Below are 141,400 nucleotides of genomic sequence, written 5' to 3' on the forward strand. Positions count from 1 at the left end.
AGTTTTTGTCTTTTTAAATATTTCACATCCCTCTCAAGCAAAATGGTGTAATGCTGTGGTACCAGTGTTATGAAAAAAGCAGGAATTTTTCAAATTCCTGAATGAAAAACATGAATGTGATCGTGAAAGTGTGATTGTGAATGTGCTTTATATAGTATTGATTTTATACACATACCATGGTGATGCAAATTAAAAAGGTACAACTGGCTCCATTTTGAGACTGTTTTAGTCCAAGTATGGTAAACCTTTTTCCTTGCCCTCTTAAAGGAGAGAAAAATAGCCAAGCCCTGTCTTTGGAATGTGTATGAGTGTGTATAATTATGCTTGTCTTTCTACTGCTGTATTAAATATCAGTGTACTAAAAATGAGAGCTCTCCTGCTTGATAAAGTGGAGTATTATTAACAACCTCCCTCCTTTCTAGATGCCTGACTGCATTCGTGCTTAACACAAAGCAAGTATTTTACTACAAAACTGGGAAGGAGACAGAGAATGAAAAAACCGGCAGGAGACTGCGTTTTAGAGACCCCTCTCAGTAGCAGCAGGGGTAAGGATGGGGCTGAGACATCAGGTGGTTGCTTTAGCGTTGCTCATACGCGCTGCGGTTGCTTCTCTGCCCAGATACTGCATAATTGACTGCACGGCATGAGCCAGGCACCACGTGGGACCTGATACCACGTCAGATGCTCTGACGGCAAAGGCACTGAGGCTCTGCTACTGACATAAATACTACAAAAAATATCAAAAACCCTCCCTGTAAAGAACAAGGATGGGTAGGGGTGAGAAGAAGGGAGCCATTTCTGTGAAGTGAAATTTGCGGTGTTTATTAACTGGTGTAAGGTGAAATTCCCTTTGAGAAGAGGTCACAATCCTCATGCTCCTTGCTGCCTTCTCCTAAGTCATTACAAGGGTGAACTGACTGTTTTTCCAAAATCAAAATCAGGAAGGTAAAAAGAGAGGTTGGGTGAAGCTAAGCAAATAAATCCTAGTATTGCTGACAGAATAATACCACTCAGACCATACATCTTTCCTGGAAAAATACATTTCTTTTCAACTGGAATCCACAAAGTACTCCTTCAGCATCCTTCTGGTCAGTGCAACAGCAGTGGCAGCTGCTTCTTGGGGCATTAAACCTGTAAAGTTACAGTCTGAGAGATGAAGGACAGTTATTTAAAAAGAAATAATAAAGTGCCTCTCTGGGAAAGGGTTAATTAGGATTAGAGTTGCAGATTTTTACCCAGAATTCCAGCCAGTTCTGTAGAAATAGGTTACCAATGGTTTACAAACAGCAAAAACCTAATTTAACAGCCAGAGCCTAGGTTAAGCTAGGACCAGAAAAATTAGTTTGCCTTGTAAACAGCATCATTGAGAGGGGAACAGTCGAGAGAAGAAAGATGAATCAATACTATGCATTTTTTTACAGTCAGCATATAATAACCTTTGAAGACACTGTTTCTGTCTGTATTTGTACTGTAGCAGAACAACTTGTGCTCCAAGGTGTTAGCCAAACAAAGATTTGTACAAGCCATGTCCACCACTCATTGAAAAAAATTCCCTACTGCATATTGAAAGTGTGGAAAAATGTTTCATGTAGTGTCTGAACATACAGAACTGACAGCCCAAATCCTTTATGCTTGGATTTTTGGAGGTTGTTTTTGAAATGCATGAAGTTTTAATCTGCATAAAACTACAGAGGATCTCTTCCCAGAAGGAAAATATCTATCTGAAGGAATTACTCATTGCTATTTCAGCCATGGATTCTTCTACAGAACAGCATGGTGATAAAAATCAGTTGGGTAATATGCTCATGATTAGTAAGTCAATGGGAGCTGGTGGCAGCCCTGACATTGATCAATAATGTCAAGATTTTGAAACAGGTTGCAAAATAATAGCGGGCTCTGCAGGTGCCACTGAATTAGCAAATATATTGGATGTGACTACCAACACTCCCTTTTCTGTAAGTGATCCCTCATGATTTTTGTAGAAAGGACAAAAAAAAAAAAAGCCAAAGAACTGGTCACTGGGAGCAGTTTTATATGGAATTCTTCATTTATGCGCCGTATCATTCAGTGTGCTTCTCTTACATGAATAGTTTTGAACTTCTCAGCACTTCTTCCTTTCTGGCAGTTTCCAAACTCTTCAAGAATTTTTTTGCAATGGCAGCAGAGCCTTTGTATCCTGATTCTACAGGAAAACAGAAATATAATGATGATAATGTTTACTTTACTGGCAGCAGTAAAAATCATGAGCTGACTGGACAGCTGGATCTGTACTGAAAGCATTCAGCTTCCTCCACTCCATTCTTTTTAAGGCTTCCTTTTAACCTCATTGCAAAAGACAAAACTTGTAAACTAAATATATTTCCATTTTCTTCCAGACTCCTCTGTTTTCTGCTCTTTTCTTGGGGATGTTAAATAATGGTAATGAGCGTAGCAATCATTGCAAATAATTTTAACCTGTTGTGTTACAGCTAATAGATTTCTCAGTATCATTTCAAAAGCACTTTATTGAGTAAAGCATTGTCTCTGAACACTGAGAATGCATTGGCTGGCTTAATAAATCAACTAGCACTGGGAAAATGTGTGGTTTGGTTCAGTCAGTCACCTAAGTTGATGCTTTCTTATCCTTTTACTGTCTTAAGTGCAAGCAACCATGATTAGCTGAAAAGATGATAAATTCATGTAAAGGAGTTCTGAACCTTGTTAAAAATAGTAGAAGACTGTTCTTAGGTCTTCACTTAATTTTTAAAAATTGAAGTGATAGCTTATGGCCTTGCCATGTTGGTTTGCCTAGTTAGTATTTTGTCAAAGAAATAGGACCCAATGTATTTTTCTGTTGCAGACATAAAAAATGAACCTATGGTAGCTGGAAGCACAATAGTTTTTCTTAGTCTGAAGGTGTAAAAAAAAAAAAATCACATAGCTTGTCCTCCCAGCTCTGACAAAAGTCTTCTGCTGGCTTTGGTTGTCTTTGGGTCAGATTCAAAACCTGCTTCTCTTATTTGCAAATTAGAAATGCTAATAGAAATGCTATAAATGGAAAGCTGCAATAGAAAAATTAATTAATATTAATAAAACCTTTTGAGGTCATTGTGTTGAATAATTAAGTGATGCAATTAAAAATATTGTTGTCTGCTTTCTCACTCAGTACAATTCAGTTCCTCTTTTGCTGTTGATCTGACTCTGTTTGCCTTTGATTTCTCTGTTTGGATATCTGTGGGGTTTTTTTGAAGCACTCTGTTTAATTCTAGCAGTTGCATTGTAGGTCACACACACACAAATTTCCTCAGACTAAATCAGTGGTGTGGTGTAGAGGTGTTTCTCCTGCTGCCAGTGGAGAAACAGGTTTTAGGTGTGTCATAACTGGCCTGTAAATTGGAACACTTATATGAGTTTTATCCGAAGCATTTTACTCCTATCCTCATTTAAAAGTCTTTATGGACTTCAAAGCAGGAGGGCTGTTAAATTAACTTAGACAGATGAGAGAGTGGATTTTCTTTAAATTGGGCTGCAAATCACAGATTTTGTATTGAAGCTTGAGGCAAAATGACTTAAATGCAAATCATTCTCCAATGTTCTTCCTACTGTTCTCCAGTATGTGCCTCCAAGGATGCCTATGTTTCTTCACAGGTGACAAACTTGGCTAGGCAAATAACACACAGGGTGTCAGCATGAAAAATCCCAGTCGTTTTATCTCAGTCATCTGTAATTTAAGTGTTCTCACAGTATATATACTGTGGTGGTGGGAGAATATCTGCATTTTGATACAGATTACCCAGAGTAATTGTGCAATGAAGATCTCTGGTTGCATTAACCAAAAAAGGTCCTATATATGATATAGACTTTGTTTCAGGGAGTGCAAGTTTCAAAATTTTCCCAACACTTCAGATTTCATTATTATTTAAGAATCTATAGCTTGAATACATATGGAAACTATTGCATATTACAGTTTCCAGAACTGACTGGTAATATTATTGAAAAATACTTTCTAAATGCACATGAATACTTTTTATTACTTCAAATGTGAACTTGAAATATTGGGGTAACAACCATTTTCTCAGAGTTTCTGTACTTCTTATCTTAGCTAATCTGGAAACTCTTTATTTCAGACTCTCAGAAACGACTCCCCTGAAGCTCAGTTATATAGGACATGAAGGTTCCAGCAGGTTCATGGCTTGACCAAACCAGTTTGTTCCTTCTTGTGTTTCTTCTAGAGAAAGAGAAAGAAAATACTTGGACTTGAGCAATACTGACATTTATATATCCTTGGTTGCATCAAAAGGAATGTGTCCAGGGAGATGATTTTCTCCCTTGACTATATTCTCATGAAACCTCACCTATAGCAGAGCATGCAGCTCTGGTGCACCCAGCATAAGAAAGACATGGGACTATTGGAGCAAATTCAGAGGAGAGCCACAAAGTTGATAAGGACATTAGTGCAACTCCTCTGTGAAGACAGGCTGAGAAAGTTGGAGCTATTCAGACTGGAGAAGAGAATGGAGACATCATAGCAGCCTTCCAGTATCTGAAAGGGGCCTACAAGAAATCTGGAGAGGGACCCTTCATCAGGAACTGAACTGATAGAAAGAGAACTAATGGGTTCAAACTGAAAGAGGGGAAATTTTGTATATTAGAAAGAAATTCCTTACTGTGAGGATGGTTAAGCATTGGAACAGGTTTCCCAAAGAACTTACTGATGCTCTATCCCTGGCAGTTTTCAAGGCCACATTGGATAGGACTTGGAGTAATCTGGTCTGTGGAATTTGTTCCTACCCATGGCTGGGAGTTTGGAACCAGATGAACTTCAGGGTCCTTTCCAACCCAAGCCATTCTATGATTCTATGATTCTATGATTCTATGATTCTATGATTCTATGATTCTATGATTCTATTTCATGAAGATACTACATTCCTACTTAAACCAGACAGTGCTTTAGCCAGTGCAAAGGGCTGTGACAGAACACAGTTTAAATGCATTACGCAGTATACTTTTCACCTAGGCGGTTTTCCCATTGCTAATATTGTACAGAAGTTATTTGCACCTGAAACTGGGAAACTGTGATTAGAAGTGGTGCAATTCACATAAGAGTGTACTTGATTTGTATCATGAAACCATTTTAAAAGGCTTTCCCTGCACAGTCAAGTTATTGTGTAGTGCATGTGTGCTTGGCACTTCTGGAGTTGAAAGCCTGCCCATATTTTTACATCTCAGCAGCTAGGAAAAGCCAAAGGACTAATCCTGAGCCTGTGTCTCTGGTGTAATGTTAGCCCTCTGAGTGAGATGTCTTTTGCTGGTAACTCATATTCCTGACTGGGAGTCATATCATATTCAGCAAAGTTAGTGAGACTTTGGTATATGATACTATGGAACTATTTGACTCTAGAACATCCTCATTATTATTGTTTGATTGTAAAGCATCCACACACTGCAATAGCTCGTTTTGATAAAATTACTGAATTTATTTGTTCTTCTAATCTAAGTAAGTGTTGTAGAGTAGATCTTGCTGGATCTTTTCCAGCCAGGCCAGACTTCAACCTCTTGCTCTCTGCCAATGCTACAAGTGTTCAGATTCCTAATACTTAGATAAATACTAGAATGCACCTTTTCTTTTCCATTCTCCTTTCTCTATATAAAAAATTAAGGTCTTCTCCAAGGGCTAAGAAACTTGGCTATGTGTGGGACAAATATTCAAATGCGTTGCTTAGTTAGATCAGTTCCAAAAATCACACTGTTGGGTCCATCCAGACTGGAATGTGAGGAATTTTCTCAGATTCTGTATAAACTTCCTGCCAGATGGCATATAAAGTTTGGATAGTGTGTGGGATTGACAGTTTATTTAAGAGGTAAAGTGATAATGGTATGTGCTATAGGGTTTTCTGGTATTTTTGAACAGCCATCAGGAAAGTTTATATGTTTAATGAATACCATTAAAAAGGATCTGTCCTTTAATTCCTTAGCTTTTCCATTTTTATCATCAACTTTTTCAATCCAGAGGCAGCAACAATATGTTTACCCTCTTTTTTTTTCCTGAAGAAAAGAGGCAGAAACATAATGTAATTTAAGGCTTACATGAATTAGCAATTTAACCACAGTGTCATAATATTTTATTTATGTAATTGTTACTCAACTCCTATTTTCAAGAAAAAAACTAGGTGAAAAATATTTAGGTAGTTTCCATACTTTGTAGAAAAAAATTTAAGCTGGTGCAGCAAAACTCTCCTCTCCTCTTCTTTGTGGAAATACAATTTTTGTGAGTAAACATCCTCCTCAAAAATAATAATAATAATAATGTGATATTTTACAGCATGCATGGCAAAAAGGGAAAGACTTTACTGTTGTTTTGTCAGTATGGTATTAATAGGGCATTTCAGCTTTGCTTACTCACTTTCCATGAGCTATTGTTGAAACTTCAAGTCTGAGGATCATTTCTTTGGTGTTACTTCACATGCAATATGTCATGAGGTGGAATATCATCTCAAGGTAAAGACTGCTTAAAATCTGGGATCTGACTCCTTGATTTCTGGGTCTTCCATGACCTCTGGATATTCTTTTTCTCTCCATTGGTCTGACACAGAGAGAAATGGCAGATGTGTTGCACATTTAAAAATTGCTTAAGCACCTGTAGGCTGTTCAGTGACTATAACACACCTATCCATAGGCTGGCACTGCCTTTGGTCAAGATACCACTTAGTCATATACATATTCTTAATGGAGTTTGGGATCCTGCCTTATTTTGCACCATGTGTCCCTTGATTACAGCAAATTTATCCTCCCATTCCTTTAAGCTGTTTCAATTTATTAATCCATGTATTGCTTTAAAGAGCTTAGCAATAGCCTGCATGAATACCCAGGATAATTTTCTCCTGTAACAAAACTGCCAAATCCGTGCAATATATTGCCCAATCATCACCTGCTGTGTCCCAGCTAGCTCATGGCCTTTCAGCATCCAGGCAGCCACGCTAATTTGGGCTGCCTTTCCAAAACCAGTGACACTGGGATCATGCCTATACAACATTTCACCTTTAGAATTTAAGAAATAGCAGGTTGAGTGGTTTTGTTTTGTTTAAAATCTAAGGGGGAGTTATTATTTTGGTATTATGGGATATAACACTTGTTAGACAACAAGAATAAATGGAACATCTGCTTAAACAACTTCCACATTCAATAGTTTTTGAAAAACGGCATGAATTTCTCTCTAAGTGAATTCTTCCCATACCTCTGACATACTGAAGAAAATCCTCAGTGCTGTTCTTGCAGTCATTTCCCTAGGATATCCTAGTTCTGGATCAGGACACTGAGTAAGTGGAGCTTGATCTGTTGGAAGAGTCTGACCGTGCACTTTGAGAAGTAACTTTAATTTATGTTGGAAATAAATGTGCATTCCTTACACCCCAAGTCTGTATAATGAATAGACCTTGTACTCTGTCTCCCTTCTACAAATCACAGCCCTTATGAATTTTCTCTCCTTCCCTACACTAGCCAGCATCACACCTCACTTCTCCTAAGCAGGACATAACCACTCTACTCCCTTTTCCCCTGCCCTCCCTTCCACTATCTTCTACAGCACATGCCAACAAGCAGGACAGACTCTTACAGCCCTTTTCCTTCCTCTGCACATTGGGGCCAGCTGCCCCAACCAGACCCCATGCTTGTGTTCCTCTGTTCTCCCTTGCAGGCCCATAACTTTCTCCCAGCTAAATGTGATCTGGGTTTAATTCTATTAAAAAACCTCAACCTCTTATTTGATTTATTCTGGTTGTGCAAAAAGAATAGACTTCTGTGTGTAAAGTCTTTATTATACACAGTACAGTGGAAACTAAAGGAATAAATTAGAATGCTTACCAAGGTCATGAAAGGCTGTGTTTTGCCTCCTTCTCCCAGTAAGGTCCCAGGGCTGTTGCACAATTTCTTGTCTAGATAAGCCAAGTTTGTGCATCCTCCTGAACTTTGTCTACATTAAAATAATGGAATAAGAATTTAGAAATTTTGTTTGATAGTTTTCCATACCTTTTATTGGAAAAAATATTGTGATTCATTTGGGGAATGTCAACACAGCACTTTCATCCTGGTCTGCTCTAGAAAAACACAGATTGACACCAGAGTTTTCTGCATCCCTTTTCCTGAATTGTTTGTGGATCAGTCTTGCCATGGTGTGGAGACTAGCTCAAGAAGACTTCAGTTAAGCCAGACCATCTCCTGCTGTCAAGCTGAAGGAAAGGAGCTGAAGAAGCTTAGTCAAGTCTGGAGTCTTTGTGCTCCAATTCTTTTTCTGCCAACCCATTTGCACACAGGTTACTCCAGGTCTGCCCCTTAACCTCTGCCCCTCACCTACAAATGTACACAGCCCCTCTCCCAAACTTTTACATGGAAACCTGCATTCTGTCCCTCAGCTGCCACCTAGCACTATCTCCACACAAAGCCACCCAGTCCTCTAGGCAGCCTAAACATTCCAAGAGCAACTACATCCTTGCAGTTGCCTGCACAGCACATTTGAGTTGGCATGAGTTAAAGTAGAGGTGGGTTTGAAGGCTGGATGTCAGTGTGGCATTTACTAAGTAATCAGGTTCCCCCTGGGAGAAGATACAGGACCTGATAAAGGACAGAGACACTGCTTGGAAGATGAGGGAAATGAGTGAATTCTGTATCAGAGTGGAAAATTTGTGGTCCCCATGCTTCCTCCTCAGTTTGAGAGCTGCAAATAATCTGCATGTTTGGGACACGGTGAAGCACATGGTCATTGTCACCCCAGCATGCTGTAACCTGAAGTCTGCAGGCAGCCTGGGACTCTAGCTCAGAGTTGCACCACCCTCTCTGCTCTTACAAGGGTGTTCTCTCTTACACACTTGGTGTTTCTGTGATTTCACACACTTGGTGAATATGGCACATGGAGAGTGAGCACTCCATTCTGCTCCCTGTGACTTTTCATTTTACTTTCTTCATAGCAATATCCAAACACAAGTCTGAAGTGATGGATCTTCTATTTGCCACTAAGAGCTCAGCCTCATGGCTCTCTTGGGGAAAATTGTGCATTTGAAGCACTGCTTTGTTTTAATAGGTTTTGTTTTTCTTTTAATAGAGTCTGTTCTATATATAAATAAAACAAATAAGCATATATTTATATGTATAAACCTATGCAAATGTACTTAAAGTTTTGGGTTTTTTTTCAAGAGAAGGCAAGGCTCAAGAGGAATGTCTCTTTTGAAAGGCAGGGAGGATAATATTTAAGGCTCTTGGTGGATGCAAGTGTTCATTTGTTAGCCTGAGGCCCTGTTCTGAAGATGATATTGATAGGTGGACTTTATTCTCACAGTGGAAATTGTCACTTCATCTTAGGAATGGAGTTTTAACTCTTTATGTCTTATACAAAGGCATGACTAACCATGCTATTCCTCTCACCTGCTTTTCAACATTAAAATCCCCAGAATTATTATTAAAAAGTCTAGGTCCTGGATAATCATCATCGTCAGCTGGGATGCTACCAGTGGTAAAAATGTTATTAGCACCAGTATCCATCAGTACAAAAAAAAAAAAAATTATCCATCAGTTAAAAAAAAATGTTATCCATCAGTAGGGTAGAATTTGCCTCAATATCAGTTGAATGAATTCCTAAAAAAAAAAAAAAAGTTAAAAAAAGCAAGTTGGCATTTGAGGAATAAGCTATCTGAGAGTAAGAAAAGATTACTGTAATATATTAAAAGAATAGTTTTCTATCTGCCCTCATACATTATAGTTAGCCTATATGGGGCCAGAACTATGAGCTGAGAGCATCCAAGCTCTCTGAGACAAGGCAACTTACCTACTTGTGTTAGTATGGGGCTGTGTTTTGGATTTGTGCTGAATACAGGATTGATAATACAGAGATGTTTTTGTTATTGCTGAGCAGGGCTAGGGCAGGGCAGGACTACTAGGGGTGCACGGGATGTTGGGAAGAAAAACAACCAGGACAGGTGACCCTGACTGACCACAGGGATATTCCAGATCATATATGCTCAGAATATAAAGTGTGGGGAAGAAGGAGGAAGGAGGGGATATTTGGAGTGATGGAATTTGTCTTCCCAAGTAACCATTACATGTGATGGGACCCTGCCCTCCTGGAGATGGCTGAGCACCTGCCTGCCCATGGGAACAGGGAATTAATGCCTTGTTTTGCTTTGCTTATTCACATGGCTTTTGCTTTCCATATTGACCTGTCTTTATCACAACCTATGAGTTTTCAAGCTTTTACCCTTCTGATTTTCTCCTGAATCCAGCTGGTGGGGGAGTGATTGAGCAGCTCCCTGGGGCTTGGTTGCTGGCTGGGCTTAAATCACGACGCTGCTTTACAAAGCAGTATAGATTTTAAAGTCTTTAATTCTAAACAATATTCTTGCAATCTGCAGTTGCAATATACTGCTATAAAATATCTTTAGCATGCTCTGTATTACCTCTGTGGCCACTCATTCCTTAGCAGGCTCTGAAAGCATAATTCAAACAAGTTTTGTTTAGTTTTGCTTCGTAGTCCTTCAGCACAATAATATGCCTTGTTACCAGCTTAGCAAGTACTCTCTGCTCTTCTATTCAATTCCAGTTATCCCTGTCTATCTCCAGCTTTGCTATCACACACAGAGACCTTTTCATAATTCCTGGCTGTGGCACTGCTTTTAGTTCCCTCCCCATGGAAGTTATATTGTGTGCATAGGATTCCATGACACAAAATATAGACATTAACACTTTTATCTACACTGTAAATGAAACAGTAGATCTGACCCAGACCAGGTGCACTACCTATAATGTTAAAATTGCTTATCTTTGTCTACAAAAGGAAGTGTGAAATTACAGGATTCATAATTCGCATGACAGGGGAAGGACATGCAATGTGAAATAATCAGGTTTTATTCCTTTATGCTTAAGAAATATGCTTTAGAAATACTATGACTTTGAAGTAAGCCATTTTGTATACTGTGTTTAGGACAAGTGAATGAAAATCAAAAGGTGGTATCTCTGCATCTCTGAAGTTCTGAGGAGAAATGATAAGGAGCTCTGCTAGCTTGGGTGCGTTTCAATTACCTGGATACTCAGTCTTGATAGGATACAAAGAGGAATTAAGATACAAACTGATGTGAAAGAAACATGCAGGGTGCCTCTGTATCTGCTTGTCTATTCTTCTGTAGAATCCTTTTACCTGACACTACTTCCCTTAAACCCCAAGCCATGCTCACAAGCTCTATGCAAACGTGTTGCCAGACTGTGCATTGCCCCGTGGTTGATGGGGTGTAACCAGAGCCATCCATCATACTCCTACGGTAGCACATAGCAATTTCTTAAAATTTCTTAAAAAGATTAATCAATGTGCAGTTTTCTCTAGTTCTTAGTAGAGTACATGGAAGTGAACAATGAAGCACTAAAGTCGTAGATGTGGCTCTATAGAGAAAAGGGAGTAGATGAATGATGAAGCCCTTTCATTCATAGGGATGAATCTCACATAACATGGACTACATTTAGTGTTCCAGACTGAACAGTGACACACTGAGGTCTGAGGCCAGCTTCAGCTCTCTGTTTTATTTTAAAAACTGTGATTGTGTGGTATCAGCTGGCACTGTCCCCTTTAGATGTGTGTATGCACAGGGGGAGAGGCCCTTAGCATGCAGAGATGGTTTAGGCTGCATCCCCCAAAGGGGGAGGTGTCCTGTGTCAGCAGGTATCAAAGGATCCTGATGTTTTTAGGGATGCATTTGGGGCCAGACTGTGGCCATGCAACCTCTGCCCAGCCCAGAACATTTTTGTGTTAGGGAAGAGCAGAAGGCTGCTGTGCTGTGGTGGAGAGCACACAGGTGGAGGTGTTTGTGGAGGTGCTTTGCAACTCTCCCAGGATATTTCTGTGATTTCAACAAATCTAGCTGCCCCCAGCACAGCCCCATCTGTGCATCCAGCTGCACATTTGCCTGCTGGCCTACAAAGATGAACCACATTTTTATGTTTTCCTTGAGTTATCCAGTGTTATGAAACCCATTTGGATTTTGGAAGAGGCCGTAGACTTCCTGGAGATCTGGAGTAAGGAAATAGCCCAATTATGCCTTAACCACAGATTTTTCATAACTGCAAAACACTCAGGTGTAGATCAAAGAGTGTGAAAGAGAGGCATCAAGCGTCTGCCAGTGCCAGAAAAAAAAGGGGGGAAAAGCTTTGCAGACAAAACCCGGAGGAGATCAACATTGCCTCTGTCAGTTCATCTCCTATCAGTATCTGGTTTCACAAGCTAGGCAGATCCTGCGCTGCAAGCAACTTGAGGAAATTCTTGTCTGGCTCTGAGGGTGCTTAGCACAGGCAGCCATACCTCCACTGTTTGGGGTGCCAGACAAAAACACCCTGAGCCTCTCCTATGGACAGGAACATGGCTTTTCTTCCAGGCAGCACCCAAAGAAAGGCACAGATGTGACAGGCAAAGAGTCCTGGGTTGCAAAAATCAGCCAAGGAAACAATGAGCAGAAGATTCAGCATTTTCCACTAGTGAGTCCCAAAGTAAAAGGGAAGCCAAAGTTAGGGCTTTGGGTATACTTGTTTGCACCTGCCTGGTAAAAGATGCCCTAGATATGAAGGACAAAGTGAGAGACCCTTCTGTTTTCTTCTCCCCTGGTTTGTGAAAGTGAGGAGCTCAGCACAGCATATCAAGTGGCTGAGTCATGAATCAGAAGACTTTAGCAGCAGAGTACAGCAATAAAACATCAAATCAAGCATTTGCCTTCTCTGAAACAGGGACTTTCCAGAATGGTTGGGAATCTTCATTATTTATGCTCAATTAAATATTCACCATTTCCTGCTAAATTTAGGTTTATTGAAGTAAACAATGATGCATAAGGGCAGAACTGGACAATTCCATTTTTAGGTATTAATAATTCAGAATGGTATTTGAAAGCAACAGAGGGATATGCACAATACATCATAGAGGTTTTTATTATATCCACCCACTACCTATCCACCCACACAGAGATCTGGAGGCCGTTTCTACTTGGAAACATTCTAGCATCATCATATTTTAGGCTTGTTTAAGTATACAGATAAACAGGATACATTTACAAGAATGCAGTGTTTTTTGTTAAGCTGGATGACTCATTCTTTTTTCCTGCAACCAAATCAGCCCTCTTATTATTTAAAGTTGGTATTGACAAACATTCATGTTTAGGATAACAGAAACTATGTTTATCAGATTATATGAAAATAGAGAAAACTGTATCTGCAATGTGGAAAATATTAATCTTAGATAAAGCTCTGATGGGGAGTTATCAGTTTTAGTATTGCCTTTAAAATCTGAACACTTTTTTTTATCATGTTATTTATCTTGCTGTCACTTAAGGGCATGTAAAAATTTTATTGCTGTGGGACATATCTGACAAATTCCTTATGCAACACTGGCTATTATCTGTGTGGTCCACCTCTGCCACCAGTACAGCCACAACACAAAGAACCATGTGGTGTGTGTGGAAAGGGCAAGAGAAGAAAAGGAGAGACAGTGGATGCATCTCTTAGAGATGTATTTTTCCTGCAGCGTAGGGTTGTAGTTTTTCTTTGAGGACTGACACCTTTGCTGTTGTTCAACAACTTCAAGATTGATTTGGCTTAAGTTAAGGAGGTTTCAGAGTTTCTACTTGCCCATGGTGCCAAGCAATACCTGCAGAGACATAAGTATCACTCCTGCCACATCAGCCTCAGGATCTCTTCATCCCAGCTGCCACACCCAGGATGCACAGGGCTGAGGAGATATTAATGTAAAACTGATTTCAGCTTTCTGGGGGTCAATCTAGATGATGCTCTATAGACAGAGTATAAGAGATTCAACAAGAGATTTAATAATATAAGGACCCAAATTCAAGCTGGAGAAAGAAGAGGAATTTCCAGCATGTAAATCCCAGCATGAGTCCAAATTAAGCAAAGACAAAAGACATACCTCAAGTGAAAGAGGTAAACTGCTCGGTCCTTTCAATGAAATTGATTCAGGTTTATTTAGGTGAAATGAAAATAAGAACTTGCCTGGAAGGAGTTTTCTTTATTTTATAGCTATTTGGTAATTTTTTCTGCTGCCCAGACCATCTGTTCCATTGGTGGGTATGTCATCATTCACACACCCACTGAATGCCAAATTAATCCAAGTCACACAGCTTACACCTCCCTTCTGACTTAGACCAAACTATATTTTATTCCAGAATAAAATAGGCATCTGAGCTAAGTTTGCCTCACTCCCAAGGAGGAAACAGTGAGTTTTGGGACTTACTGTGATCCTTTAACGTGACAATCATAAAACACCAGAACTTTTATAGCAGGCCCATCACAGCTCATCAGCACTGAGCAATAATGGATGCACAGAAGAAAAAGGGGTGGAGAAACAGAGCAAGGACACAGCCATGCTGCCAGACTCCTCTCTCACATTCCCAGGATCTGCATCCTTGGAAAACTCTGAGTCTCTGTATCCAGGAATTATCATTTTGAGATTCCCTTTTTGTGGTTCTTTTAAGCCCACAGAGACCTTTTGTGCCCATGGCCTCCTGTGGCAATGAGTTACACAGCTGAACTGTAGTTTGGAAAGTTACCTCCATTTGCTTGATTTGAGACTACCTCTACTGATTCCATTTAATGCTATATTGGAAGACAGTGAACACTTTTTCTCCATCTCTTTCCTTCTAGGCACTTAAAATTATTTAGACATCATTCATGTGTCCTCCCTGGTTTTCACTTTTCCCAGACAAAAGTTCCTGATCAATTTAACCATTTCTTACACCAAAACTGCTCCAGATTTTGCAGCATCTTTGGTTTTTTTCACCACACACTTCTTTGAGTTGGGAGGATGGGGACAGAAGAACTCACACTACTTAAGTGGAGTCACACAGTTAAGTCTGTACAGCAACTTCATGCTATATTTTTATTTGGTCTTAATTACTTTCCTAATATTTGGTTTGCTTTTTAAAATGCTACTGAGCACTGAGCTGACATTTTCATAGGCCTCTCTATAATAACCTCAGCAGTATAAAAATTGCTTTCCACAGTAGTAACAGCTCCTTTGGTGATTCTCATTGCATATGTATAGCTGGGCTTTTTCTCCCATGTGGATTACTTTACATTTATCAATATTGAATTCAACTGCATTTTTATTCCCAAATCATTCTGCATTACGATATCCCTCTTCAGCTCTTAGCAGTTGGCTCTAAATTTGCTTCTTTGAATAACTCATTATTATCAGCAAATTTTGTTCCTTTATCTCATCCCACTTTCCAGGTCACTTAGGACTAGATCAATCAGTGTATTCCTTTAGGAATACACTGTACGTAATATATAATAATAACAATGTAATAATATGTAATACAGCCCACTGGGACTCTGCTGGTGATCTTCCTCCCAAGACTTTTATCCTTTGTGTCCTATCCTTTAACCATTTCTTGCTCCATAAGAGTACGTTTTTTTTATCTCATTGCAGTGTAAGTTCTTTACTTTCAGATAAGCCTTACTCCACTGAAAATGCAGAATAATGATTTTGAAAGGAATTTGAACCTTGGTTGCATCCAAAAGCAACTGAGACTCTATGGAGACAGAACCAAACTCACTCTTTTTTTGTCACAACTCAAAAATTTATATCTCTCCCAATGATCGTGAAAGGGAGTTTGAGACAAACTTCTGTTGCACAAGCAAGCCCCAAGGACATTCACAGTCCAACTGAAGATGCACGTAGATCTACAGGAACAAAGATTGCGTGCATTGGCAAAGATCTTGGTTTGATCCACATTTAATTCACTAGGGCTTCCTGGCAGTAGAGGAGTATAATTATCTGTGCTTTAGGGGGCGGATTTGTTGATCTGAGTGTATGTCAAGTGTGAGAGAGACTGTGGCCTGCAGAGATGAGGTCGCTGAAACGTAGGGTTGGGAGACAACTTCGGGAGCTGCTGGCAGATTTGCAGACCTGCGAGGCAAACAGTAATGATGGCCTTGGGAAGAAAGGGCAGTGGAGGCAATTACTGAGCGAGACATTTCACAAGGCAGTTCTGCACTGAATGCCAGAGCAGCAGCGATTTAGTGTTAGGGGTGGTCAAACTAATAGCAACAAAATCTGTTTTTAAAAAGGGAATTGTGAAACTAAAGGGCAAATACATAACTGCCACATAGGACTCCTTGTTACATGATATTGCCAAAATGACAGTTTCATTAGAGTTCAGATTCAGTGTGGACTAAATCAACTGTGGAGTGGCAGGTCTGTCCTTTCAACTATGCTACAGATGCTGTAAAACAGATTTCTCTAGTGATTATTCCCATCCACCTGCCCCGTGTCTCCTTGCGTCATCCTAACCACATTTTTCATATGCCTATTCATTCAGCAAAGTCTATATTCCTTTCCAATGGCTTTTTATTTTCCCTCTTCTTGACAAAAATATATTCTATATCTGATTTCACCTTTTACTTGAAAAAACGTGGAGTATTTCATGCTTTCAATTCTTTGAGAGCCTCTGCTGAATATGCTTCATCTCCTTTATCCCTGGCTGTATCAAAATTGATTTTGATGGGAAGAACCATAACTTCTTCTCTCTTTCTGTCTAACTTAAAACTAGGTCCTTCCACTCAAAATATTGATGTGCTTAAAATGTCATCAGAGCATGACAGGATTGAACTCCCTGAACTGGAGCATGAGTCAGGGAGGGTTAATGGTGAGTAAGGTTGGTGAAGGCTAACCCACTTCTTGTAAATGTAAAACAGCTGGAAGAAGCTGTTGTAACCTGTAGTAGAAAATTTTTACTAAAACTTCCTGGCAGAAAAGTGAGTTGTAAAGCAGAGACGGCTCAGTGCTGAGGCAGGGAGCTGTGGCATGGCTATGAAATGGCCTCCTAGGTCATGGCAGCTCAGGGACAGCTGCAGCTGAGACCATGGCAGGTACAAAGAAAGAGAGCAGTTGTCCCTTGGGTGCAGCCCTTAAAGGGTAGTGACTACTGCTTCTGAACCCAGGGAATGGGGATTTTTCTGATTCAGAGTCTATGGTTCACAAGAAAGGTAGTCAGAAGGAAGGTGGAAGCCTGTGGGGGGAAAGGTGGGGAATTCCTGTTGCTGGTAGCAGCAGGCAGGCATGACACAGTTCATCTCCCTACTGTGGCACCAATCTCTCCAAAGGCCAGCTGGGGGCTGTGCAATAAGGCAGCCAAACATATGTATCTCAAAGAGACGGCTACTCTAGTGCCACTAGTGAGTAAGGGTGATCCACAGTGAGTTCCTAGAGCCAAGCAAGGTCAGGGAGTGCTGAGAGAGAGGGAGCAAAAGACCATCAAAACGTCCAGATGATAGAAAAGAATCTAATAGAAATTTGAAAAAAAAAAATCTGGTGACAGGGTCCCAGGGGCACCCCCAGCCCTGACTGTCCCTGCCAGCCCCCAGGTGCTCCCCACAGCACAGCACCCCGTGTCAGCCCCCAGGGCTGTCAGCCTCTGCCCCTGCCAGCTGCAGCAGGGCTGTCTCCAGATGCCCACAGTCCTGCCCAGCCAAACCGACCCACGTGCCCATCCCCTGGGAAACACCCAGGGCTGGGGCTGTGCCTGGCTGGGGGTGGGATGGAAGCAAACGGAGAGCTCCTGGCCAGGCATTTGCTGAACAAGATTCATTTCTGGTCAAGCAGCTGTCTCAGCACACCTCAAGCAGGGCTGGAAGAACAATTTTGTAGCACCTGGGCACTGTGACCATGGCAGTGCTGATTCATTGCCTGTATCACAGTTCTCAAGCAGGAGACAGATGAGATTTTGTGCGAGGCCAAAAAGTGTCGGGTTGTCTCCTGTGAGCACTAAAGCTTATGGTGCTCCTGTGTGCCTCATGTCTTTATTGCTCCTGGAAGAGAACCTTTCCTGCTCCTCATGCCACCACAGCTTGTGTCTGGTGAATGCTGGTGTCTCTCTCCACACTTGGGAAATTTGGTAGATGCCTGTGGGAAGTAGTGGGGGATACTCATACAGGTGTCCTCTCACTCTGCAGGAACTGCAGGAATAAACAGTCATCCCTGATAACCCATTTAGTGTGTAGGCAATGCCACAGAGCTCTCCTAGGGCTTGTGGATCTGGGATAACAGAAGAAGAAGTGCTCCAGCCTGAAAAGCTGACTGGCTGCAAGACACTTGAGTATAGTCACAGGATGATACTTCAGGAGTAATTCTGTCAGGAGCTGCCTGTCTCCATTCCAAACATTAGGCTGAACAGGCTTTTTTGTCAATAAAACACAGGTGTTCTGATATCTAAACCTGTCATACAAAAAAAAAAAAATTCAATTATTTAATGCTTAAATTATTTGTGTTTAACAAGCGAGATGTGTAAGACAGAGATGTTTCTTAGGGTAGATGCTTTGTCAAACCTTCCTGAGAAAAACACAGTATGAAATAATTTCCCACTGCAAAATGGCCCAGAGTATTTTTTGTCATCTTTGTTTCTGCTTGGGTATCACTAGTGTTCTTTGCTGGCTGAAAGGATTTGAGAAGCAGATTGACACAGTGGAAATTCAGTCAAGCCAGATGCACTTGCCTGCAGGACAGGTCATGAATTCTGTGTTACAAGGATAAATGAGGTCAGGATTCATAAAGGAGAACTAGGTACCATTGAGCCACAGACGTGCTGCTCTTGTCACCTTCTCCTTTAGCCTGAAAATGGTTGTGTGATTTGTTCCAGCCTAGGCCAACTTCCACTGTGTGTTTCTGGAGGCATGGGGAGAGGGGCAGACCTGTATCCTAGATTTTGTAGTGGGTACTTGTTATTGAAAACCTGTTTGCACATTTTCATTTTCTTAATTTCAATGAATTTGGATGCTACTTAAAGGTGAATAATCTCTATAGCTCAAGTGAGAAGCTAAACATCTTTGTTGAAGAACATCTGAACTTTCTACAGAACAAAGCAGCATGGACAGTGAGCATTTCTCCAAGATGATTTCTGTGATTTGAGAGAGGGATTTACAAACATACTTGAGAACAGCATACAAAAAGGGTCAAGACTTTCATACGATCAGTGCAGTAACTTAAGTATTAGGCAGTCACATCAGGGAGCTCCAGGCATTAGGGTTGTGTCTCCTTGAGGAAGACATTTTTATATATCAGAGATTGCTTGAGGGGAGGAAAAGAAAAGATAAAATGCTTGTGCACAAAGAACTCTAAGTCAGGGGTTTTCAAGTTTTATTTAAGAAAGGTCTTCAATGGCCAGATTATGCGGCAGCTGGACATGTAACAGTGTCCAGACTTTATGATCAACAGATGTAATACTGAAAGTGGACTTTGGGAAAGGTGGCATATAAGGTCTCCCAGGAGTACTTGGTCCTAAGGATTAATAGTCTCTTTATTTTCTATTGATGTGTTTCAAAATGGATAACTGTGGGTTTCATCCTAAGCAGTTCAGGACCACTGAAAGCAAGTAGTGCTTTTGTGAGTCTTATTTTATCAGAATTCTTGTGCTTTTGGACAGACTGAAAATGGAAAGAGAATTGCAAATCTTTTTTTGTAGTAAATGTGGCTCTCAAAGTGATTCTCAGTGGGTGGAGACAGGTATCAGTGCAGAAAATATCTCTTACTGGTAACTGAACAAATGTAAATATAGATGTGGAGTATAAAAGCTTTTTGGCAAATGTAGACCTGGTTCCTGTGACAGAAATGCAGCACAGCAGAGTAGAGCTCCATGCAGGTATGCCATTTCTGACAGAAACCCAGTATCAGCAAATTCATTTGCAAAGAGCAAACAGAATGGCTTTCTGTCCCTGCTCCAGTTTGTGTGTGGGCTATTAAGACTGAAGGGGGAATTATGCGATTCAGGCACAATATGGAGCTGCCTGACAGATTGCAGACAGATGTAAGCTTGCTTTGCCTGAGCTCTGCACTGACTGAAGCTCAGCTAATATATTCTGTTTCTCTGTCAGGCTTATTGCATCAAGCTCAGCATTATGCTGATAATACAGTCACGTGGCCTCTGCATCCAAACTGGCTCGCTTCCCACCAGCTTGAAGCAAACTTGCATCTGTCTTCAAAATGGGATGTAGACATAACCTTTTAGCAGGCCAGCACTTCTCAGCCCACATACTGGGAAGCTGGGACATGCTCAAAGCAGAAGGGAAAGGATCAGAGGTTGTTCAAAGTCTTTGAAGTAGAAGGGATTTGAAGATATGTGGGGGTACGTAGGAACCTGGAAGGGGTTACAGGGAGTAGGAGCAGATGGTGGCTTGACTGACAAGTGGAGATGCAGAGCATCTAAGTATACCAAACTAAGTGGGTCCCTGGAAGCAGGAAATCAAACAGAATATGTTTCACACAAGCCTGTTACTATGGCTATTTCCTGAGTAGCAGATTCCACCTGTGTGTAAAGGTCCCTCTTCTGTGATGTGCTCCCTACTTGTGATACAGAGCAACCAAACAATTTTATTACTGCCATGCTGATACAGATGCATTGAGAGATTTCATTTGCACACAAGATGTAATTTTGTCACAAAAATGGAAATATTGATTGCTCCACAAATTATACTGATTTTAAGTCAGAGCATAGCAGGGACCAGTGAAATGGCTGGAGAATGTCAAAATGAATGCACTTAATTCATTTGAGCAGGAAAAAATGTAACTCTTTTATTTACAGTATTAGTGAAGAATCCTAACTCACAGTTAACTCTAAGTGCTTTCTGCTTTAAATTTGAAACTTCAAGTAGGAGCTTCTTTTTTAAACTTTATTTTTAAAAACTCCAATGATACAGAGAGTAAGATTAGGTTCTAAGTGTTCTGTTCTGCTATAAGTCCAATTTTGCATATATTTGGAAGAACAGCAGTTACCATAAAGACAAATATATGGTACAGACTCAAATTTCTCTTTTTTCCTGAACAGTCCACGTCACTCCTTTAAAATGCAAATAGATTTTAAAAATAATATTATTGTTCTAATATGCAAAATATATATTCTTTCCTGTATAATGGAGATGTTTTCTAAGCTTAGGCAAGATTTTTCAATGTCAAAATGTGTGTGTCCATCATTTTCAGCTAATTTTCCAGAGAAAAGGATGTAAAAAATGAAAACATTTATAATCCTTGCAATTGATGGAAATGAAAACAGTAATTCCTACTACAATAGAAATGTGTGTATGTACAACCTAAACACCAGCAAAAATATTATATTATTCACTTGAATTTGTTTACTAAGAAAGAATGACAGGATTTAGCAGTAATTTTATATTTATAATGTTAATATAAAGTCACAAATATAGTTATTTACAAGGCCTTATATTTAATCTTGTGTTTAACTTGCCGTTTATTGTTTAAAATTAATACCTTTCATACCTCAAAAAGTTTGTACACCATTAAGCTTTCTCCAGGACCTTCATTAATTAACAAAATATCCCTGTCCTGCTTTCCACTGTAGCAGGACTGGCTCCTATATCTTTTGCTATTCTGACAGTTCTAGTGTTGAGAAGCGGAATGTTTTTACCTCCAGGTGACATTTGTGACCTCATGAGTTGTTTAAAAGAACCTTTTCAATGAATAAAAGACTTTATGAGTTTTCTATGAAGTTAACACTGGTGGTTTGGGGCTGAGGAGAGCATTCAAATAATATAACTCTTGGGTGCTCTACTTAATTGCTATTACAATAAACTTTTTTCTTATTTCAGTTTTTATGAAAACCTTGATGATAAAGATCTAACTTGAGACAACTTCTCTGAAAACCCAGAAGGACTTCTGAATACTCTAATGGTTTCGCATATGCTTTATAAAGCAAAAATTTGCTTTTTATTTGTTTTAATTTCCTCAAGCTTCTGATGTGGTGTCCCATGCCCAGTAGAGTGTGAATATATAGTTTCAAGACTTCAAAACGACAGAATAATTAGCAATGCTTACTAACCAGCTGAGCAAGCCACTTCCCACCTGAATACAAGAATAATTGTTTCTCTACTGAAGAAAGAGAGTGAAAGTTCCATGGTTTGGCCTCACAGAACCAGTTAATGGAAAGAGAGCTTGGCCTGCTTGAGCAATGGCCAATTTGCTGTGCTGAAGACATGCTTGTGCATCTGCACATTTATGTGAGATACACATTTAAACTGTTAATAATCTTATGTCAAGACCCCTATAAAAGCAATGGATTTATCCCTTGTGCTTTAGTTAAGTCTCCACTACTTCCCCAGTGGATACTCCAACCTTGAACTGCCATTAACCATTAGAAATATTTCCCAGATGGTCATCTGAAATCTCTCATGCTGTAGCATAAGTGGTTGCTTTTTTCCCATCTTTGGTCACATGGGAATTTATTCATTCAGGCTATTTCACAATAATGTTTTCAATATTGAAAGGCTTCTCACATCCCCCATTTTCTATACTAAACAACCCCATTTTTCTCACAACTCCTCTTCTTGCCTACCCTGGGCTTTTTCCAGATGATCTTCATCTTTCCTAAAGCATGTGATTTAAACAACTGTATGCAGAACTGTAGTTGGGTGCTTATATGCACCACCCCTGTCTCTAAGAGACTGTTTTTGTTTCTGAAATATTCAGCTCTGAAGCTATGTCAGTAAAATACATACCTACAGAGCATAATGTAAAATAGATAATAAAATATATATAGGAGAGTAAAGGAAGGTTCTGTAGGAATCTTCTTTCTAGGGTATAAATGGCTTTGGTGGAAAACTGGTACTGAGCAAAATATGGCAGCAGGTGTGAGGTGTTTTGTAAGACCCTGGGGCAGATATAAGGAAGTAGAATATGATGAAATGGAGCTAATTAAAGGATTCAGAGAATTAATATTCCTACCTATTTAGTACTCAACCCTTTCCGAGCACTTTGGGTGATTACATTCCACTGCATGAAAAATTAAATCTGTTATTCTAAGCAAAACTTGAACAGGTATCAGCGAACTGACTGCATTTTCACTAACTTCAAAGAGGAAATATTTAAATACTCAGGACCTCAACCTTGGCTGCTGACAAATAGCAGAGCTGAGGTGTAGACTGCAAGCCTTGCACTTGCCTTGCAGTGAGCATTTATTCCTTGGGCCATGTTTTAGAGTAAGTGGAGATCCCTAAAGGTTCAAAAGCTTCCTAGCACTTCATTTGGGTGTATTTATGGAGGTATTAAGCTCAAGATTTTCTGAGTCCAAATCAGGAGGGAAGATTCCTGTCTCTGTCACCAAACACTTGAAAAAACCCAGTAAATCTGAAGTACTTCTCATTTTCTTAGCTAATGAGGTGAAATTTGAGCAATTGGACAAGTAACTGGAGAGATAGAAAGTGATAATTGTGTTCAAAAGTGGAAAAACAGTGGTGAAAACAAGATACAGTCATTTCACTTTTCCTGCTTCTTTTTTTTTTTTTTTTTTTTTTTTTTTTTAATGCAAAGCTATTTGTGGAACAGGGAAGCATAGTCTAGAGGGACAGACTCTGACTCAACAATAGCTTGCCTGAAAGGAACCCACTGCTTCCCTCCCCAGTTCCCTTCTCTCACGCTCTCCTGGCAGTTCACAGATTAGTTCACTGCCATAAGAAAGGGGCCATCCCAGCAGCACTGCAGCAAATGCAGCAGAGCAGAGTGAGGACTCGGACTTCTGAGTCTTCCCAGCTCACTCTGGGAACCAGAGACAGCCAGTTTTTCTCCTGACACAGCTCAGTACCCATTGCTTTGGGGGCTGTGGTGAATAGGGTGACAATCACTAGCAATATTAATCCCTGCCATGTTTAAGGCACACACAGATCAGAAACCCTTGCTGATTTCACCCCAGCTGCATCTCCTCCCATTTGATTCACCCTGGAGTTAGACTTTTTAACCTCCTCAAAATGGAAACTTTAATTGCCCTTGTGTTAAACCTCATTGTGGTTACAATACATGTAATTAGATGACCTCAGGCAAAAACTGAGTCTTTCAATAAATTGGCATTATTATTGGCTGCCAGTCTACTGACCCACTGCTTCTCATCTTTTGCATTTGCTCCAAAAACTGAGCAATGATCTAAGTTGATCTGGTTTTGTATTTCAAGGGTGTGCCAAAGTTTATGTAGACTTCTATGTACTGCCCTATAAAATTTTTCTTTATTTCACATATCCAGTAGGCATACAGTACAGTAGGCATTAAATGTAATGTTCAATACATATGGCCAAAGGAAGTGTGTTTAGAAAGCATGGCTAATAGTGTAGGGACAAATTCCATTTTGTTTCCCGTAGATATTAAGGCTGACAGACTGTTAGTTGCATGATCATTAGCTAAAGTGAGCTCCACAGCAATGCTTGAGGCAAAATAATAATAATATGGTGGCAGATGAAGCAGGAACAGCACAAGTCAGCAGCGTCCAGCCAGCAGTTAGCAATTCTTTTGCTTATTAGCAGACTGTTCAGAGTCGAGGCAGAATTATTAGATTGGGGCTTTTTATTAATTTGTTTTTCTGAATCCTTCATGTCTTCAAATCTTGCATCCTTATTGACATCATTTTTTCAAAGCCATACCTAGAGACTATGAATTTAATTTTCTTTGAACAAGCATATGGGTAGGGAAGGTTTTTATGGCCTACAAGACTCCGTGTTTTATAGCAGCATGCATTGTGCAGGTTCTTAATTACCATTGCATTTAAAAAATTATTTATGCATGTTTATTATTAGGACTCCAAAATTATGATGTAAAAATGATGCCTATCCCTAGGATTGGAACACAAAATTACACCAAAAAATCTGTCTGTAACCACCCCCCACCTTTTTCTTGTTTTTTTACTTGAAATTCATAAAAACCCAGAAGGATAGTAAGGACTTAAATATATTCTTTACAATCTGTGTTTTCTTACACTGACTGTCATAACAGTTATACATTTTATAGGTTTGCTCAAAGTCATCCAAATGTGAAACAACCTATACAGAGTGGTGTTTGGTCCCCAAGGGACACATACATGAAGAACCATGAGGTCATATTTCATAATGACATATCTGCAATGCATGGTTAAGCCTTCGAATTTCACAGGCACAGCAAGTTATTGTAGTCTCATTTTATTTTTTGCTTTGGTTTCCAACTGAAGTCAGCCAGTTCTCCATATTACTTAAAACTTCTTCAGATGGTGCCTGGTCTCTGGCTGCCCTCTCAAGAGTGAGTCAGCTCAGCAGCACCCCTCTGACCACCTCAGTGTTGTGCTATGCTGGGAGGGACTCTAAAACATCCTTCAGAATGTGGTTGGAACAGGGCTACAGAGCCCAAAAAAATGTTCCAGGAGGTGTGTGTGCACATTGTTCAGCCTGGAGAAGGGAAGGCTCTGGGAGAACCTCATTGCAGCCTTCTCATTCATACAAGGGGCTTATAAAAAAGAGGGGAGAGTGACTTCTTACATGGGTAGAGAGTGACAGGACATGGAGGAAGGTTTTTAAATAAGAAGAGGAGAGATTTAGGAAAGATGTCAGGAAGGAATTCTTTACTCAAAGGATGGTGAGGCACTGGCACAGGTTTCCAAGAGTAGTTGTGGATGCCCCATCCTGGAAGGGTTCAAGGCCAGGTTGGATGGAGCCCTGAGGAACCTGGTCGAGTGGGTGGCACCCCTGTCCATGGCAGGGTGGTTGGAACTAGATGTCCCTTCCAATCCTAATTATTCTATGATTCTATGATTTAAATCAGACTTTACCTTCAACACAGTGACTAGACAAGGCATTAGAGTTACCTAATTCTTTACTAATAGATGCCTAGTCTCATAAATGTTGAGGAATTTTTTGCACTTTTCTGTTTTAGGAGCATCAGAAGTCCTTTATCTTCTGATATTAACCAGGGTGCCTGCAGTCTGGTCTAAAAAGAAAAAAAACCCCAGTGCTAGACTGGATTGCTTTTAAAGTAATATTTGACAGAAGTGACTAAATAATGGATGCTCCCTAATTATAGCACATGTACTAGCACTTATGATTTCACTCAAGATGTATTATTAGAAATTTTTTAACCACTTGTGCTTACATTTTTATGAAGTTTCTGGGCAAAAGCATGGTGTCAGCTATTTAAGCTTACTAGTCAATAAGTCATATGGCATCCAGTCCCCACCTCCCCCAGTCTCATTACAGCTTCAGTTCTGGGGTCCTGCATGTCAATAGATGAATTTAAACTGTGCCTGGAGGAAGTCTTTGAGATGGAAGCACACAGTTCAATACTGCCCACAATATGGAAGGATTTACCTGCTCTCTTAAACCCAAAAATGTGTGAGCTTTTCTAGCAAGAGCAATTGCTCATGCTAATGCAAACTCATTAGCCATGAATACTTGCATGTGCAGCTTTGTAAGAAATGAAGTGTAAATACTGCTGTCAGTCAACATTTTAATCAACCAAATGTTTATGGAAAACCAATTTGAGATAATATTAACATGCTTAAAGTGAATTCACTCTGAAATTTCAGCACTTCATTATGAAAGTATTTGCAGTACTGACCTGTCTCCACCTGGAGCTTTATCATTGCTATAATTTTTTTTCTAGTTCTAAAATTGGTCTTGTAATAATAGAAAGTGAAATCTGCTGACAGATTTCCCAGTGAGCTACAATGGGCTGAAGATGCTATTTTAAACACCCTTGTGAGAAAAGTGATTGGTAGTATGTGCACTGAGCCCTGATTCAGCAAGAATTGATGCAGGATCCCTGCTTCATGCTCAAGCTATAAGAAACATTGACAAGGAACTCCACATAAATGAATGGATAGAAACACTACAAGATGCTTGGAAAAGCAAATTACTAATTATGCTAGTAATAGAGAGCTTATGATTACTCAGAAATGTTCAGCTCTAGTCAGTCTCAAATTATGAACATGAGCAGAAGTTTGGTTAATTCAACAGGGTTATAGTGGTTTTACACTTACTCAGGATTTGATCTTACATCTAAATATGAATTTATTTTGTAAGAATTTAATCACATCTTCTGACACTTGAATACCCTTACATCTTGTAGTTCTGCAATGAAGACAAAATTTGCTTCCACCTCTGTATGCTCAGCTTGAAGAAACTGGGAAAGTGGTGAAACAGGCAGATCATCTAAACCCCTTGGTAGAAGAGAAACTTTCAAAAGAGATTATTTTTTTAATTTAACATCATCTGCATCTAGAAGTTGAAATTGATTTTAAGGGTGATCATCCAGATCATCACATGCTAAAATAGCCTGGGAAAAGAGGAAGTTTTAAAAGATTGGTTAGTAGTTTTAGTTATCTGCTGTTGAGTTCTAAAGTATAGTGAGCTGAATTAGTTGCACATTTCCTTTCAGTTGAGGCTGGATTTAGCTGGGGATTATCTCCTGGCATGGCATGAAGTTAAACGTGATTTAGAAAGTCGCTCTCTATAATAACTTTAGTGGTTTTGCGCTTACTTAATTTTATTTTGTCAAGATCAAATTAAGCCAATTCCAGCGCATTAGGGAGGTGTGTGCTCGATGAACCTGGGGATGTGGAAGGGAGAATGAGCCTTTGGCTGCATGGATGCCAGCCTGGACAGATTTCATCCTCTCTTCCCAGGGGGGGTGGAAAGAATGATGGAGCGCAGCTGATTTTATCTACGTGTGATACCTGCTGTTATTAAAAGGGAATTTCAGGGTGTGGAGTTAACCCTCAGAAGTCTGTGTAACTATGGCACGTAATAGATGCCAGGTAAAATACATTCAGGTGTCCCTGGTGAGTCTTGCTCTTTGTTCTCTCTTATAATTGCTTTTGTCCACAGGTGTTGTCCCCAGGGCTACTGCAAACAGAGAAGTTTAGGCCTTCTCCACACCCCCACACTTTTCTCTGTCACTCAAGGATCATCTCCTACAACTTCTTTCTACTCTTGTCTTGTGTCTAACTCTAGTTGTTCCCTCACTCTGACTTACATAAGAGCTGTATACCACTAATGTCTCATTGTTTCATTATTTGAAGGAGGGAAGTGCTTTTGGGTATGCTGGCGTGGAAGACTTTCAAATGAGCAAGATCCAGTCCAACACAGGATTTATGGGGTTTTTTGTTGTTTGTTTTGTTTTTATGGGTTTTTTGGTGGATTTTAGTTTGTTTGGATGTTTGTTTGTTTGGGATTTTTTTATTCTTGTTTGTTTGTGATTCTTTTGTTTTGTTTTTGTCAAAAATGGTGTATTTTACACCTTGGAGTACCTTACATGAATTAAGTCTCCAGAGATTAAAAAACCCAAAACGACTCTGCAAATTTAGTACAGAATAAATGAGTTGAACCTAACAGAGAGTTTGGAGGCAAGAGGAAGAGGCAGAGTTTAGTACTTTTCCCCACTGAGATTTTCTTGCAGTAAAAGACTACAAACTGCCATACCCATTCTCTCATACTGGTTTATCAAATGCCCATTATTTGCTCCAAAGTAAAGAAAACAGCTTTTCTTTTCCTTCGGAAATGTTAAAGACAAAGCCTCAGTCTCCTTTTCCAAGCCTGCCTGCCTTTCTGGGCAGTCTGCCACAGCACAGGATCCTTGTTCATCCCAAGGAGGGCAAAAGAGAGCACAGAGCAAAAAATAGTGCTGCTGTCGAGCCCACCTGGCACAGCTGCCTGAGAGGGTCCCCAGGGGCAGCTGCAGGCAGAGAAAACCAAACTGCACATGTGGGAGCAGAGTGCATCCCTGCCCAACCATGGAAAACAGTGGGAAAAACTCCAAAAAAGTTGTGTCCTGCCTTTAACAGCACAGCAGAATCCTGGATTTCCCTGCAGTCACACTGGGAAGAATTCCTCTCTGGGATTGCACTGGGCAGAACACATCCACGCAGCTTCTTCTTGAAGGCTGTGGCTTACCATTTCAGCTAGATCCTAACTATGTGTTTGATTCCACATGTTGTCTTGCCTGCCAAGAAGTAAAAATCAAGCTTCCATTTCTTTGTGGGTTATTCTTTTTTTGATCTCTGGAAACTGTACCCCTGAACTGCATTTTCGTAATTGCAAGATTTATTTTTGTGTTGCTGTAGACTAATCACATTGAAATATGAGGAAAGAAAAATTAGAGAAGTGCATAATTTTTGAGCAGGAAGAATAAAATCAAAACATTCCTATCTAATTTTCTAACATGCTTGAAAACAATAGTGCAGTTTGGGGGACAGAAAAAAAAAATTAGAAAGAGCAAGCTGCCAAAAAAGTACATAAAAGCAAGTCAAAACTGCACAAAAAGGCATGATGTTCCTTTATAAAGCTATATGTAATCACCAAGATACCTGACTAACTGGTACACAACACGTTCTTCTAAGCACAGTAACTCTCCCACTGAGAGAAACACTGAGTCAAACAAGAATATACATGCTTTGGAAATACTTTTCCAGAATCATGACACTTGTTCCATTAGTCAATCTGGTACACTTTCAACGGTAGAAAACTGTTGAGCCTTAAATGAAACAGTCACACAGAATATAGAGAAACCAGGAGCTAAGTTTCAGAAGATAAAACTTCTGCAGAAAAGAAAATATGAGGACAAACTATGATCCTGTTGGGGTCAGGTCCTGTTAGAGGCCCTCAAAGTGTTGTTGTAGTCCAAGCCACAGAAATCCCTACTATTTATCAAGCAAAGATAAAACTGCAATAACCTTGCAAATAAATTAACCAAAAAGAATAAAGAAAGAACTGAAAGCTGTAGCACTTATGCAAAGAAATAAATTTTCATATATTTCCAAATGTCTTCAGGTCTTTTATGCCTGACTTACTGCTGCCTTTGTGTTTTCTGGAAATTAGGTTAATTTCTCTGGAAAATGTTTGGTTGTCCTTGAGGCAAAAAACAGACCATCAGTCTAAAAGCCAGCCCTGAGGAAAGGATAAACTTGCAGTTAAGACAGAATTTTTGCTCCCCCAATGGTCACTGCCATCTGTAAACAGGCTGATGGCAGAAGGGCAAGAGTTGTGGTCCAAAGTCTCAGAGACAGGCTAACAATTGTCTACTCCCTCCGTGCCAGAGCCCTTTGCAACATGAAGTGTGGGAGAAACAAATAAATCATGTGAAATCTCTGTTGCTCTGCAGTGCTCTGGTCACATGGATGGCATTCCACATGGGTCTGCTGGACTGGGTGGCAGCAAGGGGCAGGTGGAGCATCTGGCACTGTGACCTGCTCAAGGTTTCAGTTCCACTGAACTGGGCTCGCTCTGTTTCAAGCTGCAAACTGAGCAAAAATTCCAATCCCTTCCCAAATAAAATTGAATGTGTTGTTGATGGGGCCTGAAATATTGATGAACCTTCAAGGTTTTTGTTTCCTGCACTCTGATTGATTTCTGGTGCCCAGTAAATGTAAGAAAAGCCCTACATATGTGAAAGGGTTCCTATCTAAAATAACGGGGAAAAAACAACAACAATCTTCTACCTAGCTGGCTATAGAAGCCAAATTTGCTCCATATCAAACCTGTTCCATTAATAATAAGAACAAATGAAGTGCACCTGAGAAGTGAAGGAGTATTCTAGAAGTCAAAAAACCAGCTTCCCGTGGTCATCAGAGATTTTGGCAAGGCATGAGTGACCAACTTGCTGAGAGACAGTACTGCCACAGTTGAGCAGCTCCAGTGAACTTCCCCTAAAGCTGTTTTTGAACGGGGGTGTCAGCTATAGATTTTAGTGTCTTCAGTGTTCAGGAAAGAATGATGATTTCAAGGGTTTTACTGGTGTTTGGTCTAGGTAGCTGCTTTGACACAGTGCATGCTCCTGGCCAGGCCTCCAACATGCAGGATATCCCCAGTGAAGCATGGGACAAAACCACAGCTATTGAAATAATATTGGTGGCTTTAATGCTATTTTTGGATAAGACACAAATTGCTATATTGGAATGCATTTGGCTTTTGAAATTGAGTCAGAACACCTTGATGTTGTGTTTGGGTTCACACATCTCAAAAATTGCATACTTGCTCAGTCTTTTTCCCACAGGCACTAAGGCTGAATGAGGAGAGCCACTTTGTAGCTCCAAGCAGCAGCTGAATTTCTTCTGCACAGGTGGAGTTTCACTGTTGAGTTCAGTGGGACTGCCTGTAATCCCAAGGTTTCACGCTGGGTATGGAAAGGAGGAGCAGGGTTAGAATGGATAGCTAAAGAATGGGCAGTGGGAAGATTTTTGCCAGCCATGCAGTGACCTGTCTGAGTCCCTGCATCCTCCAGGCATGCCAGAGCGCAGTCAGAATGGGTCTGGCATCACAGGGAAGTAGCAGTGGTTTGCACATCCAAAGTTGCCATATGGCTCTACAGAGGGGACTGACATGACCTCCCTAAACCTGCCCCAGCACAGCTCTGCTGTGAACCTTCCTCCATCTGTGCTGGGAGAGCAGGACCTGTTGGATGTTGCCAGAAATGAGTCAGGAATTAATTATAAACAGAACTGCTTTTGGATAAATTAATGAATTTCAGGGCCTATTTGTAATTCTGGATTGTTTTATTTGCTTTAACTTGTTTTTAGCTCAAACTTTATGCCCAGTTCTCCAGGTCAAGGAGGTGATGATGCAGCCTTTCCCTGACACCAGGCAGGATCCTCCTCTTACCTGAGTGCCATAAATCTGCTTCTGTCTTTCTCCCCTCTGTGCCCTCTGGGAAGTCAAACACAGTTCCAAACCTCAAAATGTATCAATGAAAACCATGCTTTTATAATGATATTCAGGACCTTTCTGTCATTTTTCTAAATTGGATGGCTATATAACCTCGGCGTGGCAATTCATGACAATTGATTATAAATTGAGAATGAGTATCTGCCAACCTGATAAGATGTAGTCCTACCAGGCATTTCAGGCTGTTTCCTATGGAAATCCTTATTCTTCAATTACACTGTTCCATCTTTGTCAGCTAGAGTATAACCTGTGTGTGTTGCTTTTCAGATTAACAAAATTCTTGGCATTGTAACAGGGAAGAAGCATGGCATCTGCAAAAAAATGCCAAAATCCTGGAAGCTTCTCCACAAGCCTGAGTACTGCATGCAAAGCAGATGGTCGGAAACTGAGCACATAAGAAAAGTCACGAGCTGTGTTGTATGTAACTGCATTGCTACATTTTATTAAAGGTAAGTTTTCTTCAATGTGTGCAATATACTGAAATATATATATATATAAAAGCTCTGGTAATCCTCTCTGGAACAAGAGTCATTCTTAGCATTTGTGCAATAAAATAAAGCAGTAGAGAGAGAGGGAAGATCATTGTGAACCATAAGGATGATTTGGAAAGAACGTGAAAAATGCTGTCTGTTCAGCAATGGGGACAAACTCCAACTACTTCACAGAATGCAGTTTCCAGCCTTCATCCTGTGTAATGAAGTGAGCCACGTTACACATGGGAATGAACGCTTATTTAATAAATGTTACCATAGATTTTCCAAGTGCATTAGTAATCCAATAAAATAATTCCCATGCTTCAATTAGATATGTGTGTATTCCCCCCCCCCCCATCTAATCAGGACAAGCTGAATTACATCAGATGTGGCCATCATGCCTCCTTAGGCACGGGCTGGCAGTTGTAAGATAGCAGAGCACTGCATTCCTGGCACAGGCAGAGGATTATAACCTGTCGAGTCAAAGTCTTAATCTTTTCTCACCGATGAGTCAGTGTTGAAATGACAGTCAGAACATGCACAGGCAGCAAGAGAAAGATTTGTTGTGGCTAATGGGTACAGGAGAAAGAAAACTTCCTCTGACTTTATAAAAAATGTAGAGGACTCTGCTAAGAAAAACTAAATTTATTTCTCATAAGAAAATTAGAAATAAACAACCTAGACATACTATGAGAGAGTCTTATTTTAAACCTTCTATTAATTTTTATAAGTACACTGTAAATGTTTTGACAGGAAAAGAAATATGTCATATCATGTTAGTCTACGAACAGAGAGGATTCAGGACTAACAAATCCCATAGCTAATACAGAAAAGATGGAGATCAGCTGAGTAAAACAAAATAAACAAACACACATCATTATTTCTGAAGTGCTTAATGGAAAAAATAATTACTGCCATGAATACCCTATCTCTTATAAAAATTACAATATTGTACAGTATAATATATCCATCCAGGCATGGTATAATAGAGAGGACTATCAATTTAGAGTAAATTCAGAAGTAATTCCTCCATTTCCCTTCAGCAAACAAGGAACACCTGTTTTTTAATTTTTAACTTTTTTAGAAAGAGATTCCTAAAAATATAATTTGCACAAGCACTGTGCCACCTTCTTTTGAAGGCTGCAGGGATGTGCAGCATCTACTGTCAGACATATCAGATTAGAGACAAAGCCAGGCATAAGTCTTTTCATTGAAGCATCTCTTTTTCTCAAAATGATGATATTATGATTTTTTTTTTTTCTTTTTCACTAATAGAGAGTAGGGCAAAATCCTATGGCCCCAAATCTGAGGGAAGAGAGCTGAGAAAGCCTGGCAGGAGATACTGGCTCCATCCATGAAAGAGTGCAACACTTCACTTAAAAACTCGTAGAAAGGCTGTTTAATAGTATTTTTAATTATAATTGCTGGAAGAAGTTTTTTAGGGTGTGACAGGCTTACTAACCACTAAGGAGAGGTTTTTGTTTTCCTCTGCCTAAAGAGCAACTCCATAGTCAAAAGTCTCACATAGAAAGATGGAGAAGTTGATCATAGAATTGCTTCAGTCACCTTAAAAACATGCCTCTTCCCAGGAAGCTCCTTTGGTGCCTGCTGGGGCAGCCCTCACAGCCTCTGCTGCTGTCACACTGTGAGGAGTGGGCTAAATAAACCCCAATAAAATGCTGCAAAGCTTTGCCACATTGATAAGCTGTTCTTAGCTCTCATTCACAATCAGTGGAGGCAATTCTGAATGAGGCTCACTGCTTCAGACTCAATGCGGGCAATATCTGTACAAGCAAGAGGTTTGTTTGGCTTCCTTTCTGAAATGCCTCTTGTACTGTGTAGAAAATGTAGCTGCCTAGCTATGGGCTTGGGATTCAGCTCTGAAAGGGGAAGGGAGTCAAAGGGATTTATTAACTTTACCTACAACTGCCTCATTTCCTAGTGCTACAGAGCTGGACTGTATATCATAGCAGGAATTACTTAGATGGATGAATATAAATGTTCTGTTGATAGAAAATTATCTGTGTGAAGTGCACTTATATATCAAAAAATAGTCACAGGTAGATATTTCAATGACAGGGCATCTGAGCTGGAGGACCATTTCACACAGCAACAAACATTGGTTCAATCTTCTTCATATGCTCTGCCTCTCTAGTTTTTTCAAGCTCACCTTCCATTTTCTAGAACAGCTGCTTTAGATATAGCCTCACCATCAGAAAACACATAATTTAGCCAGGTGTGTCTTATCAAAATCAATTTCTGACTGGTTTCTCTTTGATTCATTAAGCTCCCATTCTCAGGATGATCCGTGGCAGATTGCAATCTTTTCCCATTTACAACATACCAGGGACATTTAATTGTCTGTTCTGTAGAGATGAATTACTAATGTGCTCAGCCACAGAAGCTAGCACACATCTACACATAATTTCTTCAAATGCCAAGGGTTTTTTGGGAGGTCAATCTAGTGAGTTTTTCAGAATCAACAGAGAGGGGCATAGGAATAATAATCATTAGAATAGTTCTAAGTGATAAATGATGAATTTAACATTAGCTAGGATGCCATATTTAAAAGTAGAAACATACTACCACATTTTAAGTGCAAAATACTGCAAACATACCTCAATACTGTGCTTTTTACATTGCACAGGACCAAAATGTAAGTAAAATTAATATTTTTTTTCTGCATAGCTTACATTTTATGTAGTAGTGTGTGATGGAGGGGCATTTGCAGGCTGTGGGGCAGATGAAGATTGAACTATGTAATAAAATTCATGCATAAATTACTAATGGTACTCTATGTAAGGCTAATATATCGACTAACCCTCCTGTGAACATCAAACAGGTCAATGCACTAAGAGGTTACTAACTAGCTGATGCCTGTGGTGTTTTTCTTATGGGGGTTTAAAAGGAAAAGAAAATAACTCTAACCTTTTTCAGATGGTATTTTCACTACTGTGAGAAATATATGGGTTCATTTTGCAACACTTCTCTGAATTTCAGTTTAGGAAACAGTTTTATGAAATGCTGATACACAGACTCTCAGTGGTCCTTAGCAAAGCCAGAATGATGATGAAATAACTTTAAAGTTTATGACTGTTAAAAGAGAATAATAACTAGTTTTTACAGAATGCTGACAGCATTTCACTCTCTTCCCATTACAATTAGAATGTTAAATACAGGATAAAATAGGTAAAAGTCCCAAAATTATCCCTGAGTCACCCAATTCTTTGAAGCTTGTTAAATGGAGACAATCTGGCATTTAAGAGATTAACCAATATGTATATTTGTACAAGAAAAGGAAGTTTTGGAGTAGTCATGTCATTGTATAAAGCTTACTAGCTGAACTTCCTGGAAAATGACTTAGGCCTGCAAGGGGGAGGAAATGCAAAATTGTGCTTTATACCAAAAATTACTTCAGACACTCTCATTTTTTCACTTAAGAAAATGTTTTTATGTGACCGTGATTTTTTTAACCTGTGCAGCATTTGGGACAGGTAGTGTCTCTTGCTAGAGATTTGTGAAAGTATTTAGGATAATGGGACTTTCATCTTGGTAATACTGCAATGAATTATTATAACTATTTTTTATTTATGAACATCTTATGCATGCACATAGAATGTTTCTTTTCCTATGTTATTTATACAGAGCTACTAAATGCAACAAAATTGCATGAATGCCCCAGAGCTTGTTGTTGTACACAAAAAAGCTTATTCACTTAATTCACTTAAATTGGAGAGGGCTTTTGGATTCTCTTTGTTAAAAATAGCTTGGTACAGAAATACCCAAAGAAATTAGGACTGGAGGGCACTTTCAGGCTTGTCTTTACAAGAAATGGGGTCATGACCTCTTATTTCTCCCTGAGGGTAAATATCATGGAATACTTTCCCCCCCATGTATGAAAGTATTGTCCAACATCCATGGATGTTTGGGACAGTCTTTGGAGATTATTTCCTCAGGTCAGTGACCAGGACAGGCCTGAGATTTAATGGGGACAACCCTGGTGGTTTTGTGAGTAGCTGGGTATCAGTGCTTGAACCTTCTCCTGACCCTTGAGAGCTTAGGGGGATAGGTGTAGCCTGAGAGACTCCTGGTTCATCTTGTTACCTTCAGGCTGGATAAACTCTCTCTGTAGAGAAATAAGTAAACAATAAATATTTGCCTTTTTTTTTCTGAAAAATCTTTGAAGATGTGGATTGCATAGTCTCCCTAGGCAGCATATTTTGTTGGTTCTCTATCCCTACTGTTTGAAATTTTTTCAGTGCATTCAATCAAAATCTCCTACGTCTCAGTATAGGCTCATTATTCCCTGTATTCACCACATGAGATCCACAGCACATTATTTCCCCCATCTTTGTCAACACCTCTGCATTTTATAAACAAAATTTCTGTTTCCTTTAGTCTTTCCCTGTCAGATATTAGAAAAGGGGTGTGTCTTTTAGGTGACCAACGATTCCAGTTGCTTCTTTTCAATTTCTTCCAAATTGGTCCAATCTCTTCTGAAGTCTCACAGTTTTAACAAGTGAGAATTAAGAGCCCTTACCTTCAGAATCTTCCACAATAAAGTTACCTCGTGTCTCATATGCATGACATATTTCTTTATATACTCCACTGCAATGTAGCTTTTTTCAGCACAGTATGTTTTTGAATTATGTTCAAGGCAATTCAGATGCCTTGTTGGTCCTTGTTGGTAGAACTGCTGCCAAATTCACATTTTCCAATCATGTATTTGTGTAGCTGACCACTCCAGATGAATATGGAGTATTTGCATTTATTTTATTGAATTGCAACCTGTGATATACTTATAAAACTGATGAACTTGTTTTGCTGCACTTCTACATATTGCTGATCTCCTGTCTTCAATCCTGCACCCTCCATATTTTTCACTGATTATATTCTGAGTGGCATCTCAGAATATCCAACAACTTGAAAAGCGTGCTCAGCACTCTTCTAAAAATCTTTCAGAAATGCACTTAAGTAATATTGCTCTACTTCTGCTCCTTGTTTTGTTCTCTATTCAAACCCTAGCTGATAGCTTTCACCAGCAAGCCTTCTTGATTGTTTATGCCTCCTCCTTCAAAATGGCATTTAGCTTGAAAGAGCATGCACTGGTATGACATCCATTACTTCATGTTTTTAATGTGCCCTTGGCATCTCTTGGTACAGCCAGAGAGGGCACAGGTTCTTTCTATGCTAAACAGCCCAGCAGGGTTCCTGCTTTCCCAAAGGAGGTAACTAAGGACTTGGGAAGTTTAGCATGTCTATCTTGTACAACAACCAAGAAGAGCCAGGTTTTAGCTGCCAGCTTGTAGACAATCTTGGGCTCACTCTACATACATTCTTCTGCAGAATGCATTAAGAAGCAGAGGTGAGAGGACCTGAAGGAATGCATCAGAGTTTCTAAGTCGTTACTTTCAGTCTAGCTTTCTTTTTTTTTACTTCCCATATTCAAGCACCTAAATTCTATCACTCACCACTAATTGCCAAACAAAATGGGTAAACCCCATTATGTCCCTCTTTTACAGGCTGGCTAAGTTATGCAGAATAACATATTACCATGCTTCATTATTTCTTGAGTGCAAGTGAAATAGAGTGTGTAGCAGAGGTGACAGGTACCAGTCTGGGAGATGACTGATCCTGACAATTATCAATCTAGATATTAATGTCTTGCTCTCTACCCTATACTATCTTTTCATATTTTTCTTTATCTCTTTTTATGATGTAATACAAATACTTTCATTTGCTTTCATTCATTCAAAGGGTTAATACTTCTATGTAAGCAGAGTGGGATTCAAGGGCACAACAACAATCAATATTACTAGTGGCTGTGGGATTTTAATTGTCCAGCCCTGCTTCCTGGTTTGTTTTGCTGTTGGCTTTTTTTTCAAATCTTTGCCTTTATTGATTCCCTACCTCCCCACTAATCCCTTCCAGAAAAAAGGATGGCTGTCACATCTTTCTAAATAAAAGTGACAGCTCTGATGGTAGTGCTCAGGTGAACAATCATAGGCTATTTGTACCAGGAATTGCTGATGTTATAGAGGGCAAGTGCAAGTAAACAAAGGTTACTCACTTCTTTAGTTGCTACCTATTCTCCACAAAAGGTGCCATGACAGCACAGACTGTGCCTCCTAACGTGTCTGAACAGCAGGCACCAGAGATGCTTGGAGGTGTTTACCTGACACCTGAGAGCTCTCTGAATTTCTGACTCTTTCTGAGACACAACACTGGGCACCCAGGCTGCCTGCCTTTGCACACTGGAGCCCCTCCACAGAGACCTCTGCTCTAAGGGACCCTGCCTCCCTTCCCACACTGCTGCTGCAAGAGCAGCTGGGAGAGCCAGAGCTGAACATCCTGCATCCCATGTAAACTGCCAAGACAGGCAATCACAAGGAGCCTGAAGGACATGTTTCTGCCTTCTGAGGACATTGGCTGGGCAACCATCAGCAGAACTGGGGGAAGGAGAGACCACTCCGAGGGATTCTCACGGGCTTGCTACAGAGGTGTGTCATGTGGTGCTACACTACATGGGTAAGGTGAGAGTTTGGAGGAATTCGACCACAGAGATATGGCCACCACTGGCAGATTCAGGGCATTGAGGAGTCTAGCCACTACTGGTGTAAGGGAAGAAGTGAGGCTACAGTCACATTCTGTGCTTGGATCTCTGTTCTGAGACAGGAGGAAATTGTCACTGTGCACATTTTGTAGGTAATAATGAGTGCATATGTAGAAATTTATTTTTTTATTTTTCCCTCTATTTTTTCCCTCTCATGTAGCACTTATCTTGTACCTGAGTATGTTGGCCAGTGTAACTTAAGTGTATCAAACATCAAACATCTCCAAAATCCAAATCTTCCAAACTTTCATTATCACAATCTCAAGCTATAAACAGATAATACTGTAAGCAAAAAGGAGCAAACATTTCAATATAACAAATATTTGCTTTGTGCCATTATTTTATCTGACTTGTGTTATTAAAGTTACTGTTTTGACCGCAGGTAAAACAGCAGCAGGTCGAGCAATGAGCTGCTATTCTCTTCACAAGGAAGAACAAAGGATAAAACAGCCCTTGATAACAAACATTTGTATGAGGCAGACTGTGATGAGCTTTGTAATAAAGGCAAAACAAACCAAAAAAGTAGGAGTTTGGAGCATCAAAAGGATAACTGCAAGAGCAAAAATCAGCAGTGCTGAGAGTGAGAGATTGACACTAACACCAGGTCTTTGGAGTATGGAACACCAATATTACAAATAGATGAAAAGCAATTATAAATGAAAACAAAATCATAATATATCTGGAAAGACAAGAAAGTCAGAGGGAGGGGCATTAATTAGGACATGTAAAGTAGGAAATCACTTAGAGACACAGAGCCCATTAACAGCTCATAGCCCTAAGCTAAATTCAAATAGGATACTCAAAAATGACACTTACGCATGGTCTGGCACACATGGGGTCCTGCTGTGATGAAAGAAAAACTTAGCTCTACAGTGGTTTATGAAGTGTGGCAGTATCCCCCTGAAGTGCTTTGGCTTACTGCTGAAGAGGATGGCAACACTGATCCAGACAAGGCAATGCTCAGCCATGACTCCAACACCCACACCACAGAGAGGAGACTTCCTCCGAGCTGAATGGGATATCAAGGCTCCTCACAGATTAAACACTTTTCTTACAAAAAAATAACATCAATTAACTCAGAATAGTGTCTCTAGACTTCTCAGATGCCATCATCAGGCACAAGACAGACTATCTGGTTCATGGAAGTTTCCAATAATCATGCAAAAGAGAAGCCCTACAACAGTGAATCTCACTGGTGAGCCTGGAGTGAAGTCTTATGGCTCACCAACAAAATGCTACACAGAGCTTTTGAAAGGTAGGGTTAGCCAGTAGGCAAAGATTGTCTGGCCTTGCAAAAATAATGGAGTCTATCATTATACACCTAGGACATTCCCTGTCAACACTTTAATATTTTGTTAACAAGCCAAGGACTACAAGCAGGAAGTGACAATACAAGCATGAAATGACTCCTACGGTTCTCAAAACATGTGAAATCAAATGTGCATTTCAATAAGGAAATAAATCACCAACTTTGGTGTGTACTTTGCAGTTTTAAACAAATCTGGGTTGCTGAAAATCTCCAGCTATGAGTCTTCCACTCACCTCTTAATTTCTTCATGAATACCATCATGTGAGGTAGAAACCACCAGAACTAAACTCACATGAATCCCTGAAAGATTAATGCCTTGGGAAAATAACAAATGCTTAAGAGAAAGAAATTTCATTACACATACTGGTTTATTTCAGAGTCCAGCAACTATTTCCAAAGTTGTTAATGAAAAAAGCATGGAAAAACATAAGAGAAGTTGCTATGAAACAATGGAAAGCCATGGAGAAGACACAAGCTGCAGGGGTGCTTCTTTCAAGCAGCCTCTGGGGAAGGAAAACCTGTGAAGAGCAGCATTACAAAAGAGGTCTTGGTTTTGGCCACTGTAGTATTTGACAGCATAGGAAAATGGGTATTCAGACTATCACTGGAGATAACAAATGTGAAGTTCATTTCCTAGATAGCAATCTTTCCTGGAGAAGAACCTCTTAGCCACAGAAATGAGTCTATGCTGACATTTGTGGGCAGCACTGATGGGAAGTATCAATTGTTTAGGAAGTGAATACATGTGCTGTCATATAGAATTACTAAAGGTGAAAAGGCAATTAATGCTCAGTGCCTTGAATCTCTCAGGATCACTGCCTAAGCCTCCTGAAAAATTAGTCCATATGTTCTGTATTATTTTCTTTGACTGGAAATCAGATTAGGACTGTATGATATATATGTATATATATATATATTATATATATATATATATATATATATACACATCCACTCTTTGAGAAAGAAACATAAGGAAGTGCAGGTGATGCAAGTGTTCCTCTGCCTTTTGTGTTTCCCATTACATGTTGTCTGTTCCTCACTTATCCTGTCACCTGATACAATGCTCTTGTGAGAGAGATCTAGACATGATCACACTGAAAGAGCACAGTATTTCAGACATGTATTATTTTATCTTCCCTTTGGCTTTATTGATCAACCATTAGCTTTAGATTAAATACTGCACTGTGATTTTGACTCAGATGCTGAAAGAACTTGCCTATGAAGGCTAATCTGTCATGCCCTGAATTAATTCCTTAAGGTAGCTCTAAAACTAAGGCTGAAGTTTTGGGAAGGATTGTCTTTCCCCTGCCACATTAACTCTTTTCTTTGTTATGGGTGTAGCCATTAATGGTTCCGTTGTGGTATGGAAATTTCTCTCTCCAAGAAATGCTCTCATATGCCTCCAGCCACTCAGAAGTAAAGTAGAGATTGTGCCCACACTGGACTGCATTGCTCATTCCCAGGATATTAGCAGATCTAAACGTTTTTGCTCAACTTTGACTTTTAAACAACTAGTTCTTTCTTTCAAACGAAACAAAATCAGTGCAGTAAAGATTCTTGGCAGCAGTTTTTGCTCTGGCTTCCTGAGGAATGCGCTCGCTTTAAAAACTGAATGAAAAACCAATGGCACATAAAACTGCCTCATGACAATGCTGGCAGTTCTACCAGTTTCTCATCCACCCACATTTACCAAGCACTATGCATTATGTTAGAATTGTAATTTTGAAATGATAACCTCTGAGGACATGCCTTTTAATCACCAGTATCTCATTTTCTACTTTCAGAGTGATGTGGAAGTGTTATTTGAATAGCGGGTACCAGATTTTAAATGTCTGCAGTGATTACAATATCCTGTTAATGATAGTATAAGAAAAGTCCTTCAGCTGAGACCTTCTGGATTCTCACATTTAAAGAAAATATTTTAGCCATCTGTTCACCTGATATTTGCTACAGCAAAGAAGAAAAAAATGAGTATTTTGTAGTCAGCTTAGGCCCAGCATGGAACACCTCAGTGTTCTTTTGGAACTAGAAAACATCCTATTATGGTGAAAGTTTGGATATTCCTAGTTTATATCTCATAAAATATATCCCAAGTATGATGCTTAATATGACTTTAAAAAGCTTCTCAAGCAGTTTTGACCTTCTTTCACATTATTTTTTTTTCTCAGCAACTGTGAACATCAACAGTCTATAAAGATGAAAATGTTCCTGCTCTGAACAGGAAAGTTTCAAGTTTTGTGGCTGAGTACGTCAGCACCAGACTTCCAACATGACATGCAGAGCTGAAAACCCAAATTATAGGCCACTCCAAACACAAAAGTTTAAAAAACAGCCACTCCCCTCTTTCAAAAACTCTTTTGTATTCTTTTTGGTTTCTCTAAGAACAAGTTGTTGACGATGGTATTTTCCTACTGCATTTACACAAGCCTGGAGTTATAAAAACTAGGCAGGCTGCACTACCCAGCTGGAAGCTGATATTCACTTGTGTAATGCCTGCCCTGTGAATAGGGCAGACTTCTTGCATAAGCTCAGATTTGTGGGATATGACTTTTTCTCAAGCTCTGCTTGCAGCCCAAGCTTCAAGTGTGATCTACACTGGTACCCTACTAGTGCTCGGTATCTCTGAAAATCACGTGGTCCCTACACACCGATAAGAAGCTTAACTCCATATGCTTTGCTTTGAAAATCTTGCGCTTTTAAAAATGAAAATCTAAAAGCTATCATAGCATTTCAGTAATGAGATTCCATCAGATTATGATCCCTTTAGTGGCAGAATCTGTTTTACCTAAACAGCCCGATGAGGCTCAAATGCCTCCTGTTAGTCTCTTTCTGAGTGGTGTGTCACATGCCGAGAGCAGAAGAAGCTGAAATGTCACTGCTACCACATGGCCACACCAAACAACAGCAAGAATCTGACTGAAAGAGACATACTCAGGCAGATGTGGCTAGCGATCCATGTCTCCTTCCCCTCTGCTCCTTGCTGACTTAAGACATTCACCCTCAGGGCAGTGTGGACAGGAGATGATTCCACAGCCATACCCAAACTTGGGACACCAAGCACTTCCAGTCCCGGGTCTGCGCATGGAAGAGGTTGACTTCTGCCCCTTGTCACAGGCGAACCTCTTTGCTAATGGGGATGATCTGGCGTCCGTAAGCAGCGCCTGTGCTATGTTGGCTGCTTACTTGCAGTTATATGCACATTTTGGTGTGCAGGATGGGCCATCAGTACTTCACTCAGTATCTCCCGAGACATGAAGCTGCTGAAAGCACTGATGCTAACCTAGGTGTTTTGGAAAGCCATCTCCACATACCTAATTGCTACACTGATTGCTGATAGCTGGAAGTACTTGCTGTTGGGATTCACTACCCTGAAATCATTCACGCACGCCCACACGCACCATGAAGAGAAGAAAACGATCGCATTCAGAGTTTTAGTGCTGCAGGTATGCAACCTATATAAACATAGTGTGCGTGACGAGCCAATACTGCATTTCCTTACAGAAGAAAACAAAAGTCATAAACCAGCCAGCGAGCGTATGGTCCCGGGGAGCGCCCTGCCGCGGGCACAGCCGCTTCGCCTCCGCCGAGGAGCGGCCGCCCGCGCCTCGCCGGCACCGGGGCAGCCCAGGGGCTCCGCCGCGCCGCTCTCGGGCTGCTCCGCACTCCGCTGCTGGCGGCGGGCGCGCTGTGCCGCGCTGTGCCGTGCCGAGCCGAGCCGCACAGCCCCTCCTTTGTCCCCGCCCCAGCCGGCCCGGCCCACCCCCGGCAGCGGGGCGCTGCGCCGCCGAGCCATGCGAGGCTTTAAGCGGCAGGTGCGGGGGAGCGGAGCACACGCGTGAGCGGCGGCTGCTGCGGCCCGGCGGTAGCGGCGGCGGGCGCCTTTCGGCTCGGCGGGAGCCGCGGCGGAGCGGAGCATGTCGGTGGCGACCGGGGGCAGCGAGGCGGCGGCAGCAGCGGGCGGAGGCGGCGGGAACCGCGTTTTCTTCCAGAGCCCCCGCGGCGGCGGGAGCGGCGGCTCCTCCGGCAGCTCCTCCCGGGAAGACTCGGTGTCGGCAGCGGCGGCCGTGGTGCAGGTCCAGCAGCGGCGCCACCAGCAGGGGAAAGTGACGGTGAAATACGATCGGAAGGAGCTGCGGAAGCGGCTGGTGCTGGAGGAGTGGATCGTGGAGCAGCTGGGGCAGCTCTACGGCTGCGAGGTGCGGGGCTGGGGTCGCGGGGTCCCCGGCGCGGTTGCTGTCGCCGCATTCCCCTCGCCCACCGCTGTCTCCTCCTGCCCCGAGTCGCGTTTCGGCGGTGGGCAGAGGAGCGCTGTCACCGCCACCTCCAAATGACATTCCCGGTCCGCCGCCCCCACCCTGCCGCTGCCCCGCGCCTCAGTGGTGCCCCGGCTCAGGGAATGGTGAAAGGTGTCCCATGCCCTGTAGAAAGGGTGTCCCCCGTGCCCTGCCGAGGTCAATGGGAGGGGACCGCCCTTTGGGGACGGGCGGTGGCTGCTGCACGGCCGGGCATGGAAGGGTCCTTTTCCCTCTCCTCCGGGGTCCCCGGCGGCTGCGGCATGTCCGGGAATGCCGGGAGGTTCCCCCGGCGGTGGTGGCCGGGAGCCGCTGTCCCCGCAGGGGGGACAGGGCAGGCGGACCGGGCTCCGAGGCGCCTTCCCCGGGCTGGGCAGGCGTCAGTCTCCGTTAGACGGGAGCCGGCCCAGCGGCGGGGGCTCGGCGGGTCGGAGCGCAGAGCGGTGCGCTGGCCACGGGGCGAGCAGATGGAGGGAGCGAGAGCTGCGTGGGGGCTGTGCGGAGGCGGCTCTCGTAGAGGAAAGACTCTTTAGAGGTGCGGGTCCCCTTCTGGATCGTGGTTTTGCGTTACCCCGACCTGCAGGAGGGGGGTCGATAGTGGCCAGGAAATCTCAGTGAGCAATTCGGAGATCGTTAAGGCGAGAATCGAAAACGCTGGGGGCTTGTATGTGCCTGATTTGTATGTATCAAATGTGTTTTTCTGTTACTCTAGGCAAAGAGAGTGTTGCCAGAATGAATTCTCTATTGTAGAGGTCAGATGGGTAGGACAATGTTTCAGGATTGTTTAAAGAAATGGCAACTGTTGTCCTCCTTGTGGGGATAACGATGTTTTAAGTAAAGGAAGTACCAGTACTTAGTTTTGCCAAAGCTTCATTAAAAATGTAGACCTTCTAATCCCTGGTGAATCGTATCTCCCTTCCACCTCGGGTATTTACTGTTACAAAGGATCAAAACGTTAAGGCTAAACTGAGGTTCGCACATGCTTTTCCCATCAGTGGTCTAATTCACTTTTATTCAAGACTTCTGAAGTGAGATTTGTTGAAGCTGGATGTGAATTCTACAGCTAGCATATCTAGGAGCCAACATCTCACTCGTGAGCATGCTGGAACTAGGAAGACAAGAGCTTGACAGTCCTTGATGTGTGAATGTGAAAACTGAAATTAACCTGGATGGAATATCTAGCACACACATAATACAAATGTTTAAAGAAACTCCTTTAATCTCAAAAGTGACTTATTGCTAAATTTGTTAGAATGACACAAAAAAAATGTGCATATGTCAAGTTAAACCTCCTTAACCGTTCACGACCATGAGCTGTTGGAAGGAAAGATACAAATGGAAACTCCAGTCAAAAATCATAAAAATAAGCAGTTCTGTGTCTTGGTGTGTCTTGCCTCTCCAGTCTCAGGACTTGTTTGGTCGCATAGCCTGTAGGCTGTGAGGATTTTTCTGAGGCTGGAAGTGTTTACAGTTGTTTGTGTGAACTGATGGTTCTGATGGAACTGATGGTGCCTGTGCAAGCTGATAATGTAGTTAGTGTCTGGCCTGCTGGGTCTTCCTCTGGTTTGACTCTTGCTGTTCAAGAGCACCAGGCCTGTTTGGGCTGTGTGCTTCTGACATAGAGGTGAACTTCTGTTCATAAGAAAGGATGTGGTATGGTCCTATGACCAAAGCAAAGCCCAATGGAATTGTTGCTGCTCTTCACAGTATTCAAATCACAGGCATGTTGGAGGAAAATCGTTCATTCTTTTCCTTATTATAATGGTTGCTTCCAACTAAAGTAGAATGAGGTCTACTTTAAAAGATCTTCATAAAGGTGGAGACCATATACAGCTACATAAAAATAACTTGTTTGATGATTTGGTTTCTGAGGTGACTTTTAGGGGGAGAAGTGGTTTAACATAACAGAACAAAATGTTTTTAGATGTGAAGGCCAAGGGAAAAATGTTTAAGTCATCTACTGCTTTTCTTTGCTATTATGCATGTACACTATCCAGAGTCAGCACAGATGATGGCAGTGAAAAGGTCAAGCTATTAATATGCTATCAGAATAAAGTTGAAGATGTATGATGAGTGTAGTGATTAAAGACAATAGCAATTTAATGCAAGATGCTTTGCTTGAATCTGCTTGAATTACTTCTAGGCTTAGCGATGTAGCTCTCAGGCTGAAATTTAATCACCTATGCAGACAGTTAATAACCCTGTCTGAGGGCAGGTTGGGAGGGGGTTGGGAACTGCTCACTTAAACTTCTATGGGAGATCTACAATAACTTCCCAGTGCAATGACATTTAAGTTCTGTAATGTTCTAAAATCTTCCAGGTTGTCAGGAATAGCCATTGAATTTTTAATCCTGGAAGAACTAACCAATGTCAGTGTTTCATTGCTATTCTGATTCAGAGCTCTATTTCTAAGGAGCAGTGCACTTCATTTCTTGGAAGAGCAGAAATAAGTAGAGGGTGCTTGCAATTTGGTGCACTGAAAGTCTGTAAGAAGACTTGCATATCTCTTTGTTGGACTGCTTAAATGTAGTGCCTGCTCTCTATTTTCCATTTAAATTATGTTTGCTATTATGCTGAGATTCATCAGTAAGTGGATACTTGCAGAAAGACTCCCTTTATTCAAAACTAAACATGTACTCATAGTCTCTCAAGTACTTGCAAGTTAAATCAGCTATAAGCCTGTCTTGGCATGGTGACAAAGTTTAGGAGATGAGGTTGGGAAATTGGGAAATAGCAAGAAAGGTTTGCTTGTGTTTTTTTTTTTTTTTTTTTTAATGGAGCTAGTCTTTACTGGTACATTTTAAAAATTGTATGCCAGGCAATATAATGGTGTTGGGGGTGTGACTTAGAAGGAGCAATTTGAGAATATCTTTAATGTAGACCTCAGTTATATGATACAGAGATTAGCTGTAGAAAAGTTGCATGATGCAGACTTTAGGGATAAAAGACCCTTCACCTGAATGGTAAAGGTTATCAAGGTAGAAAACTTTAATAGGACCAGAGACACTTAAGTGGGATTTGTTTGGCACCACAACCTGCAGGCTAACATACTCAGGTCATGTGCTTCTGGTGAGTATGGGTCTGGCTGTTTGCTTCTGGGACTGCTTCATTTAAAAAAAAAAAAAAAAAAAAAAAAATTATAACTTGCTGCTTCTGGTTTCTGTGAATGTTGAAACTGAGGTTACAGTTGCAGGTCAGTATATTGAAAATGCAATGCCTTAATTGCAGCACTTGAACTGGCTTCAGTGTTGACCTTTATTAGGTACCTTGGTACTAAAAACAGTTTCTTCACAGATGCTTTGTGTTTTGGGCTAAGTCTATTATTGGTTAAGAATTGCAAAATAATGCTGCACAGAACAACTTACATCATCACTGTTCATTCCCTGATGGTTTGCAACTTGTAGTTCAGCACGAAAGTGGTGACAGACCAGTTTTCCAGTTGTATCATCTATGTTGTGTACACCTGCCAAACTTGTATGACTTTGTACATGGAAAAAGAGACCACTGGATTTGTCCCCAGAAACCATTAATTTTTCAGGTGAGTTTCTGTGCTTTGGGATCTTGTCTATCTAGTATTATAGCATTTGCTATAAATGGCACACAGATTTTTGCACAATAATGAAGAAAGATTTTGCTTGTGCTAGGAGTTTGTTGCTGAGTATTTTTTAATGTAGAGATCTGCATGTGCAAATCAAATGAGCCCCTAGACTTTGCACTCTAAGATATGCCTTAGCTGAGTAATCAACTATTTTATTAGAATATGTCTAGTGATCTATGGAAGTCAGTGCTTGGCAGGGGATATGATGTTGGTCTGGAAGTCCCAGAGTGTTATGTCCAAGCTTATTATTTTTCCATTCCAGGAATGGAAATACCCTGAAATTGTGATTAAAAATTCACTGTACAATAAAATACAGTTGGAAGAGCTGCCCATAAAGGCCCTTCAGGCCTTTAAGAGTACAAATCCATGTCAGACTGAGAATTCCTATGTGTAAGATTTTTTTCTTTTTTCTGGTACAGATACTGCAATGGCAGGAGTGGCATGAAGCACTGAAATGGGTGAGGGATTTCATGTTGGCAGTGGAGTATGGGAGGGAAGGGAGCAATTTAACTCAGTCCTGTGTGGATCAAGAGCTCCCTTCACCTGGTTGCTCAGTGACTGCAGAACTGGAGAACACCTTCTTTGTCTGTCTTCCTGAAGCTGCTGGAATATGCTAGCATTTCCCTCCACACACTGTCTTTTCCAAAACAGCCTGGTCAGCATGCTGCTAAGGCTGCCATGTGGTGATGTGGACCTGATGGTATGATCAGGTACTATTCATGCCTCAGGCTCTAGTGAGATAATGTTTGAAATTCATTATTCATTTCTCAGAAAGGCATTTGGTAAGACAATCCACTGAATAAAACACTACAGAAACAAAATTTTGCAAACCGTCTCACTCTTTGAATAGACTTCTTCTAACTTGGACTAAGTTCTCAGAAATGGCAATTGCATGTGGATTCCTTTTTCAATGGATTAGAAGTGGAAAGAGGCTGAGAAGGATCTGAGAACTAGAGTGTCACTTCTTTGAAAAGATGGAACTAGAAAGCATAATAAAGGATTTCTTTCTTTGGGAGATTGAGTGTTACAGTTTAGATGCATTGGGGTAAAGTACTTGTAGGTCTACTGAATTGCTTAGAAATTTATTTTGGACAGCTCTTATATATCTCCATGTTGTACAGGACAAACTTTGGTGCCCTCTCTTGGGGTCAGGGATTAACTCAACACACTTGTCAGTTGAAGGGTTGCTGTGATCAGAGACCTGTAAAGGACACAGGCAACACAGGTGTAGCAAAGGCTCATTCTATCATGTAGCAACCACAGAAAGGTGTTTGAATCCCAAGAGCAGAAAATGGCAAGCCTAAGAAATGCATGTTGTTTTAAAACAAACCTTCTAAAATGCATGTAGTAGTTTTTCAGAGGAGTGGGCTTAAGAATCTGTGAGGGTAGCAAGCACCTGATGGTGATGAAGCCAGAGCCTTTTGTTTCTAAATGAGATTTTTAAGATCTTGCCTTAAGTTCCACAGATCCTACTCTAGTAGGAAATGTACCACTGTTCAACTACTGAACTTGCCTTCTTTTTGCATGCAAAATGTGTAAAAAAAAATCCAGTGCAAAGGAATTCAAGGAGAGAAGTTTATCACAGTCAGGTGCAAAGTTCTGCACAGGTGTTGAGGCAGTCCTAACTACAAATATGAGTGGAGAATGGATTGAAAGCAACCCTGAGCAGAAAACTTGGAGCTGTTGGTTGAAAAGAACCTCAACATGAGCAGGTGATGTGCACTTGCAGCCCTGAAAGGAAGTAGCATTCTGGGCCACATTAAAAGCAGCATGGCCAGCAGGTCAAGAGAGCCAGTTCAGCACTTACTTCACTCTTGTGAGACCTCACCTATAGCACTACATCCAGCTCTGGGGCCCCTAGCACAAGGACATGGACCTGTTGGATTGAGTCCAGAGGAGGGCCACAAAGATTATCAGAGGCTGGAGCATCTCTCCTGTGAAGGCTGCGAGTTGGGATTGTTCAGAAGACTTCAGGGAGACTTACAGGTTGCCTAGAAAAATTGTGAACTTCCCATCCCTTGAAGAATTTAAGCTGAAGTTGGATGTGACTGGCCTAGTGGAAGCTGTTCCTTCCAATGGCAAGGGATTGGAAGTAGATGAGCTTTAAAATCCCTTCCAACCCAAACATTTTTATGATTCCAAGAAAATGATTTTTTCCTCCATTTGATCTTTTGTTTAGTCTAGATGTCATTTCTGCACTGGTCATGGTTCATTGTTTTATCTGAACCAGTAGCAACATACTTCCAATTTACAGCTTCACAACACAGATTATCTTTCAGCAGCTATTCCATAGCAATTTTTTTGTCCTTTTTCTTTCTGTTCAAGATTCAACTGGTCTCTTTGCTGAAGCAGTAGGTGTGGTTGTTTTATAACAAGGTGAATAAATAATTGATTGCTTACATCATTTAAGATTTTATAATTGTACTTCTTATTAACAGTAGCTTCCAATCTGCAGCTGCAAAGACTCTTGTGCCTTTAGGCAAATTGTTTTACATAGAACTGGTACTTGATTATCCAGAGTAACAAAGGAGAGGAGGGGATGGGTGGAAAAATGTGGATACAATGAAAAAACTGTGGATAAAAAAAGTAAATTATAAACTCTGATACAAGTCATGCAGTGAGTGTACAGCTGAAGGGGAAGAGGGGGAACTGGTCATTAATCTACCCTTGTTTACTATTCAGGTTTATCACAAAAATTCATGATAATGCTTTTGGGCTTGTGTAGCTTGGATGTGTCTGTACTTGCAGCACAATTAAACTGCAACATGGATGATCCATCCACAGATAGCTGAGAGCAGGTTGTGTTGTGCTTTGTTGAAGGTGAAGGTCTGACTTTGAGCCCTATTGGTGCCTTGTAACCCTGTGTTATGACAGAGTGGGATCTCTGTCTTTGTTCTCAATGCTTTGCTTTAGCTGATCTAACCTCTGCTGTTGAAGCAAATGCCTGAAACAAAAATAAACTTGTTTAAATGAAGAAAATACCTATTTCATGGAATGTTTGACTCCTCTTATAAGGCATATGAAATATTTCTAAGTAGATCTTGTATATAAATGAAAATATGTGAAATTAAGTCTTACTTCAACTAGAACAAGTAAGTGTGATAGTTTATTCTCATTACCACCCTAAACTCATTCTCTTTTGATTCATACCTTGTAAAGACTGGCTGAACTCCTGGTTGCTTTCTCATAATTTTCCATTTAGAACAGGCTGTCAGTCACTTTAAAAACACTGTGACAGGATTTCCAACAAAAAAAAACACCCTATGTGGTTTGCAGAGCATACTACTATACATGTGTACATACTTTGCATAGTATTCTGACAATGCAGGAGATACCAATGGTGGAAAAAAAAAGCTATCCCCTCTCTAACCTGATTCAGTCTGAGTTATGGTTCCCTTGTCTCTTTGTCACTACAGGTGATAAAGCAGCAGCACCAATATCAATCCATTCTTGCAGTCTTGTGTCTTGCCTGCAGTATTCAAAAGCCAAGTTCTCATTTTTCCCTGCCTTACATCCAACTCCAGAAACTTCTCTTTGACAGCACAAATTGAGTAGGTTAGACATGGTCATCCATCTTTGTCACCACAACTTTTGGCTGCCTGTTGTAAGCCATTAGCAGCTTCTTTTGCTGTTCTCCCGTGTGACACATGGAATTATGGGAGTCAGGTTTTCTAGAACTTATTAATGCTGGAGAAGGGGTATAAAATCTTAATTGTATGCAGTCCATACAGCAGCAGTACAACTGTATTTCAAAGGATAGAATAAATTTACCCTGTTAAAGATCTTCTTGGAGCAAGGAATTGTTTGGGCAGAGGTACACATTGAAACAAATCAAATCTTCTTTGAAGTGATAAGTATTTAATTCTGAGGATCCCATTTCATTAGCAGAACTGTTACCTTGCCTCCCCACTCCACCATTCCCTCCCACCCTGGAAACCTGATATCTATTCTAGGAACCAGTTCAGCATGGCATCTTAAACTATTTTCAGGGAACACACAGATCACAGCCCTAGAAGGCATCTTGTATATTTTCAATCCATGTGATATTTATCAGTAGCATAGATCTAGTGGATCTAAATATAGAGAAAAATCATAGCATGTTGCTATAGGTCTTTAATTATTAGAACACTTGTAGATGATTAATTCAGTGTAATACTGTTCAGCCTGTAAAGCAAAGGTGATATAGAAGATAGCATTAATTAACAGGCCTAATGGAAGTAAGTGAATGGCTAGTGTGTGTAAGTGGTGCTAGTCTATAGGTGACACTTCTATTGGTGACTCAGAAGAGTTCACCATTCTAAATATGCTGCCAGCAAGAAGATCACACACTTCAGTCCTGTGTTGGACTTCATAAGTGCAAATGATGGCACAATCAATGCCTAATGAAAATCCTCTTACCAGACTGTCTTAATAGGATTACTTTCCAGAGCACAGAACTGGGAAGGATCTCCTGGGTCACATGGTCTGCCTTCTTATTTGCAGATAAGCTCTTTGCATTTGATACAATTTTTTAATGGAGTAACTCAGTTATATAATGTTTCTTTCCACCTTATTCCATGTATTTAAATATGAATTCTAAACCCTTTGGGCACTAGGATCTTTCCCATCCCTTCCACAACGTATAGAAAGACATAAACAAAAGACCAATACTTGCTTGAAATGAGCTTGCTTGGACTTTCACTCTGGGGTGAAGTTTAAACAGATTGTAAATGTGCTTTACTGGCTATTCTTACTCTGGGCATCATCAGACTCAAGTGATGACCACAGCTGAGAGGCAGAAGTATCAAGATAGTGACTTTCCTGTAGGTCACTCACTGTCTTATAACAAAAGCTGTCTTTTGAGTACATCTGCAGACTCTGGGGAAAATATACTTAGTAATAATTCATGCAATTAATTCAGCACTCATTAGAAAATGCGTTTGTGTCTTAAGATCCTAACTTATTTTAGCACTTGAACAATAAATTTTTTGAAGTAGATATCTAAATTAACTCTAGTATGACACGAGTGTTTAGTTTTACTTGAAGTGACTGGTATATAAGATTTTGACATACTTGAAACACAAAGAATGCCCTGAGCTCTTAGAGTTGCATGTTTTACATTTGAAAAGATAGTACCCGCAGCACATAGTGCATTTTTTCTGTCAGAAAAGAATTTTAGATGTTCTGGTATAAACCATTGTGTCTTTTTGTTTTTGTTATGCTGGTAGTAATCATGCTGTTTTAGGTTTATAGTCAAATTTTGTATTCCTGTTTTAGGCATGTTGAGGTAAAATTACTTAGTCTTCTTTCTTAAAATATTAACAAAGCACCCTAGAATTTGGATTATGTTGATAAAAAACTGAATCCTTTCTGAGTGCAGAAACTGATGAGGGGAAGGAGTGGTGATGGTAACTAGTGCACTGGCAGCCAGAAACATTCCAGCTCTTACTTCAGCTGTTGCTCCAGTACTGCTTAGTTTGCTTGGCTAAAGATTTAATCAACTTGCTTATAGCTAGCCAACTACTTTTTATTTATTAAACCCAAACTCTTAGGAAGAAGATTTGCTTTAGTGTCATGAAGTAATTGTGATAACTAAAGAATTCATGAATATGAGGAGGCAAGGTATCAGTCTTTCACTGTATAGTCTGAAGACTGTCTTACCTCAGGTTGGGGGCAATATAGACTTCCAGGACTAATTCTGTAAAAATACACACCTAAATACCATTTCTGCCTTTTCTTTCTTTTTCCTTTTTTTTTCCCAGTATGTCTCTTAACACTTTTTCACATTTTTTTCAAGTTCTTATCAGATTTCACCTTAAAATATGTAATACTACATTTAGTATTAAAATTGTTAGCTTTTACTCTTGGTTAGTAGTTTGCAGTGTGTTAAATGTAGCAAGTGGAAGGAGGCAGGACTATGTGCCAAAATACTTTTCTGGGAACCTGACAGTGAGAAGAAGCACTGAAATCAAACAGGGTCCTATACAGACTTTAGTTCCCTTCTCTTTTTGTCATCCTTGGTGGGTTAGTCTCAGCAGGTTATGCCACCTCCTGGATCTGGAGTTGTTTGTGAATTCATTTTAAAGATCCCTCAGGCACTTTTCCATGTTTTGCAGTTCAGGGACTTGCCTGTGTAGCCAACTGGTGTCTCTGGCCCCCGGGGAAGAGGAGTGTCTGCTTTAAAGCATGTTAGAACTCCTGCTGATATTTCTTGACACCAGTGGACCAGAGCCAAAATGCATTGACTGCCAGTCCCTGGCCTGCCTGCTGCTCCAAATGAGTATCTGGGGGGAGGGAGACTTGTCACTGTGTAGAGCACACTGCTATGCCCAGGCACCACTTGGAGCAATGACTTGTTACAAGCCATGAGAAACTCTCTGTACCTCTGGCTTACTGAATTTTTTCAAAAAGATTACTTTGCTTCTAGATTCTGCTGGATGTGAGTGCACTTGTTTTGATTCCACTGAATAAAACATTTCCCCCTCACCCCAGAAAACAGACTTCTTGTCTCTCATGTTAAATCTTAAAGAACCTAATACTTCTGGCTAAAGAAATAATAATAATAATAATGATTTAAAACTGTCTCCTGTTCCAACTAGTAACGCTTTAATTGGCTGGTAAGACAAAAATGTGGTGAAAAGACTGAGTGTGTCAGATGCTTGATGTACCCATACTGTATGACTTTTATTGCAGAAGTCAATTTACACGCAGCTTCTCAGTGTAAAGAAAATCAATACTGGAGACTAAGGTTGTTTTTACAGGGCTGCTGGAACTGAGATGAGGGGAGCCATTTAGAGGCCTCATTATATCACGTGCTCTTTCCTTGTGTTCTTTCAAACAATCTGATGGAGTAATTAATCCTTGAAGTGCCCCAAGAGGCAAACGTACTTAATTGCACTGCTGTTTAGCCTAAATTCCCAGACTGCAAAGGACCCGGTATTGATCCTGTTTGAATTTTTTTCATGGAGTATATATTCCTTAGGTTTTTTTTTTAATCTTCTCTCTTAGAAAAAAGCAATTAGTCTGTCAAATTTAACCTAGTGTGGCATGGTCCTAGTCATTATTGCATTCTTGCTGTAGGCAGAATTATGTACAAATTGCAGGGAAGCAGTCAGCTGCATGTATGTTGCTTGGAGATGGAGAGTGAGTGACCTGCTCTTGTGAATTGTAGAAGGTACCTATGTCCTGTGACCACTATGTGGAGAGTCATTCCCCTTGCATAGTCATCAAGGTAGCAACATTTAAGCCTGGTGGCTTAAGCTCTGTGCCTTTCAAGAGTAACTAGGTAACAGTGATTTGGTGTACAACATGTATTTGCTAATGCTAAACTATTTCTGCTTGACATGGAAGTGGATGATGACAAAAAACATGATGCGTCCTTCCTATCTGCTTTGGAGTGTTTTGTTTAACAGAAGTGACATCCAGGCATAGACTTAGCACATCCTATTTTTGTATTGAGAACACAAGGCATTTGTTTTGGAGACAGCACTTGATTTTCAACAAATGTCTTGTTGAGATTGAATCCATGTTATGGGTATGGTTAGGAAGTGTTGAATGCTTCTCTTGCTCTGCTCAGTATAGTCTATGATCAATGCCTTTTCTTCATTTAGCAATTTCACACTCTAGTGATTCCTTTAGACTTCTGTAGAGATGCACAAATTAGGCAACAATTCCTTAACCAGCATGTTCTGGATATATTGGGATAAGCTGAAGCTGTTCTGACAGTTCAGTTATGAAAACCGCAGAAGAGCAGTGTTAGTGCTGAAGAAGAATAAATGAAGTCTGTGACTGGGTATCAGTTTCTTCTCTATGCTACTAATGATGCTGAAGTTGCAGAGTGCAAGGTTCTTTGCGTAATGAGCAGAGATTTAATTTTTTAAAAAATTAATGTTACAGACAAACAAAGTGCCTGGTATGGTCTACTATGACTGGCGACTCCTTCTTGGAGAAACAGATATTTTGGTATTGTAAAATCTTTTCCCTGTAAACATGTCATCTCACCAATGAATTTTTTTCTGTGTTGTGCTAAAGGTGATAGAGCTGCAGCCATTGTAGCAGGAGATTAACTTCAGTTATTGAAGTTATGTGCACAATGAGGTGGAGGGTTCTCAAAATTCAGAATCTTGTGGCATTTGCCCTTGTATTTCGTGTGATGCATGTTTTTCATCATTTAGTAGCAATGGTGTGAATCCCAGAGAACTGCTCTGCCATGTGTTTTGCCCACACCCCCACCTGCTGGCTATATCCCAGTGTTCACTGCCTGTGGCTGTAGGGTAATTTATCCTTTTAGGATGCATACCACAAGGACACTCTCCTGCCTTGAGAACTGCTCTAAAATGTAAGTGTGTGAAAAGTTGGAGTCGTTGTTAACTTTTTAAAAAACCCTTGTCCTAGCAAATCATAGCTGTTCTAGCTGTCATAAACACCATGCCTTTTACTAATGGAGAACAAATACACCTCTCTCCTCTAGAGCTCCTCTGAAAATGGCAGTAGAAGGACATCCACTGCCTCTGAACTAATGGGAAGTGCTGGATTATCAGGGTCAAGTGGGAAGAGATTGGAGAAGATAGTGGAAAGTTATGTAGACCTCGAGAGGTAGAACTAAGGTAGAAATGGCAGTATGCATGTATGAAGTGTGCAATAGACTGCCTGCCTAGTCTCCATGTTTTTCCAGGTAATTTCTTTCACTAGCGTGTGTTTCAGGTCCAGGTGTGTAGGGGTATGTCTCTTTAATCAAATTCTGCTGGCTTGCTTGTGCCAGTTTCATAAATGTAAGTGTTTTTTCTCCTGGCTTCCTTTCTTCCTGTGCCCTCAAGTCCCTGGTCAAACTTGTTCCCTCTGTCTTTCTCTACTAAAGACTCAGATATATTCATGGTAGTGAAAGAGAGAAGAAGTCATGGGCTGTGGGGACAAATGAGATTGACAGTAGTTTGCTGTAAATTTGCTTCTCTTGCTCTAGCTGTTGCTCTTTGGACAAGTAGGACTGGAATTTTGTATTTTAGGAAAACTTGTTTGAATAATGGTTAAAGCAGTGCCAGTATTGGAGAGTCCATTGAAGGTGGATTAGAGGGAGAAGTAATATGGTTGCTATCAATGACTGTTGGTATTTCTACAATTAGTGAGAATGTCTGTACATTTAACTCAGAAGATACATGATGTACTGTAATGCTTCTAAAGCATTTGTCCAGTATTTTTTGTAACTTGTACATCAGATCTTGGCAAGTGCCTTTGGGTACACTTGTACAGTCACCCTGTCATTCCAAGCTACTGCCAATAGATGAAATGGTCTTTATAGGTGGCTTTTCCTCAGGAAGTTCTGGGATGGTAGGTGTTCAATATGATAAGTTTTTCATGGCCATAAGGACTTTCTTATGGAACAGGAACTCTAAAGGTCTGAGGTGCTGGCTACAGCAAAAATGAAATAATGGACAGGTTTGAATTGGTGGTCTGCACTCTGTACCTCTTAAAGGCATGTTATGAGGCAGATTTTTAATAGAGAAAATTTTCCACTCATGAAACCCAGCAAAACACTTAATTTTAGTACTCCATTCTGATACAAATGGCAAATGGTTAGTGTTAGAAAATTGTAGTCTTCCACCATTATTGTTGAAGTGACCTGTTCACGCTGTCACATGATGGCATCTTCTTTTATTCTGGAATACCACTATTTTCTCATCCTTTTGACATCTAAATTTTTTTTTTTTTTTTTTTTTTTTTTTTTTTTTTTTTTTTTACAAAAAGGCAAAACCTGAACAATATATGCAATTATTTCCATTGCACTGAACAGGAGAATTAGGGATGTATTTTGGAAGCACTGTAACAGACTGGCTGGCTGTGCCTAGAAAAAGCATATTTCTTCCCATTTTCATTTTCACAGCTGCAGTGTTAAGCATAAAAGCAGTGAAGTTAGAGTATGTCTGACTCTGTCCTCCCACACTGGCTTGTTTTTAATGTTGTGTGATTGTTACTTTTAGGAGGCATCCATGTTTATGTGGGTTTTTTTTTTTTTTGGCTGTGATTTTTCAAATGGTCAGCAAATCGACATTAAGAAAGTTGTATGAAAGCTTAGCCTGGGAGTTTCTTGCCCTGGATAACAAAATGCATCAACATATATAGACAAGGCAAAAGAAGGGAAGCCATCTGTGCCTTAGCAAAGACTGACTTGCAGGGGAACTGTGTGAAGAGCAGTTGGCTTTCAGCTCTGCTACTGTAGATTAGGAGTCTTTGCTTGCTGTAGTGTAAGGAGAATGGGAAGAGGAATAGCAAGTGGAGGTTGTGTGTTACTGGAGAGGAATTAATATATGCAAAGATATTCTCGTTTGGCATTACTCTGACATTGTGTTGGAGATATTGCAGGAAATGAGACAAAGTTGAAGCTGGAAGAAAAGGAGTGTGACTTCTTCTGACATAAAAATTCTTCCCTCTCAAATCTTGTAATGCTCAGTGTAAAGCATGATAATTGTATTTCTGATACAAATGCAGCTGCAGAGCAGTGGTATTGCTGGTGAGGTTGTCTGACAGTAAGAGAAGGAAAACCTGGGCACCCCTGGGAAAGGAGGGTGATTGTGGAACTGTAGAATTGTTTAGGTTGGAAAAGACCTTTAAGATCATTAAGTCCTAACATTAACCTAGCACTGCCAAGTCTGCCACTAAACCATGTCCCTAAGTGCCACATCTACATGTTTTTTAAATACCTCCAGGTATAGTGACCCAATCAATTCCTTGGGCAGCCTGTTTCAATGAATGACAACAATTTCCATGACAAAATTTTTCCTAATATCCAATCTAAACCTCCCTTCACGACTTGAGGCTGTTTGCTCTTGACTAGTCAGTTGTTACTTGGGAGAAGAGACCAACACTTCCTTTCAGAAACTTGTAGGGAGCAATAAGATGTCCCTGAACCTCTTTTTCTCCAGGCTAAACACCCCCAGTTCCCTCTGCTGCTCCTTGTATGACTTGTGCTCCAGACCCTTCACCAGTTCTGCTGCCCCTCACTGGACCTGCAGCACCTCTCTGTCTTGTAGTGAGAGGCCCTAAACTGAGCATGGGATTTGGAGTGTGGCCTCTCCAGAGCTCAGTAGAAGGTGATGATCACTCCCCTTGTCCTGCTGGCCACACTGTTTCTGCTACAAGCCAGGATGCCATTGGCCTTCTTGGCCAGCTGAGCATACAATGGCTTGGGTTCAGCTGCTGTTCAGCAACACCCTCAGGTCCTTTCCAGCCACCCTTCCACAAGCCTGTAGCACTGCATGGGACTGTTGTGACCCAAGTGCAGGACTCCATACTTGGCCTTGTTGAGCCTCAACCCAACAATCCCACCTGCCCAGATCCCTCTGCAGAGCCTTTCTGCCTTCCAGCAGACCAACACTCCATCCCAACTTAATGTCATCTGCAAATGACTGAAGGTGCACTCAACCCCTTGTTCAGATTGTCAGTAAAGACATTAAACAGGGCTGTGGGTCTGGCTCAGCGAGGCCTGTGGGGAGCTGGCCCTGCAGGGACGTGGCTGGGGCAGGGGCTCATGGCCCCAGGAGCTGACATGGGGACAGCCCTGTGGCCCAGGCGCTCCAGTTTGGCTTCTTGGTCTGGTTTGCCTTGGGCAGAGCCTGCTTCAGGATATATATGCATAGGAGCCTTTGGGCCTGGGTATTTCTTAAGGCTGTTGAGGGCAAGTAGAGAAGTTTTTCCTTGAAGGGAGAGTTCCAGGTCTGGATTGCAGGCTGTAGCACAGGGCTGTGGGTTATGGTAACGTGTGTGCCATGACTGAGCATTTGAAGAGGTTGATGCAGTCCCAGCTTTGTTATCATAACCAAAATGGTCATATGGACCTTGATGAAAAGGTGTGTGTTCCACCATTAATTTAGTTTTTGTGTGAAGACTTGTTTTTTTTAAGTGCCTTTGTTCAGCTATGAAACCCATTTAAATGTCTACTTCTGAAACCGCCTTTCTTGTTTTAATTTCCTCACATCAAAACAGTTTGAAATGCTGAAAGATTTTGCTTGCTATGGAGTCTTTGTTGCTGAGGCTGAAATAGCTGTAAAAGGCAGAGCAGGAGCCAGGGAGGGAGAAGAGGGGCAGGCTAATCCCAGAGTCCATCAATGCTGCTTGGAGGCCCTGCAGTCCTGTCGGGGACTGGGGCTGACTGGAGGTGTTGAAAGGAGAAAAGAAGGTAAGGGCATATGTACTGGATCTGATCCACTGTTCCTCCAGAAGCTGGCCATTCAATCTCCTCCCATCACTGTCATGCAAGTGCACTGGTGTGTGACACAGGATTAAAGGAAGTACAGGAGCTGATTACTTTTCTGGTTGTGTCTTCATAATATTTAGAGTACTACCTGAGCTGCAAAGATTCCTGTAGGTAAGATAAAAAGGATGAAATTTTCTGGATAATAGTTTCTTTGCAGCAATGTAAGCTGGTCTTGGCTGCTGCTGTGTTAATGGTGCCTTAAAGAAAACTATCAGCAGGCTAATGGCAGCTTTGAAAACAAAAACTTGCCCTTCTTCATCCTATTAATATCTGAAGAGATGAACATTTCCAATCCTAACGATCCATTTAACTGCCAGGATTAAACACATCTCAAGAAAAATTGCATACAATTAAAAAGGAAGAAGCCTGTTAATGTAATATTGAGGCTGTGGGATTGAGGACAGTCAAGAAACTGGAAGAGCGAGCTTTAAAACTGAGGTTAGTTTTCATTTGACTCTTAGAGAATTTTATTCTTTCCCTGATAAATGTTTACCTTGCTTTAATTCTGAAGCACAGTCTGAAGTGCTTAAAGGTTAATGAACAAGGCTTCAGCACTAAGGGCTAGCTAAGTATTTCCTCCATGTCAGAGATGGAAAAAATCACTTTATGACACACATACTTGATGGTAAACTACTGGAAGTTTGTTGGAATGATTAATCTGTTTAAGCTGTGTTTAATTGTAGGACCACCTCCATTTACTGTTTGTAATTCCTGTTTCCTAAGTGTGGAGTTCCTCACTCTCTTCAGAAACAAACTTCCTCGTGAGTCGCAAATTTCTGCAGGGTAGCAGACTTGCAGTGTACAAATGAAATTGATGTTCAGCTGGCAGGTTTCTCTTGTGTGCAAGACAGCCGTGCATGTAAAACACAGCTGGATGCAGAGCAGGTGCACTGACCTGGGCTCTTGGATCTGGTGCACTCGTAAGCAGCATGGATCACTGTGGACTTGGGCATTTCAGTCCCACATGCCTGTTGCTAGAACTGCTGGTATCTTATTCCCATAGAGGTTTTTTTCTGCATTAAACTGAGCTGCTTTTTATTTCCCAGGGAATTGTGGGAACTTGTCTGTTCTTGGAGCATGTTTTGCGGGGGAAGGGAAGGAGATATTGTGGGAAAGCATCAAATAACTGAATTTGCTTTAGGGCTGAAATCAAAGAGCTATAATCATCAAAAGGTGGAAGAGAACTAGCCCACAAGAAAGAAGCAGTGAGGGTTTTGCCTGTAGTTCCAAATAGGCCAGGACAGCTGGGAGTGGAACACTGAATGCAGGGTGGGCTGACTGCTTATGTGAGAATGGGATGTCTTTTGGAGCAGTGCATGAGTAAAGGCCAAAGCTGGCTTGATATAAAACAAAATGCTGCAGGAAGGCCAGAGTAGTTTCCCATTCATAAAAATGTTAAACGAGACAGGTGCTCTTGCCTTGGCTTCAAGGGCAATGTGAAGATGCTTTGATGTAAAACTTTGGCCCAGAGCTCTTCTCACCTAAGTCAGATTGAATGCATAGACAACATGAGCCACCAAGCTGCTCTTACTGAGAGATTGGTAATTTTTAACTGCAGCTTGTTTCTCTGTACATTTGGAATCTTGTAGATTAGAAGCTCAACCAGCTATTATTTCTCCCTTGGCTCTATCTGAAGTGTTTCAGGGCTTCATATGAATATTCCCTATTTGAGTGCATACCTGGATTTTCAGTTATAAAAAGTAGTTACTTTGTGTATACTTTGTTTGTTTAAGAACAACAGCATGAGGAAACTTGAAAATTAACCTGCATTCCTTAGTGTATTTTCATAAGTAGTTACCCAGATCTACAGCAGAAACCACAGTAGGAAATGAGTTCTGGTCTGTATAGAAACAAGGTGAAGCTGGTGTCCTAATTTTTCTAATTAACTACATAATTGGTTAGTCCCTTTGGAAAATGGTGGTGTAAATTTGTGTACTTCGGTTTTGAATATTTTTGTTTTACAAGGTATCTTATGACTTGGCTTGTCTTTATTTAGTGGTAGATGCCAAAGGCATTATATGAAGCATCTTCAGCATTTTTCAAGTGGAATAAATATAGAAGTACTCTTGGCAAAGCTATCTTCTCCTTGCAGCTGAAGGTAATGGAGATTTTAAACAAAGGTATATTGTGTGTGTTTGATTTCAGTGATTAGCAATGGGTTCTGCTGTCTTCCACAGGTCAGCTAGAGAGCTTGTGTTAACCTCTTTTCTGGTCACAAAATGCTACCTGGTTGCCTGTGGTTTGCTGTACTTAAATGACCAGGCAAAAATTGCTACACCCATTCCATATCCTGCTAAATGTTATGGAAGGCAGCACTGTTTATTATGAATGTAAGATTTATTAGTGTCCTGACTTCGTGCTTGGCACCATGTGTGCAGAACTGAACCATTTGTGCTTATCTAAGCTACCTGCCTGTGGGAGGAATATGGGTACAGTGTCTTTTACACATATCTTCTACAAGCTGTGAAGATGTGTTTGAGGGGGTTGCTTCGTCTTCTGTCTCCCAAACCATCTGGTTTGGAAGAATTTGATAAGGATTAAAAGTAGATATTTGTCAGTTTTGGGTAGTAATGAGAAAGTGGGGTCCTCAAACAGTGTCCAAATGTAGCTTCTTTAGAAACATCTCAACCTCTTTTTTCTTCTTTATCTTCAGAAAACAATTCTCACTTCTCCAATCCTGTATGTTGTCTTTGAACCAGCAGTTAGAGACCTCACAAATGGCCCAAGATTTCTGAGCCCATTACCAAAGGAGTCAGACATTTCTAAGGTGTTGATTTGACACTGAAGTTCAGTAAACAGGGGCATGCAGGGGTGGAAAGTGTTTGCTGCACTGGAGGAATTTCTCATGTTTAGATGTGCTCCTTGTGGAGACATTCTGAAAGTGATGGGGTGAGCTTTAAACGCTGCTCTTGCACAGGTCAGTGGGAAGGAGCTGATGATACCACTTTGTGCTGACTGGTATGTCCCTGTGCCAGCCACTGCCTTCTCTGAGCTGGATTTCAAATGCTTTGATTTGGTTTGCTGAAGCAAAACTTGCCTGTGGAGGTTGCATATGTGTGCAGCCCAGCTCTGCTTAGTTGGAGCAAAAAGTCTATCCAGGAGTTTGGATTCAGGCCAATTACTGCATGAGAAAAATTCTCATTTTCCTCCTGTATGTTTGCATGCTCACTCAGCCTGACCAGTTCTTGGAAAAGAACTGGTGTTTGTTTAGAATTTGAGAGTGTCAGTCAACTCATCCAAACTTATAATTTGAAACTGGGTATTCTATTATTAGCTGTAGCCTGAAGAGATTTTCAGAATCCACCTGTCATTTTGATTATGCTTACTCTTTATTTGCTTTGTTTCCTTGCTCATTGATATGAGAAAATATTAAAGAAATGTGCATCCCTTGCAGCTTGTGGCTAATGTGGTATGCTAGCATGTTTTAGAATGCCTGAAATGAGTTTTAAAGGAATCTGTTCATAGAGGTTGGACGGAGTGATTGCGTGCAACCATGACTGTGCATGGGGAGTCCTCTACTCAGGTTTTCGATTTGAGAGGAGGAAAAAGAGGGTTTGGAGCTCCCTGAACACTGACTTTCCCCTAACAGTTTTAAACAGGTCCTCTTCCATTGCAGAAACTCTTTTGAATTGGTGCTGCAAGGTACTTAAAAAGTGAGCAGGAGCACTTTTTTTTTTTTTTTTAAATGTGCATAAACACTTTTTCCAAGCTCAGGACAGCTTGCTGAATTCATTCAAATACAAATCTGGAAATCTCCTCCTCTGTCCCATATGAGTTTGGGTGGTAACTAGATCAGGGTTGGCTGCATTTTAAAGGCATTACATTTATTTATTTCCATTATTAAGCCAAATGATGTTAGAAATGTTTGGCAGAAAAATCTGTGTGTGTGTCTTCTGCCATGGTCTTATTACCCTAGCTTGAAATTTGCCAAGGAGATAATGATATCACAACATAACTGTAGAAATAAGCTGCTTATTTGCACAGAACTTACACACTCTCTGAATATCTTCACTAAAGGAAAGAAGTTAATCCTTTTTTAGTTGGCAGTAAATCCACACAGGTAAGTTGTTATAGTTTCTGTTGTATTCTTGAAAAGGAGAAGGCTTTATTTGGGCACCTGAGAATCAAGACATGAATTACAGGAAACCCTTAGCACTGGTGCTTCCCAGTCCATGTCATAAGAACAGACATGAGGAATTCAAACACAGATGTGATACACAGCCTTCTTTTGAGTAGCTCATTTGTTGGATACTGACAGACTAATCATGGCAGATTTTTTTTTTTATTTTGGTTGGTCGGGTTTTTTGTTTTTTTTTCTAGTGTATGGTTTTTTATTTGTTTTTGTTGGTTTGGTTTGTTTTGTTTATGGAAGACTATTCACTTTAAAGTGGATGTTTTATTAAAGAAAATTACCTGCTAGCAACAAGTCCCACACTGATGTGAAGCATTATCAAGCTACCCTGGATCTGCTTTGTTGATGTGCCATTTCCTTGCTCTTTGGTGTGCCACAGTGTAAAAAAAGCAAACCACAAATAAACAACAAAATGATCCTCCTGAAGATGCACCACCAAACTTCCCCAAACCACAGTGATCCTGGATGGTATGATGGGAGTACCAGCTTTTATCCACAAGAAATCTTGTGGAATTCAACTCTTTTGGAATGCATTGGATGTAGTTTGTGCTGAAAACTACTTTGACAACTGAAGTCTTTTAAAGTGGAGAACAACAAAACATGAGACAGTAGCAGCATGGAGCTTCCTCTCTTATCTTTTTTTCCCAGGGAGGGAAAGGGAGTGCCTGACTTTGATCTTATTCCCTTCCTTCCACCTGATTCTCTGTGTGTGTTCATGCAGTTTCATGTCTGGAGACTTGATTATAATTTCTGGTGTTCCTGAAATATCTCCCATTTGAGAAAATCTGTAGGTGGAGATAGAAAAGCCTGTGAGAATCTGGAGGAGCAAAGATTATGGGAGTATTCCTCGTTAACATGTTCGTGTCCAGGCTGATCTCTTCAAACATTAAGACTTTGTATATTTGTAAAAAAAAAGGAGACAGTTAAAAATAACGTTGTTTGTTTAACAGAGTATTATGCTTCGAATTCAAAGTTCCTTTCAACTGGCTATTCTGTATCAAACATAGAATAGCACACAACAGCTACTTTAAAAATGCACTGGAGTGCTTCTGGATTCCTTTTGATGGCAGCAATTCTGTAAGCATGACTGTAAGGTCAGATTTCATGTTTGCAGGTGTGCAATTGCTTATGGCTATTGTTTTGTCCCTAGAGTGGAAATGGGCTGCTGCAGGTATTTGGTTTATATGCAGCTGTTTTGTAGGCATGGGCCAAATAAGGAGCTCTACTGAAGGACTTTATTTTGGATTCCTTGGAATTAGTTCCTCAGCTCTACCCTGTAGGGTAATGATGCTGTGTTGCTTTTATGTACTTCACTGCTGCTTGAAGCTCTGGGTTTCACAGTACATGCTAAGGACAGTGTCAGCAAGATCACTGCTGTCCTTTACACCTACCGTTTTATCTTAAGTTGCAGTGTTTAACTGCTTAAAATTTCTTCTCCTGCATTTCCAATCCTGTCCTTTATTTCAAAGGTGGAGTAATATGAAAAGAATGCAAAATAGTCAGCTCTTTGTCTAAGATGTACTAGTGATAAAAAGCTGAGCTATGTTTAAGAACTGGAGCAGAAAGGATGCTCAGAATGTATCAGTTCCTTTTCTTGGTATCTGGAAGTAGAAAATAATTTCCTGAAAAAAGACTACTACACTATATTGAGTAAATTAATTAAAATCTGTCAAACTTGAATGTTTGACTTGAGAAAAGTTAGGATTGTGGGTATTTTTGTGTTTTGGTTTTTTTTTTTTTTTTTTTGGTCACCAAAATTAGCATTTTTTAGGTGGTCAAGGTAACCAGCTGGTATTGCCCCTCTTCAGAACTTTTGATGTGGTAGTAAAATAATTAGTCATAAAATACAGTGTAACAGATGGAAAAATCAAATTACATTAGTTGTGATTTGTGATATGTCTTTTGGTCAAGCATTATGAGCAACACAACAGGCATCCTTTAAGACAGTCTGTCCTTAGTCCCATGTCCTGACCCAACCTTTATCATGGTACACTGGTTAACTTTATCAGGGTTTGAAGGAAAGCACTGTCTCCAGATTTCCTGGACTATGATGATGCTGTATGTTTCCTTCAGGATCAAAAACTGCAGCAGTGAACTTCAGCTGCTGTAACAGGATGTAGGTCTTCCATGTAGTTATATGAGAGATACCATTGATAAGATTCATCTGCTGAGAGACAGACTTCTGTGCTGTTGTACTTGATGCTTCCTTACCAGTCTCCTGTTGTTTACTGTAGATGAATGGTTGCTCAATCACAGACTAATTGAATGAGTTGGAAGGGACCTTAGAAACCCTGTAGTTCTAATCCCCCTGCTGTGGGCAGGGACACCATCCACTAGACTGGGTTGTTCAAAGTGCCATCCAAACTAGCCTTGATTATTCCCAGAAATGAGGCATAACACTTCTAGGGATGGGGCATGACACTATTTCTATGGTAGACATAGAAAGTCAGGTGAAAGAAATCCCAACTAGTGAACCCTGGGCCTTGGTTTAAAAAAAACAATTAAAAAATAAAGAATGTGTAGCTTAACTTTAAAATATTGCCCAACATAAATGGTTTTGATCAGATGAAATTCTCATTCTGTAAGATGTCTGCTCCCGAGTTAGATATGACTCTTTGCATGTTAAGTGGTTTCTATGTGTGAATTTTAGTTGTCATGTGATTAATGTATTTGATAACAGGGAAGGTGAAGAACAGAGAAGGCTAACTTCCAAGTGTTTGCAAGAAGCAAGATAGTTAAAAGAAAGCAAAACTCAGGAATGAGCAGCTGAAGTGTGAATCCAGGTAAATTCCTTGAATGGTTCCTTGAGAGTGTGCCAGAGGCTAGGAACTAGCTAGTATTGTCCAGAAGAACAAAACACACTGGTCTCACCTGATGGCTTGCTTGAGCTGTTCCAGCACCTTGCTGTAATTATATTGTATTGGCTGAGTTCAAGATCTAGAAATTTTGAGTCCATATTATACAAATCATGAGATAATTTAGAAAAACAACATTGGTTTGTCTCTTTACTCCTTAATTGCTCTTGTCAGCAGCTTTTGAATGATGCAAAAAAAAAAAAAAAAAGCACCAAACCAAAACAAAAAAACTTATTAAAAAAGCTTTGGCAGTTGTTACAGGTCCTTTTGCAAGACAAAGTCACCATTATTAGAGCCCTACTGTGGTAAGCACTTAGTCACAAACACAAATGAGATTTTTTAATGTGGCTGAAGAATCTGTAGTGATGGTGACTGCAGTGTTCCAAGGGAGATGATGTTTGATCCATTCAAAAGCTGCTGGTAGTCCCCAGCTCTCTTTTGAGGTGGCTGGCCTCAAAATAAGATATGAAAGATGTACACTGGTTTGGACCCTGAAAAGATTCTGTGTGGCAGAAAACTTAAGTAATAATACTTTGTTTGTGAACACAAAGGTGACTTTCTAGAAGGATGCTTCAAAACTTGCCTTTCATGAGCTTGCAGAGACAGGGGAATCTGCTCACTGGACATCACCTCTAGGCTGTATAGTACAGTTCCCAGTTTGTCTGTTAAGTAAAAACTGCATTGCAACTTCTAATCACAGTGTTTTTCTGATGTATTTTCATGTGTTCTGGGACTTGAAGGACACATTTAAGCTTTTAACCTCTCCTCATGGGGATTTTCAGAAATTTGGTCTCAAAACTTTTTAATACTAAGCAAATTTTAGCTCCTGTAGCTAGGTGTAGTAATAAAGCAGGATATGTGATGTTTTTAGCAACTATCTGGCCAGGAAGCAGTACACATAGGCATAGCCTGGGTTTCTTATGGCACTGTGAACAAAGCATGATGGAATCTTTTAAAAATGTTAAAACACTTAGTTCTGGAGATGGCTCAGAGCAAGGCCCCTACACAATGAGTAGGCAAGGAAGCTACTGTAGTGTGAAGAGGTGGATTTCAGCAGAACAAAACAAGATGTAGCTGTACATACTACCAGTAACCACATCCTCTAATGTGGCAAAGCTTGTGCTCTTTGCTGAACCAGACTTCAACTTTGTTTGGTTATTTGTTTGGAGTATCTGTCTTTGTTGTGAGGATCAAAGTACTGTCTGGAGGTACATGTGAGGTAAAGTGTCTGAGATTGTTTCAGAGTTTGTATGACAACAACATTTTTAGTGAAGAGAAGAACATATTTTGAAATTTGACTTGTTAAGCACTCCTTTTAATAAGACTTATGCTGTGTTGGTTTTCCTGTTTGAAATTCAAAGGCTGAGGATTTCATACTCAATTTCAATCCCAGTCTCTTGATTTACTTGCTGCATTTTTATGTTTTGTTTTGCTTTAAGATGCAGAACACAAGATTTCTTGGTGTAGTGCAGATGATAGTGGCTGTTTTCACATTTTGGGGGCTTTTAATGAACCTGAGTATCTCTTAGCATAGTGCCTGGCATACACTGAATTTCAAGATTGGAGCCTTGGGAAAGTTACTAGTTGAACCTTGACTGGATTGATGCTAGCCCTTCTAGGAGGAGAAACTGAGCTGAGGTTGCTGAGATTTAGCTTAAAAATTTTGGAACTAGCAGAGAGCTGTTTTGTGTCTCTTCATAATAGCTGGCCCTGACAGTTTAACAGAGCTTATTGACCATCTGCTTTGTCTAGTTTGCCACATGGCAGAGTAACAACTAAGCCAAAATACTGGCGGCACAGTGTATTAATTAAACAACTTGCTTGTGAACATTATCAAGATTCTAATTTGATTGATGTTGTACGTTTAACTTGAAGAGCTTTGTCCTTGCTCTTGCTGCAGTTGCTGGGTATTGAGCTGAAGACCATAGGATAGATGGTGAGGAAGGAGGTGTTTGACTGTGTGTTGGAGTCCCTGTTTATCTCTTTGCCCTCTGTCTTCTGTTAACCCACTCTCAACAGATGGGATCCGGAGTATATATTACAGTCTTGTTCCCCTGCTGCTACTTCTGACTGCTGTTCTTTGCCTCTCACAAAGCTGGCAAAGCAACAGCTGTTTCATAATTTTTCTGTTTGAAGGGAGAAGCATAGCAATGGGGGGTGGAGGGAGAGACTGAAAGACCAGCCATCCTGCTTGCCTCAGACGAGAGAGAAATATCTTCTGAGAACAGATTTCATGTTCAGTGTTTGTGTTCCTGGAATACAATGCATCTTTCTCTAAGGTGAGAGGAGAAGTGGAGAGCAAATAACATTGGTTCTGTCTGCATGTACCTAGCTGGAGGAACCTGATTGTGGGCTGCTTGTTTGTGTGACTAATTCTGCTCAAAGGCACAACCCCTTGGGAAAGCAGATTTTAAATCCAGACTGTGCTGGTGGCAGAGATGTGTAGCATACTCTCTGGAAGGGATGTGGTTAGACTTTGGCAATATCCAACAACTGTCTGTTTGATCAAGGGACATGCTGTAGGTAGCATCTCTGCATCTAGAAGATGAATCCTGTTGAGCTTGTTATAATGAACAGATGGCTTGTTAATATGTTCTGCTGTGCTATGGCAAGCAGTGCTTCTTCAAGGCATTGCTAGCTACACTTTCATTGCAGAAATTTGTGTGCATTCTCTTTCTTCTGATATTTTTCTGTAACAACATGTAGCTGTTCATGCATATGTGGATGCAGGTGTATATTTGGGTTTGTTAACATGGTCCTGAAGGGTTGGTGTATATGTATGTGTGCACTGTGGATATAGTATGCTCTTGGATGGTGTAACATGAAACAGTATTGCAATTCAGTGCAACATCAGTCTCAATGAATCTACTGTTTGGCTCTATTTTTAATATACCTAAGCTGCTGGAAAGGCTTTGCATAGTATGGAAAGAACTTCAGGAGAGAACTGAAAGATTGCTGTACTCATTTGGGTTCTGTCTGAAAAGCTGTGTCTAGATGGCTGCAGACAAAGCCTCTGATAACACACCTGTGTTTTGGCCTCTGGAAACTCGGTGCTAACCAGAAGCATTGTTTGGGACTTCTAGGAGTTGCAAGACTACACCCAGGTGGTCTTGGTGTGTGTGTTGCCCTGCAGAACCAGGAAACTATTTAAGAAATGAGATCTTGAGTATATATGTGAGTTCTCTCCTCTCTGAGAATCTTTGGTATTCCTGATAATTGAAGGTGGCGCCTTCCGGCTTTTAAGGTATACTTGAGAAAATTGCATTCCTCTTAAAATCTTTTTCTCCTCCTCATGTATTTTTCTTTTTCTTGTTGTTTTTTTTTTTTTTTTTTTCTCTTTTTCTTATTCCCCCCTATGTGTTAATTAAGATACTTAAAAGTAATCTTTCACTCTTCTGTTAACCTGATAACGTGAGGATTATAGTCCCTCTGCTAGGGCTCCAACCCTGGAAATGAAAGGCTTGATACAGCTTTAAAAAAAGTAGTGTTTTCCTGGAGCTGTAATTCAGTCATAGGAAACAGTTTAAGCAGTTGTTATCTTTAGCACATACATGAGAGAGGTGCTGCTAAGAAGAAAGGGTGGGGGGAATAAGTGCTCACCCTTCAGCAGCTGTTGACGTTCTCTCTTCAGTTCAGCCCAATTGCAATTTCTCTGGTTTTGCTATTGCCTGTCTGCAGATTTATCTACTTTAAGGGCCCTCATCAGTCCTGGATTTCCTTTGTTTGCCTGCATCATCTTTCTGCTACAGTGATTTGTGAGGACTAGCAGCTGTTGCAGGAGCATCGGAATTTTTATGGTTGTGCTGGAAAATACTGCCTGTTTGTGTATCTGAGGAGCAGAGGGACACCTCAGTGCTTTGGCCCCATTCTGTTTTGGGCTTGCTGACACTATCATGATCACATATCTCGCTACAATTTTTCATTATCCAGTATGAAAAGGTCTGTCACATGTTTGCTGCTGGCAAGAGTGCATGTTGTGGAAGATGATAGGCTCTTTAGCATTTAAAAAGTAAAGCTGTAAGTAAATTAGAAGCTTCAGGAATTACTTCGGTTTTCTACTTTTATACAAAGCCAAAGCAACAAATATCTTGCCTTACATTATACTTTTCTCCATCTGTATGCCTTAAATTACTTCTCAGATTATGGTTATGGAACTACAAAGCTTTTATTTCTTAAAAAACCCTTAAAATATATGCATATCATCATTTCTTACTTCTTTTGGAATGCCACTTGGAAGAAAAATACACTTTTTCTTCAGCCTCTGATAATTTCCAGCAATGCATATGATTACAGATTGCTGACAAGTCCTGACTTTGCATGTTTGTGTCTCTGAAAAATGGAAGCAAATATTTTCACATATATTTGACATCTGCTTAAGAAAGATAAATCTTGAAGTGAAGTTGAAACAGGAGAACAAATTTTAGGCTGACCACAGCAAAGTGAGAGTTCAGTTGAAAAAGTGTGCTGTTTAGGGGTCAAGGGAGCTGAAATTGGAGTTTGTGGTGCTAAATGCCTTCTTGGAAGGCAGTAAGGCTGGTATCTTTTCTTAAAACAGTTGTTGCAGATCATCTGCAGGCCCTGCCAAGGGACCTTTGCTCAGTCTGCATTTTCAAGATGGCAACACAGTTTATAAGGTTTGCTGGCTGTTCAGAGTGCAATTCTTTGGCAGTGAGCAAAGGTTAGCATCTCTTGGGGTAGGTAAAGTGCTCATAGGGGGCTTCATAGTGAAATGGGTACAGGGGAGCTGGGAGTCAGAAGGGTTTGCTGGAAACTTTTGTTTTACTTTGCCTTTGGAATTCTTCATAATGAATTCTTCTCTTGCATTTGCACTCTCACTCTTGTGTCAAGGATGTGCTCTTGATGTGGAAATAGTCTATCCTTACAACCAATTTTTTGGAGACTGTCAGGGAAGTGTGAATGTGTATACTTGAAACCAAATGAATGGCAAGGCATTTTGACAGACTCCTGAGAACTTTTAAATGGACGTATCCTAAAATAGTAACTAAAAAAATTCCTTTCAAGCATGTTACATTTGGATAAAATAAAAGGATTTTGGAAAGAAAGAGAGTGGTTCAAAGCTTGCTGGCAATTAGATATTGACTAAAACAAGATAAAAATGACATGACACAGAACCTATGAGCACAGATGTCAGGTTGTGAAATGTGTGAAGGAAGAGTGGTGCTGCATGATGGAAATCCCAGTTAACAAACCAGATGGCAAGATAACACTTCAGTGCAAGAAAGAGATCTAAATAATTCCATTGAAAATCCCTATTTTGAAAGGAATCAATACAACATTACAATGACATACAATATAGTCTGAACTTACATGTTCAGCTTCACCTTCCAGCACTTGTTTTCTCTATCTTCCAGTGATACAAAATTTTCAGATGAGATATTAAATTGTGAAGAGGTCATGAAATGGAGCTTTCTTTGTACATTTCTTACTGGCTTGGCCTATTTTGTCTGCAGAGAAATGTTGGGCAAAACTGGCTTTTTCTAACTTAATAGAAGCATCTGCATTGGCATCATGATGACTCTTCCTAGGCAAGAATTTCCCAGCCAGGAGAGGAAAGCACAAAGAGGTATTCTGCCTGTCAAAGAGAAGTGATCATGTTTCTGTTATGCTGGGCAGTTGCAGTCAAGACCATCTTATTTTTAAGGGCTGTCACAATTTTTGCTGAAGTTGTCAAAAACATGGTAAAAGAAGAGTAAATAACCAGTTGTATCTGTATTTCATTTCCCAGGTAAACTGATGGAAGTATTCAAATGAGTGATGGGGCCATGAACCAAGCAAGGCTTGCCAAACTGTGTTTTTTGGCCAGCTAGGGATCATTATAAGCTGTTCCATTCCAATTCAGAGCCAATTTTGGTTACTCAGAGTTGGATGCTTTATGGCAGGGGTTCTGAGCAAGTGCTTCTTAAACAGCTGCTCATACAAGAACTACTGTGTATGGACAGACCAGAGTCAGTACTGCAAGTGTGTGACCCCTGACTAGTGTTTCAGTCACCCATTCAAGCAACAGATAAATACCAAACTAAAAATAGCAAGACCAGGGCCCAGGATAAGTATTTTCAGTCACCTACATAATAGGCTCTTTTGAAAACTTGTTAAAACACAGGATACCAAGAAACTGATTTATTAAAAAACCCTAAGTAGTGTGTGTGTGCATTTGTTTTACCTTTATAAAATTCCATTTAGTAGTTAATTAGTGGAAAAATTACTCCTGTTGATTCTTTGCAAATTACTTCCTTAGCTTCCATATAATAATGAATAAATAAATAAAATAAACCTGAGAGGGAAAAAAAACCTTGAACAGAGGTGCAGAAAAGTAAAAGGATCTGTTATTTATCTTTCTTGGCCAAGGCACTTGCACAAGCCTCGAGTGCTGTTCATGGAGTTGCAGGCTGCAATGCTGTATGAGTTGCCTCCCTGCTGCTGATGGGAGAATGCAGCCAGTGGAATGTGGCAGCCAGCCCAGGCATCTAAATAAAGAGGTATGGTCTTCTGAAAGAGCACATAAAGCCTTCCTTCCAGCAAGGAAACTTGATGGGTGTGCTGACCAACAGTAGGCAGTGTGTCTGCTCGGCAAGCATGGCCTCAACTGAGTTGGCAGAGTTCAAAGTGCAATAAAACTTAGTTTTTCTCCTAACACATTATTCTTTCAATAGCTGCTTTGTGTCCCTGCTAGCAAGGAGGTAGGAGAGGAACCAAAATTTCTTCTGCAGAGGCACTCTAGAGTATTTGATGGAGGTCACCATGTCACCATTTCCATATGGTCTGTATAAACAAAGGCACTCTGACAGTGCTGGTCACAGATGCAGAAATGTAAAGTGAATTTCAATGTCTAGTTTGTCTGTACTGATTAAAGAGAGCGCCTGATGTCAGTTTGAAAATCCCATTGCCACCACTCCTGAGTGTAGCTAGACCCAAAGCTACATTGAAACAGCTTATGGCAATTATGATGCTTCATCTTTTGCAAGTTGCTAATATAAGGCTCTACCTTCAGGTTGATATATCAATGTTTTTTCAACTGCTTGCTCTGTTATTGTTTGGGAAGTGGTGCTATGTTTTATTTGAAGCTCTGTGTTGGCATAATTGTGTGCCACTGAGGCAGTTTAGGTGTGATGGGTAACATCTGTCTGTGATGCAGTGGAACACAGTAGCATGGGAGTTATCCAGATTTTCCATTGTTCTACTTTGGAAAACCCACAGTTGCATGGCTTCTATATATTGAGTTGTTCTCAGAAATTGGCCCTGCCTCCCTTCCCTGTGTAACTTTCGTAAAGGTTTTGGCAGTGCTTGTATGTCTTGCTGTGCTTTAGCTTAACTTCCCCTTTTCCCTCTTTCAGCTGACTTTTTTGGCACAGTTTGCTGTTGTATTTTTCCCTCACTTCTCATGAAGGTTAAAATGTTATACTAACCTTGTTGTGATGCAGGACCTAACAGCTGGCTTAAATTTAGTGAGTGTAATGGTAAAGAATTGGTCTGGGGGAAATCATGGTGTGTTGCCATCATGTTTGTGCCCTCTAACCTTCTAATTGAAGGAAAGGCAAAACTGCAGTGGCATCTGCAAAGACAGCAGCTGACTGTGTTGAATGTCAATGCAGGAAGGCTTGTGTTCTAAGGGAGGGTAAAGATATTCAGGGAAGCTGGGTGGGGAGGCCTGTGCTCCGGATGTGGATATGTTTTCCCTGTCCTTTCACAAAGACTTGCCAATAAAAGGAGCTTTCACAGGAATTGCATTGAGGGGTTAATGTTCTTCTCTCTGCCCAAAATCCTGATTCCCCCCTTGCTGATAGAGGGACCCCACCTGGAATAAGGGTGCAAGAGACTCGTGTCCTTTTGTATCACCTGAGTGCCAGGGTTGTGCTATTGCCATTTTTGTGTACTTGCATACTATTTTACAGTAAAAACTTTGGGGTACTTTTGCTGCTTTAGAGAGGCCGAGTCTTTGAATGGAACTTGTAGTTGGAATAGCATCTGTCTGTTTCATCTGCTGTACTGTCACTTGAGAGCCAAGAGGAGAGGCTGATCTATGACAGTGCCAGCTCGAGACAAACAACAATGGTTTGCAGTGACTGAGGCAGGAGATAGAGCCAGCTTGGGTAATGAGATGGAAGAACTTGGCTTGAGTGGGCGATTCTCCCTTGATTATTAAAAATATCAGTTGTTAATTGCTTTAATGAGGTTCACAACTAGAATTTAAGTGTTTTGTATGTATTGTATATCCATTGCCATTTTTCACTTCCACTTGAAGGCTGAAGTTGCAGCTGTACCTAACTTCTGGCATGAACATGGAGATTAAGATGCCTGTATACTTAAGGGATTCCCAGAAAATTTCAAATGTTTTACCCCATGTTTTTTATTTGCTATCCTTTCTAGGTAAGGAAGTTTGACCTGTTCTTGACTATTGTTAAGTAACACTAACATACAGGATTAGTGTTCTAGTTTGCCAAGGGTGAAATCCTTATATAGGGTTTGTCCTGCTTGAGATCATTCTGTTCTAAATTCCTTCCCCCCACCCAAACTCAAACCCCACAAATCAGTGATCCTCATGACTTACTCTTTCTAGGCAGCTTGCAAAAGTACTGATTGACAAGTCATGTCAAGTAACATAGCTCACAGAGGGAGCATGTCCCTGTTGTTTGACTCTAAATCTCTAAATTTGTCATTATGTAGACTCATTAAATTAAAACTTTGTGTCCCTCTTTTTCTAAAAGGAATATACTGTTCAAACTGGTCTCCTAATTGTGTGACAGGAAAAGATAATGGAGATGGTGATGGTTATGGAGGAGGCCAAGAACTCCTAATAGTGCTCTTTCAGGGAAGGCTGAATAGGCTGTGGGATAGGAATGCTTTTTCAATTACCCAAGGAGTATGGTGGTATCCTTGTAACATATAATCCTATGCTTTTTCTTTTAGTATGTTTCTTGCTGGGAGCAATACACATCTAACTCGCATACTGGCCTAGGTCTGGGATGTTCTTAGGTTATGCTTTAGATCTTGGGCTTGAGAGTGCTCCCTGTTCCCTGGGTTCAGGCATGAATCTCCAACAGATTTCCTAATTGAGATTTCCTTGTAATATTATGTGTATTTCCTAATATAAATTTAGGGCTCTTTCCCACTTATCTACTCACCAACACAGGGTAAATTGGCAGATACAGACAAGCTTTTAAAAGCTGTTTCTTTCTTCTCTGAGCCAGGTGGATGTGGGTAAGCTTTGGTCTGGAAGTCTAATTGCTGTGTTAATAAACTATGGCATTTGAATATAAATGTTTTGCCAGCAGGGTTTATTCTCTTGGTCTTGAAAGCTGCTCTAACACAGCTATGTTTTCTGGACCATGCAGTTTGTACACACTGGCTGAGCAAGCTGCAGTCCAGCTGGGGCTGCCTGTGTAAACACCACCACTGTGTGTTGAAGTGTCTGTCCATATTTCTCACCTTTTCTGCAGCTTTGTTTCATTCTCTGTACTGCTAGAATTTGCAAACTCCTAGATAAGCTTCCCCTCTGCTTCACAGGAAGGTTTGTAGTCCTCCATGCAGAGCTCCATAAGCATTGTTCTTGGCATTACTCTTGATTTAACAATTGGCAACCACACTAAAAATATTGAACTTGTCCAAATTGAAATAATCTGAGCTGAAGAGGTTCCCAGTCTGTGCCTGCTTCAGCTGGAATATCTTGGAAAGCCTTTTAGGTAAGACTTCAGTTATTTCTGATGTTAAGACTAAAATCAAGAAGAAAAAAAAGTAGTTTTCCACACTGTTTGAGGACTTTCTTTAGCCGAGTTGAAACTCTGGTATGTGTGATCTTGGAAATTTAGGAGGGACCAGATTAGCTGTGCGTTGGAGATGCCTGTGGCCAGTTTATGAAAGTGTTCTCAGTTTAATCAAGCAACTCCCCTCCTCTTTCACTTGTGCTTGTCATGTGCCTGAACTTGTTAAAGTTTGGCAGTAAGCTCAAAGATTGTCATATGTGAACAAGCTTGCTCTGTGGGGAGCTAGAAGGGGCTGGGCTCTTGCAGTTTCATCTTGGCAAGAAGCCCTGATCACGGTGTCTGGGAGCTGAGTTGCTCCTTTATTATGCTTCCAGCATTCCTTTCTCTGGCCCTGAGTTGCAGAGAAGGGGCACTAAGCATGGATGTACAAAGCAAATACCCAAAAAGATAGGAGCAGAGGTGGTAGGATTTTGCAGGAAACAAGATGTTAAAGTAAAAGCTGAGGACTGCATTTTTAAGAACAGGAGCAGAGGGCAAAGTGTATTTATCCAGACCAAGAACTATATGTAGGACTCAGAACTTTCTGTGCTTCACCAGCAACTTCAGGGGCCCTTGTGTTTGCAAAGTATTACCCCCCTCTAGTGGTGTGTGCACAAGGCTGTGGACTGCTAGCTCCGGGGTGAGGGGAAGTCAGATGAGGACCATAGAGATAAAACATCATGTCGTTGACTTTTATCCAGCCCCTTATCCATGTTATATAGATGTAGATGCATTTGGAGCACCAGTGAGATACTGGGCAGCTTGCATAGGCCATTCTGTTCACAGGTGTGCACTTAGTGTCCCTCCTTTGTCATGCATTTAACTGGATCCAGTGATGTCAGACTTGAGGACAGGCTCAGCACAGAGAAGGTTTCTGTTAAAGAGCTGCACTGCCACAGATAAATTATGATTATTCATAAACAGTAGGATTGTTGATTCAATATGAGAAATCCAGTAACTTTGCCTTGAGTGTCTGTGCACTTTTGTTCATTGAACAAGGGTGATAGAGGAAGATAGACTTGCTGTTGGTGGAAGAGGCTGCTGCTCTGGTTAGGACAGATGTACAACATGGGTTTTCTACTTCTTAGTTGGAGACAAGACTGAATGCATGTGCTCAGGAGTGTGGGGCCCTGGTCTCTGTATTGCTTTTGAGATTTCAGGTTCAGTGACTGGTTGCTAATGAGATAAGTGCCTGATGGGGGAGAAAGTAATATGTGTCTGCATGCTGAAGATTGTATCATACTGGGAGCAGCATCCTAAATATGTTCACTGATTATCAGTAGTACAGACTAATATTCACTGTTGCATGAACTGCTTCACCTGGACCAAAAGAAATGAGAGCTAATTTTTTTTCATGTCTAACATCAGATCATCATGTCTGCTATGGCATTACTGCTCTTAATATTTTAGGATTGGAGAAAACATACTGTCATTTAGTAATTGGGTTTTACCACTGAGGATTCTTGTTCTTACTGCAAATTTCATGAACCCTGGCACTTCTGAGAACCTTCTTGCTGTCTTCAGCATCCCTTCCTAATCTTTTCTTCGTCATACCGATCAACAGACAGAAAAGTCTTTTTGCCTTATAAATAGCTTTATTTTAGCTGTATATTTTGACTCTGCACTTAACTAGGATTGGCTTTAAATAAAGAATAGCTTTCTTTAATTCTGGATTAATAATTTTTGATTACTTAAATGATTCTTTTTTTAATTTTCGCTTTTATTCACTTTTGCCCCCATGCATAAGTTCTCCAAAACAACAGAACAACTGAATGCTTTGAAACAAGCACTTTTGTTTGTTTGTTTGTTTTGGTTTTGTTTCCTAAAAATTACTAATTGGTCATATTAATTTATCTGGACTAAATGCAATCCATTCATAATCCTACCAGGTTACATATGTAACCAATGATTTCTAGTCCTGGTAATTTATGGGTTTTTTAATTTATCATCCTCAGACTTGCACCTCTGTCTTGAAGTGCTGTCCATGTCTGCAGATGAACTGGTTTAGAGCTGCCTTTATTAGATGCTCAGCAGATGCTTGTTCTAAAATAAATAAATAAATATTTTCGTATATATTAAATGGATATTTCCAGAAAAACTGGTCCTACTTTCTAGTTTGGTTTTGATCACTTACTGGCAATCTTCCAGAACTCCAAGAGAAAACCCTGATTCATACAATCTGAAACTCTCATACATCTGAATTTTATGGTCATCTTTTCTTCCTTTTCCTCAATTTTTTTCTTGTTATCCTTTCCATTCGCTATACAAATGATGGTTTTAACATTTCTTGCTGTGTTTAACTTCTCCTTTTATTTTCAAGATTTAAAATCTATCAAATAAGCCTGTTTAATTATTTCCCAGCATTGCAAATGTGATGATGCCCAGTGAATGACAGTGAGGGTGTGGGATAATAGGTTAATTTGCTAGTTGTATTTATAGTGGCAAGTTATCCATAGGATAACCATTGCCATTAAATTTTAAAACTTCCAAAAATTGTTTAATTAGTAAACACTTGGAGTGATGTCAGACCTGCTTTTGCTGTACTGGAGGTGCTGTCCTCAGGGTCTGCAGACTGGACTGTGCAAGTGTTCTGCAAGATGCCCCTGCAAAATCCAGTCCTTTGGCTTAAGCTGCTGTGGGAGATAATTTTGAAGACCCTTCTCTGGTCTCACTGATGGATGTTCTCCTGTTTCTGTTTCATTCACCACTCCCAGCTGGAGAGGTTGTAATGTCTTCAATTGCTACATCTATACTACTTAATGCACATCTGTGCTTAAGATCTTTTGCCAGTAGCCTGCAAAGAATTAATGCAACCTAAAGAGTAATGGAGCTTTCAATGTGATATTGAATTTAAGTTCATTAAATATCATGGAAGTTGTCTTTGATATTTTCTGACTTTTGAATAGTTGAGCAGAAATCAGCAGCTCATGTTCTGCCTACATTATCAATGCAGACTGCAGAGAGTGCTTAAAAGTAGTGTCCATCCTCCTCTCCCCCAAGAGTTTCAGTTGCTAGATGTTTGCACCCAGAACCCCCACACCCCTTCTATTTTAGCTTTTCTGGGGGCTGCTCCCTGTCAGGCATGCTGCTAGTGGTTTCTTGCCCCACCCCATCACCTGCTATTTGCATCACTTTGTCTCCCTCTTACTGGAGCAGAACTGGTGGCAGTGTTTGTTTTTATGCACAGCCTCATGACAGCAACAGGACCCTTAAAATACCATCCTTTGGCTATTCACAGACCCTTTCAGGCTTGGCCCAGCCCAGTTTGCATCTAGCTGCTGAATTGTAATTGGAGCAACCAGACTAATCTCACCAATAAAATCAGCCTAACAGAAGGCATGACTTTGTCTTTTTTCCCCTCTGCCATTAATCACAGCTGTTATGGAGTGGTCAGGCTCCTGACCTAAGGGCATGTTTTTCATGCCTAACATAAAACTATTCAGATCATGCAGGCACACTAGTTCAGATGGAGAGAAAGCATTTTGATTGTTCATTCAATCAAAAACAAGAGCAAGAGTTAGCTTTTTGGGCACCCCCCTCCACTTGTGTTGTGTATCAGAGTTCAAATCTACTGTGAAGAAGATACACATTATCTTTTATAGAAAATGTAAATTTAACTGAATGCCATTGTGTGAGATTCAATTACAGTTCCCTGTTTTGGAAATATTTGCAATTTATATTTTGTTATCACTTTCTGTGATGTACAGGAACTTTTTTACCTCTTATACCAAAGTTTCACTGAACTGCTGCTGCAGTTTCCCTCTGAATTGATGGTACTATTAACCTTGAAGATGTAGGAGAAAGCTGATTTGAAGATAGGAGGGAAGAAGGATAGAAGCAAGATGTTCTTCTATTCAACTGGTACTGTTGAGAGTAGAACTAACTTTTCAGGAGCACTAAACTTCAATGATGTGTGATCACAAAAAAGCATTATATACCTTCTAGGTATGCTGCTTTTCATTTTTGTTTCAGTTTGCTAGAACGCTGCTCCAAGAGACAAGAATTCAAAATGTGTATCTGACAAAATATTCAATGTGCTGAACAGCACTTCTGAATGCAGACACATACACAATTGCTATTTACACAGTTCAATGGATGTGTGTTTTGATAAGTTTACAATATTAGCAGTAACTCCAGGCACCCTGTCTTAAACAGTATTTAGGCTGAGCTGCTTAGATAAAATGTTCAGGAGGTTTACTACCTGTGTGGAGAATTTCTGGTTCTTGCTATGATATAGCATAGAGTTGAGGTAGTAAGCTACTAAGTAACTATACCACTGATAGGCATAATTCCTTATTCTTTCCAATTCTGATGGCTTTTACTGACTGTGGAAGCCAACGGAAGGTTTCTTTTCCTCTTGTTTAAATTGCTAGTGAATCTGTTGCATTGGGATAGAAACTCCCATATTGACAGACTGTTTTACAATAATCAGTATCTTTGCTTCATCTCAGCAAGTGTCCACGCTCCCTTTCTGACCAGGCTGATTGGACAAAGATTGTGCTTTGTGTATTTGTGTTCATGGGGTCTAACTGCTGCATGACTGAGCTATAGTGTCCCTGCATATTTCCTTCAGAGAGGGGGAATGGGGAACATAATCATCCAACTTCTGTCCTTCCTCCTCACACTCAGAGAGGTGGCATTTTAGCTGGAGTTTGATACATCGAGTTGTTTGCCACTTTGGTGCTTTACTTTGCTTAGTTTAACTTGAACTAATTTATCTTCATTGCTAAATTTGGATTGTCTTTTTTGCGGTAGAAGAATAATTTTGCTATTACCTGAGGCAGTTGCTATTGGAGCTGTTAAATTATTTCACAATTGTTGAAACTTCTGCAACATGCTAGAATCACCACATTTTTGTTAAAATGCTTCTTTAAAGGATCTTGAAAAGTGTTTGGTGGGGTACAAGAAGGCAGCAGCTGCTGCTGTGATTAAATCCACCCTCCCCTTTGGAGGCTTTCAGGTCCCTGTTTTCATTAGGTAGGTGCCAAAGTGATGCTGCATCAGCAAATTGACTGATGGCAATTCCTCTCAGTGGGAGAGGAGAGTCTTGCAGTGCCCATGTGTTGGCTTAGATGGAGGAGGGGGAACAGAGGAGCAGTGTGCCATGGCTCTGAGGCCGCTGTCAAGGCTGGACTTGGTGTGGGAGAGTGGCTAAGACCAGAGTTTTGTATATGCAGCAGGGAGCTGCATAACAACTTTGAAGAGAAAATGTATAAAATGGCCAGCAGAATGTATTTTGCATAACTGAAAATGCAATATTTGGTGATATCTGTGGATCATGAATTCTCATTGGGATTCTAGAGCTCAGGAATCCTTCAAAATGTATGGACTGCTGCTCTGACTCAGGGAACAAGGCACCTGATATGTTGGTGATGCAAAGAGATAAGTGTGTAGGTGGAGGAGATTTAGGAAAAATTCTCTAAAATACTCTATGCCTTTAGACCTTGTGCTTCAGTGCAGGTACTGAAAATCTGAGTTCTTCTGATGTAGCATGTATTTGATCCATGTAAGCTAACTTTACACAAGGGAGATCTTTCACAGTGTTACCAAGAAAAGCAGTCCAATAAAGAAATGCTTTCAGAACAATTTTGTGCCTTGCTGTTATCTAGTTCTTCCTTCTACTTTTTCTTCTCCATCATCTTGCCCAGTACTGTGAGAGTAGCATGACTTGTCCTGCTGGCCATGAGTTAGTAACATGTCCTGGCTGTGAGGAAAGGATTAATATGCCCTGTATGTGAGGAAAGGATTGCTTAAGAGCTGTCACCTCCTGTGAGGCTGGGGCTCAGCCTGTGATGCTGGCCTGTGACCAAGGAATCAAGCCACTGTCCCTTATTGATTTCCTTGTCTGGCTCCAGGAAGCTGGGTTTGTGTGCTATCACTAGGCTGCTTTTGGGGTTGGTTAAAAGATAGCTCTATGGACTAAATGGGTGTTTTTGCATTTCAGGAAGAAGAAATGCCAGAGGTAGAAATTGACATTGATGACCTTCTAGATGCTGCCAATGAAGAGGAGAGAGCTCTCAAATTACAGGTAATGTTATTTTATAATTTTAAATCGGAAGGTCCTGAAGTAATGCATCTGGATTGATATCTTGTGTTTGATTGAATCCACTATAAATGTAGAATTAGTATGCAGAGATTTCTAGGTCTAGTCTAGCATAGTCTACCAGACTGTTCAAAGGTAATCAAAAGATAAAATTTTTGGAAGGTTGGTGATAACACAAGTAAATAAAACTTCAAAGGACTTCGTAAGAGAGGGAAATATGCTAAGCCAAATTAACCTCCTTCTAATTTGTACAAGTATATAAAAAAAAGAACAGAAGACACAGGAAAATGAAGTACAGCACATGGAAAAAGCTATATGACTGAGAGTCAGCTATGATGGCCAGATAGTTTCTGTGATTGACTTCAGCAGTAGAAATGTGTATACAGACCAGAAGTCTTCCCCTGTGCTTAGGCTACTGGCAGTTATTTCTGTCTATAGTAGATAGAAATTTGAACACTTCAAAAAGTTCAGAGAAAAGTGTAAGATGGTCAGGAACAGGAATTAGTAGAGAAATTCAAAAGCAATGTGCTGAAATTAGGCAGTTTGAACCAGGTCTCTAAATCTTTGAATCTTGCATGAGGTAGGAGTTAATGAATGGAAGAATGAGGATGAGAAGAAAAGAAACATCATTGCCTTAATATCTCTCTCTCTCTCTAAATCAATATATAAAGCCAATAGGAAGTGTCTCTATTTATAATCTTTTCAGATGCATTAAGAAAATGAGAACTGTTCCAGAGTTGTGGCTTGCCCTCAGCTTGCTTCTGGGAGGTGACTAATGTGGTGCTTGGATTCAGCACATCTCATTTGAGTGCCCTGATACCTTTAGCACCATTTTCCCAGTGCCCACTGGCCAACCACAGAGATGTGGGACATGGCCCCAGGCTGTTTGCTTAGCATTCATAAATAGCTTTGCTGCTTCTGCCTAAACTAGCTACAGCAGCCCCCTGCTAGGAATGCCCTGCTAGGAAAAACTAACATCTCTCTTTCTGCATTGCAAAGACTCTCATGTCCTCACAGAAAGCTGCCTTTCACATGTCTGTTCCTGGGAGAAATGTTCTTGGATTCTCCTCCTCTTCTCAGTTTCTCTTGAAGACAGGGATTTTGTAACTTCCTACTTGGAGAAAGAAGCCATTATTTCTCTCCTGGTATAAATCATTCTTATCCACCTAGGGAGCAAAGGTGACTTGTATAACTTTGGGTTTTCACTAACATCTTCATTCAATGATTCCTGTTCTTACTCTCTTTCTTTCTCCCCTCCCTTCCAAGGTTTCATACCATGAGTTGTTTATGTTCACTATTGCTTTGTATGGATACTGACACTTTCATATTTTGCTTCTAGGAAACTCTTGTAGATTGCTACAAACCAACAGAGGTAAAAGACTTTTTTAAAATGCTATTAACATGTGGAAACTGTAGTTATGTTCGAGCAAAATTAACTTTATTTTTATTCTTATGATAAAGTAACTAGATGAATATAAATGGCTAACTGATAGACTTGGGGTTTTATATACTGAAAATGTTTGTGCCTATCACTTAGCTACAGTAGGAATGTGACTGTACCCTGTGGAGGAACTGCTGGTCATTCCAGCTGAACTATCAATATTGTTTTCTCTAATGTCCTTACTGACTATACTGACTTTTAAAGCTGCCATGTTATAAGAAAACTAAACACAACTCTCATCAGATGGCTAAAATATTTGCATGTTGGACTGTACTCTTCACTATGAAGTCATTTAATATTATCTAGGACAGTAAAATTTATTCTGAGAACTGTTATGCAGATATGCAGCACAGCTAATTGTTTGTGTGAAGGACTTGAATGAAATTGTGGGATAACCTGTACTAGCAGAATTTAGTTACTCAGCTTTCAACTTGCATATCTATTAATGTGTCTTGTACTAATATAGCCTGCTTTTCATAGAGTAATGTGTGCTTACTAGGAAGAATAAACATTGTGAAAAAACCTCTTGTACTCATTATAAAAATCAAAAGTCTAGGTCATGGGTCAGTTTGTTAGTTCCATTTATAGAGTCAGCTTTTCCCAGGAGTGGCTGCTGCAGCGTTTAATAGAGGAGTTGGCTTACAGGATTCCTCTTGTCAGAGACCTTTCAGCTGTGCATGACTAGAAACCAGGTGTTTGGTTTTGAAACAAGGCTGCAAGTAGGTTGGTTCTTCTGTAATATCTGCTGCTGTAGCCACAAACTGGTGGGGCTTAAGAATAGTCAGACTATCAGGAAGAGCTGCTGGTGCAGTTGAATAAGCACTTCACAGTCCATGAGATATTTTCTTCAAGGCTTTTCCATTGTTATTGATTCCTATGGTAGATTGGCAAGATTCTCCAGAATTGCTATTATAGTTTCTGGTACAAACATTTTGACAGTGTGGGGAATTGACCCAGAAAGACTCAGCTGATAACACCTGTAGAGTTTGTTGTGTGCTGTTTCTTGGTTGCCTTAGAGCAGATAACACACAACTCCCATTATGGAGATGCATAATGCCAAGTATTCAGTTGTCTCACTGTAGTAATGCTCACCACAGGTGACCCTGTCAGCCTTCTCCAGCCTCCTCTAGGCAAGTGCTATTGAACCTTGGTGGTTCTTCTTAAGATAGGTGTGAAGACAGAGGCAGCATGTGAAGCCTGACATGCCTCTCGTGTGTGCCTACTAAGGGAAAGCTTGAGTGGTGACCAGGTGAGAGGAACAGGTTGCCAAGAGTTTAGCAGTCACTCGTGCTGACCTCTTATCTCTGTGTTGTCTGAAGGCAGAGATCAAATAATTACTCTTCTTCCTTCTTCATTAGACACGTCATATGAATGATTTTTTGTTTTGGCTGTGAAGTCTGATGCAATGCAAGGACAAATTTCAGGGAGCTGATGAGGCGATGTGACAGATGTCAGTGAGTGTTCTACTGGAAACCAGGTTGTATGGGAAAGATTTGTGCCCATATTGGTAAATTAAGTTGGTGTGGCTCTTCACAGGAAACAACATCCAGGGACACATGTCCTTGTTTGCCCTCAAGGCACCTGCATCAAGGTGAGATTTTATTCTGAAATGGGAACCTGTGTCTTCAGGCCTCTGTGGATGGGATGGAGGCAGTGACCTAGTCTGGGAGGTCTTTTTCCTTGACAAGTTAAAAGGATGCTTAATCCACTCACTCTCTGCAGCTACCTGAAAGGAGGCTATAGACAGGTGGGGTTGGCCTCTTCTCCCAGGAACTAGTGATAGGAGGACAGCCTCAAGCTATGGCAGGGGAGTTTAGGCTGGACATTAGGAAGAAATTATTCACAAAAAGGTTATACATAATGGAATGGGCTGCCCAAGTGATAGTGGAGTCACCACCATGGAGGTGTTGAAGGAAAGATACTTTGTGCCATGGTCTAGCTGACAAGGTGGTGTTTGGTCATAGCTTGGACTCAATCTCAGAGGCCTTTTCCAACTTAATTGGTTCTGTGATTAACTGAGGATAGTTTCCAAAATTAGTCACATCCCAGGACTGTTTTACAACAGCAGCTTTTCTTCATCTATGGCATGATGAGCCCAGTAATACTTCATGGACCACTTAAAAATAGTGATTTCTATCCTGCCATGTATGGACTAAGCAGAGCTTTTTAGCTGGCTTAAACTTGCTATATAAGGAACCACACCTTACCTAAAAAATCAGCAATCCTTTTATATTTGCAGACCATTTCAAACTATTGAAATAGTTGGCTTGGGAAAGGATTTTTAGAAGATTTGTGGAGAATGGGTATGAGCTAATGGAATTTCTCCTGACCAATAAAATACAGTATGTCAAGTGCAGTAGGGGTTTTATCATCAAGAGTTATACAATTTGCAAAAGGTAGTAATTACTAAATAGGGGAAGAGTTATGTAATATGATGTCCCTGCTATTCAGAACATAAAGAAAAATAGTACAGGCAGAAAGCTTTTACCAGTTGTGCAAAAAAACTCAACCTGCAAATGTATATCTTAAGTCAATTTTGTTCAGTATCTTCCATTTGGACTCAAGGTTAAGGAAAGACTGGGGAACATTTGTGTGTATCCTGGATTGACTTTTCATCAGAGGAAGTTGAGTTATCCAGGCCAATTAAAAGAGGTACAGAGTTCCCAACCTCTTTAGTAATTTGGCCAAAGATAATAGCTGACAGTAACTTATGAGGAACTGTTACTAAACCTTTCTTCTAATGGAAATACAGCTAGACTGTTGAATGTGCTTTAAAATATTAAAAAGATTTTCTTAGCAGTTATGGCTGTTTTAATTTGTATGGAAAAATGCTTAATGTGGGACCTTAATGTAACGACTTATTATGTACACAAACTTAAAGGACTGAGTATCTGCTAAATCAGTGCCATAATCAAATTTTGGATCTGACATTTTGTAATTAAGAGGAGCAGGGAGTAGCACCCTCTTCCTGCATCATCTGTGTGCCAGAGCAGTCAATTCTTCATGCAGCCCCACACGTTACTTGTGGAAAATCCCACTCTGACCTTTGAGTTTCTGTCTCAGTTCTGTCTGATGTTCTCTGTAATCATCTGATGGTGAAGAATCTTAATGTTAGCAGTGAATAGAACAAATTTAAATATAATCTGCAATCTTGATAATGATGTTTAGACACTTCACAATAGACTCCTATTTAGGATGGGAAGACAGTTGTGATTGTGAAATTGATGAGGTTTTTCAAGGCATATATTTTGAAGAAGGCTGACTAAATATGTATTGCTGTTATCTCTGCTATTGGTAACAGCAAGGCCACTCATTTAGACTGGGTGTTGGAGAAAATTTGAAATATTTGTGGCTGATGTGAATTAGAGCTTCCACTAGTGGGATTGCCAACCTGATGACAGGAGAAATAACAAGGAAACTCTTGAAGTACTTTGGAAGAGAATTCCAATGAGTGGGCAATTTTTATGCTTACTGACTCCAAAAGATGCAGCTGAGCAACGCAAGGTCTGCAGATGAGTGCTTGGAGAGAACTGGATAAATTAGATTTGCTGTTTATTTACTTCTTTCTTTTTTTATGGAAATATACAAAGCTTCAGATGAATGGGCTGGAGATCTCTCCCATTCAGGCAGGATTAAATCTATTTTGTTAGTACAATTCTTCACTTCATGAAAAATGGGATAAAAAAGAGATTAAGTTGCAGCATTAAAGCAAGTTACAGTCTGGAAACTTCTAATAATAATGTTCAATGTAGTTTGCAAACAAACTGTTGAAATGTGTGTATCTTCTGGAGAACTTGGGCAGAGATTTAAGTTACTGACTACTCAATTACTTTCAGAAGCTTTTAACACCTAGAAAGGTAGAGATGCATTTGCTTAACTGTGTGTTTCTCCAAGCTTAATTCCTAGTTGGAGCAAATGAAAGGCTTGTGATGCAACTTTTTAGAGTGGTCTAGGCACTGTGCTTTTTAAAGATAAAAGCTGTTTTGTGTGTGTATTGGCATAATGTATGTCTTTAGTATGAAGGCATGGCTAGAAAGCTCAGTGCCTCTGAAACAGAGCCCCATAACTTTTGAAGGACTATATGTTTATTTTGGTCCTAATATGTTATGAATTATTTCAAGTTAATGTTATTCTTTGTTTTTTCTATGTGGCTGCAAGGCAGTACTATGTAGGATACCTGCAAGAAGCAGTAGTCACTGCAAATATGACATAAATCCTCAGTGCAGTGTGCTGCCTTACATATGGGCAAGCCAGGGCAGCTGATGGGTGGTAAATTAAGTCACAGCAAATGTATTTATGTCCGTATTACTTGAAATTAAATAGGAGAATTTGTAGAGAAAGAAGGCTAGAAAGCATTCTTGCTTAAAAGCAATGCAGGCAGATGCATTTCCAGTAAAACATGATTTCTTGTTCATCCATTTGACCACTGAATTCAGTGAACTAAAACTTTTTATGTGCCTGCAGAGATCTGCCCTATATTGTACTACAGTGTCGGAGGGAATTAAGGTTGCATGTTTTCATTTCTGCAAGTGCTCATTAATACAACTTATAAATACCCATAGCAATATCAGAATGGAAGAGCAAGTGATGATTTGAACAAGAATAATCTGTGTACCATAGCTAAGCTTTGTGGTATGCAGTTAGTGCCTTATACAGAGCTCACCAAGAAGCTAAATTGTGCAAAAATGTTGTGCTCTGACATTGATGGTGCTATGGCCTCCCTGGATAGGGCATGTTGAGGGCATTGTTCAGTGAGGCTGCAGAGATGCTGCACTGGTTCTTGCTAATAGTAGGCATTTCTGGCCCTGTTTTCCCAAAGTGGTTCCCTTCTCTCTGTGCAATTTGGGAGAGGTTTGAGCCTGTGTGGAAGAGAAGGTGTTTGGCAGTAAGAAGGGTTACTATTTAGGTTCTTTCCCAAGTAGCTGTGGGATTGCTCTCCAGGCTGACTTTAGTTCTTACATCCAACTAATGAAGCCATCTCCAAGAAATAGCCTTGGGCAAACAGTTAAGGAAATCTTGGTTTTTGACCTGGCTACAGGGAAGTAAAGTTCTGAAGGAAAGCTGACTTTAGAATTCATGTCATGCTCTAGTGAAGCAGGAGGACTAGAAACTCTCAATTTTAGTTTAAAAACTAGTCCTACTATATGTGCACTGTTTGAGGAAGAGAAATCTGGAGAGGCAGAGTCTAATTAGTCTCCAGAATTAATTGAAAGACTTGAATAGGAAGCCTGGAATTCATTGTCTGTCAAATGACCTCATTAAAACAATGAGTCACACCACCAAAGCAGCGAGGTGAAGTGATTTCCTCCCCTTTCCTGCATTATCATTTCACCTTTGTTTTTTGCCTTTATTATTTTTTTGCCTAAGGCTGAATATAGATGAGTTCAAATGAACTATAAATTTGGTCTGTCTCTCATTAAAATTTGCCTTTAGAATTAGAAAGATGTCTTCTAGAAACAATGATTTAGTATTACAAATTAATAAGATTCTCAATATTTGTAACAAGGGGGCCTCCTTGAAGAAAATTTGTAAAAAAGAATTTTAACAATGTTTGTATACCTTTTTTGCACTTTTAAAAAATTTTATTCTTTATTTTTTTACCAAGGCACAAGGTGCTAGTATGATATTTTTCTTGTATTAGAAGTGCATGTAGCCTGTGTATTTCTGGCTATAACCTTCAAGGAATAATGAATAAGTTCTTGAATCCTTAGCTCAATTATTCTTACTTTTTAAGTCCATGAATTAAATCAGTATATATAGGTACATAATTCAACCTGTATTATAGAAGTGCTTTTAACATAGATTAGTACATGATCAGCTTTAAAATGTCTGATGCTAAAGTTGAGCATATCTTATTAGAGGGGATTTCGGTAAAATGCTCTGTGTAAAATGATTTTTGTGTACGAAGTGAAGATTGATGTAGATATTAAGTCTTGACTCAAATGGCCACAAGGAACAACACCACAATTTTTGAGCAATGGTTTAAGAAAACAAAATGAGTATTGCTGACATAAACCTGACCTTGCTAGTTATAAAGTGAAGGTTTGCTGAAATGCTGTGAAATCTTTCCTGCCTCCATGAGGGAAAATGTGCATCTTTTCTAGAACACTGCTTCTCCTTTGTGGGGAACTGCAAAGCAAGAAAGGCACAAGCACTGGAGAGCACAACTGTGTTAATGACAGCCAGCTCCATGCAAGTATCAGATGTAAAGTGATACCTAAATCAGAAATGTGCTGAACCAGTGTTGTGGTTTGGGTGTCCACAGGAAGTGCACAACAGTGCTACTGTATTGTGCAAAATGTCTGCCACATACAAAATGCTCTTGTTGGGTTTATTCTTTGGTAAATTATTATTATTATTATTAAAATTATTGTATGTACTTCTTCAAATGAATGCCTTCTCTGCCTTAAGAATAGTTGCAATTGTTTCAGATCTCCTTGAGGGGGTTGGTTTATTTTGGCAGCATCAAGAAGTTTCCAGGTAGTGTTAAACTTGCCTGAAAACTTCAAGCAAATATCTTGTTTTGAAAAGAAGGCACTTGTGATAACTCTTCAAGGTATAAGGAGAGGAATTCCTCTCTTTTGCTATAATGTCATACTAAAAAGCAGCTGACTCCTGGCTATATTTCATATCTAAGGGAAACTTGGTCCAGACTCTACTGAGTTGTGGGAAAATGGGCAGAAGAATAACAAGATGGGATATCCCAAATGACTACAGAGTGCCACAGATGTCCCTGTCCACTCTGCAGATGCCCCTTCCCTTAAGCCTCTTACTTCTGTGAGGCTGCTGGAGAGTTTCCAGATATAGAGTCTTACTGTAGAGTATTTGTGGCTTGAACAGACAATTTTAAAAGCTTTTCTTAGGGAAGAACTGCACTTCAGACCATTCTTCTCCAAAGCTGTCTTAATCTGATGGGACTGTAGTGGATTTCTTATTTGCTTGGTTTTTGTTTGCTTTTGTTTTTTAATAGAAAGACATGTTGAGAGGCAATACAAATGACATTCACCCGCAATAAAAATCTTCTAAGATCATTTTGGGGAGTTTATTTCTCTAGTGATTGTACTGCAGGGCTTCATATAAGTATGATAGTAAAAAATCCTAGTGTTTGTGTTTCAAGCAGCACTTGGCCATATAGTTTTATAGTCTAATAGTTCCTTACAGTGATGATATGATGATACAGAGTTAATGCAAAATTTGTTGAAAGCTGTGAATTTTTAGAGTAACCATGTCTTCATCCTTCTTCTGATATTTTTAGTGGAGAAGTATTAGATTGTGACAAGCTTGGAGTTGATATTGTTGCAGTGATTGTGCCTTTGTGAAGTAAGACAGCTTCAAGAGGATGGAGGTAGAGGATTTGGGGATCTTGAGAAACCTGGTCATCTTATTAGGCTGTCTGCCCAGATACATGATATTGACATGCATAGATGTATTCCTGAAGTGGCCTTCACTTAGTTCAGGGTAAAGACTCCACTGTCATGTACTGCTCTGCCTTTGCTGCTGCTCATTGCAGCCACAGGTAGTGTGGGTGCAACAGTGCATGCAGTTCACTATAGGTCTGCATAATCAGGAAAGGAAATTGGTTTGTTGGGACCATGGTCCCACCAGAAAAACCTGACATGTTTCTCAAGTTAAAATACACATTTACACAGACTTTCCTTATGCAAAGTGTAGCACCTTGTAAGACATGTTTCAGTGTGACCTTTTTTCAAAGGTACTGTGTTGTCATTTAAGTGGCGACTTTGTTGACTGGAATTTTAACTTCAAGCATTCATCCAGGAACTCATGCTTTTAGTTGTTTCATAGAATCATAGAATGGTTTGGGTTGGAAGGGACCTTAAAGATCATCTAGTTTGACTGCCAGGAGCTGGGACACCATACACTGGGCTCAAAACCCTGTCCAACCTTGCTTTTCACATCAGCCTAACTGAATAATTACATTCCATGTTTACAGCTAGCTGATTTCATAGGAACCTTTTTGTAGGTCTACTGTGGATACATAGTACTGTGGATAAAAATTATTTTCCCTATGTGACAGTAAGGAGGTAATTTAGCTTTTAATGCACCTGCAAGAAATTGTATACCAAAAGGATTTCAGGGAATGTTGCAAATCTGTAAGCTTTTGTTCTCACACAGTTTAAAAAGAGGCAATCTGCTAAAACTGGGGAAAATATCACCATGAAGAAAGGCCTGATCTGTGGCTTGGTTTGTTGTGTTCTGGGTTTTTTGGTTTTTGGTTGTTTTTTATTTTTTGGTGGCAGGGGAGCCTGTTTGGTTTTTGTTTGTTTTCAAATTAGTGTCGTTCATTTAACCCTGCAACCAGTTTCACCCCTGGTAAACCAGTGGTGCTACCTCTGGCTCCTTGTTCCTACCTTGCCTTGGACTGACACAGGTGGTAGTGTGGGCTGGCTGGTGAGCCTGGTCAGAAAGCTGAGCCAGCTTGGAAATTAGCATGACAAGAGGAAAAACAGCTCATTTTTTTTAGCCAGATCAGCTTTCTTGTACAGCTCAGCATGCAGCCAACCAAAATACTAGTTCTCAGCATGGAGAGTGTCAAGAGAAACACCTCTTTTGGCAAGAGTGCTGATTTTTCTTCAGGTTTAAGTTGTGGAAGTCTGCTTTGACTGTTTGCATTGTATAGGTTTTGCTTTATTCAGTAGTTGGCATAAGGCCCTGTGCAGTACAAACCTGAAAGCTGGGTTATAACTGAGCCAGGACAATCACAAGGAAAAGCTCATTGTTCACACTTCTGCTGGATGGGGAGGATGTGTATCAGGTTCCTGGTAGTCAGGCTAGAGAAATTCCAGCTTAGCAGTAAAAGATTAAATGAAAATGTATAGTTTGTGTCTTTTTTTAAAAACTCAATTATGGTAATATGGGATCGTTAAAATTACTCATATTTTCTTTTTTTTCCCTAGGAATTTATCAAAGAGCTGCTAACTCGGATAAGAGGAATGAGGAAACTCAGTCCCCCTCAAAAGAAGAGTATATAAATAACTCAAAGTAATAGCACTCTGTAAAAGACATGGCAAGGGAAATGGGACTTTGAATACAAGACCTTTATTAAAATAATTGTCTTTCTCCACAACTTTTTTGATTTTATTCAGTTTTGACTCAAGGAATTTTTTTTTTGTGTGTGTTTTAAAGGTTCTTTTTTAAGTGTCAATTATTTTTTATCAAAAATATCAACAATTTGGATGCTGCTCAACTTTCACCTGAGGATTACTGAAGCAAGTGAAGAATCCAAGAGTTAGTGATGAGGGGCAGCAAGCCTGTGTGGTGAACCAGAAGATCTTGTAAATTTACTGAGCTAGGAGACTTCTCCTTGCACCTAGTTGGATAACGTTTCTTAAGTTGGTTGTACATTTAACTCATGGATGTCAAGTTTCTTGTGCTTGTCTGTACATAAATTTTAAAGTGGGTTGTGAATACTGTTTCACATGGATGGAAGAAGAAATTTGTTATAGTAAATTATTTAAATGGTGGTTATTGCAAATTTGCTACCAAAAGGTACCAATTTAGATTACTAAAATGAATGCTGCCATTTTTCTAAATACGCTGAAGCAGCCCAGTGAAGAATCTCATCATATCTCCGTGTTTAAACTACAGCATATGAAAATTGGGAATTTTAAGGGCTTAATTTGTAGACTTAAAAGTTATTTGATTGACTCTGATTCTTTGCCAGGATCACTTCCTCTCCACCTCATGGTGTCTTGGAGCTGTGCTAACACATACTGAATATGGGCCTGGAGTCATATCTGGAGGAATGTCCATTCCCATTTAAAAAGCTGGTTCATGCTGGAGGAAAGGCAGTGATACCAAAATGAATTGCAAGTACTGTATTGCATTTAATGATGTGGTCTTAATCAAATGCAGATTCCTTTCCTATAAAAGTAGGCAAAGAGTAATACAACCTTTGTTTATGGCTCTGCCCTGAAAAGTGGGAGACTTCTTAACTTGGGCTTTCTTACAAGTAAGAGCAAGAACAGAGATCCCTGCTCCCTTCTGGAAAATGTCCTAACTAGAATGTTTGATAAGCTACCATTTGCTGGTAGGTGACATTAGTCAGGCATTTTATATCAAGGGTGCTCTGAACATATTTTATTTTTCAAGAGAAGTACATGTTTGTGAATTTTATGTATACTGGCAAGCTTTTTTAATGTATTTAATTTTGTAATGTTTACTGATGATTTTATTTACCAGATAATTACTCAAATAAATGGAACAACTTGTGACTTGTTACATGTACTCTTTACAAGACTGCTGTGGCTGAGTAGGTTTGTAAATGGAATTGCTTGTCAAAAAGAGAAGCCTGTAAGGTGGTAAGGACAAGGGAACCCAGGTGTATTGACCCTAACTGGCTTTTAATGTACTCAGCATCACTCACACTCCTGTAACCTGGTGCACAGCTCCACTTTTGAAAGTCTCTTCCAGGTGAGGCTTCCCCTCCCTGTGCCCTAGGGAATATAAAAAGGGGTGGGGGAAAAAAGCTTGGAAATTCTTCCAGATAAATGCTGATAAATTCAGATAATTTTTTTTGTCCACCAGAGAGGGACTGTAGGGGAAAGTTTACACTGAGTGGCTGTCAGTTTCCTACTGAGGGTGTGTCAGAAGGGGATGTTTCAGAAGGAGACACTCTGTCTTTCTTCCTTTAGGTGCCTTTTTGGAACCTCAAGAAATTCCAGCACCCCTGAGAAAAGACTCACCTGCAATATTTTAAATTTAAATCTTGTGTCCTGCTGAGGTTGCAGTTTATCTCTGGTTTTGACTTGCTGGCAATTCTCATGGTCAGAATTTTCAGCTGGAATCTGAAGAAACCCACAGTTTGAACAATAAGGATTCTAGTAATTTTCACATTCACAGATGCATTTTGTGACTTCACTGACAATTTCAAATATAATTTTTTTCCTTTATAATAACAATGTGCCAAATCAGATGTCAATTAATGGCAACTCTACCAGTTCTCTCGTTACCTACAGCAAAAAGTACCATCCACAAATATTTTTTCTTTCATGTTTGACTAAAAGCTGCCCACCCAACTGTACTTCTGACATATTTGTGTCTTTTATCCTATTCATCTTGCACTGAAGTAGCTATGGAAAGTAGCAGTGTACTTCTTCTAAAACTAATAAGTTTGGTGGTACACTTAGAAATGGTGAAAACTGGGGCAGTCCTTAGTGTTTTCTTGCCTCATGGAGATGGGCTAAGTCACTTCTGAGAAGAGCTTCCTCCAGCACCACAGGTTTTGCTGTCTTGGAAGTGTCAGTGAGCAAAACCAAGCTCTAAATAGCTTTTGTTTGCAGCTGGCCTGATTTTCCTGGGGACTTATGGGGTCTCATTCTTGCTAATTTTTACTTAATGGAGCTACTCTTGGCCTTGGTGTTAGTGAGGGGGGAATTGACCCATTCACCAAAGACATAATTGTGCTTGATGTCTTTGTACTGTGTGGGTGTTCTTGGCTCTGGGGCAATATTCAAGGAGCATATAAATAGCACACTGTTACTGAAACAACTTGAAATTAAACTTACAGCCCAGGCTCTTCCCTGTCTTGGCTGGACAGCTTTGATGAGAAGGGCCAAGTTGCTGCAATGAGAGCTTGCTCTGAGCTTTTTAAGCAGCTAATGAAAAGTTCCTTCTTATAAATACATAGCGAAGCTGAGGTTTTTGTTTTGGAATTGAAATGCCTTTCCAGTGTTAAAAAATTGCCTGCAAGAGCATGTGTTTCTGTAATCTGCTTCATGACATAATTAGCTTTTTCAGGTTTTATAGCAGGACCTGACAGTTGGCTTAGAAGGAAAAGCAAAGTGCTTGTGTGATCATACTTAGTGTGCCTCACGAGCCTGCAGTGACAGGGTGGTGTATTCCTGTGGCACAGAAGAAAGGACAAAAAGCCATTTGCCTGCCAGCCTCATTTTTATTCCTTCCTCCCAACAACAAGTTTACCCCTGAAGCTGCAGTTCATGCAGGAGTCATAAAGCAGAATGTGGAAGGGAGAGTTTCTCTATTCTCTGAGAGAATATGGCTGAGAAAAGCATGAGTAAAATATGTCCTCTGTTTGTGCACTTGAAACTCTTGGACATAGTCTTAGTAAGAATTCTTAGTACTTTATGCTGGTAGGTGTAATAGCATATGTGAAATTGAAATTACTCAGCAATTTGCTTCCAAATGGTTTTTCAGATTCAAGACAGTCTTAATGTAAACATGCAGCTCCAGGATAAAAAAAAATTGCCAACAGAAGACCTGTTTGAGTGTAAGCTGGAAGAAAATGTAGATCTTAATCTGAACAAATAACTGAATTTAAAGCTCTGGTGAAGTGCTGTAACAAAAGGAAAAAATTGCTTCCTGACTGCACGAGATTTGTCATTGCTAGCATCATGCACAGATTGTATACAGGTACTGAGTAACTGCATGCAATACTTTTTAAAAGGGGTTCAGATTTAGGGAGGAAGTCAGAAAAGAAATCAGATGTTGAAAAGTCCAGGAAAAAAAACATCACTAAGAAAATTTCATGTTAGGAAAACAGAAGAGTCTTATGTTACTGCATACATTTCTGTATGGAAAGAAAATGAGAGATGTCAATGTTTTCATGTGTTGGAGAAAAGCATGAAGAGGAGAAATACCTGGAAGATAAAGGAAGGAAACTTGAACTGTTGAAGAAAATAGAGCATCCTGATGGTGATGAGCCTTTTGAGCTTGCTGCTATGGGAATAGGTGATATTGACATCTGTTAGTATCTCCATATTTAAATGGGATGCTTTTCTGGGTAAGTTGGATCAGTTATTCCATTTCAGTCTAGCTAATCAAAAGCCTTAAAATTCTAGACTTCTGCTTCATGGGGTTTTGTTTGTTTGGTGTTATTTTTATTCTATTACCTTTTTTTTTGTTTTGTTCTGGGGTTGTTTTGTTATGTTTTTTGGTTGGTTCTAGATTTTTTGTAAAGCAGAGGAAACTAATAGAAAATGGATCTCTCTATATATTATGGTAATGTAACTACATGCTCATGTAGTGAACAAATCATATTACTAATATTAGCTATGCATTTTGTATATGGCTCTACTAGTTTTTGCCTGACTTTCATGTTACTAAAATTTTCTCTGGAAGTAAACAAATAGTAATTGTGATGTAGTTAAAGTTGCTGTTGAAAGCTAGAGAGAAGTTGAAGTGGAGAAGAGAGAATGTGACAAGTGCTTAGCACAGTAAGTTTTATTTTTGCCCATGGCGGATTCATCAGTGTGTAAATAGAATGTTTTTTAAGTTTTGAAATTGCTATTTATATTAATCTAACATGGAGCTGATGTGGATTTATTTGTTTTGTGTGTTTTTTTGGTGAAAGCAATGACCAAATTTCATGGACTTATACTTTTGTTTTCCAACAAAAACTGACATTGGTTGTTTAAAGAAACTGAGCTATTTAAAAAATTATCCTAAAAAATGTTTACAAGACTGAAAATTCTTTTGGATGTGCAGCTAACAGTTTTTGTTTGGTAATACACTCAGATGTCTTACTGAATTGATATTTCAATTAAACTTTTTACCTTCTATGATCAAAATTAAAAATATCCTGTGGTAGCCCTTAGCAGAGGTTTCAGTCTGCCTAACTGTATAATACTGGATGAGACTTGAATCCCATAATTACTTGGCAAAAAATGTAAGAGCTGATCCTCTTGAAGGGCAGAGACTTGTTTTACTACCCCTTCTAGGGTGCAGAAGGGATGAGAGCACAAGGAGATTTTCCTGCCTCCTTAAAGGAGGATCCTGCAATCAGTGTCAGAAAGGCTTTGACTCTTGCAACAATTTCATACCTAATTTCTGCCACTAACCATTCCCAATGAGCTGCATGTTTTCTCTGTGTCTTCCCAGACTTAATTTCAAGCCTGCCTAAGCAATAGTTACTAAGTCACTTTTGGTGCCCATTGTCTCCTTTACCTCAATGGTGTGTTTGCCTACAATCTGTATTGTTTTTCCCCATTCCTTCAAGTTTAACAACTTGATTATTTCTCTCAGGGATCTTTTACTACAAAATGGAAATGGAAATGTGTCATAGTGCTATTTCTGCCACAGTGTTTCTGCTGTCAGTACCAAGTCAAAAAAACTAGAAAGAATGCTGTAAATTTTAGTGTCTTCTGATTTATGGCCTCATACTGCTGGAATTTACTCACTTTTTGCATTATTTCTTTATTACCTTAAATAAGTTTTAATTAATGTGTTCATACAACTTAGCCACAGATTATAAGAAGAGAAAAAAGCTCCTAGAAGTAATCAGTTTCTCTTACATTCTGAGAAAGAAATATAAATGTGGGTTTTATTTTTGCCCCCCCCAAATATCTGGCAGATGCATTTGCAATGCCACAGAAATGTTCTAGTTTAGAAACATGAGAGTGTAATGCAAGTAACAAAACAAGGTCTAAATGGTGGCAGACACACAAATCACCAAATGGACACATTCCTTGTGTCCTTTAGGAAAAGAAAAAATAAACACACATCCATGCCTCCTGAGCTGAGTGCTTGTCAGAGACTAACCTACTTCTATTAGGCCCTTCTGGGCTTTATCCTGGGTCCAGGCAGGGACCCTGTGGAGAGTACTGGAAGAATACTGCAGATATGAGCACATTTGTGGAACTGCATGCCAGCTAAATTGCTGAATCCTGAATCCAGTGTTTGGGCTGTTAAGAAGCCAGTGTTTCAGGCAGAGTGTTGGTGGGATGTGTCATCACCCTTTTCCATTTTGCAGTGACTGTGATGTGTACAGTCTCTGCTGTCACTGCCACTAAGGAATACTGCATTTTTTCAGGCATTAAATTAGGAAAGAGCATGTTTCCATTTGGGAGCTGCAATAGTTTGTTACCAGCCCACAAGTACCAAGAACTTTGTTCCTCTGATGTATGTACCTAAAAAGCAGGCCTTCCAAATAGGTACAGCTATAAATACACCGTTACCCACTGGCAGTGTCTGGTTTTGGGAGAAAATGAAGCTGTTCAGTGTTCTTTTTTTCTGAACTAATGTAATTTATTCCTCCTAAACTGCAGTTAACCTTTTAATATAAGTTTCACAGTCATAAGAAAGGCTTTAGCACCTTTGAAGAATTTTTCTGGTGCTGGTTTAGACTTAGAACTGGGCACAAAATGATCTGATATTGGAAAAAGGTTATAACTTGTTTGTAAGATTCCCTTCTTTAGAGTTGTCTCAAAGGTATTTCTGCTTCCATATCAACAATGTACCATAGTAGTGCTTGTTTTATAATGGTAAATCCTTAGAATTTTAATAATTTATCTCAAGTGTCTGCTCTTTCTTTCATCCTCTGTGCCTTGGCCATGAGCTGATAATTAAAGTATTGATTATTTCTTCATCTATGAAGTTGTACATTCAGCTCAGCACTTAATCACTCTGAGGGTGCATTTTTTTGTGCTTGGCACAAGGACAATGTGTTTTAAAATATATATCAACTTTTCAAAAGTTTTCATGCCAGTGTTGAGTGAAGTGATAATTGTTTGGCATTTTCATCTCTTGGTTACCTGTGAAATCTGAAACCAAGTGCTTCCTGAAATTAGTATGATTTTTGCAGTTCTAATCTTGTTAACTGTTTCCTAATTAATTTAGTACTTGTCTTTCTTACAGTTTTTATTTATAGTAGCATTTAGTATCTGTTCTAACAACTTTTCTCCCTCCCTCAGAATTTTTCTCTTCTGCTCTCATCCTTTTTCAACACAAATTCAGGTGTATCAAAATTTTATGCCACATATGCAGCACCTGCAAAGGTAACTAGGCAGGGATTCAAGAGACATCAAATAAATCAGACTAACCCACAGTATTGCCATGTTTTCTTTGCTGGAGAATGTTATGCTGTGATGCTCAGCTCACTCCTGAAAGTCATATCTTCTCACACAAAGAGACTCTTCCCCAGGGGAGTGGGTTTTTTTAACTTGTTTAAGAATTCAAAGCAATTAAAACTCTGGGATTTTGTTCAAAAACTCTCAGATGGAGCTAATTTTTGAGGTTGGCTTAAAAAAAAAAAAAATGGGGCTGTCCTTTGTATTCAACCATTCAGTCTTGTTAATTAGAAATTGTGGAGCAACTGTCAGATATTTAGGGGTGCAGGGACCCCAGATTAAACAGCAGGCATGGAATATGCTGACCTTTTACTTCTTTCAAGGTCCCTGCACTGTCTGAACCTTGCTCATCTCAAATGCTCAAGAATTATAAGTAAAATAGGCACTCTGAGGCTGTGGAGTCCTGAATATTTTATAATGCTTTGATTGTTCCTTGAGTTGCTTTCTCAGGGATCACTTGTAATTTGTTCATACTGTTGATGGGGACTGAAACTTCCTTTCCCATCTCCAGCAATTTCAGGAGCAGAAATCCTCAGAAAGATGCTGGGCTTGTGATAAAGGCATTACAGTCAGAAACAATCAGGGAAATAACATCTGTAGATGCTGGAGCTGATCTTACCCTTGATTTGCTGCAGTGCCCTTTTTGATGCACCTCATGAAGCCCATGGAGCTCTCCCTGTGCTTGTAGAAGCTCAGGCCTGCTCATGCACAAAACCCTTCAAGGCAGACAAGCTAGGTAAAATTAAAATATGGCAGTGTCACTTGGCATTAGATGTAGTTTGCTCTTTATCCATTTCAATGCAGGCTACTCATTTCATCAGCTGGAAAGCAATTTTCCTTTAAACTAATCCCTGCTTTATTGCAGTGCATAGGGATCCTGGTAGAAAAAAGCAGTTCTTCAGTGAGTACTAGAAGCAACCAGCTCTCTCTTTTTGGTATAAATAGTTGAGGACAGAGAGAAGCAAGCTCACTTTTAATATGTTCCTGAATTGAAAGTGAGTTGCTGTGGAGCCTAGCTAACACCCCAAGCAATTATACTTCCAAATTTTGCCCTTTGGGGACAGAGGAAGGCTGTCAAATTCTGGGCTCCCTGCAAATCAAATAAGTCTTTTGAGTTCTTTTCATTTTTAAAAGGGTCACTTACTGAGAGCAAACAACTCTAATAAATGAATAGTAGTTGCTGCTCAAAGCTTGGCAGAAGGTGTAAGAGCTGTGTAATGGCATTTGGGAGGTGGATACACAGCTTTCTGTGCCATGTTTGTGGGGAGCTCCATAGGGAGAGCAAACTGCAATGACAATGTTTTCATTCTATCCTTTTGTGTAAGTGACAGATTAGATATGGGGTTCAGTTATCCACAGATCTTTCCCTCATGGCCTGGGACTGCAGTGGTGCTGAGGAGAAACAGATAACTAGGGGTTACTTTCCTGTATAGTGCTTTGGACAGGGATTGTCTTACAAGATTTGTGTGAGTGCTGTTGGGAGTTATTCAAATTAAACAGTTCATAGGACCCCCTCCCCCTGTTAGGGTAGTGCAGGGAATTGAAAAGGTTCCCAGAGGAAGTCCAGGGCTGCATGGAAGGGCAGGTGATCCTACTGGTTTGTCTGGTGTCAGACAGCTCCAAGTTGAGCCAGAGGTCAGTCCCACTACAGCACATGAAAGACTTGAAGTTATTTGCTTAGACATAGCAAATGACTGAGCTCTTGCATTTAAAGACCACAAAACTTTTCCCCTATTTGTTGGCATTAACTTAACAGAATTTAGTTCTTTACTTCATCTATTATTCTGGTGCCCACTGAACTGGTCAAGACAGATTTCTGTCCATTCATCCTCTTCCAACCTAAAAATCTCTTACTGTTTGCCATTTTGTCATCTGTCTCCTGCATTGCAGATCTTGGAAAAGTGTTTTCCACAAGAGGGTATAAGACAGAATTTTGCATTAACCCACTGCCATGAAATGAAGTTAATTCCTGCTGCTCACATTATCCCTACATGGATTATGAGTGTGCTATCCATCACTGCTAAGGGATGGAGGAAGACTCCAGTGAGCACAGCCTGCCTACTGGCTCCAGTTGGGACTCAGGTAAAACACTCACATTCTCCCATGCTCACACCTAAAGTGGTGTCAGCAAGTCCCATGGCTGAAAGCCCAGGCATGGGGGATGCTCCCTCCTACAGATCTCAGGTGGGCCTGTCACCAGTGCTCAGTCAGCAGCAGTGTCAGGAGAAAAAACAGCATTTCCTCTCCTCTTCACAGAGCCCTGGACAGTCACTGTGCCAAAAGCTTTGTGTAAGACAGCCTGCTGCCTTTAGGAAAACAAACACATGAACTCTCCTGCATCTAATATTAGATCACATTGTCAAAACAGGTTGTGATCAATCTCTTTGAAGAAGGAAAGGAAATCCTGATGCCCCTCATAAACTCTAACAGTAGTGCTTCTCAGGACAGACATCTAATGGTATATCAGTATTTTTCCTTCCTTATTCCCTGATTTCTAGTTCCCTAAAGGAGTGGAGTTGGTCTGTTCAGCAGCTGACATGTCAAAAGCATTCAGGAGGAAACTACAGGAAGCTGGCTGGCAGTGAGTTGGAAAAATGAAGCAAATCTGCAGGGAATCTCTTGGCTGATTCAGTGGCTTTCTAACATGTTTTCCTTCCAGCTGGGCCTGCCTCCTGGTAGCAAAGGCCCTGTCTAGGCTGAACACATCAGAGACAGCACACTGACCTCTTTAATTTCAGAGCATTATTTTCCTCCTTAAGGTAAACACCTCAATTAATGCTGAGGAGCTTTGCTCACATTTCTCTATCTTTTTTCCATCCTTCATCACCTCTCAGTTATGACTCACTGGCAGGAGTCATAAATAATGAAGTATTTTTAAAATAACTCTGAAAAAAATTGAACTGTGTAGTGTAAGATCACATGTGAAGGAGGAGCTGTGGCAGATGTAACAAGTGGGAATCCTGCTGTGTCACTGTTGTTGTTTGGGTATATTTCAAAGGTTTAAATAGGATTAAGGTATTTATTGTTATTAATGGGAAAATAATCTTTATCCCTGCAGAACACTAGAGATACTGGTTTTTTATGATACAGAGGAATACTCTATGGGCAAATACAAGGTTCTTGTAGTCTAAATAGTCAAGCTTGAAGATTATGCAGACTGAGGATTTTCTCTTACTAGCAACACACACTGCTCATTCTGCAGCCTTGTTAAGGTCAGAGGCTGAGGCATTCATAGTAACTACTGATTTGAAGTGCCTTGATTTATTGTTGTTCCACATGGGGCACTTCAAATGGACCTTTAATTTTAGAGTAATACTCTTCACAATGTTTCACACCTGGAGCAGTATGAATTTGTGGCTCCCAACTTGCTGGCCATTCTTGAAAACTTTTGCAATATTGGTGGGTGAACGAAAAGCATTCTCACCTAGATAAGAAGGTCTGTGACTGCTTGGTGCTATAGCATTAAAAGAGGAAAAAAAATAAGGAAGATAGGCTTTATGGTTAAATAAACTGCCATATTCTGATAGGATAATGCTAGCATCTGATTTGTAGGGCAGGCCAAAGGCTTTTTCCCCCCATAAAAATCTTGGGTTAAATTTAAAACAAACACCCTCTCAAACCACCTTCTGTTACTCCAAGACCTCTTAAAAATTCAGTAGGCAGCATTATGTAAAATGATCATTTTACACTGACCACTGCTTCCTCCTTTGTCCCTGGTGTGTGTGCAGCACTTTCTGCTATTTGAAGTGGGGAGAGGTGTTTTGGGGTAGTTGCCTGCCTCTGTTCAGGACATAGGAATATTTTTCCTGCAGAGGATGGTTGTCCTGGTGTGTGGAGCAGAGCAAGGTCATCTGGAGCAGCCTAAGGAAGGGAATAAATCAATGAACCAAGCAAAGGCAGGTGCTGGTAACTAGCTAAGAATAAAGAGTCAGGCTCGGGTATGCAATGTTCGCTGTCAGCAAACAGAGCTTGAAATCCTCAAGCCAAATGGTGAATTTCTGAGCTCAGGACAGGCTTGGAGGAAGCTGAGCTGTTACTGGATCTCAGGATGCTGTGGTCTGAGTGAAGGTCAGCTTCAAACAACGTTTGCTGAAAAGTGCAATAGATGAGTTGTTGTGTGAGGTGACTTTAATGGACTTGTATGAAATAGGAAACATTGGACCCTGAGTGTGGTTAAAGGGTTTTGTGTATGAAGCCATTATCTCTTGGTTTTGTAGCCTCACTGTTTTTGCCTGGCTGGGAGATGGCAGAAAACCTTGTGGAGCTCTTTCTGACCCAGCTGGTGGGTAAGAAAAGAGCTGTGTGCTTGACTACAAGGTTTCCAGCCCAGTGAGCAGCCTGAAAAGAACTGGATTACTCAAATGCACTATTAAGACCCTATAGATACCCTGGGAAGGAAGTAGCACATGTGAGGTTTCTTGGGTGCTTAGTCCAGTTTTAGATGAATGCATTGCTCTTTTATTTTAACTGACTGCTCTGGTTAGGTAACACTGCCTTGACATACTTGCTTTCAGATGCTGGTAGCATGCACTGGACAAGGGCTTGATCCAGCTCAGTAGAAAAGTAAAATAAAATATTCCTTACCTGTTATAAAGTCCCAGATTGCTCCTTGCTGTGCTTACCCGCATGGGGCACTCCACTGTTTGTCCTTTTAGCCTTCAGGCTCTGGTGGCTGTCTTTGCCATCCCTTACCCATACCCTGACCCCTCCTGCTTTGGTAGCTCTTTGCCCACAGGGGAGGGTGATTGAACTGCCTTCTGCCTCACCCCCCTGCTGTCCCCAGGGCTCTGCTCAGCTGTAGCATCTCAGTGCTGTGCAGCACTGTGAGGAAGATGCACAGGTCTCTGGTCAAGCTGAGGGCTGGTGTTTACAGCCAAGCAGCTGCACAGCATCCTTCTGCAAGGAATTACAGGGATCTCCCAAGCTATTACTGCTCTGATGCACCTGGGAGGTATTCTGGGGATTTCCCTTTGGCAGGGAGGAACTTGCAATACAAATGAGCTTTGGCTGCAATAAAGAAAAGAAAAAGGCAGTTAATAAAGGATATTATCTCCTCAAACTGTGATTTAGGGATGCTGTTCAGCCAGCAAACTTCTGTGGCCTTATGAAAGTTGCTTCTGTGCATCAACCTCACCTTGCACTGGTGCTCCAGGGCTGGTTTTGTCACAGCAGTATTGTTGGGATAAATGCAGCTGGGGCCACAAGGCATTGTGGTGGCATGAAACACTTCACTGTCTTGATTGATTGGCTCCAATATACAGGATATCTAAGACACCAAACTCACATCACAGGACGTCTCACTTGCACCTCGATGAAGCAGATTTTCTTAGCATGCCTGGAAATTGTGTTGATATTCTAAAGCAGCAAGCAAGACCAACCCCAGAGTCCAGTGCATAGAGACAAGGAAGGTTATTTTTAACAGTGTGGGAAGTGCTGTACTTACAAGGCTAATGCCACCCACGGGACGTGCCTTGCATTTTGCTTAACAGAAGCAGAGCCCTCTCCAGTTACAGAGCTGAAGGGGAATAGCAAGCTGGTGTGCTAATAATTCCCATGTTACTATTTTTAAAGTTCTGCCTGCGTTGTCTGTAGCATTGTTACCCAGCAGTGCCTCCTGATGCTAGGTTATTTCAGGCAAAGTTGGTGTTTGCACATAAATCTGTATTAATTTACTTATTTCTTGTTTTATTCCCTTCCCCTCATTATAGTCTTATGCACTTGTAAAAAAACAAAACAAAAACAACAACAACAAAAAAAAAGGATAAACTTGTAGCCAGAAACTTCAATTTGTCTTGCTCAAATATTCAGACAAATATTTAGAGAGTCCCCAGCACCCTTCACCTTAGTTGTGGGTACACAAAATGACTTCTTTGATTTTTTTTTTTCCTTGATGGCCCAATGCTTTCCTAGTCAGCTTGTCTGAGGAAACACCATTAAACATGCTCAGGCAAGCTGATGGGTCAAATAATTAGAGGTACAAAGCTGCTTTTTTGCATGCCTGCCCTGGTACCCAGTGGAGGCTCACAGGGAAGCTTGGTCTGCTGCTGTGGGGCTTGGTGGAGTCTCTGCTCTGCTGGTAAAACTGCCTGGGAATTCTGGTTCCCTTGCAAAGGTGCTGAGGATATGCACCAGAAACTGTGAGGAGGCCCCTGAAAGGAGAGCTGCTGAAGAAGTAGGCAAGGTTGCAATTAGCAATAAAAGGTGAAACATTGGTGAGAGTCCTTCTTAAAGACAGCACATTTTATACAAGAGAGGGGAAGGCCAAAGTCCAGCTTGTCCTCTGCAGTAACACTGTTTCTTGCCCCTTCCCTGCACAGGGGATTCCAGCACAGCCCTTGCCTGTCAGCCTGTTGGTGCTGTGATAAAGCATCACTTACCTGCAGGACTGCTGACTTTTGCTGTGCTCCTGTAGTGCCAAGCAGCCTTCCCAGGTGTGTGGAGCAAATAGGGAAGGGGGAGAGCTGAAGGGGAAAGGAGGCAGCTCATTTTTGGGGTCTCAGGGGCAGAAGATATGAGAAGGTAGGGAGGTGGGAGCAGGCAAGTCCTTACATGTTGAGCTGTCTTGCCACAGCCTCTGAAGCCCCTTGCTGTACTCTCCCATCTGCCAGCACAGAGAGGTGTGATATAAAGGTTATAGCAGTGCACCATTCCAGGTTTCATTTTTATTCCACAGGGGGTTAAATTATTTATGTGTAACACAGCAACAGCTGAACCTGCTGTTAGAAAGTACCTTGTAAGACCTTTTGAAATATTTAGTACTTACTAACAGAATGAAGCAAACAAGCAGGAGTAGCTGAAGTGTTGAGGATGCACTTAATTTTTAAGCAGTGAAAACAAATTAGGCAACAATTCAGAAGACAAGTGTGCAGAGGCCATTTGCCTCGTATCAAGTGGTCTGCACAGTGACAAGAGACCATCTGGCTGATCTGGATTTTTTGTGGGGCTGACTGCTCAGTTAAATGGATGGTGCTCTTAGAGTGATGATCCTGTAGGTTCAGCTGCTTGGCAGTTCCTGGGTCTATCTTTTGGTCAGCCACAATGGAAGCCAGGCACTTTCCTTTATAAAGATTCATCTGCTGTGGGCAAATCTCGCTGTGGTATGTCCTTGTAGACCTGTGCTGGAGCTCTTGCTCTGCCAGCTTCCCTCTATTTTCCCTTCTGCGTGGGTGGATGTTGCCAAAGCGAATGGATAGTGATCGTGCTTCCCCCAGGCAAAGAAAATAGAAAACATTCTCTGGCAGCTTTCTTGATTTCTTATTCCAAATTTGTGTTTATCTTATCAATATTCATAGTGCTCTGTGTATTCTCAGGGTTTATATCTCACAGGCCAGTGTGAGACTAAATAGATTCAGGAAAGCTCTGCTCTCAGGGGGGGTTGTGAGGCAACTGGACTTGCCCAAGATAATGCAGAAAGTACAGGGCAGGGGGCTTTGCCTCCAAGTTTGCTGTTTATGTTACTCCTGGTTGCTGCCACAGGAGCTCGGCACTGTGCCCCTCCCACTCTTGCTGGTGGCATCCAGAAACAGCAAGAGGCAGCTGTGTGGCTTCACTGCACCTGGGTGGGAGGGGTGGGTATGACTTACTGACCTCGGTCTTCCAAGAAAGGCCAATGACTTTTGTAGAATGTAAAACAGTGATCTTGGGTCCCTATGGGGAAGGAGGAAAAAACCAAACAAACTCAACACCCAGCTCAGGCCTGGGTGCAGGAGCAGCATCTTCTCTCTGTTCCACTCAAGCCAAGGGGTAGGAATAGCTCTACCAGAGTCAGAAAAGGTGATTGCCTCTGTGGGTGGACTTAAGACATCTTTGCACCTGGGTCTGGACTGCCAAGCACAGGCTGCCCAGGACAGATCCCAGCCATAAGGATCAAGGATGAAGTTAGTAGAGGGCAAGAGGGAGAGCAAATGTGTCCTAGGCAAACACTGCTTGAGCTTGGCCTCTCCCCACAGCAGGAGGAAAGATCATGTGTGACCCCGGATTGCTCTGGAATAAAATTATATGAACAAGAGCTTATGTTAAACCAGAAGAGCTGTGTCTGAGAAGAAAGATGAGGATAGGACCTGATTGTGAGAGAGGTGGAGGGGAGAAGCAGGTGAACGGCAGGGAACAGCTTGAGATGAAATGAAATAAAGTGGAAGAGAGTACAAGCAAATGACATCAGATATATTAAAAATCTTGGAAAGGACTAGAAAGCATAAAATGTGACAAAGGGAAAAGAAGATATAAACATTAGAGATAAATTAAAATGTCCAGGGCTGCAGAAAGAGTGGAAGATAATACAAAAACATTAAATAGATCAAGCACTAGCACTCATTTGCCAGGATAGTTTAGTGCTATATTTATTTGTGTAACACAAATACACTTCAGGCTTGCTTAAAAGGACTATATGGCCAGAGCATAGTGAGTGCTGGCTGCAATAGCTGACAGTAAATAATTACAAGTGGGAGGGGCTAGAGATAGTAATTGTTGAAATTTCCTGACCTTGCTCATTATAAGATGATCATTTTGGTACTGGGCTGTATGACTGGGCTGCAATTTTTCATACCAGCTGTCTGCTCCAGGCTGAATGTGTCTGAAAAACAGCATTTCAAGGGAACTGGGACATTTCAAGACAACTGGGACGAGACTTGGGATCATGAAGATGATGGAAGTGAGGACAGACAATAGAAGTATAAAAGCATCCCCTGTGTGCCTAAGGATGAAATGAAGAGAACAAAAGCCCAGCTGGGGCAAAGACTTGAGGCAGGCTTGTAAGGGTAACAAAGAACAAATCCTGCAGATATGGTAGCTGCTAAAAGAACTTCAGGGTAAATATGGATCTGCTAACAGAGAGAGGAGGTAGCTATGTTTGACATGGAAAAAGGAGAAGTGCCCAAGTACTTTAAAAATAGTTACAAAGAATGCAGGACCCAAATCCCTCCCCAGTATATCAAGGGGTGATGCTGACAGACTGCACCATGGGGTGCTTGGGTTGGAGCCAAGGGAAAAGGAGCTGTGTAGGAAAGCTACCCAGAGGGGTTTTGAAGGTTTTTGGGGCTGAGATAGACAAAGTTGTGACTTGATGTGACTTTGTCCTGCTGCAAATGGGGACTGGATTGCCTTCCAGCCAGCACCTCCTTGGTTGTTCTGAAGCTGTGCTGGAGAGTGTTGCTGTGACTGTGCTGGTAAAAGGTATGGTGACTTTTCATTTGAGAAGATTTAATGTCTCTGCATTTTAGATTTGAAAGGCAAAAGAGGTCAGGTTTTGGGTGATAGTAGATGACCCAAAACACTGTCCACCAAAGCAGCCTTTACTTCTAAATCTGTGATGATGACCTGAGGTTTTCCTCTTTGACTTTTACTCTGTTGTCAGGAAATATGTGACATGGGAAAAATATCTTCCCTGGTGTTGCAGATGGTAAAAGGAGCAAACCAGATTTGGCTCTCACTGTGCTTTTCTTCCAAGGGGCAGCAGTCAGCTGCATGTCTAAACTCTGGCAGGGTTTGCATACATTTTTCCCTTTCAACATCTCAATGTTTCTGACATGCTTGGAGATCTGATAGGATGACAGTCGTGAAAAACACTGGAGGAAGCAACTAATTCTTTCTCCAGAACAGAGATTAAGTCATACCTCATACAGAAAAATAAAGGTGAAACCAAAACAACTGTGCAGTAAAACCCAACAATTCTCTGTAGTAAATAAGTGGAAGAGTCCTGTGGAAAAAAATAAAAGTCACGTAACAAAAACCATGGAGTAAACAAAAACAATTGACAGAAATAATGTCTTTTTTTCCTCAAATTTCAATTACTCATGTTGTGGCTGGTGCCTGGCAGATTTAAGCAGGAAAGATTTTTGCAGCAATCTTGCACACCAGACTCTAGTTTGCCCTGAAACCAGGAGAACAGCATCTTGATAAAAACAGCACTGCTGTATTTGTAGACCCCCTTTTAACTTAGCAGGCCCTTGGCATGTGAGGCATGGGTGTAGGGGAAATGTACCTATTTATCTTCTGTCTGTGGGGCAGAAATGTTAGTGACATAGTTACAGGAATTCAGAGTGGGTCAGAGAGAGAAGCTGAAGATCTGAATCTTAGCACAGAGTAGAGGATGTTCACTTGCTGCCTCTTGGAATATCACTCTTGGCCAACCCACAGAAATGAAAATCCTTATGCAGGTTTAAGGTAAGGAACCAGGGTAGAAAAAAGTGTGTGGTTCTTGGATTAGAGAAAAATCACCAGAGGAGCTTGTGGGGTCTGTGCAGTTCAGCAGATTTCGGTTTGACCTGGAAAAGGGGTCAGCTGGGAGCTGCCAACATTTGCTGATGGCATTAAATTGTTCAAATTAGTAAGAAGCAGAACCAGATGTGAAGACATGTAGAAGAACCTTGTAATAGTGGGTGACTGAGCAAAAAAAAAAAAAAAAAAAAAAAGACATTCAGCATAAATGAATGTTCAGGGATGCAGTTATGACTCCACATATAAAATGATAGCCCTGATAAGAGCTGAGGAAAGGAGATACAAATCAGGAACATGATCTGGGATTTCATCAAACACCTGACAGACAGGTAGTGACCAGTCCTCTGTGATGGTTAAATAAAACCAACATATGAAATGTTAGGAGTTACTAATGTGTTAAGGAACAAAACAGAACATACTGGTTTTTGGTAAAATAGCACTTTCTGTTCTGACTTCATTTGGTTGGTTTCCCAAGTTTTTTCTTGGAGACCAGATGATGAGTGTTCACAGCCTTTATGTCATTCCTTTGTCTCAAAGAGAGAATGGGGAAGGCTAATAAAGGAGAAGATGTATGTAATTTAAATTTTCCTTTGCTATCAAGGACTTGTTCCTCTGTCAAAAGAAGCCAATTTTTGCAATGTATGGAGGAACAATGTGGCCCTCCAACAACTTCTGTGGGGAGAACTCAATATTCTAGTTCATCTCAATCTAAAGGCTGCATGAAGGATCCCTGTTAAATGCAGCAAAGGCAATACAGTGAAAACTGGTATTGGGGTGAGGTTATAGCTTGAAATTCTTTAAAATGTGGGAATCTTCAATAAGATGCAGTAAGGAGTTGTTGAGCAGTTTCAGTGCTCAGCCATGGGCTAGTCCCAGTGCAGTGATGTATGTAGATCACTGTGTCTTGGCCAGACTTGTGTAGAATTAACGAGTCTTGCAAGGTCAGGTTTGTTTTTTTCTTGTATCTATTCATGTTATCTGTTTTTCGTGGGGGCTGTGATGTTGGCAGTTTATGCAGGATGTTGAGATAAAAGGACAATTGAGTTACCAGTCTGGGCTGGGAGGGTAAATGTCAGCTATGTGCTACAAGCAGAGCAGTTCAGGCACTTGAGCTGGTCCTGGGGGAGAAGTAATTGGGTAAGACTGACCCCCAAGTTCACTGCACAGGGAAGGTTGAGGGAAAGTAGCAACTTTTCCTGTCCATGAGAGCTAGACCTTGCCCAGCTGCTTCCTAGGTAGGTTTGTGTTGGGAGTGAGGGTCAGAGTTTGAGGGGACTGGGGATGTGTACAAGGACAGTAGACATGTGATTGTATCTTACATACTTCTTTTGACTGCCTCCTGCGTGTTCTGTTGAACAGGATGAAGAAGCACAAATGCAATCAGGTACCCTGGTTGTGTCATGTCCCCTAGCTCATTTCCCTAGCTCAGATGTGCTCCTGCAGCTTCTTGCTGGTGAGCTCATGTGGCAGAATTAAGGCTGTGGATGGCCTGAGGCTGGGGGCTGTGGCAGGACAGTGTTCCAGGAGCTGGGCACAGGGGCAGCCAGCTGCCTGCTGCTCCCCAGCTGTGGTCTCTGCTGTGGCCCAACAAGGGTTGACTTTAATATGTGCAAGCTTTCTGCTACCTGCTCACAGAATGAAAAATTAATATGCTTATGCACTGACTAAATTATGCTGCACACTAATTCCTGAAGAAAATGTTGATAAGAGTGCTTTGAGAAAGGCTTTTTAATATCCTTTCCAAGTGACTAAAGGAATTCCAATTAGACCTTACATGTCATTTTCATTTCCCTTGTCATTGCTGTCTAATTCTGAAAAATGCTTCCATCTCTCCTGCTTTCATGTATCATCTGCTTTTCTTATTTGTCCACCCATAATCCTGGTGGGTGACATGACAGCTATTTCCATGGCAAGAGCATTACAAATTCTAATAATATCTTTCACTGAAGTAGCACTTTTATCCCTGGTGGAGCTGTGCAAAATGAAGGTTTATATACATCACTTCATATGGTTTTTTAATCTCACATTGTGCAGTTCCTGGTTACCACATTTCTTCTAACTTGCTGGAAAAAACCCACAACACTCCTTTTTTACTTTGTGGTTTTAATCTTAAAAAAACCCCAAAACTTTTTTGCTTGGAAGTATGGTTTATTTAGGTTTTGGATTGGAAACAAAGCTATTCAGCATTTAAAAATGTCAAGAAAATGTGCTAAAATAGGTTTATTTTGGTTTGTGTAGCAGAAAGAAAAAACCCATCCAACCCCTCTTAGTTTTAGTTAGACAGTTTTGCACTTGATTACTTCTATTCCATACATCTCAACTCAGAAAAGTAAAAATGCATTTTTTTATGCTGAAGATTTTATATTAAATAATTATTTTATCTGCCACTGATACACAGCTACTTTTTTCCTGGGGGTGTGGCCAGTGCTGAGCACTGAGATGCAACACTGGGCAGCAGCTGCTGTGAAGGGAGCACAATGCCCAGGCATTAGGATAGAGAGGATTTGTGTAGGCTGAATGTTAATGACTCAAACTGCAGTTTTTCCAAGGCTCAACTTCTCTCAGGATGGAGGACAATGAACAAGAAATCTTCCTGGCCAAGTATCATGGTTTCAGTTCAGCACAGATATGGGGGAAGGTTGCTGCTGAACACTAGCACTAGTTTGTTGTGTTTTTTGCACTACCTGGGATTTCTTTGTCTTTGCTAATTAAAAACGTGTCTGTGAAATGAAGGAAAAATGAAAAATACACAATTACTTCTTTGGATGTTGGCTTAGGACAAAAATGGTGTTTCCTAGAATTCTCTAATAGTTCTGCTCTGTGGCTGAACATGTGTTGTTTAAATTGGACAACTACTGCTGCAGCCTCTTCTCGAGAGGAGAGATGAACTAGAGTTCATTTGTTGAAACTCCTCTGCTGCATTTGCTCTTACACAGTACTGAGCTTACCCTTGGCTGGTTTCTTATTTAATTGCTGTTGATCTGGACTAATTTCACAGAAGGCAAACGACTGACGCTGCAAAATAGTGCCAAAGAGAACTAAGTAATGCACAAGGACTAAAAGTCTCCTTGTGCATAACTTTATTAAGATTCTTGAGAACTAAGAATATAATTTGAGTCAGTAAAATGCTCAGTGAGTCACTGCTTCATAGCCTCATCACCTTGCCAGGGGTGGCTGTGTAATTTGTATTTTGCCCCTGGGGAACCTGTGAGCTCAGTCATGTCCAAATCAGAAGTACTTATGTATTTAGTCTATATTTGAATTCATTTTTATTAATCCAAGGTTAAGTATGGATTGCCCTTTAACTCTGTGGCATTACATCACTTTTACTTTTAGCTGTCCTATATTTTGCAATGTGTAGCCTCAAGTATCCCATAAAGGGGGTATTTCACAACCAGTAAGTACATGGTTTTTGTTAAGACATGCACAAAAGACATCGGTGAATGATGTTTGAAACCACTGAAATCTGAAATGAATGCTCCACGAAATTCTGTGAGAAATCACAGCATGACCTGTCCTGTCCATTGCTCTTGCCAGCCTTGGATCCAGGGTCCAAAGAAAAACACATGCACAGTGGTTTAAAGGAAAAGGAGTTGCACAATATATGAGGGCATGGCACAATGTGCTGTGGCACCAGACAGTGTCCTTGGTCATGCAGATGAACATTTTTGTTCAGGGGAAAAACGCTGCATTTTCAGATTCATGTTTCAAAGGGATCTGCAGACATGGTAGCTGTGTGGAAAAGCAAAGCATACTTGATTACATGTTCAGCAGCAAGATTGCCTTCTTTTGATGCTTTTGTGTAGATATTGAATGCCCCCAAAAGTAGAGAAGTTATCCTACAAAGCTCTTAATCAGTATACTGAAGGTTACGGGTTTGAAGAACCTAATTATGATGTTAGAGATAGCTATTTCTGATATTTTGTTTGAAATCCCTTATGTTGAGCTTAAAATAATATACAATGAGAAAGTGCTATAAATCTAACTTCAGAGAAGTTGTGACTAGTGACAAAATGTAGTGGATAACATCCATGATCTTGGGGGTACACAAAATTTTGGAAAGTGATGATCAGAACTGTGACGTACAACTCCAGATAATTCTAAGATTCACTTAGATTTTTGGGAACTTTTTGCCTGTCCTTCACAGCTGCCCTGCTTAGAAAAGCTGATTCTGCCATGATGTGTGCACTAGCGGCAACCAAGAAGAAAGCATCAGACCCAAAACCTCTGGCTGCCTTTGCACTGCTACTTCCATTTTCACTGCTATTATAGAACTTTTTAAATAGCAGTTGTGACTAGAATCAAATTGATTGAGTATCTCTGCTCTGGAAGAAGTGGCTTTCATTCTTCCTTATTCTTCCTTACTTTCCTCAGAGGAAGTACCATCTATTGTCTACTGTAACTAGCTGTGCCAAAGCATCTCTCTATTTCCAGTCTGGGATCCCTTCCCTGCTGTTCCAGGGCAAATCTCACATTCCTAAGCAGCTCAGTTCAGTTGCCTAAACAACAGCCATCTCGTGCTGTTTTAGTGCCTTGCAGTGTCAGCAGATGTGACACAGGCTCTGTGCACAGCCCATTCCCTACAGAGGAGCAGGGTGCAGTAACCCTGGCATCTTAGGGGGACTGGAGAGAACTTGTGGATGTCCTATCCCTGGAAGTGTCCAAAGCCAGGTTGGATGTGCCTCTGAGCAACCTGGTCCAGTGGAAGTTGTCCCTGCCCATGGTGAGGGATTTGGAATTACATGATTTTTAAAGTCCCTTCTAATTCAAACCATTCTATGAATCTGTGATGTTTAGATGGGAGAACTGGTCCCATCTTCTCCTGGTAGGATCCATCTGTGCCAGAGTCAAAATGAGGACCGTGTGGATGGGTGAACCTTGGCCTTCTAGCAGGATGCTTGTCTTGCAATTTCCATTGGCAAAGAGCTTTCACAGGTGACGGGGCAGAAAGGTGGGATCCAAGTGCTTTAGGAAATAAGGACACTTCTGGGACAAGAGGGACCTGTGCAGGCTGCAGCATGGTTAAATGACGTCAGGCTGTGCCTCTGAAAATGCTGGGAGGGAAATAAACAGATTGGAATGAACAAGGAAATGAGGCTGCCTGTGGTCCCTCTTGGCCAGAAATGCTCAGTGACAGAGCTAGGGAAAAACAAACCCCTGCTTTTACAGCAGCACTTAGTGCTTAAAAATGAGGATGGGAGAATGAACATTCCTGGACTCAAATGGGAACCCTGGCAGAGCAGTTATCCCAGGGACACGGTGGGAGGAGTAGGATCAGTGGGATATGGTGTTGCCAGGCTACCAATCTTACAGGAAAAGAAAGCAGGACATATTGGTGGGGGAGTGACGTTGTATTTGAAGGATAAAATGAGGTGTAATGGCATAAAAATGTTCCAAGGAAATGAGGCACACAATGGAACTCCTAGTTAATGGTGGCACAGTGGGATTGTACTGACAAGCCCCTGATTAAGGACAGAGACTGACCATCATAACAGGGCTGGGAAATGTGAGGTGAGCTGCACTTGCAAAGCAGGGCAAAGGGAGTAGTTGGGCAGTTCCTCTATAGACTGGAGGGATACCTTGTCAGGAAAGGTGTGGAGGTAAAAAATTCTGGCATGCAGTGTTTCCTGATGTGTAGAACAACTTACAGAAGATACTGATCTCTGTTTGCACCCAAGTGGTTCATGAGACCTACTTCAGTAGGTAGCTGTCTCAACGTGATTAGATTTCAGCAAAAGCAAGCAATGTGAATTCAGAACATGAATATTCAATTTCAAGACAGGGTGCTCTGTAGAAATGAGGCAATTTGTCAAAAAAGAAAATAAAAAAACCTTGCAAACACTAGTCTAGGAAGTGAGAAAATGGAGGCTTCTAAAAATTACAGTATTAGAAGTTGAGGTAAACTTTGCATTACAACTAGAAAGAAAACATAAATCCAGTAAAATCCCTTAAAGACTTAATAAAGAAGTTGAGGCTATCACAAAGAGTGGATTGATATTAAAAAAAAATAGGAAAATTGCCCAAAGCAAGAGAGTCCATAAATTACAACAAATAAATAGGAAGTTAGCAGAAAATATAGAAACCCCCTAAAACTTGAAGAGAGCCCTACTAATGATGCTTGAGCTGTTAGTGATAAGTTCTTCAAATACATAAGAATTGGGAAGCCAAACATGGGATCAATGGGACACTTGCTGGCCAAAGGTGCTCTCAGCACTTCATATCCAAGCCCTTCACTGTATTTGCATATGTCTTTGCTGCTGGGGAGATTCCTACACCCAAGGATTTTTTTGACAACAGTAAGGTCCCAGGATGAGTTTTGACTAAGGTAAATTAAGAAGTTCCTAGGATGAGATGGGGTCTAGCCTGGACTTCTGAAGGGTCCCCAGGCTGAAGTTACTGCTCTTCTGCCTGTGTGACACTTTGCTACAAGTACCTGCTGTGGCAGCAGGCTGGTGGATCTCCCCTGTAATTCTGACCTATGGCATGGGGATGGAGAGGATCAAGGGATGTACTGTGAGTCTGATTTCCCCATTTGGCCAGTTACTGTTGGAAAAAAGGAGGTCACTGAAAATGTGGATGGACAGAGATGGCTTGGAATGTCTCCATCACTGCAGTGAGATCCTGCTTTGCTGCTCTGCTCAGGTTTTGTACATGCATCAAAGAACATGGATAAAGAAGTTCTAGTTGGCACACTGCAGTCTGGATTTTCCATGTCCAGAATGCCAACCTAGATGGACCATTGCTCTAACCCAACAGGCTGCCTCTTGTGCTCTCAGACACAAGATTTAAACCCTTGTAAATCTTTGTAAACAATGAATTCCATGATGCAGGGCACTGTGCAAAGTGAAGAGCTACTGGGGTCTGCTGCAGTCTTTTTCTTCTTGGAGTCTACCTGCTCATTATAAAGGTAAATGTTTATTCTTCCTTTCTCCAATTTTGTCTGAACATTGGACAGAGGAAAAACTATATCTGATCCCTGAGAACTTACATCTAGTTTCCCCAGACTGACAAATTACCAAATGTAAATTGCTTGCTATTAAGAATGAGCAGAGATGTCCCAGCAAAAAGTGAACCTATAGAGTCCTTCAGAGCAGCATGTGTTGTTAATGGGGGTTTAATTATCCAGCATTTTCTGAAAACAAACATGATAGAACACAGATGGTTCATCCAATTTTTGGTGTACTGGTAGAGAGTTGTGATACCAGGTGGTAAAAGCAACTGGTAAGAAAAGTATTTAAAGATTTATTTCTTACTAGAAGGAAGAATTGAAAAGTTTATGATAGAGAGCAAATAATATGGTGCTGATCATGAAATGATACAGTCTCTGATCCTCTGAATGAGGTGACAGAACAGTCAGGGGCCTGGACAATGAGAAAATTACAAGTGGGATACTGATAATTAAAAAATGGGGAAACAAGTGAGTTATTTTTAACCTGTCACTTCAGTTCTCTGATCAAATCTGAAACAAATAATTATGTGACATTTTGTAGGCACCCTTGAGATAACAAAATAAAGATTACCATTATGAATTTGTCGAGAACAAAGTGTTAAACTGGTCTTTTCTTTTTTCTAAAATAACAACCCATTGGCAGGTAAGAAAGAATCTGCAGGAGCTGGCATTTGACAGTCTTCCACATGTCCTTGTAAGTAAACTACAGAAAAATTATCAAAATGAAATTGTTGAGGTGTAGAATCAAAATTTATACAGTACCCATTTTCTGGTGGTGTCAAAGGTCTTTAATCAAAGTGATAAGATGGATCAAATGGGGATTTGGGTAGTATATACTGGTTTTTTTCCTCCTTTTAATATCCCAAAGCATTTTTATAACTTGAAGGAATTGTTGGGAAATAGTGAGACAGTTCAATAGAAACAAGTTCAAGGTACTACCCATAGGTAGTTAATAGATGAAAGCAGTCAATATTTGCTTTGAGGCAGTTTGATGATTGAAATAAGACACAGGAAAATCTTTCTAAAAGCAAAGCATTAGGATAGATTCCAGAATGGCAGTGTTGGTGATGCCTCATGACTACAAGTGGTTTGGGCACGTTAGCTGTCCTGGAAAAGATAGAGGTACAAGGTGATCCTGCTGTGGGAAAAAATTATTCTGAGACTTCATTTTCTTCTCATCCTAAGTTATTCTGACTTCTTAATTTTAAATTAAAAATCTTTTCTGAACTACTGTTCCCCTGTGCTCTATTTTGTGTTCTCTTTGATGTGATATGTTCTTTGAAAAGTGCCGCTGATACTTTTCTGCTCATCTGGTTTACCCGATTCAAAACCTTAGAAATTGTTTGCATGACACTTTTATTCCTAGTCTGCAATAACAACCTGGTATGTGACACAATCACTGAAGAGCATGATTGCTTCAGTGCTCAAAGTCTCAGCAAATACTTAAGGAATTAGAAATACCTTCCACTGTTTGTTTTCTGAGTATCCCTTGGTTGTTGTTGTTTTGTTTGTTTTCTCAAAAAGCCATAGGAGGGTGTCTCACAACTCAGGTGGGGTGTTACCAAATAAAGGATGAAACAGGAATAGGACTTCCACGAGCAGGAAGCAAAGGCAGAAAACCAGGTCTGTGCCTCATCCACCTCAGCTATGTGCCTGGATGAGTTGTGACATGTTGCAGAGTGTGGATGAGAAGATCTGAGGTGCTGGTCACCTCAGCAGCCTTGGGAATGGCTGGCTGCAGCTGCACCTCTGTGCTGATGAAGGGTATAGAGGAAAAAAACAAGCTTGCAGAAAGGCAAATGAAAAGATCAGAGTCTTAAAATATTTGCTTTTCCCTTCTGTCTGGGTTTCTCACTTCTGGAAGTGAATGGGATATCCCTATGAGATCTGGCTTGTTTGCAGGAGGAAGTGAGTGTCGTGCTCTCTGCAGCACCCTTCACAAGGGCAGCAGCTCAGGGGAGGATGAGAAGACAGCTGGGCATAGAATAACAAAAAAAAAAAAAAAAAAAAATTCAAACTGCTGAAGGCTGCGAAAAATCTTGTTTCTGTTCTGAATGTTAAATTCATCAGTAAATTCCCTCCAGGGTTATTGCAGGCAGCCTTTGCCCTTGGGTTTGTAGTGGCTGGTCAGACTGGTCACTGCTGTCCCTGTAAGGCAGCTTTTTGTGAAGGGGCACATGGGTGGGGAGGGGATTCAGTCTCTGCTTGGTCCATTTTTTGCACAGCTACACTGAAGGCAGGCCCACATAAGATGCAGCAGAGTGGCTTTGGCTGGAGAATAGCTCTGCTGTAGATGTGTGCGTGCATCTGTTTGCTCTTCACGCTGCAGTGGTAATGTTCATCAGGGGTGTGACCTGCTCTGCAGATGCTGTTGTTTTGGAGTAAGCATTAACATTATTGCTAGGTTTGATCAATGATTTCAGTAATCAGGGGGCAATCAGTGCTTATCTATTAAGATTTCTCAGTAAAGCAAAGTATGACAGATAATAGACCTTGAGGGGTAGTGACCTTTAGTTTCCTTAATAAATGCAAAACAATCATATTCCTTATCCAAAAGGCAAACTAAACAGCTGCCAAAGGAAAGGACTCATATCCTTGCACCCCAAAGTGTGCTGAAAACAGGTTGTACAGAGAGCACAAGCACCCAGGTTGCTCCTGGTCAGCCCAAGATGGAGTGAGCATGTTGATTACCAGCAAGATGTGAGTACAGAAGCCAAATTGATATGACCTGTGGAAAGTGGGAGAGTTTTGATCACTTGTTTTCTGTGAATCAGCTCATCTTACTCTTTCTGTCTGGGGGGGTGAGGGGGGATATGGCAGCCAGAGACAGCAGAAATTAAATTACAGCAGCTTGGGATAGTAAAATAGCATTTGACGTGGATTCTGAGGCTGAGATTCTTATAGAGATCACAGCTGGCATCAAAACGTCTGAGCTTGGGGAAATGAAAATTGTGTTGCTTAGTTCTTTGCGACAGAGAGTTTAATTCCTTATGTTCTAAAAATATGCAAGACCTCCCCACACTTTGAACAGCATCATTTCAACATAAATTATTTCCCTCTACACAACCTTATTTCTCAATGGAAGGGTCTTCTTCTCTAGATGCATTTTAACTTTACTGTGCAGGAGACATGTCAAAGCATTTCCCTCTCTAACATTCCCTATTAAATATGATTTAAATTGACTTGAGAGACAGTTCTGTCAGCTCTTTAGTAAGGAAGTCTCCTATTTTTGTTTTTTGTTGGTTTTTTTTTGAGAGGGAAAACACCCCAGGTCATTCGTGCTATATCAAGATGCTCATTCAATGATTTTAGACTATCAAGTGTCTCCATTCTGGGGTTTTGCTTTGATTAGCACCCGTTACAATGCTTCTGTGAATGAATTCTTTAGTCCTCAAGAATGTCATGCTGTTCAGACAGTGCTGGAGGAATGAAATGGACCTCTTCTTTCAGGGTGTGCATTGAAGTATACAGCAGTGTTTTACAGCATGCCTTAGAAAAAGCAAGAAGTTGGGAGACTTTGTGAATTGCATTCATAAAACCACTGGACTGGAACTTTGTGATGCTCTCTTCTGGGTGACCCATTACAATTCTAGGCAATAATCCCTTCTGCTATGAATGCCATTCTGTGTGAATTAATCAAATCTGCTCCCATGCAGGGTTTGCTTCTGCCTATGTGAGAAGGGAACCAGGCACAAGTGTATGGATTTCAAAACAGAGAGAGCAGGGGCCTGGTGCAGGATATGGGACCCAGCCCATTCTATAAGAGTGTAGAGCAGCAAGCCACTGCTGGGATTCAAGAGGGATGGGGAGAGGGGGTGTGTGTATGCAGGTGGATATACAGGCAACAAGGACAGACAGTGATTTTGCAGGAGGACTGCTGCATATCCAGAACTTGCTGTATGTTGACCTTGGGATGCACAGAAGGCATGTACTTCAGAAGAGATAGCCCAGCCAAATACAGGAACAAGTTACACATTCTGTACCTATTTCATTGTATTCAGACACATGAATGGGTGAGGTGTGCTCAAATTTCTGCAGCAGCTTCTGTCAGCTTAGTCCACAAGAAATGATACAGTGCTTGTTAGGAGCTTTTACCTTTTTCTGTTTAATTTCCTGCGTTTCACTTGCCTCTGTATTAAATGTGGTGCTGCATTTTCTAAACATGTTGAAAAATTATCAGTGTGCTGTTTAGTGCTTTATTTTTTTTCATCACAAGAACACTGCTTTAGACTTAAATATCTGCAGTGAAGTGATGAGAGCTATATATTGAGTCAATTACTGCTAAATAAATGAGGCTGTAGTTCCCTCCACAATGTGTGAGTTGTTCCAGATTTTGCAAGACCATCTGTATTCCAGCCTTCTAGCTGAACTTAGTGCAGAATATGTTTGATAGACAATAGTGTTGTTAGAATTAAGTGTTAGCAATAAGCTGTCAGCTTAAATATGGTAGCTGGCTGCTCCTGAAAAAACAGTGAATTGTTTGGGATGAAAGTATCTGTGTGATAACCTTCCCCAATTTCTTGCAGATTTTGAAGTTGGTACAGCAAGGCTGGAAAATGCCTGTGGCAAAGCCCTGCTCAGATGCCTTATTTATAGGTCTTGATTAGCATTTTCTGTTTTGACACATGAAACTACCATTGACTGAATCACAGGATGACCTCTACAGCTACTGAGCCACAGCTCTCTGACAGGGTACTTGGAGATTCTCTGCTATTGTGTTGGCTTGGCTGTTAGGTTTTTGTTTTCCTTTTAACACCCAATTCATATCAGATGCCCTGTGTGTTAACATGAGGCTGAAATGGTCAGAAAGCAAGATGAACATGAAGCATCCTGGAGAAGTCTTGTGCTCTCTGTTGATGCCTGAAAAATGAATTCATTCAAAAGTGAGCATGTGGCTTTTTTCATGGACCTGTGCCCTGGGGTTCATTTGCTCCTATGTTAAATTGCAGCCCAGTCAAAACCTGCCTGCTTCTGCACAGTCTTTTTCTTTGCTTGCTTCAAGGACTTGAGATGGAGATTAATTTTCTGGTAGGAATAACTAGGCTCTGCAGTGAGAGTCATCAGCAACACTGTGTTTTGCAGCAGGACTGGTAGTAGAAATGTATTACACAAGTGTCTTACATTCTAAAGCAATTATTATGGTTTACTTTTAAATGATACTTGCATAATATCATCTGTTGCATCTCAAGACTAAGGCTAAGGCAATATCCAAGAGCCACAAAACCTGACTGTAACAGGGTGCTGCACCCTGGGGAGTGGGAATGAAACTGGAGGCTCCTTCAGGAGTTCCACAGTGTGTTCAGGAAGTGACTTGGTACCAGCTTCTTGACTGGTTATGCAGCTACTTGACCAGGTTCTTCCCCTGCTAAACCTCTGACAAACTAATACTCAATGGCAGTGAGCTATGCTGTCTCTCCCAAAGCGTGCTGAATGAAACCTCTCTGTCTCCTCTTCATCTCATTTGCCCTTTTGTGTGAAAATACCGGGTTCCTCTGGCAGTGGATTTCTCCCTCCTTCACTAATGTTAGTTACCATGGGGACTGCTAATAGGGGAAAAAACAGTGATTTACCCAAGTGAAAGATGAAGACATTTCAATGTTATGTTCATGTTATGCATTGAATAGCTAGGTTCCTGAAGGATGGATATATGAGTGAGGATTATTGTGTGAACAGCCTGTACGTGCTAAATAAGGGGAGGGTTGTTCTTGCCTTCAATATATCTGGCATCATAAAAGAGTGTTCTGGTGCTTTTGCTTCCATGTACTCTGTGCCATATAGTACAGGGATTTCTCTATGAAATTGTGTTTTTCCTCAGTTTCAAAATACCTGTAAAATGCAAGATCAGGTAGCTGTGAGTGGCATTTTTAGGATAACAAACAAATTCTACAAAATTTCAAAGAGGAAGAATACTCAGATCTTTCATACTCAGAATACTCAGATCAAACCAAAGACTTGATTTGACCTGAGGTGAGGCAAAAGGCAGATTCCCAATGAGTCCCTTGAATGAGGTGACAAGTGCTTTTATGTGTAGGCTGCTTGCTGAATGGCACCACACAACTGTTCAGAAATCTGAAATTACTTTTTTAAAATTTTTTTTAAGTAGAAGTTGTAGATGACTGAAAGAGATTTCGAGAGTGAAATTTCCATTTCATTATTGTGTAAGATTTTCCTCCTTGGTGGTGGTGGCTTTCCTATAAAGGACAAACTAAACAGAGAGAAGAAACTGCCAGGAAAAATTCCAGAACAGGCCAGCACCAAAGATTTGTTATTTGGCTGGGATTGCTGGTAAATCTGCTAAAGAATGTGGTTTCCAGGTAGCCACTGGCTGGGTCATTCTGCATGATGTGGTGAAGAGGAAGGGGATGCAGCTCTGTAACTTGCCTCTGCAGATCTGTGCTACACTGCCATGAGCAAAGGCAATGCCCACCCTCTGTGCCAAGTTTGTTCAGAGACTGATTTTGGGTTCAATACAGGTTTGGTGTATGCTGAGGGAGTTGAGGAGGAAAAGGGCACGTGTTGATGTATTCTGGTTCAACTTTCAGCTTGCCCTTGGGATGCATTAGGTGTGGGTTTCTGGTCTAAATTCAGCAAATGATACTTACAAGATTAAAAAATCCCCATGCCTGCCTTCCCCCCCCCAAAAAATGCACACACATATATACACACACATGTAGAAGGAAGGGTACAGTGGAGGAATTTGAACAAAAAGCTTTATTTTTTTAAATGCCTGGTAAAGACCTATATCTAAAAATGTGATTTAGAGCTCTGCTCTTTTCCACCAAAGCAGAAGATGAATGTATGCTTTACCTGTTCAGCCCTGTTTCAATTCTGTATAAAATTTCTTCCAGCTGACCTTTCCCAAGTTGGCATTTATGTTTTGAGGGATTGTCCTTGAATCCCTCACCCTTATCCTGCCTCCTTCTGTCACTGACATCACAGTGATGGCTAAGTCAGCATGGAGTGCTTTTCCCACTCAGACTAATGCAGAAGTGAAAGCTGGAAGTTGTGCAAAATACTGTTATAACCCCAGATTGAAATTAGTGAAGACAATTCACCCATGTGCCAGCCTGTGTGGGTAGCAATGAGTGAGTGCTGAAGGGCAGGGTTTGCAGGCAAAACCCCCGTTCTTGATCTGCTTTTTCAGGGGGCTGGCAGCTGGGGCTGCAGCATTACTGTGGATGTGTTCTGATGCAGGATGAGGGGCACTCCTCAGTTATTCTGTGGGGCTTCACCTAAAGCCTCTCACATCCTTGCCCAGTCCTTCAGTGAATGCTTCCAACTATAGTTCAGCCCAGGGAACCTTCACATCCAAAGAAAGACATTCCAAACTCTAAAATATTTCATTTGCCCCTTTTTATAGCAGGAAGAAACAATATGCCCTTGTGTGGGGTTTTTCCAGTGTGGGTGATGATGGAACATATCCTGAGCCAAAAGCACTTTTACAACCCCAGCTCTGCCCAATGTAGCTAGTTTGAATGGCTGTTTCCAAAGAACTATGAGAATTGTTTATGGGTTTTTTTGTTATTTTTTTTCTAATTTCATCTGCTGTAGAGAACCTTGCCATTGTCCTGTCTCTGTTGATATAAAGCTCCGTTAAGGATTTTTAAATGTACAGTGTTTCACTTTTTATATAGTAAGAATTAATTCTGATTGAATACTTTGCTTCACTGAACTGCAGATAAGATGAATAGGGAGCTGCTGGCTAAGAAAAGGCTCTCACAATGTGTTTTAGACCTCTGTGTCCCTGAGCACTTGATCTATTGATGGGTTTTGTAATGCTGTTATCCTGCTGATCTAGTTGCAGGATTTTACCTCATGCTGCAGAGTGCCTGCAGAAGAAAAAAGGGAGGAAGATGTAGTGGTGACCCAGATTTTTGCACGTGTGTGCACATGGAATGTCCTGCATGCCCTACAAGTCATTTTTGGAGGACAGTTTTCTTTGTACTGGGGTCATTCTCAGAGTTTGTCACTCCTGTTGATGTTCTTGAGGAAAAAAGGAGCAGAGCAGACTGGATGCTATGCTCTGTGTTTGCAGCATGTTGTGCAAATTACTATTTTTTTAAAATATCCAGAGTTGTGGCCCTCATACTACCTTGTAGCAGGTGAAACTAGGGTTTTAGGAAAACCTAAGGAATGCTTTAGAAATGTCCTCAGATATGTCTTTTGAGGCTTAATGCCCCTTGATGTGAGCTGTGCGGAGTGAGAAAGAGAATTAGCATTAACAGTACTCTTTAAAAAAAATGTGGTGGCTAACCCTCAAAATCCCAATGCTGAAATTGCATTTATCTTCTTCCAAATGCTTTCTCAAACCATAAGCTTAATATTCACTTGGAGGGAAACCAGGGATATTTTTAACTGGAAGAGACCAGGCTGCAGGGAAGGGGTGTTTAGCCCAGGACCACGAGCACTTAGTGCTGCTTCTTGGCTCCAGCCTCCCTAAAGGGAATGACAGGCAACTTATTTGCTTTGTCCTTGTACCATTGCAGCAAGACAGTGCCAGTGATCACCTCATTACATCCTGGAGTTCTCCCAGATTAAATATTTCTTTAAAACATATACCTACAGGGCCAGATTCTAAGTAGTGTATCCCTTCTCATTAAATATACACCCATATGGATAATTTGCATTTCAGGCACTCTCATTATACATTATTCTTGACCAAGCAACTGATAGAAAATCCAAAATACTAATTATGAGCATGATATCCAAAATCTGTACAAATAATTAATGTTTTGGTCTTATGAGAAATCTGTTCTCATGTCACAGGCAGGGGCTATACTGATTTGGACCCCGCTGTGCAACCTGTGTAGAAAATTATGCATGACTGGCCCAAAGTAAGGTCCTGTTCAGGTTCATAGCAATTGCCATTTATGTCAGTGATGACAAAGTTGCAAGGCTGAGGCGTCTCTTTCAATGTCTGTTAAAATTATTGTTATTTTTTCTGTCAGATGTAAAGTGCAGTTGATACTTCCTAGATGCCTTCAACATGTTTTTGCAGCTGGCATGTAAACACACATATATCAATCCTTCCTGGTGACTGGCTGGTTGCCAAAGCAGCTGAATGCAGTCACAGCCCTGTCTGAATCTGGACACACATCTTGCAGCCTAAATAAGAGATGCTAAATAAGTCATGAGCTGTTGCAAGAGTCAAACCAGCATTTATCCACTGTCTTAAAAACTGTTCTTGGAGTTCTTCAAAACTTCCCAGCACTCTCCTTGTGGGTTTCCTGTAGGGCTTCTTGCAGGGGTCAAAAGATCTCTACCCAGTAATTCTGAGGTCTTGCTGTGAGAGACAAGTAACTTCACTAATGTTTTAGAGCAGGACCACTGCATTGGTTGCAAATCTGCACATCATTGTTTTGGATTTTTTTTTAAATTTTTATTTCTTGGGGTTTTTTGTTGTTTTTTTAATTGCCTCAATCAATTGATGCTATCTGCTGTTAAGATAGATGGCCAACAAGAGGGACCTACCAGCAGCCACTGGCTTGCCTGGCCTTCCCTTCAGCAGCAGTGGCCTGAGGCATCCAGCTTTGGTGGGTCAGGATATTGGGGGAATTATATGAAAAGAATTATCTACAACTAGAATCAGAGGATGAGGATCACTGGGATAAGTCTCTGCCATAGGCACAACCTCCACATGCAGTAGCTGCCCTTGTTCCAGAGAATACAGTACTGTAGCACAAAACCAGGTGTGTTTGGGTATGTTTCAAAGTTGATGCTTGCCAACATAGGTGGTTCTTTCTGATCTAGACATCAGCCTTTGAAATTAAAAAGAGAACTGATTAAGCTTTTCTTGTAAATGGAGATTTTTTTTTTTTACCTTCCTTTCATGGGGCTTCCCTAGTTTCTAATTAAATGCATGTTAAGCTAGAACAAGAAAAAAGTCACTTTTCTTTTTGGCTATTTATTGTGATTATCTATTTTCAAACAACTTGAAATAGATGAAAATTACTGAGACTGCATAAAGGCGTTTTGCTCATTTGTGAAATTTCATGGAATTTGGCCTGTGGGTTTAAGAAACCTGTAACATGCACACACACACTGGGATTGCACTAGCTGTATTTCCACAAAAAAATTAGGCAAAGAAGGCCAAGATGTGTCTAGCCCCAAGGTCAAATAACACACATTGGAAAATGTGCCTTTGTGCTTGGTTACTTCTAAATTAAAAATATTATTTGTTTCCAACTTCTAACAATTCCTAGTGCTGCAGTGTTTCCCTACTTTATTTAAGGTTTTCTGCAATTAGAAGAAAATGAATAATGCAAAAATGGATTTGCAAATTAATAGGTTCAATTTATTGTTCTAAAAATGAGGCTGCAATATGAATTATTCATGTATACCTGAATGAGCATTATGTTTTCTTAAAACGTTTGTGAGGTCCATAAGATTCAGTCTCTTTCCTCACCAAAATAGTGCTGTTTGGTAGCCAAAATAACAGCATCAAAATCACAAAAAAAAAAATCCCCAGATGAAATAGGTTTTATGAGTCATATTCATTAAATATGTAGAAACACAACAATCTGTTTTAAATACAGACTAAAATTGAATGAAAAAAATAGTCAAAATATTATACAAATCAATGTGGATGTTAGTCTTTGTAGAAAGGAAAGGTTGTTAGAGGGTGCCATAAATTATTTGTTCAGAAACTTGAATTAGAAGATGTATAAAAAGGCTCAGCATATTTTATAGAAGGGCAGAAAGTCTATTCCAGCACAACTTGCTGAATGAAATTGCCAGGTTTGGGATTCAAGTGCCCTGAGGACGTGTACTCAGCACTCAGCTTCTGCAGCTCTTCCCATTGTTATCTTTGGCCAGAGGCTCTGGAACCACAGAAGACATGACAGGTGACAGACTTGAGTCCTGACTTGCATCCTTCAGATCTGAAAGGGAAAATATTTAACACTACAAGAATGGGACACATGGGTGTTGGTGTACTGACATCCTCAGAGTGTAAAGATCATCTTTATGTTTGTATTTAGCGGGAACATTCTGTTAATTAGACTCAGGCAAATCCAGAAGTCCCTACCTGAGGTGCTTCCCTCTGGTTTGTGCTCTCTTTCAGTGCTCTGTGAACTCTTGGAGGAGGCAAAAGGCCTGGACCTTTCTCCTCGTCTCTTTTGCATGTGTGTGGAAGATTCCTGGGTTTATTTGTAGAGATAAAGTGGTCTCAAAGCCTGATGCTTTCCAAATCACCATTTATGTTTCTCCTGTTTAAAGCCAGATCAGTCACACAGCCCTTTGGATACCCTCTGCAGATGCTCTCTTGTTCAAATCAGCTTCCTGAGAAGTGAAAATCCCAAATATACTATGAGTTTTCTTTTCTGTAAGTGTCTTCAGCTTCCCTTCCTCTGTAATCTCTTCCTTTGGGGCAAAGTGACTCAGAACTGCTAGTGTAATGAGCAGACCCTTTTGACTGATGAGCACTTCACACTGATTCTGTGATGCTGGGGTAAAGAGCACAGAAAATTCCTAAAGTGCAGCCTAAAAATGTGCTTCACTCAAACCTCTTTCTTCACACTGATAAAGGGAAAGGGAAAAATGGGTGAGGTTAAATACTGTTCTACTTTCAATTTCAGCTTTTAGATATATGCTTTTCATTAATAAATATCACCCTGTTTAAGGAGTTATCTATGCAGTTAGATCACACCAGGCTTTTGTCAGTGCTGAGGTCCCAGTTTGCCAGGTGCTGGGCAGTGAATGCCAAATCATTTGGAGCCTAGTGAAGCCAAGACACTATGAATGGACAGAGCAAACTGCTGAAAAGAAAGGAGAAACGTGAGTGGGAAAAGTAGCTGTGGGAACAGATGTACATTTTTAGGTCAGAAGCAAATGTAATTAAGAAGCTTTGAATGATTTGTAGTACTTGCATACAAGCATCACCTCTTTAACTTGCTTTTCTCACTTTCTCCCTAGATCTCATCTGATGTGGCACATCAGATGGACACTCGAGTAGAATTTTGTACAAAAGGAATTAGAGTAAAAGAAATAATCTATTTGTTACATCTGGGAGACTCTTTACATATGTTTTTGCAAACTAGCAGTTTTTTCCAAGTAGAGAGAATTTGGTTGATGACAAGATATTGCTCTGTCAACATCATAGGATTTGTAGAACAGCTGCTGGTTGTATCTGAAGCTAGAAGCGGGGGAGAGGAGCAGTGTTAGCTCTGGACTGGTAACTGCTGAGAAAAGCAATAATTTCTAAACCAGTCTTTTTCTAAAATGTGGTGATTTTGCACTAGAGACACTAACTCTGAAACACTCGGTGCCTTTTTTCACTTTTGTAATGCCAATCCATCTCTGAGACACTGGCTGTGGCTTCCTTTTCTCTTCCCTCTCTGGTGATGTTTGTCAGTGCTTTTACAGCCTTTGGCAGCTTCCCAGCCAGAGCAGGTTCCCTGCCAGCAGAGTCCCCTCATGGCAGCTCCTTTTATAAAGGGCTGACTGCTTTGATGGATGATAAGGCTAAGGAGAATGAAGGAACAAGGGATTTTTTTATTTTTAAGGAAAAAGTCCCTCTTACTTGGATCTGAAAGACACATTGTAAACAGAGTCAGTCCAAACCTTGCAAGCTTTTATCAAGAGAGAGCCCATTGGGGGTGGAAGCTGTTCCTCTGGTGCTCTATGTGTGAGACTGGGTGTGGGAGGTGAAATCATTAAGACAGGAAAGGTTAGGAAGTTAAAAGGAGAGCAAATTAGAGTGTTGGGCTATGAGAAAAAAAGCACAGGGAGTGGAGAGAAGGAAGAATAATCAGTTAAGGGAGAAAACTGGAATAAAGAAGGAAAGAAGTTGGAAAGCAGAAATAGAAACAAAAATCGTCAGTAAGCAGAAGAGAATCTGAAAAGTGTGCTGGAGGAAAGCAAGATTGGTATACATGTATACATGCATGCACACTTGGCAGAGGAATAAGGAAGAGCTGAAGCCAGGATGAAAAATGAATCATTAGAAAAGATAAAGAAAGATTTTTGCTGACCTCCCTTCTCATCAGTCCAGCTGGTACCACTCAACATCAAATTTAATATTGATGTTTAGTTCTGCAGGTGTCTGGTTGTGGAGATTTGCCTCAGTGCTCATAATTATTGTGGACACAGAAGGAAATATATGTTTTGCATCAGTCCAGTGTTTCCTTCATTTTGTGTGTCCTGGCTGGACTGATGCTGTCAACTACTCAGTTTTGCTCACCTTACCTTATCTTACCTTAACACATATGTTGTTTATCAGCTTATCAGGTATTCTCATCTTAACAACATCTAGTGTAATGTAAGCATCTCCTGTGGATTATGTTTCACATCCTCTGGCTGTAGAGAAACATTAAATGACATTTCCCTCAGTGTCTATATGATCATTCCTCAGCATCAATATGTTTTCCTAGCTCATTCCAACAAAACCCCTCTTAGGAGTGTGATTTCTCAGGAGTATGTAAATTGTAACTTATGGGAGAGACCTGTACAGATCTCTTGGCAGGGCAAACCCATCCTACATGCTGTACACTCGGGTAAAGCTCTCTGGGGTCTCAGTCCAGACTGGCTCATTACAAACACTACATTTACAATTGCCTTTTCCAGAGGCAGTGTGCAAGCATGTTAATGGTTACTTTATCAAGACTTTTTTTCTCTCTTTTTTTTCCCTTTACCCCCAACTGAGGAGGACTGCAGGACTATCATTAATTAAAGGCAACTCTTAAATGTCTAGAAATAGGGTTATTCTGGTTTTTGAACACCTTTTCCTATGTATGCCTGTAACTCTTGGGGTATATTCCTGTCCCATTCACATTTACTGTGATAGCAGAGACAAGCACCCTCTGAAAATGATGCATCAAGTCCTCTCTATTTCTCAGTAAATTTTCTGGCTTTCTTGGTGCTCAGGTTGTGTTCTGTGTTTCCACACTGGGTCAGTGGTGCTGCCTATCTTCCTGCTGCAGGCTGTGCTGTGGAGGTTGGCACAGGCTCTGCTGCCTGCCTGCAGCCAGCAGGAATGGCCATGGGCTCTGCTCTGCTGGAGATGCCTGGGGAGCAAACGGGAGCAATTCCAGAATAGAGGGATTGAGCTGGGGTGAAGCATGCTGTGCCTTTGAAGCACAGTGATGCTCTGAGTACTTGTGGTGAATCTGGAAAAAGATGCCATTTTTGTTGTTGTTTTCTCCCCTTTGGTTACTGGTCAGGCATGCTGTTAGGGATTAGATAATGTGTTTATACCTCAGCCTGGTTTGATTCTTGTCACCCCCTACCCTCAATGCTCTGTCCCTGCTTCTGTCTTTGATCTAGCCTAGTTTACAAACCAGCTTCCTTAGAATATAGACAGAACGTTTGAGGCTTAAGAGTCACTTATCTGCTTAGTCAGAATTGAGGTTTTATGGGATATAAGCACTGACTTGGACTCTGGATTTTTCAAAACCAGCCCTTGGATTCCAGTGAGGGTGGCAGGTGCTCTCCATTTCATGTTGAAGTGTAGGCTTCCAGCCTAATCTCTCAGTTGCAAATGCATACAGATTCTCCCCATCATTGCCTGGGTGCTGGAAGAATCATCTTTTCTGGGATTATGCAGACTTCAGTTGCAATGGGTTTGATGTAAGCATCTAATCTGACCTCCTATACTTCAGACTTACTCCTATAGAGTATAGAGTAAGCCTGAAGGTCATGAAAATAATATAAATGAGTTTAAAAAACATGAGAGTAAAAGTGAAATAAATGAGTTAAGAAAATTCTAACAGTTAAAATGAAATCCAGTGCATTCTGCCTGTGCTTATTTTGTGAATCTTTGCTTCCTCTATCAATCAAAAAGAGATTAAACTTCCTCACTTGCTTAATACTTGGTTAAACATTACACAGTCCATCAGCTCCAGATAAATGTGTCCCCAATTACATGGGACTTCTACTAATAGAACTTGAGCTAAGTAGTAGTCATTGGAGTAAATCAAATACCCCAGTGAAGTGGCTTCAGCTGCAGTTAGGTGCAGTGCAGCCATGGCCCTCAGGGCATGTGGCTTGATTGCTTACAGCCTTGCATGTATGTTTCTGTAAGTACCATTTTCTAAATGAAAAATGTCTTCTTTCTTATTTTTTTTCTTATTTTTTTTTTTTTTTTTTTTTTTTTTTTTTTCCTGTTGAACCTTTCAAATCATAATACAGGACTTCAAGTACTTTTCAAAGCCTGCTTGAGGGAATTCTATTTTTACTGTAATTTTAGAAAGGGAAATAAATGGGAAAACAGGGAGAATTACTGTGTTTCATCTTGCTCACCAAACTCTCACCTTGTTTGAACTCAGCAGTCAGAGTATATTCAAACATCACGGAAGCAGAAAGTGTTCAAGTTTGTGGAATAATAGCCTTAAAAAATTCACAGAGTGCTAAATATTGGATGAGTAGCTGAATGAAAATTCCAGACCTAGAATGTGGAAAGATTAGTCAAACTTCCCAAGGGAAATGTAGCTTGAGCAGCTACAATGTCTTTCTAAGCTGCCTGTCCCTCCTCCCCCAGGTGTAATTTTTGAACCCACCAGTCTTTTGTGCAGATCTGATGGAAGCATGGGGTTTCAAAAGACATGGAGTTGTTCCAAGTTCTGGGAAGGTGGTTAGTCAAAGGGAGGAACAAAGAGGCTCTGCAGGAGGATAGAAGCTTCTCCATGGGGCACAAAACCCTTGCAGCAGGTGCTGCCCTGGGTTCAGCAGCCAGCAGGGAGCAGGACAAAGTAGGGGATATGGAGAGAGCCAGAGGTGTTTGGTGTGATTCCAGGGAGGGGAACACAGGCTGGAAGTGGTGTGCTGAGATCAGGAGGGTGCATGGGATGCAGAACATTAATCACCAGGAAACCAGCTTCATTGATCTTGTTGGGAATGGAACAACTTGTCAGTGCTGTGTGAAGGAAGGGAGAGGGGGAATGAATCTCTGTGCATTTATATGAAAAACTTTCATGTGTAGTTCAACATTCAAGAAGGCAAATATTACTTGAGGCCTCCTCAGCCCCTTCCCTGATTCTGCTGATGAAGTGTCAGGAAGAAACTGGGCTGCTAGAGCAGAGCAGGTGGGACTGGAAAGGTTCATATGGGACTATGCAGGAGGCACCCAGGAAGGCCTGGACTCTGCAGCTCAGTGATGCTCCTTGGACACTGCCTGCTTCTGCTGGCCCCATGGCTGCCACTGGTCAGCTGGTGCCACAATCAGGGCCTGTAAATACATCAGGATTTTTTTTAAATCTCTTTTTTTTTTTTTTTTTTTTGGTGTGTGGTTGTTGGGGCTTTACTGTTTTGTTTTGTTCAGGGGTTTGGGGGTTTTTGGCTCTTTTCAGGGTAAGATACTGCTGCTGAGCATGAACAAGATGTCTTCCAGTTACAGCTGCTCCTGCAGAAGCTCTGTCTGGTAAGGCTTTGTTTATCTTCCTTGTGAGGATTGTGAGAAGGGAACCAAAAATACCAAGCAAGCTCTGCTTTAAGGGATAACCTCTATGGTATCTCTCCTTTTGCATCAGAAATGTGCAAATAGAAAATGACAGCATTATTTTCCTTCCCCTCTTTTCTCGCTGCAGTAAGCTTTCTCCCCTGACTGGCATACTGATTTACTTGAGAATCCAGGCAGAAATCTGGTGGAGAAAAAAATCATTAAGTACACACAGGCTTTGCTCAGCACTATATCATGACTGGACTCCTACTAGAATCTAATAGTTTTTTCCCCATATCTCAAAGTATTTCAAGTGTAAAATAGTGTTCCATTTCAAAAATTTATTTTTTTTTCAAGCTTTAAACGAAGAGAATGACTGAAATATATCTCACAAATCATCCCATCTCATGGATGTCTTAGAGATCTTCCTTGTCCTCATATGTGTCACACAGCTCTTTCTCAAGCATTTTTGCTTGAGACAGCATTTTGCAATACTAGGATATTCTGGTGGCAAGGCCTTTCTTCATTTAATCTGAACTTTGGCAATAGTAATAAAGCTTTATGCAAGCCTTGAAATCATCAGGAGAATAGCATAGAAGTTGTAAGTTAAAAATATGTTTTTGCTCTTTTGTATTGTTGCTCTTATTTGTGAGCCTGGGAGATAGAGTGAAGCTTGCCTCTGGTATGAAATTTTTAAAAATATGCAATTCAGACAGAATTAGAAACTTGTTTGGGGATGGAGCCAAGGAAAATGGTAGATTCGACACAGAACCCCAGAAATCAGTCAATCCATCAAGAAAGATGTTGAAATTTCCTGGTAAGAGACAGAATTTAGTTATTTTAGACATCAGTGATGCAGATTCTGACCCAAGGTTCCCTTGGGTCAAGTGCTGTTGCTGACAGTACCCATAGGTAAAGACCTATGGAAGAGTCTGAGCAGGACAGGTGTGTGTGGTACTTGATGTTCTCCCAGCCTGCACATTTTTGAACTCAGAGCTTCATGGCTAGATGTGGTCCCAGGGCAGTTGCCCTCTGTGAGAATATGTCCAGCTTTCCCCTGAAGCCACAAAAGCTTGTACCATCTGCATTGCCCTTTGTCAAGAGCTCCTGCTGCCCTTTTTGCTGTTATTTTGGCTCCTTCAGGCTTCCACTGCTGACCCCCCGTTGCTGGTACTGTTAGAGAAGCAGATAATCACTCTTTTAGCAACCTTTTTTTTGTATACCCAGAAGTCACCACTTTCACAGACTAATGTGTCCTACCTCACTCATGTACAGCAGCTTTCTCTACCTTTGATCTTCTCTTCTGCCTTTCTCTGAATATTTGCCAGTTCTGCTATAAAGCTTTTGAGGGATCTTCTTGCTCAGTTGTATATGATTCCTCTCCAATTTTTCACAGCTAGTGCTAGTCTTTTCTATCCTGAATAACTTAGTATTCTTGATAAACTTTCTCACTTCACCTTTTTCTAAATTTTCTATAAATACACTGTATAGCACAGACTGCTCTTGAACTGCTGCTTACTCTTCATTGACAAAATGTTGCTGCTCTGTTTCCTAACTGGGCAAAGACCTTCTATAGATGATTGGTTTCTTCTAATGCTTTGGAAGATTTTTTTTAAAATCAAGGCAGTCAGTGTCAACCAAATTATTCTTATCTGCAGATTTGTGGATTCCTTTGCAGTTCTCCAGGGAGAGTAAGAAAGACCTTCTCGTTATAAAAGCCCTACTAACTTTTCATACTCTGATCATCCCAGGTAACTTGTGCTTCTCTAGTTGACCACTAATTTATTTTGCTATTACAATTCCTCCTAATTGTCTTGGTTCAAAGGTCAGGCTGCTTTTCTTATATTGCTTCTGGTGATTTTTTAGGAATCAGTGTGACTTTAACCCACAGCTGTGATTGAATACATCCTGGGGCTGAAGAGATGGTCTCCAGGAGCTCAGCACCCTGCTGGTGTCCTGGCCCCATCCTGGGACAGTGCACAGGAGACATCACACCATTCTCAAGTGAAAAACTGTGTGCTCAGAGAAAGAAAAAGCATTAAAGCATAGATGGGTAAGATAGGCTGGGTGTTCACATGGGAAGGGGATGTTCAGTCTCTGCTGTGCCACACTTAGTCTCTCTCTGCCTCTCTCCCTGCATATGCTGTGGGTGTGGTGGCATTTCCCCAGCTCACAAGGTTAGGGCTGGATAAGTAGAGTGCAGACAGCAAGAACCTTATTTACTACTGGCATCTGTGCCATAGTAGAGCAAAAATAGGTGGGTGAGCATACTTACAGTGCCAGTGGAGCATCACTAACCTTGTGTGACAGAGCAAGGGCTAACACACCACAGATGTGCTGTGGGGAGGGAGTGGGAGAGCCCTGGCTGAGCACAGTAGGATCAACCTTTCCTCATGGAAAAGGTGCTGAGTTGTCTTGTCAAAACATTGCCTTGGGCAGGACTTTTCAAACAGGGCTTATTTTATCTGACTTGACCCTTTGTCTGTGAGCTTTTGGACCCTGCTTAGGATTGTAAACCCACACCTTCAGACATGCTGGAAGTTCTTTGTGGTCTGGAGATGAAACTGGGATGGCAGAAAGGGCCAGGCTTGTGAAACACAGAAGGACAGAAAGGGACTGTCACAGAGGGGCATGCTGGCCACAGGTCTGCAAAGAGTAGTTGAAAATAGCTAGAGTAGTTATTCCTTATGCAGCACACCTCTAATTTAAACTTCCATGTGGAAATTACTTCCAGTGGGTAGTGATTTACAGGAAAGAAGCCTTGTTCTTCTCAGTATTATGAGAGATATCTCAGGCTGTCTGAGGCACATTGAACTGTGTGCTCTCCCTGCTTCATGCATTGTGCATTAGTCCAGCCACACCTAACAGAGGCATTTGCATGAGTAATTAACTGTCATTTCCTGCAAATCAAATTACTTGGAATTAGAATTTAAAATTACTTTCCAATTACTGAAGCACACTTGTTAGTGAGAGCAATGTTTTTACTGTGCCACATTTAGAAAGGGCAGAGGCTCTTAACTCTTTCAAGAGAGCAATTATTTCTGAGAAGCACATGTGTCCAGGGATCCCAACCTTATTTGTTTTACACTGCTAACAACCACTGGCTCTGGTGATGCTGTTCTCACAAGTGAGACAAATTAATTTGCTTCTTAAATTTTATAAGTAGAGCGACATAAAATTTCCTTTATTAGCATCACGTTTCAAGGATAGTTGTATGGGCTTCAGTACAAAGTTGGTTTTTGTTTTTAAAGTATTTACAAGCAAAATTGTTCAGAGCCTTTTCATGATACACTGTAGAACTGTATGAGCAGATGTATATGTAATTCTAAATGAAGATGTCCCTATTATCACTTAGAGTATCAATTTAAATTGCCAATGGGGATGTTGCACTAATATTAAAGAATAGTATTTCCTAAAAATAGTCTTTGAAAATTTACAGACCCTGAATTTCCTCATGTCTTGTGTCTGACAGTGATCAGAAAAATTGTCTTTCTGTCTGCCTGAAACACAACTAAATAATAAAGGGGATTATGTAAAATTATGAAGCTAGGACATCATATTTTAAAGTTGGGCTGAGGGAACTCTGGCTGGCATCAATGCATTGAAGAAAACAAATGTATTCATGTTTCTTGATTCCAGCAAACCAAGCTTTGCATGTAACTTAAATGACTTCCTGGCTATCTACTGTGGTTTCACAGAGTCAAAGCCTTATTATTAATGTCTGCTTGAAGAACACAGTGCCCTGTTAACCGTTAATAGGAGTCAATGAATCCTAATTGATTCAGTGACCAGGGAATATTTGATGTTCAAGATCATGAAATATTATGAGAACAGACATTAATTTTTGCTATCTGCTGCGTAGAAAATGAATGGATTTAGTTAAAAGGAATACTAGAACTACAACTTGTTTTTTCTGTATTATATAAAAGCATAATGACATTGTGTAGCTAACTTGAACTGACAAGAGCAATGAAATGTAAGGTTAAGATTCTTGCTACCTTTAATCTTGCTGAGGCTGGAAGTACTGCAGTGCACTAAGCAATAACACTATGGAAATAAGGAGACCAATTACAATTGAAAACAGGGGCATGGAAAATGGAGAGCTTGGCTCATTTCTTGTCAGATTTATTGGCAGGCTGTTAGAATAATCCTAGAATATTCCCTTCTGAAACCAACAGAGGTCCCCAAACAAACAGATAAAAAGAGAATTTGCCCTAAATTTGTATTATCTCACCCCAAATGTCACTTTTAATTTACCCTATCAAGTTAGGGAATGGGCTTAAGGAGGGGGTGATGACAGGAGAGGCATTTCATTGCTGCAGCCTTCTTTCTTTTGCTCAGGCCAGATGGTTCTGCAGTGCTTCCTGGAGGACAATCATAGGTGAGCTCCTCTGGCAGCACCCAGACAACTTGAGATAGGGTTTCACTGACTCTTATGCCCTAATTGCAAGGAAAGGCATATTTGTGCTGTTAAAGGGTGTTTGGACCCATGATGGAGGCTGAAAAGGGAAGAGCATTATGAAGCTGGACAACAGAAAATAAAAGGAGAGGGAAGAGGTGGGGGAGGCAAGAGGAAGATGAAGCAGGATAGCATGGGTGGATGGAGCAGACAAGCCAGCTAATGGTAAAGGAGCAGAGCTGTTTGCTGCCAAGCAGCTCCCAAAAGGCAACACTGGGGAAGAGAGTCTTGTCTCCGTGAAGCCTGAACTTACTGCCTCCCCCTGGGCTATGGCTGAACTTGTCAGCTTGTGTCAGCGTGTTTTCAGTGTCCTCAGGAGGATTTGATACAAGGGTAGTGAAGAGTGCAGAAAAGAAACCCTTTCTTCTGCCACCTACTAGCACAAGAAGCCCGTCTATCAGAGGGCCAAAATTCAAATCTTTGCCTTCTGAAGGGAAGGGTGACACACTTTCAGGGATCACAATGATCTGCTGGAACCATTGCCATGAAAGGCTTTGAAACAGATGAGGATTTAGCAACATCTGAGGCATTTTTTGCCACCATTGCCAGGATGCCAGAACAGCTGAACAGTTGCTTGGATCTGTCAGTTTGGTATCTGTTCAGAGGCTCATCACACAGTTTTGCTGGACAATTAGTTTTCTGAACCTTCTCTAATAGGAATAATGCTGGGCATAAACCAGACAGGACAGTGCTGTGCAATGTATTTAGACAGTTAAATGGTTAACAACAGAGCTCCTGTTGTGATTCAGTCATGCCAGTAGCATAATGCCAGCTTCTGTCCTCATCTGACACTTTCATGCTGCTTGGAAGGAACCACTGGGGAAATATGTTTTCACAGATTGTTAGTTGTAGAGCCACAGCCCTCAGAGCCTTGTATAATAAGGCAGTGGCTGAGGAAGGGGAAATAACCAAGTGCTGGTCACATACCACCTCTATTTTTGCTATCAGCACAACCTCAAAGGCAGCTGATTCTGGGTGGAAGGTAAAGCTTCTCAGAGGTCACCTCAATTAACATTTGGACAGGGGCCTCGCCTGGTTTCATAGATAAAGCTTTGCTGCTTTTTCATTCACTGGGATGAACCTGACTAAAATGAGCAATTGGGTTCTCATGCTGCAAAAAGCCACTGACAAAGCTCTAAAGTAGGATCCTCTGTGTGTGTGTGTAGCTGCTGGCAAAGCACAGGATGACCGACTGCCTCACAGTCAGCAGGGGCAGGACGATCTGTGGCACAGAGAAACAGTATATAGGTCCTAATTATTTTTTATTTTGGGGTGAAATCACACTGAAAAGCAAATAGTTGCAGTCAATACTGAAAAATGAGCTTATTTATCTTTTTGGACACAGAAGATGCTCCAGCATTGATTAACTGTAATGGACTGCAGGGCACTGATTGCAAGGTAAGATATGATTGATTGCTGGTTGGAAGACACTTGGTACTGGGGCAGCACCCTGGCAACCTTTAAAAGAGCATCAGCCATGCATGCAGAGCTGTCCCAAGCTGAGCTCCACGTGCTGGGAGCAAGGAGTGTGCTGTTGCTGCAAGATACCTGGGAGCATCAGGCAGGGCAGAAGTCTGTTCTGTCACTGTGTTGGTGACAAGGCAAGGTGAGGGTAAGGATGCTGGCAGAATGCCTGGACCTCTGAGTTCACTCATTTATGGTGCACATTGTATTTTCTAGAAATACCCATTCATAAGTTTTTGAGTAAAGTAATCTCTGTGGAGTCTGAGTTTCTTCTTACTCATACCAATGATGACAGTCATAATATATCTGTGATGTGAAGAGTTTCACAGTGGGTTTTGCCTATGTAGTTAGTCTGATGTTTTTTAATGATTTTAGATCCCAAACATCCAGAGGAAAATTTCAGATAATTTTCCAAGCTCTGTATGTGTAAATCAGATCTAAGCCCACTGGAAGAAATCACATGTCAAGTTCACTGGCTGGTAGAATAGCAAACTTCAAGAAGTTTAATTGTCCCACACAGTTGAATTTTCAAACAGTCCAGTAATATCCAATTTCAATTTCGGAGAGCAATTATCTGTAAAGAAGTGTTAACTGAGTAAAGTGAATGGCTTGAACAGTGCTGGGATTTTGAACTGTTGTTGTGAGAAAGGTTGCTTTTTATTTTTTTTTTTCCTTGACCAGCCAGGGAAAGCTGTGACTTCTTTCTATAGGAGGGAAGATGGTGAATATTAATCTCCCCTTGGCAACCTGTCAGGTGGTGGATTGCAACCCAAGAAAAGTGATTTGCTGATTATCTGATGTTACAGTTTAATAAACAAATATTTACACATAGGGTAAAATAACAGTAGAGTTGGGCAAGAGATCTGCATGTCCTGAGCTCAGGTCAGTGATTTGTGTGGGAAAAACGTTTTCCTTTCTGGACTTGGGGAAGAGGGTGGAAATACCTTTGTCGGGAAATATCATTTAAATTCTCTGTGTGCTTGGGATTTCTCTTTGAAAAATCATTTGAGAAAAGAACCAGATTGGCAATTCTGAGTTCCTTGGCTAACTTTCCAGCCTTGGCAGTGCTGTGGCACATGCTGACTTGACCACCCAGCTATCCCACCCTCCCTGGATACCAAAGTATTTGACATTATCAGACACTCTAAAAATGTCTCCTTGGTGTCTGATGTCTCTGTGGATTACCTGAGACCTGGGTCAGCTTATGTGCTGTTCTGGGCATTACTTCCCTGCTTCCCTTCGTAAGCAACAAGTGCTGGAGCAAGTGAGAGGGAAATACTGGATAGAATCATCCTTGATGCAGGTGAGCCAGAGTCCAGTGACAGCTGGTCCTTGGCCACTGATTCTACTGTGGGAAGAGAGGAAGGGTTTTTTTCACTTGGGGGTAATTCCAGGGGGTTGCAAAGTCCCCTCTGTTAGGCTGGGTGAGGAGCCTGTGTGGCAACTCCACATCCAAGCCAGCCCTGCAGACAGCAAGGTGTGACCCCTCTGAAAGAGAGCAGGTGAAGAGGGTAGAGCTGATGATGGACAGACCCTCCTAAATGAGGAGAGGAGGCTGTGGATGCCCTTGGCAGTAAGGACAGAGCTCCAGACTTGTGATGGATTTTTTCCGGGGGCTAAGAGATGAAACTCATTCAAAGCAAGTAAAGAGGAAAAAACATTCGAAACCAGCAACCCACAAAAAACCTGAATCCTTTGAACATTGCTATTTATGATTACATAGGAATTCAAGGCTCCCTTCGTGTTCATAGCTAGAAACTGTTTTCCTAGATAAAGTTTTAGAGGCTTAGATGTAATCAGCTAAGGAACTCTTCAAATAAGCTAAGCCGTGTTTTGATTTGGTGCAAATAAGAAGTGAAGTAATAGGAATAGCTATTCCTGGAACAGCTGAAGCTTTGAAATGCTGATTTAAAATGCTT

General features: G+C 40.7%; 1 protein-coding gene and 1 long non-coding RNA gene across 4 annotated transcripts; both read left to right on the plus strand.

Moving 5' to 3' along the window:
- The first annotated feature begins 414 nt into the window (after window positions 1-414).
- Window positions 415-42,155, plus strand: LOC306798906. 2 transcript variants are annotated; one of them, XR_013773504.1, is made up of 5 exons: window positions 415-545; window positions 10,946-11,028; window positions 16,563-16,658; window positions 31,726-31,907; window positions 41,638-42,155. It is a non-coding gene; the product is annotated as an uncharacterized lncRNA (long non-coding RNA). The 2 variants fall into 2 exon arrangements; XR_013773505.1 differs by lacking the exon at window positions 16,563-16,658.
- Window positions 42,156-43,607: 1,452 nt separating this feature from the next.
- PPP1R14C (protein phosphatase 1 regulatory inhibitor subunit 14C) lies at window positions 43,608-94,437 on the plus strand. Of its 2 annotated transcripts, XM_079329140.1 has the most exons (4): window positions 43,613-44,049; window positions 82,659-82,742; window positions 84,097-84,129; window positions 93,114-94,437. In XM_079329140.1, the coding sequence occupies exons 1-4, from the start codon at window positions 43,768-43,770 to the stop codon at window positions 93,186-93,188; spliced, it is 474 nt and encodes a 157-aa protein (XP_079185266.1). In that variant the 5' UTR covers window positions 43,613-43,767; the 3' UTR covers window positions 93,189-94,437. The 2 variants fall into 2 exon arrangements, with proteins under 2 accessions (XP_079185267.1, XP_079185266.1); XM_079329141.1 differs by lacking the exon at window positions 84,097-84,129 and having other exon boundaries at window positions 43,608-44,049.
- Window positions 94,438-141,400: the final 46,963 nt, after the last annotated feature.

The sequence above is a fragment of the Erithacus rubecula genome, assembly GCF_903797595.1.
Source record: "Erithacus rubecula genome assembly, chromosome: 2".
NCBI lineage: Eukaryota > Metazoa > Chordata > Aves > Passeriformes > Muscicapidae > Erithacus > Erithacus rubecula.

What these genes read in the sequence shown, in the direction of transcription:
- PPP1R14C (XM_079329140.1), top strand. Translation starts at nt 43,768, where the DNA reads ATGTCGGTGGCGACCGGGGGCAGCGAGGCGGCGGCAGCAGCGGGCGGA. An exon ending in GGCAGCTCTACGGCTGCGAG is followed by an intron (nt 44,050 to 82,658) that starts GTGCGGGGCTGG and finishes TTTGCATTTCAG; the next exon opens with GAAGAAGAAATGCCAGAGGT. An exon ending in AGAGAGCTCTCAAATTACAG is followed by an intron (nt 82,743 to 84,096) that starts GTAATGTTATTT and finishes TTTTGCTTCTAG; the next exon opens with GAAACTCTTGTAGATTGCTA.